Genomic DNA, 144,179 nt, shown 5'->3' with positions numbered 1-144,179 from the left:
GGTGTTCTTTGACCTTCTTGTATTTGGATGTCTAGATCTCTTGCATCTAACAAGGCTGGTGAGGTTTTCCTCAATTATTCCCTCAAATATGTTTTCCAAACTTTTAGATTTCTCATCTTCCTCAGGAACACAAATTACCCTTAGGTTAAGCTTTGAATACTTTTTTCAAAAAATTTATTATGTTTTTGTTCTATAGGTCTTGTGAGATTTATGCTTTAAGGAGGTTCTATTTTGGTGTATTTCATAATCCCTAACTTCTTGGAGGCATTGTTCATTTTTTAAAAAAATTTGTTTTCCTTTGTCTTTGTTGAGTTGGGTTAATTCACAAACCTTGTCTTTGAGCTCTGAAATTCTTTCTTCTGCCTGCTTGATTCTATTGCTGATACTTTCCAGTACATTATGCATTTCTCTAAGTGTGTCCTTTATTTCTAGAAGTTGTAATTGTTTTTTTATTTATGTTATCTATTTCACTGAAGATTTTTCGCTTCATATCTTGTATCATTTTTTGATTTGATTAAGTTGGATCTCATCTTTCTCTAGTACCTCCTTGATTAGCTGAATAATTTACCTTTTAAATTCTTTTTCTGGCAATTCAGGGATTTCTTCTTGGTTTGGATCCATTGCTAGTAAGCTGGTGTGATCATTTGGGAGTGTTAAGGGACCTTATTTTTTCATATTACCAGAATTGTTTTTCTGGTTCCTTCTCATTTGGGTAGACTATGTCAGAGGGAAGATCTAGGGCTCAAAGGCTTCTCTTCAGACTCTTTTGTCCCACAGGGTGCTCCCTTGATGTAGTACTTTTCCCCTTTTCCTAGGAATGTGGCTTCATGAGAGCCAAACTGTAGTGATTGTTATTTCTCTTCTGGGTCTAGTCACCCAGAGGAGCTACTGGGTTCCAGGGTGGTACTGGGGGTTGTCTGCACAGAGTCCTGTGATGTGAATTATCTTAAGGTCTCTCAACTGTGGATAGCAGCACCTGCTGTGCTGTAGGTGGCAGGGGAGTAAAATGGACTCTGTGAGGGCCCTTATTTTCAGTTTTGTTTATTGAACTAGTTTTGTGCTGGTTGGCCTCCTACCAGGAGGTGGCACTTTCTTTTTCTTTTTCTTTTTCTTTTTTTTTTTTTTTACTTTAAGTTCTAGGGTACATGTGCACAACCTGCAGGTTTGTTACATATGTATACATGTGCCATGTTGGTGTGCTGCACCCATTAACTTGTCATTTACATTAGGTATATTTCCTAATGCAATCCCTCCCCCATTCCCCCACCCCACCACAGGCCCTGGTGTGTGATGTTCCCCACCCTGTGTCCATTTGTTCTTATTGTTCAATTCCCACCTATCACTGAGAACATGTGGTGTTTGGTTTTCTGTCCTTGTGATAGTTTGCTGAGAATGATGGTTTCCAGCTTCATCCATGTCCCTACAAAGGACGTGAACTCATCCTTTTTTATGGCTGCATAGTATTCCATGGTGAATATGTGCCACATTTTCTTAATCCAATCTATCATTGATGGACATTTGAGTTGGTTCCAAGTCTTTGCTATTGTGAATAGTGCCTCAATAAACATATGTGTGCATGTGTCTTTATAGCAGCATGATTTATAATCCTTTGGGTATGTGCCCAGTAATGGGATGGCTGGGTCAAAAGGTATTTCTAGTTCTAGATCCTTGAGGAATTGCCACACTGTCTTCCACAATGGTTGAACTAGTTTACAGTCCCACTAACAGTGTAAAAGTGTTCCTATTTCTCCACATCCTCTCCAGCATCTGTTGTTTCCTGACTTTTTAATAATCACCATTCTAACTGGTATGAGATGGACTCTCATTGTGGTTTTGATTTGCATTTCTCTGATGGCCAGTGATGATGAGCATTTTTTCATGTCTGCTGGCTACATAATTGTCTTCTTTTGAGAAGTGTCTATTCATATCCTTTGCCCACTTTTTGATGGGGTTGTTTGATTTATTCTTGTAAATTTGTCTGAGTTCTTTATAGATTCTGGATATTAGCCCTTTGTCAGATGGGTAGATTATAAAAATTTTCTCCCGTTCTGTAGGTTGCCTGTTCACTCTGATGGTAGTTTCTTATGCTGTACAGAAGCTCTTTAGTTTAATTAGATCCCATTTGTCAATTTTGGCTTTTGTTGCCATCGCTTTTGGTGTTTTAGTCATGAAGTGCTTGCCCATGCCTATGTGCCGAATGGTATTGCCTAGGTTTTCTTCTAGGGTTTTTACGGTTTTAGGTCTTACATTTAAGTCTTTAATACATCTTGAATTGATTTTTGTATAAGGTGTAAGGAAGGGATCCAGTTTCTGCTTTCTACATATGGCTAGCTGGTTTTCCCAGCACCATTTATTAAATAGGGAATCCTTTCCCCATTTCTCGTTTTTGTCAGGTTTGTCAAAGATCAGATGGTTGTAAATGTGTGGTATTATTTCTGAGGGCTCTATTCTGTTCCATTGGTCTATATCTCTGTTTTGCTACCAGTACCATGCTGTTTTGGTTACCATAGCCTTGTAGTGTAGTTTGAAGTCAAGTAGCGTGATGCCTCCAGCTTTGTTCTTTTAGCTTAGGATTGTCTTGGCAATGTGGTCTCTTTTTTGATTCCATATGAAATTTAAAGTAGTTTTTTCCAATTCTGTGAGGAAAATCATTGGTAGCTTGATGGGGATGGCATTGAATCTATAAATTACCTTGGGCAGTATGGCCATTTTCACGATATTGATTCTTCCTACCCAAGAGCATGGAATGTTCTTCCATTTGGTTGTGTCCTCTTTTATTTCGCTGAGCAGTGGTTTGTAGTTCTCCTTGAAGAGGTCCTTCACATCCCTTGTAAGTTGGATTCCTAGGTATTTTATTCTGTTTGAAGCAATTGTGAATGGGAGTTCACTCATGATTTGGCTCTCTGTTTGTCTGTTATTGGTGTATAAGAATGCTTGTGATTTTTGCACATTGATTTTGTATCCTGAGACTTTGCTGAAGTTTCTTATTAGCTTAAAGAGATTTTGGGCTGAGATGATAGGGTTTTCTAAATAAACAATCATGTCATCTGCAAACAGGGACAATTTGACTTCCTCTTTTCCTAATTGAATACACTTTATTTCTTTCTCTTGCTGGATTGCCCTGGCCAGAACTTCCAACACTATGTTGAATAGGAGCGGTGAGAGAGGGCATCCCTGTCTTGTGTTAGTTTTCAAAGGGAATGTTTCCAGTTTTTGCCCATTCAGTATGATATTGGCTGTGGGTTTGTCATAAATAGCTCTTATTATTTTGAGATACATCTGATGGGCTTCCCTTTGTGGTTAACCTGACCTTTCTCTCTGGCTGTCCTTAACATTTTTTCCTCTGTTTCAACTTTGGTGAATCTGATAATTATGTGTCTTGGAGTTGCTCTTCTCAAGGAGTATCTTTATGGTGTTCTCTGTATTTCCTGAATTTGAATGTTGGCCTGCCTCACTAGGTTGGGGAAGTTTTTAGCTTCTTTGCAATGGGTTCAAACATCCTTCTTTAGCTTGGAGAAGTTTGTTATTACTGATCATCTGAAGCCTTCTTCTCTCAACTCATCAAAGCCATTCTCCATCCAGCTTTGTCCCATTGCTGGCGAGGAGCTGCATTCCTTTGGAGGAGAAGTGAAACTCTGATTTTTAGAATTTTCAGCTTTTCTGCTCTGGTTTCTCCCCATCTTTGTGGTTTTATTTACCTTTCATCTTTGATGATGGTGACGTACAGATGAGGTTTTGGTGTGGATGTCCTTTCTGCTTGTTGGTTTTCCTTCTAACAGTCAGGACCCTTAGCTGAAGGTCTGTTGGAATTTCCTGGATGTCCACTCCAGACACTGTTTGCCTGGGTATCACCAGCAGAGGCTGCAGAACAGCAAATGTTTCTGCCTAATCCTTCCCCTGGAAGCTTCATCTCAGAGGGGCACCCGGCCTTATTAGGTGTCAGTCGCCCCCCTACTGGGAGGTGCCTCCCAGTTAGGCTACTTAGGGGTCAGGGACCCACTTGAAGAGGCAGTCTCTCCATTCTCAGATCTAAGACTCCGTGCTGGGAAAACCACTTCTCTCTTCAAAGCTGTCAGACAGGGACGTTTAAGTCTGCAGAAGTTTCTGCTGCCCTTTGTTCAGCTATGCCCTGCCCCTAGAGGTGGAGTCTACAGAGGCAGACAGGCCTCCTTGAGCTGAGGTGGGCTCCACCCAGTTTGAGCTTCCTGGCTGCTTCATTTACCTACTCAAGCCTCAGCAGTGGCGGATGCCCCTCCCACAGCCTCGCTGCCGCCTTGCAGTTCTATCTCAGACTGCTGTGCTAGCAGTGAGCGAGGCTCTGTGGGTGTGGGACCCTCCGAGCCAGGTGCGCGATATAATCTCCTGGTGTGCCGTTTGCTAAGGCTGTTGGAAAAGTGCAGTATTAGGATGGCAGTGTCCTGATTTTCAGGTGCTGTCTGTCATGGCTTCCCTTTGCTAGGATAGGGAATTCCCTGACTTCTTGTACTTCCTAGGTGAGGCGATGCCCCGCCCTGCTCCATGGGCTACACCCACTTGTCTGGCAAGCCCAGTGAGATGAATCCAGCACCTCAGTTGGAAATACAGAAATCACCTGGTCTTTTGCGTCCTTCATGCTGGGAGCTGCAGACTGGAGCAGTTCCTATTCAGCCATCTTGGAACCGGGCACTTTCAAGACAGCGTCAGCTATGGTAACATAGGAATGATCAGGTGGTGGGTAGGGCCCTAAAGCTTCCAAGATAATATGTCCTTTTTCTTGGGCTAAAAGGGTTGATATAGAAAGACCATCAGGTGGGGGCTGGGTTAGGCATGTCCGAGCTCAGACTCTCCTTGGGTGGGGCTTGCTGCAGCTCCTGTGGGAGATGGGGGTGTGGTTCCCAGGTCAAAGGAGTTATGTTCTGAGGGGGATTATGGCTGCCTGTCCTGTGTCATCCAGGTTGCCAGGGATGTGGGGAAAGCCAGCAGTTACTGGTTTCACACAGCTCTCACACAGCCCCAAAGGCCTGTTTTACTCTCACCATGCTCCCCAGAACAGCACTGAGCCTGTTTGCATGCAGCAGGTGAGCAGGCCTGAGATCTTTCCCCAGGTGACCAGCCTCCCAGCTATGAAAGCAAGTAGGGATTTCAGGTTTCCTGCCTCCCCACCTGTCCAGGCTTCTGAGCTGTGTCTGCACTCCTGATTCATTCCCTCCCCCAAGTTCTGTCCAGAAAACTTCGAGTATGGTCAAAACTGTTACGAAGTTCAGCTGGAAGTTTCCTTCTGCCTGTAGTCTTTTCCCAGTTCCTCTAGCAACATTCCTCAAGGGCATCTGTAAGACAAAGTCAGAAATGGCTTTCCTGGAGACTGTGAACCCACAGGACTCTTCCCACTGCTTCCTCTACCTCTGTATTTCACTCGGCTCTCTAAAATTGTCTCAGCTTCAGGTAAGGTCAAATCTTTCTTCCGTGATCTGGACCTTCAGTTTCCCCAGTGAGGATGTGTGTTCAGGGGTGGATGATCCCCCTTTCACACTTTCACACTTTGGGCACTCATAGTTTGTTGGTTGTCTCCGGGGGCTTGCAGTAGTAATCCACTTCCTTAAAGGGTCTGTGGTTTATCTCAGCTGGCTTTTCTGCCATGTTCCTGTGGTAGTTTTTGGAGCAAAAGTTCAAAATGTGAGTCTGCACATGCTGTTCTGTCCATCTGAGTGGGAGTTGCAATTTAGTCCTGCCTCCTATCCACTGTTTTCCTAACCTCTCCTTTGCCATTCTTGACTATATCTCACAGGGACCCTCGGGGAAGTCAGCCAACAAACTCATGGGTGGGTCACAGGATGAAAGAGGCTCCCAATTATATTTTATGATATAATTTTGAGTGGGGGTGAACTCCCTTGAACAGAATCCGGGGGTGAGCAGGAAGTGTGCTGCAGATATGAACCAGCGCAGGAGCTGGATGCCTGGTCTCATGGGCAAATGGGGAGGGGTATAACCTGAAAGCCTTGCTTGCTCTCTGTGTGGGGAAGCTTATGGCCTGGGGCAGGTCTGAGCTTTGTGCACAGGCTGCCTGGATCTAAATCTGGGGCTGAGTGGGGCACTGCAGGAGTGAGACTGGCCTCACTAACTGGGTGGCAGCTGGGTGAGGCCTGATGCTGCTGGCTATTCTCCACTCCTTTTGCAAACTTTTCTGCATAGCAGAGGCAGTTATACTCCCCCATTGAATATTACCCCCAGTAGCCTGAGAACCACCCCCATCCCCAACAGGGACTACAGCAGGCCCTGCCCAAGGAGAGTGTGAACTCAGCCCATCTAACTCTTCCCCAACCTGATGGTATTTCTTTAACCACCCTGGTAGCTGAACACAAAGGACATCTTAAAATTTGGGGAGTTTTATGGCCCCACCCATTGCCTCAGAAACCAGAATACTTCCCATGGGCAACTTAGGGCAAGCTCAAATCCCACTGCTACTACCACAACTAGTGATCTCTTGCAGGTGCCAACTCCTGGCTGGAGGTCACCAACTCAGGCCATTACAGCACCTTTTGGCAGAATAACACTGTGCCCAGGAAAGAAAAAACAGCTGCTAACACCACTGCCTGAAACAACCTGGCTAACCAGAGGTACTGAGTCTGTCCATGTGACAATTTTGCTCTTATTAGCATAACCAGGATTGGAGAAAGCCAGTACACTAGCACTTTAAGCCTATCTACAACCATGGAATTTCAGAGTCTACATCACTCCTATGCCACCTCCATCAGAGCAGATGCTGGTATCCACTGCTGAGAGACGTGAAGACAAGTCACATCACTGGATCCTTTGCAGACATTCCACAGCACCAGCCTAGAGCCTGGTAACCCCACTGGGTGGCTAGACCCAGAGGAGCAATAGTAATCACTGCAGTCTGGCTCTCAGGAAGCCCCATTCCTAGAGAAAGGGGAAGAGCACAACATCAAGGGATCACCCTGTGGGAAAAAGTTTTCCAAGGGATCACCCTGTGGGAAAAAAATAATCTGAGCAGCAGGCCTTGAGTCTCAGATTATTTCTGCTGGTTGGAAGTTTCTCACAGTACAGACACAATTGCAGTGTTGGGTGTGGTAGAGAAAGTATACCTCTACCCCAACAGATAGGCAGTCTCTGTGATCATGAAGGACTATAGAAAAGGGGCTCTTATTCCTCCTGGCACACCACTTCAGACACATCTGGAGCTTCTCCCATGGGAACACAGTGTGGATGCACCTATGGACAATCTTCCTGGAAGACTTCAGGGTGATTGCAACCCCACAGGAGGAGCACTCCCCAGATTCAGGCCTGCATGGGAGGCAGAGTCACAATTCCTCCCTACTTGGAATATCAACATTCCTACAGAATAAAAGAGGTGCCTGTCTCATCTGAATAGCTGGAACACTGTAACAAGAGTGAGGCTGTGAGGTGGATAGCTTTCCTGCTGGCCTGGCAGGAAGCTGAGGTAGCTCCCACTCTTCACCCTGATAAAACTTCAGCACATCTGAGAGCTCCTCCCACCACCTTCATCAAGGCTGGGACCTCTTACCACCACTGGGTATTACATCTACCCATCTGCCTTAGCTACAACCAGTGCCTCTTCAGGGATACCTTCCTTATTGGCCTGAAGCCTGAATTGTCAACTCAGTAAAAAAATACTGTGGAAAAAAAATGAATAGTACACAATGAGAGAACAAGATAAGCTTCAAGGGATCTCAACTATGCCAACCCCATAGAAGGCAGTGAACTTGCCTACGCACAAAGTACAAAACTACTACAACCAGCATCTGGGAAAGCCAGTGCACAAACACTCTCTATAACTAAAGAAATCATACAGATTCTTCACACCTAAAAGCATCAATAATCAAATTAGGCTAAAATAAGTTATAAACATTAAAATTCAATCCTTAAGAAGAAAATTTAAAAAATAAAAAACCACAGTCTGATCAAAAATAAATTCAAGTACAACTTGAAGAAATAGTTATCCAAATGAGAGAGAACTAGAAAAGTAATTCTGGTAATATGACAAAATGGGGTTCTAGAACATCTCTAAAGGATCACACTAGCTCCCCAGCAATGGATCCAAACCAAGGAGAAATCTCTGAAATGTCAGATAAGAATTCAGAAGGTCCATTATTAAGCTACTCAAGGAGATAACAGAGAAAGGTAAAAACCAACTTAAAGAAATCTAAAAAAAATACAGGATATGGATGAAAAAGTCTCCAGAGAAATAGATATAATAAAGACAAACCAGTCAGAACTTCTGGAAATGAAAGACGCACTTAGGAAAATAGAAAATGTAGTAGAAAGTTTCAACAATAGACCAGAAAAAGTAGAAAAAAGAACTTCAGAGCTGAAAGACAGTCCTTTCAAATTAATCCAAACACACAAAGACAAAAAATAATTTAAAAAATGAATAAATTCTCAAAGAAATATTAGATTCTATAAAATGGCCAAACCTAAAAATAATTGGTGTTCCTGAGGAAGAGGAGAAGACTAAAAGTTTGGAAAACTTATTTGAAGGAATAATTGAAGAAAAGCTTCCTTGTCCTTGCTAGAGTTCTAGACATCCAAATATAAGAAGCTCAAAGAACTTCTGGGAAATTCACGGCAAAAAGATAGTCACCAAGGCACATAGTCATTAGGCTATCTAAAGTCAAGATGAAGGAAAGAATCTTAAGAGCTGTAAGACAAAAACAACAGGTAAACTGGAAAGGAAAACCTATCAGAGTAATAGATTTTTCAGCAGAAACCCTACAAGCCAGAAGAGATTGGGGTTCTAGCTTCAATTTCTCTTTTTTTTGTTTTTGAGATGGAGTCTTGCTCTGTCACCCAGGCTGGAGTGCACTGGCGCGATCTCAGCTCACTGCAACCTCCACCTCCCAGGTTCATGCCATTCTCCTGCCTCAGCCTCCCGAGTAGCTGGGACTACAGGCACCCACCACCACGCCTGGCTAATTTTTTTGTATATTTAGTAGAGACAGGGTTTCACCGTGTTAGCCAGGATGGTCTTGATCTCCTGACCTCATGATCCGCCTGCCTCAGCCTCCCAAAGTGCTGGGATTACAGGCATGAGCCACCGTGCCCAGCCTAATTTCTTAAAGAAAAAATTGTCAGTCAAGAATTTTGTATCCAGCAAAACAAAGCTTCATAAATGAAGAAGAGAAAAAGTCTTTTTCAAGCAAATACTGAGAGAATTAGCCACTATCAAACTAGCACTACAAGAAGTGGTAAAGGGAACTCTAAATTTTGAAACACAAGCTTGGTATACACCAAAATAGAACATCCTTAAATCATAACTGTCACAAGGTCTATAAAACAATAACACAATGAGCAAACAAAGTATCTATGGAACAACTAACCTGATGAATAGAACAGTAACTCATGTCTCAATATTAACGTTAAATGTAAATGGCCTAAATGCTCCATTTAAAAAATACTGAATGGTAGAATGTATAAAATACTATTAATACCAACCAAATATCTGCTGTCTTCAAGAGACTCACCTAACATAAGAACTCACATAAACTTAAGGTAAAGAGGTGGAAAAGATATTCCACACAAGTAGAAACTAAAAGCCAACAGGGGTAGTTATTCTTATATCAGACAAAACAGACTTGAAAGCAACAAAAGTAAAAAAGACAAAGAAGGACATTACATAATGATAAAATAATTAGTCCAACAGGAAGATATTGTAATCCTAAATTTATATGCACCTAACACTGGAGCTCCCAAATTTATACAAGTTACTACTAGACATAAGAAATAAGACAGATAACAACACAATAATAGTGGACTACTTCAGTACTCCACTGACAGCACTACACTGATAATCAAAACAGAAAGTCAACAAAGAAACAATGGACTTAAACTATACCCTAGAACAAAGGGACTTAACAGATATTTATGGGATATTATCTCAACAATTGCAGAATATACATTTTTCTCATGAGCACCTGGAACATTTTTCCATGATAGAACATATGATAGGCCACAAAACAAGTCTCAATAAATTTAAGAAAATCAAAATCATATCAAGTATCTTTTCAGACAATAGTGGGTTAAAACTGAAAGTCAGCTTTAAAAGGAACACTCAAAACCATAAAAATACATGGAAATTAAATAATCTGCTTTCAAATTACTTTTGGGTTAACAATGAAATCAAGATAAAATGTTTAAAATTCTTGGAAATGAATGACAATAGTGTCACAAGTTATCAAAACTTCTGGGATACAGCAAAAGCAATGCTAAGAATTCATAGCATTAAATGCCTACATCAAAAAGTCTGAAACAGCACAAATAAACAACCTAATGTTATACCTCAAGGAACTAGGCACAGGAACAAAGTAAACTCAAACCCAGCAGAAGAAAAGAAATAACAAAGATCAGAGCAGAATTAAATAAAACAGAAACAAACAAAAAACAATACTAAAGATAAATGAAACAAAAAAACAATACTAAAGATAAATGAAACGAAAAGCTGGTTCTTTAAAAGATAAACAAAATTGATAGACCATTAGCGAGTTTAACCAATAAAGAGAGGAGATCTAAATAAGCTCAATTAGAAATGAAACTGGAAATATTAAAACCAATACTACAGAAATACAAAACGTCATTTGAAGCTACATTGAACACTTTTACATGCACAAAATAGAAAATTCTGAGGAGATGGATAAAATCTTGGAAATATACAACCTTTGTAGATTAAATTAGGAAGAAATGTAAACCCTGAACAGACAAATAACAAGCAGCAAGATTGAATCAGTAATTAAGAAATTGACAACAAAAATATTTTAAGACAAGATGGATTCACGGCTGAATTTTATCAGACATTCAAAAAAGAATTGGTACCAATTGTACTGAAACTATTCCAAAAGATACGGAAAGAGGGACTCCTCCTAAGTAATTCTATGAAACCAGTATCATCCTATTACCAAAACCAGAAAAGCACATAACAAGAAAATAAAACCCTACAGATCAATATACCTGATGAACACATATGCAAAAATTCTCTACACAATACTCTCTAGCTGAATCTGAGAGCATATCAAAAAGATAATACATCCTGATCAACTGGGTTTCATACCAGTGATGCAGGTATGATTTACCATATCAATAAATGTTATACATCACACGAACAGAATTAAAAACAAAAATCATATAAGCATCTCAATAGATGCAGAAGAAGCATTTGATAAAATCCAACATTCTTTTATGATTAAAACCCTCAACAAAATAGGCATAGCAGGGACATACCTCAAAGTATTAAAAACCATATATGACAAACCCACTGCCAACATCATATTGAATAAGGAAAAGTGGGAAAGCATCCCCCTGAGAATTGGAACAAGACAAGGATGCCCACTTTTACCGCTTCTATTCAAGATAGTACTGGACATCCTGGCCACAGACATCAGATAAGAGAAAGAAATAAATGGCATCCAAACTGAAAAAGGAGAAGACAAGCTGTTGCTGTTCATGGATGATATGATTGTATACCTAGAAAACCCTAAAGACTCGTTTAAAAACTCCTAGATCAGATAAATGAATTCAGTGAAGTCTCAGGATACAACCTAAAGGTACACAAGTCAGTAGAACTGCTATCACCAACAAAGACCAAGCTAAGAATCAAATCGAGACCTCAATTCCAAAACTATAAAAACCCTAGAAGGAAATCTAGGCAATACCATTCATGACACAAGCACAGGCGAAGATTTCCTGGTGAAATCACCAAAAGCAATTGCAACAAAAGCAAAATTTGACAAATGGGATCTAATTAAACTAAAGAGCTTCTGCATAGCAAAAGAAACTATCATCAGAGGGAACAGGCAACCTACAGAGTGAGAGAAATTTTGCAATATGTCCAGGTCATAATGGTTTAATATCCAGAATCTACAAGGAACCTAAACAAATTTATAAGAAAAAACAAACAACCTCATTAAAAAGTGGGCAAAGAACATGGACAGACACTTCTCAAAAGAAGACATTCATGAGGCAAACAAACATATGAAATAAAGCTAAATGTCACTGATCATTAGAGAAATGCAAATCAAAACCACAAGGAGATACTATCTCATGCCAGTCCGAATGATGATTATTGGAAAGTCAAAACACAACAGATCCTGGCATGGCTGGGGAGAAATAGGAAAACTTTTACGCTGTTGGTGGGAATGTAAATTAGTAAAACCACTGTGGAAGATGGTGTGATGATTCATCAAACATCCAGAACCAGAATTACCATTTGACCCAGCAATCCCATTACTGGATGTATACCCAAAGGAATATGAGTCATTCTATTACAAAGATACATGCATGTGTATGTTCATTGCAGTACTATTCACAATAGCAAAGACATGGAATCAACCCAAATGGCCATTAGTAATAGACTGGATAAGGAAAATACGGTACAGATACACCATGGAATACTATGCAGCCATAAAAAGGAATGAGATTATGTCCCTTGCAGGGACATGGTTGGAGCTGGAAGCCGTTATCCTCAGCAAACTAACCCAGGAACAGAATACCAAACACAGCATGTTCTCACTTATAAGTGGGAGCTGAGCAATGAGAACAATAGACACAGGGAGGGGAACAACACACACTGGGGCCTGTCAGGGGGTGGGGTAGGTGGGAGGGAAAGCATCAGGAAAAATAGCTAATGCATGCTGGGCTTAATAGGTGATGGGTTGATAGGTGCAGCAAATCACCATGGCACATGTTTACCTATATAACAAACCTGCACATCCTGTACCTGTACCCAAGAACTTAAAAAAATTAAAATTAAAAAAAGACCTCAACTTCTTTTATAACAGCTGCAAAAAAGCAAACAAACAAACAAACTTAGGAATATACTTAACCAAGGAGGCAAAAGATCTCTACAAAGAAAACTACAAAATACTGCTGAAAGAAATCATAGATGAAACAAACAAATAAAAATAATCCCATACTTATGAATGGGTAGAATCAATATTGTGAAAATGACCATACTTCCCAAAGCAATCTACAGATTTAATACAATTCCCATCAAAATATCATCAACATTTTCCACAGAACTAGAAAAAACAATTCTACAATACATATGAAACCAAAAAAGTGCCCAAACAACCAAAGTAATACTAAGAAATAAGAACAAATCTGGAGGCATCACATTACTTGGCTTCAAATTATATTACAAGGCTATAGTCACCAAAACAGCATGGTACTTGTATAAAAATAGCATGTAGACCAATGGAACAGAATAGAGAACCCAGCAATAAAGCCAAGTACTTGCAGCCAATTGATCTACAAAGCATACAAAAACATAAATTGGGAAAATGACATCCGCTTCAAAATGGTTCTGGGAAAACTGGCTAACCACACGTAGAAGAATGAAACTGGATTCAACAAAATCAACTCAAGATGAATCAAATACTTAAATCTAAGACCGAAAACCATAAAACTCTAGAAGATAACATTGGAAAACCTCTTTCAGACATTGACTTATTCAAAAAATTCATAACTAAGACCCCAAAAGCAAATGCAACAAAAACAAAAATAAATAAATGGGACCTCATTAGCTTCCACATAGCAAAAGAAATAATCGACAGAGGAAACAGACAACCCACAAGGTGGGACGAAATATTCACAACCTATGCATCTGGAAAAAGATTAATATCCAAAATCTACAAGGAACTCAAACAAATTGTCAAGAAAAAAACAATTTCATCAAAAAGTGGGCAAAGGACATAAATAAGAAATCCTTAAAAGGCAATATACATATAAAAATAGCTCAACATCATTACTAATTATCAGGAAAATGCAAATTAAAACCACAATGAGATACCATCTTACTCCTGCAAGAATTGCCATAATTAAAAATAAAAAAATAATAAATATTGACATAGATGTCATGGAAAGGGAACACTTTTACACTGCTTGTTGGAATGTAAACTAGTACAACCTCTACAGAAAACAGTATGGACAGTCCTTAAAGAACTAAAAGTAGAACTACCATTCAATTCAGCAGTCCCACTACTGGGTATGTACCCAAAGAAAAAGAAGTCATTATATGAAAAAGACACATGCACATGTTTATAGCAGCTCAATTTCCAATTGCAAAAATATGGAATTAACCTAAGCACCCATTGAACAACAAGTGAATAAAGAAAATGTGGTGTATATATATATATATATATAATGGAATACTACTCAGCCATAAAAAAGAAAAAAACATCTTTGCAGCAACTTGGATGGAGCTGCAATCCAGTATTCTAAGTGAAGTAACTCAGGAATGGAAAAGGAAATATTATTTGTTCTCACTCATAAGTGGGAGTTAAGCTATGAGGATGCAAAGGTGTAAGAACGATATAATGGACTTTGAGAACTCAGGGGGAAGTATATGAGAGGGGTAAGAGATAAAAGGCTACACATTTGGTACAGTGTAAACTGCTCAGGTGACAGGTTCACCAAAATCTCAGAAATTACCACTAAGAAACTGACCCGTGCAACCAAAAACCAGCCATACCTCAAAAACTACTGAAATAAAAAATAAAAATGTAGCATTTTTATATGCCAACAGCTAACAATCTGAAAAAGAAATCAAGAAAATAATCCTGGGCCAGGCGCGGTGGCTCACACCTGTAATCCCAGCACTTTGGGAGGCCAAGGCTGGCAGATCTTCTGAGGTCAGGAGTTCGAGACCAGCCTGGCCAACATGGTGAAACCCCATCTCTACTAAAAAAATACAAAAAATTAACCAGGCATGGTGGTGAATGCTTATAATCCCAGCTACTCAGGAGGCTGAGGCAGGAAAATCACTTGAACCCAGGAGGCAGACATTGCAGTGAGTCGAGATCACGCCACTGCACTCCAGCCTGGGCAACAAGAGTAAATAAAACTCCCTAAAAAAAAAAAAAAAAAAAAAAGAGAAAGAAAATAATCCTATTTGCAATAGCTACAAATAAAATTAAATATTAAGGAATTAACTTAAGCAAAGAAGTGAAAGATCTCTGCAATAGAAATGATAAAACATTGATGCAAGAAATTGAAGAAGACACAAAAATAGAAAGAGATTCTATGTTCATGGATTAGAAGAATTAATATTGTTAAAATGTCCATACTACCCAGAGCAATCTATAGATTCAATGCAATGCCTGTCAAATTACCCATGACATTCTTTGCAGAAATAGAAAAAACAACCCTAAAATTTATATGGAACCACAAAATACCACAAATATCCAAAGTTATCCTAAGTAAAAAAAAACAAAAAACCAAACAAACAAAACAACTGGAGTAATCACATTACTTGACTTCCAATTATACTGCAAAGCTATAGTAACCAAAATGACATGGTACTGGCATAAAGACAGACACATAGACTGGTAGAATGGAATAGAGAATCCAGAAATAAATCCATACATATACAATGAGCTCATTTTTGACAAAGGTATCAAGAACCTATATTGGGGAAAGACAGTCTCTTCAATAAATGGAGCTGGGAAACAGGATATCCATATGCAGATGAGTGAAACTGGACCCCTATCTCTTCCTGTAATAAAAAATCGAATCAAAATGTATTAAAGACTTAAATATAAGATATCAAGCTATGAAAGTACTAAAAGAAAAAATTGGGGAACCTCTCCAGGACAATGGAGTAGGTAAACATTTCTTGAGTAATACTCTACAAGCACAAGCAGCCAAAGCAAAAGTGAACAAATGGGATTAGGTAAAAAACCTTCTGCAAAGCAAAGACAATAATTTTAAACATAAAGAGGCAATCCACAGAATGGAAGAAAATATTTGCAAACTACTCATCTGACAAGAGATTCAAACCAGAATGTATAGAACTCAAACAACTCTATAGGTAAAAATTTAATAATCTGATTGAAAAATGGGGAAAAGATCTGAATAGACATTTCTCAAAAGAAGACATAGAAATGAGAGACAGGTATACAAAAAGGTGTTCAACACCACTGATCATCAGAGAAATACAAATCAAAGCTACAATGAGATATCATCTCACCCCAGTTAAAATGGCTTTTATCCAAAAGTCAGGCAATAACAAATGCTGAGGAGAATGTGGAGAAAAAAGAACTCTTGTCCACTGTAAAGGGAATTTAAATTAGTATAACCACTATGGAGAACATTAGGAGGTTCCTTAAAAAACTAAAAGTAAAACTACCATACAATCCAGCAATCCTATTCTTAGGTATATACCCAAAAGAAAGGAAATTAGTCTATCAAAGAAATATCTGTACTCCCATGTTTATTGCAGCACTATTCACAATAACCAAGATTTTTAAGCAATGTAAGTGTTCATTCATCCAGCAGATGAATGGTGATATGGTTTGGCTGTGTCCTCACTCAAATTTCATCTTGAATTGTAGCTTCCATAATCCTCACAGGTCTTAGGAGGGACTCGGTGGGAGGTTCCAGGGGTGGGGTTTTCCCATGCTGTTCTCATGATAGTGAATAAGTCTCATGAGATCTGATGGTTTTATAAAGGATTGTTCCCCTGCTCATGCTCTCTTGCCTTCCTCCATGTAATATGTGCCTTTGTTCCTCCTTTGTCTTCCACCATGATTGGGAGGCCTCCCCAGCCATGTGAAACTGTGAGTCCATTAAACTTCTTTTTCTTTATAAATTACCCTGTCTCAGGTATTTCTTCATAACAGCATGAAAATGGGCGAATACAGTAAATTGGTACTGGTAGAGTGGGGTACTGCTATTAAGATACCTGAAAATGTGGAAGCGTCTTTGGAACTGGGTAGCAGGCAGAAGTTTGAAGAGTTTGGAGGGCACAGAAGAAGATGGAAAGACGTGGGAAAGTTTGGAACTTCCTAGAGACTTGTTAAATGGCTTAGACCAAAACGCTGGTAGTGATAGGGACAATAAAGTCCAGGCTGAGGTGGTCTCAGATGGAGATGAAGAACTTGTTGAGAACTAGAGCAAAGGTGACTCTTGATATGCTTTAGTGAAGAAATTGACAGCATTTTGCACCTGCCCTAGAGATCTGTGGAACTTTGAACTTAAGAGAGATAATTTAGGGTATCTGGTGGAAGAAATTTATAAGTGGCAAAGCATTCAATAGGAAGCATAGCACAGAAGTTTGGAAAATTTGCAGCCTGACAGTGCAATGGAAAAGAAAACTCCATTTCCTGGGGAGAAATTCAAGCCTGCTGCAGAAATTTGCATAACTAACACGGAGCCCAATGTTAATCCCCAAGACAATGTGGGAAATGTCTCCAGGGCATGTCAGAGACCTTTGCAGCAGCTGCCCCCCCCATCAGAGGACCAGAGGCCTAGGAGGAAAACATGGTTTCATGGGCCAGGCCCAGGGCCCCCTGCAATGTGCAGCCTTGGGACTTGGTGCCCTGCATCCTGGTTTCTCTAGTCATGGCTAAAAGGGGCCAAGGTACAGCTTGGGCTGTGGCTTCAGAGGGTGCAAGCCCCAAGCCTTGGCAGCTCCCATGTGGTGTTGAGCCTGCAGGTGCACAGAAATCAAGAATGGAGGTTTGGGAACTTCTGTCTAGATTTCAGAGGTTGTATGTAAACACCTGAATGTCCAGGCAAAAGCTTGCTGCAGGGGAGGAGCACTCATGGAGAACTTCTACTAGGGCAGTGTGAAAGAGAAATGTGGGGTGGGAACCCCCACACAGAATCCCCACTGGGGCACTGCCTAGTGGAACTGTGAAAATAGGGCCACTCTCCTCCAGACCCTAGAATGGTAGATCCACTGACAGCTTGCACTGTGCACCTGGAAAATCTGCAGAGATGAAAGCAGACTGAGGGGGGATATACCCTGCAAAGCCACAGGGGCAGAGCTGCCCAAGGCTGTGGGAGCCTGACTCTTGCATCAGTATGACCTGAATGTGAGACATAGAATCAAAGGAGGTCATTTTGGAGCTTTAAGATTTGACTGCCCCATTGGACTTCAGACTTGCAAGGGGACTGTAGCCCCTTCGTTTTGGTGAATTTCTCCCATTTGGAATGGCTGTATTTACCCACTGCCTGTACCCCCATTGTGCCTAGGAAGTAACTTGCTTTTGATTTTACAGGCTTATAGGCATAAAGTATTTGTCTTGTCTCAGATGAGACTTTGAACTGTGGACTTTTGAGTTAATGCTGAAACAAGTTAAGGCTTTGGGGAACTGTTGGGAAGGCATGATTGATTTTGACATGTGAGGACATAATATTTGGGAGGGACCAGGGGTGGAATGATATGGTTTGACTGTGTCCCCACCCAAATCTCATATTGAATTGTAGCTTCCATAATCCCCACATGGTGTGGGAGGGACCCAGTGGGAGGTAATTCAATCATATAGGCAGGTATTTCCCATGCTGTTCTCAAGATAGTGAATAAGTCTCACGAGATTTGATGGTTTTATACAGAGCAGCTCCCCTGCACATGCTCTCTTGCCAGCTGCCCTGTAAGACATGCTTTTTCTCCTCCTTCACCTTCTGCCATGATTATAAGGCCTCCCCAGCCATGTGGAACTGTAAGTCCATTAAACCTCTTTTTCCTTGTAAATTACTCAATTTTGGGTATTTCTTCATAACAGTATATAAATGAACTAATACAAATGGATAAAGAAAATGTGGATAATATACACAATGGAGTACTATTCAGCCATTAAAAAGAATGAGATCCTGTCATTTGCAACATCATAGATGAAACTGGAAGTCATTATGTTAAGTGAAATAAGCCATGCACAGAAAGACAAACTTCACATGTTCTCAGTTACTTGTGGGAACTAAAAATGAAAACTGTTGAACTCATGGAGATAAAGAGTATAATGATGGTTACCAGAGGCTGGGAAGGGAAGTGAGCGGGTGATGAGAAGTTGAGGATGGTTACTGGGTACAAAAAATAGCTAGAAAAAATGAATAATATCTAGTATGCTAACACAACAGGGTGACTACAGTCAAAAATAATTTAATTGTAAAATTTAAAATAACGAAAAATATAATTAAATTGTTTGTAACACAAAGGATAAAATACTTAACACGATAGGTACCATTTACTCTAATGTGATTATTATGTATTGCATGCCTGTATTGAAACAACTCATGTAACCTTTAAATATGTATGCCTTCTATGTACCCACAAAAATTAAAAATAAAAAAAGACAAAAAGTAACAAATGCTGGTGAGGAAGCTGAGAAAGGGGAGCACTCATAAAATGTTTCTAAAATAGCACAGCCATTTTGAAAAATAATATGTAGGTTCCTCAAAAAACTAAAAATGGGGCTACCATGTGATCTATCAATCCCACTACCGAGTATATATCCAAAAGAAAAATCAATATATTGTAGAGGTATCTGTGTTGCAGCACTATTCACAATAGTGAAGCTATGGAATCAACCTAAGTGTTCATCAATGGATGAGTGGATAAAGAAAATGTCATATATAAACACATTATTCAGCCCTAAACTAGAATGAAAATCTGTCTTTTGTAGCAACGTAGATGGAACTGAAGGACATTATATTAAGTGAAATAAGCCTGGCAAAGAAAGACAAATATCATATGTTCTCACCCATATGTGGGAGCTACAAATGTGGATTTCACATAGATGGAGATACAGAGTATAATGATGATTATCAGAGGCTGAGAAGGGAAGGGAGAGAAGAGGATGAAGAAAACTCGGTTAAGTGATACAACAACACCGTTATAGAGAAGGAATAAGTTCTACTACTTGAACTACTATAGGAGGGAAATAAATAATTTATTGTATATCTCAAAATAGAAGAGAAGAACTGTAATCTTTCTAACATGAAAACAAGATAAATGTTTGAGGTGATGGATATCTCAATTACCCTGATTTGATCATTATACATTGTAAACAGTTACCACAATAACACATGTATCCCCAAAATATGTACAATGATTATATATCAATTTTAAAAAATGGAATTATATGCATGAGAATATATTAATACCTATTTTATCAGTATCAAGACCTAGAGAGTTTGTTTGTGTGTCTGTGTGTGTGAAAGGTGTCTGTGCTTCTGGTTAAATCTATCATATGTTAATTTTGCTAGAATAAACTTTTGGTAGATTTAGCCTGAGAAATGTTGCTGGCTATTATAATTCTCTTCTCAACAACAGGAACCAAAATATGAATGCAGAACCTTAGATTGTATTCCCATGGAAACGAAATGTGAGATGCTTTTGAAGCAGACTAGAGAGGTTTGCACTGTTCTGTTATAATTAATGCCTTTTTCTGGTCTGTGGATTAAGAGGTGTTTATTGCCCTCTGCTCCAAGCTGGCATCCTCTCTGATGAATTCACTTTGAACTGTAAAACAAAGAGATTTTTCGAAGTATAGACTTTAAAGAGATGATAGTTTCTAAGAGGGTAACCAGTGTGATGAGAGAAATATTTCCATTCATTATGTAGGTTTTTGTTTTACCCTGTGGGACTAGGAAAGGGAAACGAACTGTTTCGCACAAAGATCAGTGAAATACATCTCAGTAGTAAATGAAAGGTTGAATTTTATAATCCCAAATTAATTGATACTGATAATAAAAAATCTCAAAATCAATATTGCAATTAAAATAATTTAAACCATGAGTAATATCAATACCATCATATGGGTAATTTGAAAAAACTAAAAACTCACCACTTCGGTAATTTTTCTGTATGCATTGACAGGACTATATAAGATGCCCCGGTGGGCCTGGTGTCAGTTAAATCAGGAAATCCATAAGATATTTTAAGAGATACTATCCCAATAGGAACCATGTCCCGGTACCCCTCATTATGGGGTTCCTTAATCTGATGGTTTCTTCTCGTCAGTTCCAGTATCTCTTCTTGACAATACCTAATGAAACATTTTAAACTCGTAACTTTTAGAAAGGCACTGAGTCCACAATGTGGCATAAAGTGTATAGGGCTCACAAAAAGTTAAAGGAAGCTTAAACTGAAATCACCAGTGTAGTTAAGCATTAGCAAGAAAACTCTTCTCCTACTGATGTATCCATCCTGGCAGAAGTCATAAAAGTTCTGAAATCACAGAAATGAAGGGAAACAGAGAAGCCAGATAGTGAATTGGATACAGCATTTGAGACCCATTTTATGCATGTGTGGGAAGGAGCCAAGGCTGACAGAACTGCCATTTTCAGCTGAGAGCTCAGCCAGGGCAATGCTGAAGATTTTGCCAAAACAGAAACCTGGAAAGCAGGTGAGAGAGCAGGAGGTAGAGACACTGGGTTATCTAAGTTAATTAGGTAGACTGCATCTCTTTTCGGCCTGGGGCTGCCTGTAATAGACCAGCTGGATGTGTGGCACTGGAAAGTGCTGACTAGTTAGTACCTGAATAACAGCCTACTGCTGAGACTGTATACGTGATTGAGTCCAATAATGCTTCTGAGGCAATTCTTCCTGCATTTATCTTTTGGTTTGCCTTGTTCTCTGCCAATGACTTTACTCTTAAGGTCCATATGCCATACTCATCTGGTTGCTTCCTCAAATCTAGATAACTGGAAACTTTTTAAAATAGGAATTTGAAGCTATCTATCTAATAAGCAAGTTTTGAAAAGAGTGGAAGATAACTGAAGCCCAATAAAAAACACCTGGAATATGAGATACTATTGTGACTTGTGGGAACAACAGTGCTTTGGTTGAGTGAAGACCCTGAAACAAGCAGATCCTGAAAGGTGGATGGAGTGAGCATCAAGGCAAACTCCCTGCTATTTCATTTTCTTCAAGACATCACTGCTTAATAGTTCATGAAATCACTCAGTAAAAAGTGTAAAAAGTCTATCCAGAGTAAGTAGTCATCCAGGAATGGTTCCTACTGCATGGATTTGCAGTTTAGAATCTTGGATTCGGAAAGCAATTTTATTCATTACGGTGTGTATTAAGAACAATGGAAAAGGAAGAGGGAAGTGAAAAAGAATGAATGAAACCTGAAAAACAGCACTGGAATCAGGCTACATTCTTGGAAATACATTTCTCCAAATATACTGGGTCTGCATTTCCTTTCGGTGCACCTCGACTGCTTCCATTTCTCATAATGATATCCACATGCACTGCTGGTCTGGTGGCTTCCTGGTATTGCAGCTCATCCCCTCATGTCTATCATACAGAGTGGCTAAGAGTATGAACTCTGGAGCTAGACTGTATTTTCAGCTCTACCAGTTACTAACTTCAGGCAAGTTATGTAACTGTGTTGTGCCTCTTTTACCTTGTATGTAAAGTAGAGAAAACAAAAGTACTTACTTTAGAGGCTATCCATACATAAGGCGCTTGTGCCTGGCACTTGTGAACATGATAAAAGTACTACGTGCTATTATTACTAATTGCCATAAGCCTCTAGCTGTCTGCAATTGCTCAATGTTCAGTTCTGAAACTACGAAGTCTTTCTGCCTTAACATTGTCAACTGCAATTCACTGATAGATGTACTCATACATTCATTTTTTCATTCACTGGGAAAACATGTTTTAGATACCTGCAATGTGTCAGACACTATAGCAATTTCTAAAACATAGTTCCTGTTGCCAAGTACCTGAGAGAGAGAGAGAGAGAGAGACAGAGAGACAGACAGAGAGAGAACCCTACAGATATGAATCCAAAATGACTCCACAGATAATAATGATGGAAATTCAGGCCAGGATGGAGGTGTCAGATGAGACTTCCTAAAAGGAGTGACACAGGAGCTGAGTCCTGACAACTGAGGGGAGTTATCCATGGATAAAAGGATTGAGTGGGTTGAGATGTGTGGAGAGGGCTTTCCACTTTCTACTGTCTCTGGAGATGAGACAGTAGAGCACATTAGAGAAACTGCAAGTAATTTGATGAGATGCACATATAAAGTAAGGGGAGGGTGGTGGTGAGAGATGAAGTGAAGAAGTAAGAAAGGGTGAGATCTTGAAGTGCCTGTTTTACTGTACTATAGAACTAGGACTTTATCTTTATAACCATGGGGAGCTCAACATATTTTAAATGGTAGGATGTCATGATCAGATTTGTGTCTAAGAAGTCATTCTGGTGCCATTATGAAGGATATTGTATTAGAGGTGAGTAAGACCAGAGAAGGGAAAGTGAGTTAAGAGGCAGTAGTCTGGGAGAGACTTAGTGACTGAAACTGTGATAAGGGGAGTGGAACTCAATATAAGCGAATGGATTGGAGAGATATTAAGAAGGTAGAATCAGCCTTTTTGATGGCTCTGTTTTTATTCCTTGTCTATTTGCTACTGCTTAACTCTCTGCAGTGTTGAAAAAAAAGGGATGTGTCTTTTTCTTCAGTATATCTCCACTAATGTCTTCTTCAAAAGGGCTCCTATGAAACAATGCCTTTTGTGTCTACATGGGCAAATTTCATATATTTGCATGAGTTTGGGTGGGAAAAAATACCTTTCAAACACAGTGTTTAGTAGAAGATTCTATTATTCAGAGTATTTCTTTTGGTTATTATTTGCTATCTCACACCATCAACTCTCCCCCTGGTTACTACAATAGGTTTCAAACTTTTTTATTTTTATTTTTAAAATAAACCCACTGGTTACAGATCATGCTTTTTGCCTGCAGCGTTATGTAAGGCTTTCTGGATATTTGTTTTATGCTCACTCATGCTAGAAAATATCTTTGAGTCTGAGCCAGTGTCTCTGATGACACTTCAACAACAAGGTTGGTGATTAGCAAACATTTGGGTTTTTAAGAATCCTCTGAGGAGCTGGATCGATAAAAGATTCCTAAGCCCCACCTTCAGATACTCTGATTTGGTAGGTGTGGGATAGGGCCTAGAATCTTCATTTTTAAATGTGCTCTAGGTGATTCTGAAATGAATCACCCACTAAAATGCTACACAGTAATTTTTCTAAATTTGATTGTTTATTGTTTATCTGATTTCTCAAATAGAACTTGAGTGAAATCTTTTGCAGTAAACAATAAATAAATTGCCATTATTATAGTATATTCCTTTTACTATTTTCATAAGCTGTAATCAGTTTAAAATAATGACAGTATGGAGCTTCTTAGGTGAATGGTAAGGTATTCGAGGATGTTGAAAATGACCTTTCGTGGCATTTAGAAATTAAAATATCCTGATTATAGGCTAAGGAGCAGTTGTATGTTGCTGTGAAAGTTGTTAGAAATACAAATTCTCAGCTCCACCTGAACTACTGAATTAGATATTTGTGGGTGCAGTCCAGCAATCTGTGTTTTAACTAGCCCTCCGGGTGATTGTGATGCTCATGAAAGTGGTCTAATGCAGTTATATCTCTACATGGAAATGATATATTTGAGCTTTTAAAGTCTAGAAATGTATCTTTTAACTGTGGAGATGTTGCATCACTTGTTTCTGTAGTGTGAATTCACATGCTAAAGCATGTATTAATTGGGATTTGGCTCAGCCTGAAGTGACCACAAAACAAAATAACCATGGATTTAAAAGGCAGAAATAGATTTATTGCCTTAAAAAATACTTTCAACTTTTATTTTAAATTCAGATGTTACACGTGCAGGTTTCTTACATGGATATATTGCATGATGCTAAAGTTTGGGATACAAATGATCCCATCACCCAGGTAACGAGTATAGTATCCAAACGGTAGTTTTTAAATCATTCCTCCCTCCCTTTCTCTCCCCTTTAGTAGTATGCACTGTCCATTGCTTCCATCTTTATATTCATGTGTAGTCAATGTTTAGCTCCCACTTATGACTGAGAACATGTGGTATTTGGTTTTCTGCTCCTGCATTCATTTGCTTAGGATAATGACTTCCAGCTGCATACCATGATGCTGCAAAAGACATGATGTCATTCTTTTTATGGCTGTGTAGTATTCTATGTTGTATATGTACCACATTTTCTTTGTCCAATCCACCACTGATGGGCACCTAGGTTGATTCCTATTGCAAATAATGTGATAAATATACAAGTTCATGTGTCTTTTGGGGGAGATTTATTTTCCTTTGAGTATATACCCAATAATGGCATTGCTGGGTTGAATAGTAGCTCCATTTTAGGCGCGTTGAGAAATCTTCATACTTCTTTCCACAGTGGGTGAAGTATTTACATTCCCACAGTGTATAAATACTCCCATTTCTTTACAGCCTCACCAGCGTTTGTTATTATTATTTTTTTTACATAATAAAATAATATTTTATTATGTAAAATATTTACTATGTAAAATATTTTCTGACTGGTATGAAATGATATCTCCTTGTGTGTTTTTGTTTGTTTGTTTTTTGAGATGGAGTTTTGCTCTTGTTGCCCAGGCTGGATGCAATGGCACTATCTCGGCTCACTGTAACCTTCACCTCCGCCTCTGCCTTGAGCCTCCCAGGTTCAAGCCATTCTCCTGCCTCAGCCTCCTGAATAGCCTGGATTACTGGTGTGCACCAAGATGCCTGGCTATTTTTTTTTGTTTTTTTTTTTTGTATTTTTAGTAGAGGTGGGGTTTCACCATGTTGGCCAGGCTGGTCTTGAACTCCTGACCTCAGGTGATCCACCTGCCTCGGTCTCAAAAAGTGCTGGGATCACGGGACTCATTGTGGCTTTGATTTGCATTTCTTTTATATTATAGATGTTGAGCATTTTTTCATGTTTGTTCGCTGCTTGTATGTCTTCTTTTGAAAAGTGTTCATTTGTTTTTTCTTGTTGATTAGTTTAATTTTCTTACAGATTGTAGATATTAAACATTTGTCAGATGCATAGTTGGCAAATATTTTCTCCCATTCTATGGGTTGTAGGTTGTCTGTTTACTCTGTTGATAGTTTCTTTTGTTGTGCAAAAGCTCTTTAGTTTAATTAGGTCCCACTTGTCATTTTTTGTTTTTGTTGCAATTGCTTTTGAGGACTTGGTCATAAATTCTTTGCCAAGGCCGATGTCCAGAATGGTATTTCCTTGGTTTTCTTCTAGGATTTTTATAGGTCGAGGTTTGCATTTAAATCTTTAATCCATCTTGAGTTAATTTTTGTATATGGTAAAAGGTAGGGGTCCAGTTTCATTCTTCTGCATATGGCTAGCCAGCTATTCCAGTACCATTTGTTACATAGGCAGTCCTTTTCCCACTGCTTATTTTTGTCAACTTTCTTGAAGATCAGATGGCTGTAAGTGGGCAACTTTATTTCTGGGTTCTCTAATCTTTTCCATTGGTCTATATGTCTGTTTCTGTACCAGAGACATGCTGTTTTTGTTATTGTAGCCTTATAGTCCAGTTTGAAGTTAGGTAATATGATGCCCCATGTTTTTTTCTTTTTGTTTAGGATAACTTTGGCTATTCAGGCTCTTTCTTTTTGTTCCATGTGAACTTTAGAATAGGTTTTTTTCTAATTCTGTGAAAAATGGCATTGGTAGTTTGATAGGAATAACACTGAATTTGTAGATTGCTTTGGGCAGTATGGCCATTTTAATGATATTAATTCTTCCAATTCATGAGCATGGCATGTTTTTCCATTTGTTTGTGTCATCTCTGACTTCTTTCAGTAGTGTTTTGTAGTTCTCCTTGTGGAGATCTTTCGCCTCCTTGGTTAGATGTATTCTTGGGTATTTTATTTTTTTCTGTGGCTATTGTGAATGGGATTGCATTTTCAATTTGAATCTCAGCTTGAATGTTATTGGTGTATAGAAATGCTACTGATTTTTGTACATTGGTCTTGTATCCTGAGACTTTCCCAAAGTCATTTATCAGATCTAGGAGCCTTTTGGCTGGACTTTAGGATTTTCTGGATATAGAATCATCCTGTCAGTGAAGGAGATAATTTCACTTCTCTTTTCCTATTTTGACACCTTTTATTTATTTCTCTTGCCTGATTGCTCTGGCTAGGACTTCCTAGATGTCTTTCTGACCATATAAGTCTAGGAAAAGCAATACGGGACTGGTTTGACTGTCCACAATGTTAGATACACGGCTTTTTTCATTTTAGTGCTCAGTTTTACAAACACTGTTTTCTCAAAATCACCCATGATCTCAAAAGGCAACTCTGGCTGGAGCACATATATCTACATTCCTGTCAACAGAGAAGGAGAAAGAGAAGGGGATGGACACTTTCCAAATGCACACAACACCTCCACTTTAATTCCATTGTCCAGAAGCAAGCTATTGTACATTTTTAGCTTCATAGAAGGTTGTATTGATTCTGAGATGTGATATGCCTGGTTAAAATTCAAGAGTTTTATTATTGAAAAATAATAGGAAAAACAAATCTGGGGCATGAGGAGTGTATTGGTTGTTTCTTGCAAAGTGGGAGTATACACTCATCTGGGAAGTGTACATTTCTGACACGTTTTTCTTTCTCCTGCTCTTCCTCCTCTTTTTCCTCCTCCTTCCTTCCTTCTGTTTAATATAACTCTTTATTCATGCTTTCTGACTCTCCTTTACAGATGTTAATCTTGTTCTTTAGTTATTCTCAGTGATTTAGGGGAGGAAAAGGATGCTTAATCCTACAGAATAAATAATGATAATTCTTGTTGCCTATGTCATGTCTCCATCTCCATCTGTCTCTCTCTATGAATGTGTACATAATGTTTTCATACAAACTTTTGTTTCTCTTAAGTGTCGTTATATGTGTATGTTACGTTCATGAAATATAAGAAAATTCTCATTTTTAAAATAATGCTTCTAATGGTCCAGTTTCTCAGAGTTTATGAGTTGTCATGTCAAAGTGATTCCAGAACCAAAGGGAAATATCAAATTTACATGATAATATCAATGACTTATTTTAGACAGCTTTAAATAATTTGGTCCTCATTTTTTCCAGCTTCATATTTCCTGACATTTGAACCAGACAATGGCTGAATACAAACGTTTTATGTGCTCTTTAGTGGAGACACCTACTGTAAAATGATTATTAAAAAGCCTATGAATCATCTCTTTCTCTAAAATATTCAGTTCTTTAAGCTGATTGCTATTAGCTGCTCATATTATTTTAATTAGAAAAAAACATGGCTGCTGAAAATCAGCCAAAGGTTCTATAAATAAAAGTATCCATCTCGCAGAGTCAAATTTTAATTAACCTTTTAGCATGCCAACCTTTCCACTAGAATTTTTTAGGGCTTGCAGCCATTCATTTTGTTCAAAAGCCATTGGGCTATTTTTCATCTGTATGTAATTTAAACCTATAAGAGAGTGTTCCTGGAATACAAACTCACTATTCATCAGCTGTCACTTTAATACCTTTATTTAAGTGAAAAGATATCCAAGTGCAATACAGTTGGTGTGATAGTGAGGAAAAGATACAAGATAGAATAAAATAACTGTCTCTTCTTTTTTTCCCATTTCTCTCCCTTTTCGAGACACCATTTGTATCCTGACCTGCTTTAGGCATGTTAGGTTTCTTAGCAATAGATTATGTGTGAATAAAGCAACACCAGACTGTAATTACTGGGAATCAGACAGTCCACTTTTTACCTCTACTCATTATCCACATGAAAGGTATTTTCATAAACTATTATTTGGAAAATCCATATTTGACATAAATAAGCATTTTCTGTCGATTGATTTTGTATGTTGCTGTAACTGTGTCTGTGGAAGAAATGCCAGATCAAAGTACAGAAGATGGCTGGACCTGAATTCACTTCAGTCTTTGGTTACTAGAAAAATCGGTTTTCAGGAAAATGTTTCTAATTGTTATGCAGTCAATGAAAGCCATCAAACACAACCATGAAAACCACTGTCAGAATCTGTGCTTGATAAGTAAAAAGGCCTAATATTAACTTAGTTTCTATGGTCATATTCAAAATTAATGTGATATTTTTTCTATTTAAAATGTGCAACTCTCAAAATTCTGTGTGTATTACAGTAATCAGGCTTCAGCTACATTAAATTTACTAAACTTACGAAAAGAACCAAATGATAATATGCTCCAGTTTGCAAATAATACCCTAAGTCTACAGTGACTGATTTAGTGAATGTAGTTTTAAGTGGAAAACGTAAAGCTCTTAATGGTTGACCATTGAATGCTTAAAACTGCACGTCGGGCTGTCTCAAAGTTTCTACTTTTCTGACCACTGCTTTTCTGTTTTTTGGTCATATCCCTTCCTGAAACTCAGTTCTTTAAAGAAAAATGCTTTGTAATCTGTACATACACCAGTATATAAATGTCAGTTATTGCTATTGGGCAGGACAGAAAATTAGGTAATCAGGCAAATGGTTAAAAGCAAGAGTGTAGTAAGTATAGAACTTTGTGACAAAGACAACATAAGACTGTAGGATGTTGGATCAAAGGAGACAGAAAAGGATAGCTGTGGATCTGGAATGGGCAAACCGTAGAGACAGGGTGGTAGGCAGCTTCTGATGTGGCTCCAAATTTCTGCTTTCCTCCAGCTTCTACAAATGCTCTTCCTCTCTGTCGCCCTAAGCATGCTAAGGTGACAGCTCTGAAATGGCTCCCAGTGGGCTCCACCCCTTGTATTCAAACCCTTGTGTAATCCCCTCTTCTTAAGTGTTAACTGGATTTAATGCCTTGTGTCTGGTGAATAGAATACACTAAAATTAATTGGATATAATTTCTGTGATTCGATTACAAAAGACAGTGATTCCATCTTGCTAGCACGTTCTCACTTGCTGGCACTCTTTTGCTTTACAGCTTGCTCACTCTCCTGAAGCAAGCTGCCACGTTGTGTTCCACAATGCTCTTTAGAGGGGTCCACAAATTAAAAACTGAGGCGGACCCTGGCCAACAGCTCATGAGGAACTGAGCTTTGAGTCCAGCAACTACAAAGAAATGACTCCTGCCAGCAATCACACAATGAGCATCAAAAAGGACCCTTCCCAGCTGAGCCTGGGAGCTAAGCCATACCTAGACTCGTGACCCACAGAAACGTTGAGATAATTGATATTGTTGTTTTAAGCCACCAAGTTTGGGATAATTTTTACATAGTAATAGATAAATAATACAGAAAGACTGAAACATCTATAAACCCCCACAATGAGGAGGGAAAGCGGGGACAGGGTTGGAGGGTGAAAGGGAATGCTCATATCAGCATACAGTTAGAGATCAATAACCAAAGACACAGATCAGGGAGGGAAGAAGGGAAAGAGAGTGAGGCAGAGAAAGAGGGAGAGAGGGGAGCATAGAGACTAATCTCACTCAAAGGTCAGTGTTTAAACAAGTGGAAACAGGACAAGTGGAAACAGGGCAAGGACAACATGGACGCCATCTAAGATTAGGGCAAAAGGATTGTACCACAGCACAACCAGAGTAGGGCCTTGCTAGCAGAGTGCAACATACTGCAAGATTCCCTGCTTCTCCTCACTGGTGACCGCAGTCCAGAGGAATCACATTTAAAGGAGTCTAATCCATTATACTCCTGGTAGCTCTCTTGATAAATCTTTGGTTACAAAACTTGCAATATTTATACTGTTTGATATAGTTGGGATATTTGTCCTTACCCAAATTTCACATTGGGTGGGGCCTGGTGAGAGGTGTTATGGTCATGGGGGTGAATCTCTCATGGTTTGGTGCTGTCTTTGCAATAGTGAGTGAGTTATCGTGAAATCTGGTTGTTTAAAAGTGTATGGCACTTCCTCTGCCCCCAACACTCTCTTGCTCTTGTTTTCACCATTTGATGTGCCTCCTTCCGCATCACCTTCCACAATGAATGAAAGCTCCTTGAGGCCTCCCCAGAAGCAGATGCCAGAAAAAAGATTTAATTGGCTCATGGTTCTACAGCCTGCAAAAACATGAGCCAACTAAACCTTTTTTATTATAAAATACCCAGTCTCGTATATCTATTTATAGCAATGCAAGAATGGCCTAACACATTGTTGCAGGACAAATAGAACTCAGGCTTGTGAATCACAAATTCTGTACCCTGTATCTATGTCCTATTGTTTTATATTTCATATTCAATTATAGCATTGCCTTTTTCCTCTGATTCATGCAGATGTTACAGAATGATGTGAGTTGCGTGTGTCTGTGTGTGTGTATGTAATATAATCTGAAGAAAGTACACTGCAATGTGCTATCTGAAATCACTACAGCTGTGCCTGCTGAGATGCCTCTCACTCACCAAGCTTGGTGTTTGCAGAGTATGTCACTCAGAAAAAAAAGCATGTGTCTCTAGACATCTATGGCTTGACTAATAATAGCAAAGAGCTTTCTGCAGTTCTCATCCAACTTGGGGTCCAGATAATTCTCACAATTCCATCGGGGACTTTGAGAGAACTGTTTCAGGAATATAGTGAGTGATAACCTTAGATCTCAGATATAAAAATTCCCCTTAGGTCTTCTGAATTTGAGTTTTGCCAGGAAGCCTTGCTTTAGCAGTTTGTGTTTCAGTCCACTGAATAAGAAGCTTCATCTGACTGGTAGGCTCTCAGCACACCCCACTTCTTGTGCCTCTCAGATTTTCCAAAACACATTTGGTTAGAGTGTCGGTGGAAATAACACCTATAATCAGGATTAGAGTCTGTTATTCTTTCTCCCAGCTAGCGTTGTGTCCCTCCTGAAGAGGAGGAAATGACCAAGATGTCCCTGTTGATACCCTGCTGGACCTACCTACCCATGGGGTGGAGCTGAACCATACTTAGTGCCATATGCTCTAAGTTTTAGCATTTTCTCAATATTTATTCTAGTTCTGCTTTGCTCACATATCTCTACAGTCATTAGGTTAATTGCATCCTACTCTTTCAGAGGCTGACTCACCAGCATTGACAGTCAGTGTTCCCAGTGTCCCACTTCAAGTACAGCTTTCTGGGGCCCTTGACACCATAGCTTCCTCCCCATATTTAAATTTTGGTGCTAAAATGGACATCTTCTGACAACTCACTGTGGTTTTAAAGCATCTCTCTTGATCTGCTCTTTGAAGAGAGATTCTTCCCTCCTATGGGAAGGTGGGGAACAGGAACAGACAATTTCTTCATGTCATTATAGATCCAAACCCTAATTGTAGGCATATGAAGATATGTTTACTATTACAAACATATATAGAAATGTTTATTATAGGCATATGAAGATATGTTATAAAGTTATTTTTGAATATCAATCTCAAACGTATCTATAAAATTTTCCTAATGGATAAAAATTTATCTCATACCACCCTTCTTTTCTACTCTTTTCAATACAACTCTATCACTTTTTATTTTCTACTTTGATGACCCTTTAATTTTAACAAGCTTAAAACTGTCTTTGTCTGTCACTTAAAGATAGATTATTTTTCTCCTTTACTATCATAGATGAGCTATTATTGTTATTATTATTGTGTGTGTGTGCATGTGTGTGTGTGACCAGAGTTTTGTTATTACTCAAATGAGTCTTCCTAGGCAGTTGGGGATGAGAGTTTTTAAAGATAATTTGGTGGGTAAGGGAATACCAGTGAGTCAAGGGTGCTGACTAGTTGGGCTGGAGATGAAATCATAGGAAGTGGAAGCTCTCCTCTGGCACTGAGTCAGTTCCTGGGTGGGTGACCACAATATCAGATGAGCCAGTTTATCAATCTAGGTGGTGGCAGCTGATCCATCAAGTGCAGTATAAATAGTTTCCAAGTTCTGGAGAAATCAGGTAGAGAAACAAATATGCTCCAAATTTTGTTCACAGAAGTATATTTTACTCAATTGTTAAAAGTTGTAAATAGCTCAAAAGACAAGTTTTCTTGACTCTGGAAAACAAAAAGGACCAGCAATGTTTTAAGCAAAATATTCAAAAAAGATTACTTCAGTTTTCTATTAGTTCAGTCCATTCAGCTAAATCCTGTTCCGCTTGATATTCATGAACATTTCAGCTCTCCATAGGAGTCCTGTAAGTTTTTTTCCTTTATTCTAATGTCATAATCTCCAAAGTTATCAGAAACTTCCATTCAAAAACACCTGTAAAAGTTTAATAGCTTATTATAAGACCACCATTGGAAGAGGGTCAGAATAAAACAATTGTCTATGAATGACAAAAAGCCTTAGGGCAGCCACAGTTAATGACACAATAAGAAAATCTGTTACTTCTGTGGCACACAATAATTTAGCATAACAATTATAATGATTACTGATAACATATACTAAATCATATCAGAATTATAGGAGTTTCACATAATTTTGGAACATACACCAATAATACATTTACACAAATATAGTCCAAAGAAAGCCAAACATCTTTCATATTTGGCAATGCTTCCTGTATGATTTCTGTACCAAATAAGCCAAATGTCATTTTTGGACTTTAGAGGACCTAATATTGAACAGATTAGCTTAGAAATAGACATAATTTATAATTTGATTTTGGAAAGTTTGTCAAATAGCAAAAGTTTAAGACACTGGATATTACAAAATAGAATCTCAGGTCACCGTAAGTCATTCATTTGGCCAAAATGATAACTCAAAAATTTTTTAAAAAGAAAAACCTTTACTCTGATAGAGGACTTAACTTTCCAAACAACAAGACCTGATGACAATAGCATGAGGCCAACTGAATCTGTCTCTTCTCTCTCTCCTTTCACTATTTTTTGTAGTTTACTTAAAAGGCAAACAAAAATATTTCATTGTCTTTCAATGTTACATGAAAGTCTTTTTTAAAAGGAAAAACCAAATTCCATGTTTGCAATAGTGCACCTTTAGTAATAATGCTAGTTTTTAATAAAATTTTATAAATATATACAGTTTTAGTTTGACCATAAGATAAGATTTTCATAAACTCTTTGGAATCCTTTACAATTATCCACTAAACAGCAGAAACAAACCCTGTTCCATAGAAAATTGATGGATCCAGACACATGGGCCCAGATTCTGGCCCCACATCAGCATGATTTTAATGTTTTAACAAATGGAGAAAAGCTAAATAATATCCTTCAAATCTTAGCCAAGTTGTTTATACCCACAGAACTTTATTTTACAAGATCAACCTGTTACAAATCCTTTTCAACTTGCTTAAACCTTCAGTTTTGTCCCATTATTCTTTTAGATTAAGAGAATCTACAAAAACTCTCTGAACTAGACAAAATTACATTATCTTTAACAAAAACCATATTCCCATACCTTCTTATAATCTCCCACCAAGATTACATTCTGCTTTCCTTCTATACCTTGCAACCTTATACATAAAATGGTTTCTCCAGTAGTCTCAATTACATGTTAGAATGTTTACTCTTAGCATCCTTTATTTTTGATGAAAAACCTGATAAGTAAGTGATTTTAATTATGTACTAGGTGTGGCGCCTAGGACATCAGACAGAAGTGTCTGATTTTTTGTAGCATGGCTAGGGGGCATGGCTCTCCATATGTCCCCAGGCCTTATCTATAATCTAATGCATGCTCCAAAGTAGATACATTGAACAATTTTCAAAAGTCAAAGAAGCAATTTATGACCTTGAAGCATTTAGAAAATCTGATATCTAACCTTAAATTTAGACCAAATATCTACATTTTGAAGACATTTTTATTTTACCAATGATCTTTAAAACTGTCTTTATTTCCAAAAGATTATTAAAGTCATGTGAAAAAAAGACATTAAAGTTTCTATTATTCTGACAAAATATTTGATTTAAATTTTTATTTTTCTAAGCCAATTAATCAGAGCTTTTAAAATATAAACATCACACATACAACACATACAAATACATAGGCAGACAGACAGAAAATTCAGCACTTTAAGATTTTTTATTTGCCAGTTTCTTAATTGTATTACTAGTTTCAGGGTGGAGCCCTTGGAGGAGCAGGGCCAGGAATATATGCAGTTTCTAGGGCCTAATAAGCAGGTACACCTGGAAGGCAAAGACAGATCCCCAAAATTAAGGGTGCCATTTTATACTGAATCCTGGATCCCCCCAAAGAAGGGAAATACTATGGGAGAAGATAGTGCAATGCTTCTATCATACATTTAATTGCAAGGCAACCGAAAGACAATCAGCCCATTTTGTAATCAGCCCATCCCCCATGGGAGTCTCATCTCTCAGTGGGGTTTGGGGATGTTTCTGTATCTTCCAGGTGGTCAAGAGCATGCTTCTCTGGTCCAAGCATGCAAAGATCTAAGTATCTCTTTATAACTGACACTAGCCATTTTTTAGAGTATATAAGTTTTTTACCTAGCTATTACACACCAAGGCTAAAGCTCTCCCATAATGCAAAGTAATTTTTGATACTCCCCAAAGTAAAAAAAAAAAAAAAATCAGATAATGCAGTGCAAAACAGAACAGAGCCTTAGATTTTGAGAGGGACCTATTTTTGTTTCTAATTCCTGGGGTTCCATGAAGAAAACAGGTTTTGTTGTTGTTGTTTTTCCCCAGAATGGGGTCTGTGTAGACTCCTCTGCTTTTGGCCAGAAGTCCCCAAGCTGTTAGAATTTATCATAGGTTCTCTCATGTTGACATCAAGAGTGGCAAGATGACAAAATGGAGAAAAACAATTCTGTCCACTGAGAAGAAAATTTTTTTTCAGGAAAACATGATTCAAGAAGATAAAAAAGATAAAGGCCTCTTAAATACATGTAGCTTGGATATCTGTTTTTAATTAAGCCGATTTTAACCATAGAGTTCTGATATGGTTTTGCTGTGTCCCCACCCAAATCTCATCTTGAATTGTAGCTCCCATAATTCCCATGTGTCATGGGAGGGATGTGGTGGGAGGTAATTGAATCATGGAGGTGGGTCTTTCCCATGCTGTTCTCATGATAGTGAATAAATCTTATGAGATCTGATGGTTTTATAAAAGAAGAGTTCCCTACACATGCTCTCTTGCCTGCTGCCATGTAAGATGTGACCTTGCTCCTCTTTTGCCATCTGCTATGATTGTGAGGCCTCCCCAGCCATGTGGAACTGTGAATGAATTAAACCCTTTTTTCCCCATAAATTATCCAGTATCAGGTGTATCTTTTTAGCAGTGTGAGAATAAACTAATACAAGCTTTTTTTAAAAAAATCCTTTTAAATCTCTTATTACCAGACTCTAGCTAGGACAGACAGTCAATATTTCTGGCTTTTTAACTTTACCACAGATAACCTCCCATGTGAAATGAATAAGTTTTAACAAAGGCTATGACTTAAACCATGGATGCATAAACTGTCTCAGATGGTAAGCAGTTTTTTTTTTTCTTTACAAAAATTAGAATATCCCCAAAGGTAGTTCAGAGGGAGGAAAACCCAAGACAGGAAATCAGAAGCTATTAATGGCGGTGGTGGGTGAGGGGAATGCTGAATAAATGGCAAAGTTACATAAATAACACACCAGAAAAGAATTATTCTGGAAGCTAGGACTTTAACCCAGCCTACCATTGTCAAAAGACAAAGCCTTAGCTACTGAGCTAGACAGCACTGAGCAGTTTCTATTGCTATTCCCAGAAGAGCAGCCAATTTCAAGCTTGCAAAGACTCTTAACTGCTCAAGATAATTTTTAAGGTTAACTGTGACATGTGTCCTAAAATTTCTGTCCTCTGGATGGGAGAAATCAAGAGATAGTATCCCTACATGGTTACAAGATTAAGCTCTTAAGGACACAAAACAAGACAGAAAAATTTCATTTGGTATTGGTTTCAGGGACCTGCAGCAAAGTTTGTAACTGACCAGTTTGCTGGGATGGCTTGAAAAGCAGGCTTATAGGGGTCCTAAACCCTCATTCTATCCTGTGATAACCCTCTCTCCATTACAGAAAGACAAATTTTTAGCACAAAGTGCACTAGATTTGCTACAGCCTAAAACTAGTCTCACAAATTTTGTTTTCTATTAATCAAATCCTTGTGGAGGAGATGAACAGTGACATTTACCATTTACACACACACACACACACACACACACACACACACACACACACAGAGGGAAACAGAGAAAGAGAGAGAGAGAGAGACCAGAAACTTGGGTGGTAAGAATTTCTTACCCTTTTTGCTGGCATTCCAGATTTCCAGGTTCCCTTTCTCTGCAGCTCCAGGAAGAACAGATGACCCTGCTTGCTGTGCCAGAGCTATGGGGGTCAAGCCACATTACAAAAGAAAATTATCCTTTTCTGTTTCACGGAACCATAAGAGATTCTTAATTTTGCAAGATGCTGCCCAATGGGCTGCAAGGGGAACCGAATTAACATTTTCCATCCCAGCAAAATACACATAACAAAACAGACACTAGTCACTTTGTTCAGCACCTAGTATTCAACTTCACAAAGCTTGGACTTTCTCCCATTAATCCCTGTTGTCTTTGATCCACTCCATGTGGGTAGGGATGGCCTCCAAACAGTAATTCACAATGGATGGTTTCTGGCCAAGGCGAAGATCAGATAGTCATCCCAAGAACTTCCTTGGCATGTTGAGCTTTCTTCAGGGCTCACTGAATGTAACCATACAAGTAAGGAGGGTTCTCTGAGTTAGGGGTGCTGGACTTTTGTCAGCAATTCCTTCTTATAGCCCCTCTGCATATACAAACACACACAAAGATGAGATGTACAGAAGGCCTCCCAAATCAAGATCCCTAAGAATTCCAAGAGAATCCCTTCTAGACTATACTCCTATTGTTCATCTGATAAACCTCCCTAAAATCTTCCTGATTGAGAAGTCTCCCGAACCAAGAGTCTTCCTACTACTTAGGGAGATCTAAGTTAGACCCCACAAAGGAGCCAAACTGAGACAGAAACACCATGGTGGAGCTACAAACAGACTCCCCACCATGGGTATACGGAACAAGTCAGGAGAAGAAAGGAGACATTGATAGCACCTAGAACGTTCACCAACCCAGACACCCTGCAATGGGACTACAGACAGACATGATGTGATAGGGCTACAGTTAAGGGATGTCTCCCCAGGAATACTTTTCTTTTGCAATTAAATCCATGTACATTGGGTCAGCAGTGCCCCACCAGTAGAAAGAATACCAGAATTATCCCCCAGTCCAAGAGAACTAGGCAACCACTTGAGCTGGCCTCTGGATACATCACTGGAGAGAGGCTACCAAATCACAGGTAGGTAGCCACTAGGGCAATCCTGGACAAGCCTCCAAATTTGTAACTGCCCAGTGGGTTCACCTTGACCGCTGCCTAGACACAGCCTATTTATCAAGACATGGGAATTGCAGTAGATAAAGAGTAATTCACATAGGGCTAGCTGTGCAGGAGACTGGACTTTTATTATTACTCAAATCAGCTTCCTATTATTTAAGTTGTAAGGAAACAGTTGATTTGCAAGATTCTGGCACTAAGGCCTGTATGGAATGTTTTTTCTATTCTGCACATCTTCCTAGCAGCTAAGAAAGGGAGAAAAATTTTGTGACTCTTTGCATGTCTAAAAGTATCTTTATTGCATTCTCATTTGTAAATGAGAAAATTCTGGGTTAAAAATTATTTACTTTCTGAATCAGCAAGTGCTGTTGATGAAAAGCCCAGTGTTGTTCTGATTTTCCTTCTTTGGATGTGACATCTCTCTCCTTCTTCTTTAATTGTTTGGGTTTGTCTCTTTAACATAGTTCTCTGAAATGTCATGACAACATGCTTTGTTTTGGATATTTAAAAAATTAAATGTGCTGGTACTTTTTGAGTTCTTTCAATTTGGAAATGTGTACTCTAGTACTGAAAAAGTCTCTTTTTAAAAGATATCTTTATCTCCATGACTTCCCTTCTATTCTCTTTATAGAATTCAGATTAATTAGTTATTTGAGCACTTGGTTTGATGCTCTCAGTTGTTAGCTTTTATCTCACATTTTTTATCTTCTTGACATTTTGTTTACTTCCAAGCTTCTGTAGAAATCTTTGTTTCAGCTATGTTATTTTAACTACTAAGAATTCTTCCTTATAAATATCATCCATTTTTATTGATGCAAAAACTTCCATCTCCCTGATGTGTTCATTTGTATTTTGGTTTAAATTTTGAAATGCTCTTGCATTTCCTGCATTATCTTTCCTCTGGATTTATTTTCTTGGTTTGCTTACTGACTTCTCCCTTTCTCATTTAACACTGAAGCCCTCAAATTTTGACTGGAAGTTCTGTGATTGCCAGTACTTGCAAATAGTACTCCTTACTCTTGTAAAATTGGTCTGAATGACGGCTGATCACACAGGCCCCAAATGTCAGTACAGGGAGGCATTGTTTAACTTTTTCAGAAAAAATAAATTCTACAGTCTTGTACCATTGGCTTTTAGTAATTTGTGCAGGGTGGGGTAGAGGTCTTGGGATCATTCTGTTTTGCAGAGTAGCTCAATAATTACTCTCATTTTCAATTGTGTGCTTCATTCTTACTCACTATGTGCCTTGTTTTAGTCCATTCTCACACTTCTGTAAAGACATACCTGAGGTTGGGTAATTTATAAAGAAAGGAGCTTTAATCAGCTCATGGTTCTGTGGGCTGTACAGGCTCTGCTTCTGGGGAGGCCTCAGGAAACTTACAATCATGCCAGAAGGACAAAGGGGAAGTAAGCACATCCTCACATGGCCAGCAGGAGAGAGAGGGAGAAGGGGGAGGTGCTACACACTTTCAAACAACCATATCTCATGAGAATTTTATCACAAGAACAGCAAGGGAGATGTCTGCCCCTATGATTCAATCACCTTCCACCAGACCCTTCCTCCAACACCAGGAATTACAATTCGATGAGATTTTGGTGGGGACACAGAGCCAAACCATATCATGCTTCATATACCAATGATCTTGTCTTCATCTATTCAATATTTCTAGAGAATAAACCTCCAGTTCTTGGCCCCTATGGTTGGGGTACCTAGATACTTGTATTAAGTGTGTGGAAGTGGAGGAGAAAAATTGAGAGTTCTGAACAAAGAATTTCAATCTATCATGCATCTTCTTCCTCTACTCACCCCATCCCAATACACACTCACACCTGTTTTCTTCTCTAGTTTTCTGCCCTTCTCTGCAACAAATGCTGCTAAGCCCTGGGCTTGGCTAGGGTTCTATAGGGGCTGGTAGTGGAAGCCTGCTCATTTTTTGTTAGCATCCTTCTCTGCATGCCACTAGCCTGGAGTTCTATCTGTCAACATGTTTTTGCTGCACTATTGTCTCAAGTTTTCTGAGATATTTTATTTCTTAAACTCTGAATGGATAAACATGTATTCAATATGGTATTTTTAACTTGAACATTTATAATATAAAATAATCTATATTTATGAATATCATCTATTGAGCACTTGTGTGCCAGACACTCTACTAAGCACTTTATGCATGTTAGTTCATTTAACATTCACAATTTCCATTTTAAATGAGGAATCTGAGATCAGAGAGATAAAAGATAATTATAAGATGTCTAATAAAAACAAATTTTTAGTGTAATCAGAATTAACTGCTTTGCTTTAAAAATCTTTAATCAACAATAAAAAAACAGGAGGGAGGAGCCAAGATGGCCGAATAGGAACAGCTCCGGTCTACAGCTCCCAGCGCGAGCAATGCAGAAGACGGGTGATTTCTGCATTTCCATCTGAGGTACCGTGTTCATCTCACTAGGGAGTGCCAGACAGTGGGCGCAGGTCAGCGGGTGAGTGCACCGTGCGCCAGCCGAAGCAGAGGTGAGGCATTGCCTCACTCGGGAAGCACAAGGGGTCAGGGAGTTCCCTTTCCAGGGGTGACAGACGGCACCTGGAAAATCGGGCCACTCCCACCCGAATACTGTGCTTTTCCGACGGGCTTAGGAAACGGTGCCCCAGGAGAGTATAGCCCACACCTGGCTCAGAGGGTCCTATGCCCACGGAGTCTCACTGATTGCTAGCACAGCAGTCTGAGATCAAAGAGCAAGTCCGCAGCGAGGCTGGGGGAAGGGCGCCCGCCATTGCCCAGGCTCGTTTAGGTAAACAAAGCAGCCTGGAAGCTTGAACTGGGTGGAGCCCACCACAGCTCAAGGAGGCCTGCCTGCCTCTGTAGGCTCCACCTCTGGGGGCAGGGCACAGACAAACAAAAAGACAGCAGTAACCTCTGCAGACTTAAATGTCCCTGTCTGACAGCTTTGAGGAGAGCAGTGGTTCTCCCAGCATGCAACTGGAGATCTGAGAACGGGCTGACTGCCTCCTCAAGTGGGTCCCTGACCCCTGACCCCTGAGCAGCCTAACTGGGAGGCACCCCCCAGCAGGGGCAGACTGACACCTCACACAGCTGGCCAGGTACTCCAACAGACCTGCAGCTGAGGGTCCTGTCTGCTAGAAGGAAAACTAACAGAAAGGACATCCACACCAAAAACCCATCTGTACATCACCATCATCAAAGACCAAAAGTAGATAAAACCACGAAGGTGGGGAAAAAACAGAGCAGAAAAACTGGAAACTCTAAAAAGCAGAGTACCTCTCCTCCTCCAAAGGAACGCAGTTCCTCACCAGCAATGGAACAAAGCTGGATGGAGAATGACTTTGACGAGCTGAGAGAAGAAGGCTTCAGATGATCAAATTACTCTGAGCTATGGGAGGATATTCAAACCAAAGGCAAAGAAGTTGAAAACTTTGAAAAAAATTTAGAAGAATGTATAACTAGAATAACCAATACAGAGAAGTGCTTAAAGGAGCTGATGGAGCTGAAAACCAAGGCTCGAGAAGTACGTGAAGAATGCCGAAGCCTCAGGAGCCGATGCGATCAAATGGAAGAAAGGGTATCAGCCCTGGAAGATGAAATGAATGAAATGAAGCGAGAAGGGAAGTTTAGAGAAAAAAGAATAAAAAGAAACGAGCAAAGCCTCCAAGAAATGTGGGACTGTGTGAAAAGACCAAATCTACGTCTGATTGGTGTACCTGAAAGTGACGGGGAGAATGGAAACAAGTTGGAAAACAGTCTGCAGGATATTATCCAGGAGAACTTCCCCAATCGAGCAAGGCAGGCCAACATTCAGATTCAGGAAATACAGAGAACGCCACAAAGATACTCCTCGAGAAGAGCAACTCCAAGACACATAATTGTCAGATTCACCAAAGTTGAAATGAAGGAAAAAATGTTAAGGGCAGCCAGAGAGAAAGGTCGGGTTACCATCAAAGGGAAGCCCATCAGACTAACAGCGGATCTCTCGGCAGAAACCCTACAAGCCAGAAGAGAGTGAAGGCCAGTATTCAACATTCTTAAAGAAAGAATTTTCCACCCAGAATTTCATATCCTGCCAAACTAAGCTTCATAAGTGAAGGAGAAATAAAATCCTTTACAGACAAGTAAATGCTGAGAGATTTTGTCACCACCAGGCCTGCCCTAAAAGAGCTCCTGAAGGAAGCACTAAACATGGAAAGGCACAACCGGTACCAGCCACTGCAAAATCATACCAAAATGTAAAGACCATCGAGACTAGGAAGAGACTGCATCAACTAACGAGCAAAATATCCAGCTAACATCATAATGACAGGATCAGATTCACACATAACAATATTAAATTTAAATGTAAATGGACTAAATGCTCCAATTAAAAGACACAGACTGGCAAATTGGATAAAGAGTCAAGACCCATCAGTGTTCTGTATTCAGGAAACCCATCTCACATGCACAGACACACATAGGCTCAAAATAAAAGGATGGAGGAAGATCTACCAAGCAAATGGAAAACAAAAAAAGGCAGGGGTTGCAATCCTAGTCTCTGATAAAACAGATTTTAAACCAACAAAGATCAAAAGAGACAAAGAAGGCCATTACATAATGGTAAAGGGATTAATTCAACAAGAAGAGCTAACTATCCTAAATATATATGCACCCAATACAGGAGCACCCAGATTCATAAAGCAAGTCCTGAGTGACCTACAAAGAGACTTAGACTCCCACACATTAATAATGGGAGACTTTAACACCCCACTGTCAACATTAGACAGATCAACGAAACAGAAAATCAACAAGGATACCCAGGAATTGAACTCAGCTCTGCACCAAGCAGACCTAATAGACATCTACAGAACTCTCCACCCCAAATCAACAGAATATACATTTTTTTCAGCACCACACCACACCTATTCCAAAATTGACCATATACTTGGAAGTAAAGCTCTCCTCAATAAATGTAAAAGAACAGAAATTATAACAAACTATCTCTCAGATCACAGTGCAATCAAGCTAGAACTCAGGATTAAGAATCTCACTCAAAACCGCTCAACTACGTGGAAACTGAACAACCTGCTCCTGAATGACTACTGGGTACATAACGAAATGAAGGCAGAAATAAAGATGTTCTTTGAAACCAACGAGAACCAAGACACAACATACCAGAATCTCTGGGATGCATTCAAAGCAGTGTGTAGAGGGAAATTTATAGCACTAAATGCCCACAAGAGAAAGCAGGAAAGATCCATAATTGACACCCTAACATCACAATTAAAAGAACTAGAAAAGCAAGAGCAAACACATTCAAAAGCTAGCAGAAGGCAAGAAATAACTAAAATCAGAGCAGAACTGAAGGAAATAGAGACACAAAAAACCCTTCAAAAAATAAATGAATCCAGGAGCTGGTTTTTTGAAAGGATCAACAAAATTGATAGACCACTAGCAAGATTAATAAAGAAAAAAAGAGAGAAGAATCAAATAGATGCAATAAAAAATGATAAAGGGGATATCACCACCGATCCCACAGAAATACAAACTACCATCAGAGAATATTACAAACACCTCTACGCAAATAAACTAGAAAATCTAGAAGAAATGGATAAATTCCTCAACACATACACCCTCCCAAGACTAAACCAGGAAGAAGTTGAATCTCTGAATAGACCAATAACAGGAGCTGAAATTGTGGCAATAATCAATAGCTTACCAACCAAAAAAAGTCCAGGACCAGATGGGTTCACAGCCGAATTCTACCAGAGGTACAAGGAGGAGCTGGTACCATTCCTTCTGAAACTATTCCAATCAATAGAAAAAGAGGGAATCCTCCCTAACTCATTTTATGAGGCCAGCATCATCCTGATACCAAAGCCTGGCAGAGACACAACAAAAAAAGAGAATTTTAGACCAATATCCTTGATGAACATTGATGCAAAAATCCTCAATAAAATACTGGCAAACAGAATCCAGCAGCACATCAAAAAGCTTATCCACCATGATCAAGTGGGCTTCATCCCTGGGATGCAAGGCTGGTTCAATATACGCAAATCAATAAATGTAATCCAGCATATAAACAGAACCAAAGTCAAAAACCACATGATTATCTCAATAGATGCAGAAAAGGCCTTTGACAAAATTCAACAACTCTTCATGCTAAAAACTCTCAATAAATTAGGTATTGATGGGACGTATCTCAAAATAATAAGAGCTATTTATGACAAACCCACAGCCAATATCATACTGAATGGGCAAAAACTGGAAGCATTCCCTTTGAAAACTGGCACAAGACAGGGATGCCCTCTCTCACCACTTCTATTCAACAGAGTGTTGGAAGTTCTGGCCAGGGCAATTAGGCAAGAGAAGGAAATCAAGGGTATTCAATTAGGAAAAGAGGAAGTCAAATTGTCCCTGTTTGCAGATGACATGATAGTATATCTAGAAAACCCCATTGTCTCAGCCCAAAATCTCCTTAAGCTGATAAGCAACTTCAGCAAAGTCTCAGGATACAAAATCAATGTACAAAAATCACAAGCATTCTTATACACCAATAACAGACAAACAGAGAGCCAAATCATGAGTGGACTCCCATTCACAATTGCTTCAAAGAGAATAAAATACCTAGGAATCCAACTTACAAGGGATGTGAAGGACCTCTTCAAGGAGAGCTACAAACCACTCCTCAAGGAAATAAAAGAGGATACAAACAAATGGAAGAACATTCCATGCTCATGGGTAGGAAGAATCAATATCATGAAAATGGCCATCCTTCCCAAGGTAATTTACAGATTCAATGCCATCCCCATCAAGTTATGAATGACTTTCTTCACAGAATTGGAAAAAACTACTTTAAAGTTCATACGGAACCCAAAAAGAGCCCGCATCGCCAAGTCAATCCTAAGCCAAAAGAACAAAGCTGGAGGCATCACGCTACCTGACTTCAAACTATACTACAAGGCTATAGTAACCAAAACAGCATGGTACTGGTACCAAAACAGAGATATAGATCAATGGAACAGAACAGAGCCACCAGAAATAATGCCACATATCTACAACTATCTGATCTTTGACAAACCTGACAAAAACAAGAAATGGGGAAAGGATTCCCTATTTAATAAATGGTGCTGGGAAAACTGGCTAGCCATATGTAGAAAGCTGAAACTGGATCCCTTCGTTACACCTTATACAAAAATCAATTCAAGATGGATTAAAGACTTAAATGTTAGACCTAAAACCATAAAAACCCTAGAAGAAAACCTAGGCAATACCATTCAGGACATAGGCATGGGCAAGGACTTCATGTCTGAAACACCAAAAGCAATGGCAACAAAAGCCAAAATTGACAAATGGGATCTAATTAAACTAAAGAGCTTCTGCACAGCAAAGGAAACTACCATCAGAGTGAACAGGCAACCTACAAAATGGGAGAAAATTTTCGCAACCTACTCATCTGACAAAGGGCTAATATCCAGAATCTACAATGAACTCCAACAAATTTACAAGAAAAAAACAAACAACCCCATCAAAAAGTGGGCGAAGGACATGAACAGACACTTCTCAAAAGAAGACATTTATGCAGCCAAAAAACACATGAAAAAATGCTCACCATCACTGGCCATCAGAGAAATGCAAATCAAAACCACAATGAGATACCACCTCACACCAGTTAGAATGGCAATCATTAAAAAGTTAGGAAACAACAGGTGCTGGGGAGCATGTGGAGAAATAGGAACACTTTTACACTGTTGGTGGGACTGTAAACTAGTTCAACCCTTGTGGAAGTCAGTGTGGCGATTCCTCAGGGATCTAGAACTAGAAATTCCATTTGACCCAGCCATCCCATTACTGGGTATATACCCAAAGGACTATAAATCATGCTGCTATAAAGACACATGCACACATATGTTTATTGCGGCATTATTCACAATAGCAAAGACTTGGAACCAACCCAAATGTCCAACAATGATAGACTGGATTAAGAAAATGTGGCACATATACACCATGGAATACTTACTATGCAGCCATAAAAAATGATGAGTTCACATCCTTTGTAGGGACATGGATGAAATTGGAAATCATCATTCTCAGTAAACTATCGCAAGAACAAAAAACCAAACACCGCGTATTCTCACTCATAGGTGGGAATTGAACAATGAGAACACATGGACACAGGAAGGGGAACATCACACTTTGGGGACTGTTGTGTGGTGGGGGGAGGGGGGAGGGATAGCATTGGGAGATATACCTAATGCTAGATGACGAGTTGGTGGGTGCAGCGCACCAGCATGGCACATGTATACATATGTAACTTACCTGCATGTTGCGCACATGTACCATAGAGCCTAAAGTATAGTAGTAATAATAATAATAATAATAGTAATAATAATAAATAAAATAAAATAAAAAAACAATAAAAAAACAGACTTTGAGTGAGAGTGTCTTTCATCCCACCAGGCACTAGCCTGAGCTAATGGCATGACAATGTATGTGTCTTGCTACAATAAGTTTATATATTAGACATTTTCTATCCTGTGAATGACAGAAAGTATCACTTCTAGCAAATATAACAAATTTGAAGAAGAATGGATAATTTACTATTATGATTTTTTCAGTTACTGAGAGCATATCTGAAAGATTCATTTCATTCCCAATGTGACTTTATTTTAAATACTACCTTTAAGGGTTGAATTTTAATTAGGATTTATTAGTGGCTAAAAAAAAATTATGTAACATCACATAAAGGCTATGAACCACAATATATAAATAGAAGACAAAATACCCTGGCGAGGGAAAGGATGCAAGTGTCCTGGGATCCCACACCCAACAAACTCAGTCCCTTTTCTTCTCAAACAAAAAGAATCTTGATCTCCTTAAACAGAATGGTTAAACCTCACACAGTTAATAAAAGACAGTGCTCAAAATGTTGTGTGCATTTTGAGTCTTCAGAATAGCTCTAGGCTTACAAATATCTAGCCACCTTAGAAAAATTTTCTTTATCATTCATAAAAAATGAATCAAGATATTTCACCAACAATAAAATATTTTTCCCCTAAGGCAAAAGAATAATCAGTCCTATTCTTGCTTCCCTGCCCTTATTCTTGCAATCAAGCAAGATAGAACCAGGTTATCACATGCTGTGAGATGAAGGCATGTATTACCTTTGGGACTTTTCCTAGTCAGGTAAAGAGGAGCTTTCTTCCATGCTATGTTTAGAAACAGTCCCCCAAAGATCATGGAGCCAAAAATATTATAATCCAGTACTATTCTTTTTTTACTCACTAATCCCCTGTGTATGGAATTTTCTGGGTGTTGGTGGGATGGGGATCTGACTTTTATTTATGTATTTGTAACTTTTTTTTGTTTTTTGAGATGGAGTCTCGCTCTGTCGCCCAGGCTGGAGTGCAGTGGTGCGATTTCGAATCACTGCAACCTCCACCTCCCGGATTCAAGCGATTCTCCTGCCTCAGCCTCCTGAGTAGCTGGGATTACAGGCATGCGCCACCATGCCTGGCTAATTTTCTTTTTTTGTTGTTGTATTTTTAGTAGAGACAGGGTTTCATCATGTTGGTCAGACTGGTCTCAATCTCCTAACCTCGTGATCTGCCCGCCTTGGGCTCCCAAAGTGCTGGGATTACAGGCATGAGCTACCATGCCTGGCCTATTTTGATATACTTTCAAAGTTACAGAAAAGGTTCAAGAATAGCCCAAGGAACTAGGAATACTCATGTAACCTATATTCAGACTCACCAATTGTTTACATTTTTCACACTTTTTCTCTATGTACTTGCAAATTTTTTCATTTGAAAGTAAATTGGAGACATCATGAATTTTTACCCCTAAATAATTTATTATGTGTTTCCTAATAACCTGTTAATTATCTTATGTATTGACAGTATAATTATCAAAATTAGGACATTTCCTTGTTTTGTCCCTATTCAAAATCAAAACCAAGAGCATAGATTGCATTTATTTTTCAAGTCTCTTTGGTATCCTTTAACTCAGAACAGATCCTCAGTCATACTTAGTCTTTTGGCTTTAAATTTCTGAAGAGTATAGATCAGTTATTTCATAGAACATCCCTCAATTGATCTGCTGTTTCATCATTGTTAGTTTCAGTTTATGGACTTTTGTCAGCAATTCCACTGAAGTGATATTTTATCCTTCTCAGCGGCTCATACTGGAGTGCACATGATTCAGACTGCACTAATATTATTAGTTTTGATCACTCGAGTGAAGTGGTGTCCATGAGGTTTCTCCATGGTGGTAGAACCATTATTTTCCCTTCCTAATTATTAGGTACTTGTGGAGAGATACTTTGAGGCTACATAAATATCCTCTCCATTAAACTTTTATCTACTAAATGTGATATCCACACATTGATTTCTAACTCCATCATTTTTTGTTCATTTTTCTTATCATTTGCATTCCACCTTAAGGAGTGCACTCCCCTTCTCCCATTTATTTATTTATTCATGGAGTTATGGATTCTTTTTCTTTTTAAAGAATGTTTTTTTCTTCATTGGGCACTAATAGGCCAATAGAGAAATACAACGATATAGGTAAATGTAAGCTTATTTCTTATAAGATTCATCGTAAACCGTTTTTTTTTTTCAGCCAATGGAAGCATTTGAGAAAAAAACACCTTTCAAAGGGAACCTGTATTATGTTATTGGAACATTTGTTAAAAATCTATTAACCTCTAAGAGGCCAAGAACAGAAATTCAGCAATAAAAGGTAAACGTAAGTATGCTATTTTTTTAAAAAAAAATTAGATTCATGGGGGCACATGTGCTGGTTTGTTAGATGGATATATTGTGAAAGGCTGGGGTTTAGGCTTCTGCTGAACCTATCACCCAAATAATGAAGATAGTACCCAATAGTTAGTTTTTCAATCCTTGACCCTTTCCTTTCCCATTTTGGAGGCTCCATTGTCTATTGTTTCCATTTTCATGTCTGTTTGTACCCATTGTTTAGCTACCATTTGTAAGTAAAAACATGTGGCAATTGATTTTCTGTTTCTGTATTAATTCACTTAGAATAACAGCTTCCAGCTGCATCCATGTTGCTGGAAAGGACATCATTTCATTCTTTTTAATGACTGCATAGTATTCCATGGTGTTGATGTACCACATTTCGTTTATCTAGTCCACTATTGATGGGAACCTAGGTTTATTCCGTGTCTATGTTATTGCAAATAGCGTTGTGACATACTAGTTCAGGTGTGTTTTTGGTAGAAGGATTTCCTTTCCCATGGATAGATACTGAGTAGTGGGATTGCTGGGTTTGAATAGCAGTTCTATTTTTAGTTCTTTGAGAAATTTCCATACTGCTTTCCATAGAGGCTAAACTAGTTTACATTTCTACCAATTGTGTATGAGCATTCCTTTTCCTCCACATTCTCACTTGCATCTGTTATGTTTTTGACTTTTTAATAATAGTCATTCTGACTGGTGTGAAATGGCACATCACTGTGATTTTAATTTGCATTTCTCTGATGATTAGTGAGGTTGAGCATTTTTTCTGTTTGCCTATTTATGTCTTCTTTTTTTTTTTTTTTTTTTTTTTTTTTGAGACGGAGTCTCGCTGTTTCACCCAGGCTGGAGTGCAGTGGCGTGATCTCTGCTCACAGCAAGCTCCACCTTCTGGGTTCATGCCATTCTCCTGCCTCAGCCTCCCGAGTAGCTGGGACTACAGGTGCCCACCACCATGCCCGGGCTAATTTTTTGTATTTTTTGAGTAGTGTCTGTTCATGTCCTCTGTGCACTTTTTAATGAGGTTGTCTTTTTTCTTGTTGATTTGTTTTAGTTTCTTGTGGATTCTGGATATTAGTCCTTTCCCAGAGGCATAGTTTGCAAATATTTTCTACCATTCTGTAGGTTATCTGTTTACTCTGTTGATAGTTTCTTTTGCTGTGCAGATATCTTTATTTTAATTAAGTCCTAATTGTCAATGTTTGTTTTTATTGCATTTGCTTTTAAGGTCTTAGCCTTAAATTCTTTGCCCAGGTCAAAATCCAGAATTTTATTCGTCAGGTAATAATCTGGTGAATATCACAAGGTAATAATCTATTACAATCAATATTTATTTGCGTGGTCAAATTGTCCCAGATTTGGCCAGTGGAAGTCTTTTTAAGGTGACTCAGATGTTTATTTAAAATGTCCCCTTATTCCTTACTTCCTTGCTTTCTCTCACATGAAGAGTTTCCAAGTTTACCTTGGATCTCCCCTGGCCCAGCGCTAGTATCAACTATTTATCTTAGGAGTTCTGGTTTCCTTTACTGGAAAACAGTCTTTAGAGACCAAGATCTGGGGAGTAGGCAGGCAATTGCTGCTGGTGTATCATTGCTTCTATGCCCTCTCAGTGAATAGGACTTGAAAATATATAAGTATGTGTGTATAAATGACAAACCTCACTACAATTACCTTCAATATATTTGTTCATTTGGTCAAGCTAGACTACACAAAAGGAAGTTTCAGAATTGATAAGCTACAAAAACATACCTACTAACTAGAGTTTAATATTTGTTAAAGTTTTATTTTTGAGATAAAATGCACATAAGTTAAAATGTACAGATCATAAGGATACAATTCAATGAGATCTGAAAAATGCACATACCCATGTAGCTCTTCCCTAACAAGTTAGAGAATGTTTCCTTTACCAGAAAGTTTTCTAATTTCCCTTCTCAGGAAGAAAACTCTTCAAAACCCTAGGGAAACTACTCTTCTGATTTTTTTCACCTTACATTTGTTTTGCCTATTTAAGAACTTCATGTAATTGGAATCATGTGACACACACACACACACACACACCATGTTCTTTTTCTCTGTCTCTTTCATGAGTATGTTTGAGATTCATATGTTGTTGCATGTATCAGTAATTTGTGCCTTTTAATGACTTAGCAGTATTCCATTGTATGAAATACCAGTTTATTTATTCCTTGTGTTAATGATGGTTGATTAGGTTGTTTCCAATGTTAGGCTATTGTGCATAAAGCTGCTGTGAACGTTTGTGTAGAAGTCTTTGTGCGGACAAATATTTTCATTTATCTCGGTAAATACCTAGGAGTAGAATTGCTGGGTAATACGGTAAGTGTGTGTTAACTTTATATAAAACTGCCAAACTGTTTTCCATAGTGGCTATATCACAACATTCCCATCACAACATTATAAGAGTTCCAATTCCTCTACATCCTCACTAACATTTGGTATGGTTAGTCTTTTTAATTTTAGCCATTTTAGTGAATGTGTAGTGGTAGCTCATTGTGGTTTTCACTTGGATTTTCCTAACAACTAGTGATGTTGAGCACTTTTTCATATGCTTAATAAATATTTTTCTTTATGATTTGTTTGTCTCATCAATTACTAACTTAGTGAATACTTTTTAAAAACTTATTAATGCCTATAATCCCACTACTTTGAGAGACCAAAGTGGAAGGATAGCTTGAGGCCAGAAGTTTGAGACCAGCCTAGACAAGATAGTGAGACTCTATATCTACAAAGAAAACAACAAGAATTTGGTCAAGCATGGTGGTGGCTGTCTTTGGTCCCTAGCTACTCAGGAGGATGAGGATCCCTTGAGCCTGGAATTTGAGGATGCAGTTAGCTGTGATTGGCCACTACACTGTAGCCTGGGAAAGGGAGCAAGGCCCCTTAATAAAGATCTCTTAAAAAAAGAATTATGAATGGTTGTTGACTTTTGTAAAATAATTTCTGCATCTATGAGATGATTTTGTCCCATTTTATGTTCAGTTAATATGATGAATTACATTAATGAATATTTTCTATAAACCAATTTTGGGGCCTTCAAAATTATCCATATTGTTTGCTTTCTATTTTATAGTCCTCACCTCTTAACTTTTTAAATTTTCTTTGTTCTACTAATTAGCTCTTTTATGAGATTCCTGAAATGGAAACAAATTTATGGTTTTAAATTATTCTTATTTTCTAGTATAACTATTTGAAATTATAAAATTCCCTCTAACTCCTGCTTTACTTACATCCCATAAATATTGATATGTTGTAAATCTGTTGCTCTTCATTAGAAATAATGTCAAATTTGTAGTCATCAAGTCTTTTACCCATCAAGTCAAACTATGTTGGCAACTGTAATTCATTGCTTATGTGTAAGGCTCTTAGTATATGTTTTCATGACCTGTCTTGGTCACAGTTATCAAAATGACAAAACAGAAATTTTACCTGATCCCCGAGTCCATTATTCCAAATTAATTAATGATAATAACTTTGTCTGTAGTTCATATTTGAAGTTGATTCTACAAATTCATTATCAATAGAATGTATACCCTCTCCCCAACCTCCACTAATGAGTAGAGTTATCACTCTTTTCACATGTGTAGTGCCAGGTAGAGGTAGGCAGTGGTAGAAATATGCCTTTTTATGGCTGTCAATCTTCCAAACTCCTTTTGTATTTTAAGAAATATTCCACTCCTAGAATCTTGTTGGAATCCAGAACCCCAGCTCCTAGTATAGAAGCCAAAAGAGGATGAACTTTCCTTCCTCCAGGCCATGGCATTCGAGGTGTATGGGCAGGTGATATTGGCTCTGCTTCTGCAAGAGATATTATTTTGGGTTATGAATATAAAGCTAAAGGGACAATTTCAAATTTAGTCCAGGTTGTAGTGGACAACAGTGAATGCAATGACATCTAGTGGTTTCTGCAGTAATGCACAGTGGCAGTGGTGTCTCACAGTGCTGTGGTCAGTGGAATTAATGGCTGCTATGACCAGATTGATCCTGCAAAGTAACCTCACTTGAGGCTCTGATCCTTTTCTGCCTGTCTTTGCTTGGTTCCTGCCTGTTTGGGAAGCCTGACCTCCAATTTTCCTGAACAACTTTGAGTAGTCCTACATCCCTATAGTAAAACTCATTTCTGCTTAAATTAACCAGAATTGATTTCTTTTCTTTTAAACCAGGAACCTGATTTCTCTTCTTTGTAACAGTAACCCTAATAGTTACAAGATCAGTTACGAGGTCATAGGGACAGTTTGAGGCCAATAAATGGAACTGTCAGTAAATGAAAAGATAATGTATCTCTCAGTCTCTTAACTAGGTAGCAATAGCACCAACTTTTTATTCAACTTGAAGCAGTAATCCAGGCGAGTACATCTGAGAATGGTCTAGAGTTTATTCTATTCTTAGGCACAGAATGATTAAATTTACATATGATTGCAAATGGTATGTGGTGGTATATGACGAAAGATATATTCAAATCCTTTTATACAAATTACCAATTTTCATTAGTAACATTACAGGTAGAAAAATTTTATTTCTTTCATAGGATGATATAATATTATACACATACTAAAAATTCCGTCAGAGGCTGGGCGCGGTGGCTCACGCCTGTAATCCCAGCACTTTGGGAGGCTGAGAGGGGTGGATCACCTGAGATCAGGAGTTTGAGACCAGCCTGGCCAACATGGAGAAACCCCATCTCTACTAAAAATACAAAAAATTAGCTGGGTGTGGTGGCACGTGCCTGTAATCCCAGCTACTTGGGAGGCTGAGGCAAGAGAATCGCTTGAACCCGGGAGGCGGAGGTTGCAGTGAGCTGAGATCACACCACTGCACTCCAGCCTGGGTGACAGAGCGAGACTCTGTCTCAAAAAAAAAAAAAAAAAAAAAAAAATCCATCAGAAAATAATACTACACATTAAGAAAATATGTATATGGTTTTAAGGCAAAAATGACTCTGTTTATTTTTTTAATCAACTCTGTGTGTACTATAGCTGATATAGCCAAAACATTACCCTCTTCCTCTAGTTACCAAAACGTAACTTGGCTGTGGGCTAACAGTAAGAGCTAACATTTGCTTTACTACTCGTATTTCCACATAATTTAAAATATTTTTTATTAACATTAATCACTTCTTTAACTTTTTTAGCACATTAAATATTAAGCTGTAGCATTAGAATGGAAGGCTGCATGAGCACAGGAATAGAGAGAGACACAGGTGTTGGGAAAAGCCACTAGGCACACATAACATTAAATGCTGCTCACTGTAGCTAGTCTCCTAAAGTCCATCTCCCAGAAAATAAGACAATTTTAAAACTTTTCAACCAGTATTGACTTAGAAGCTGATGTGCACATACTGATGCTGTTTCACACAGAATTGACACAGATGTGGAATCAAGATCACAGTCTTGGTGGAGGAAGGGGGGCAGAAATCAGTGCTTTCAAAAAGCTCCCTAGGTAATTCTAATGTGTAGACCAGATTAAGAACCTGTGGGCTAACCCATAGCCTCAGGGGCTCACCTTCTATCTTAAATTTCTTTTCCCTAAAGGAGTTATGGTGCCAGGCTTTTAATGTAAAAGAAAATAAATTATCTTCCAGTATAATTTTGTAAATGAAGACTTCCCAAAAAATCCTACTCAATAATAGCTTATTGTGGAAACACTGGACAATTGTACAGTTACTAACAATAATAGAAGACTCCCTTGGAGAAGTCATGTGGAGAATGAAAAACATATTTACTCTTCAACTTTGGAGGTGGAGTATGGAGATGGATAAAATATGTGTGTGTATATTTATATATGTATATCCATTATTCATATTTCAGTAAAATACAACAGAATAAAAGAATGAGGTCAACAAAGTCCTATAGAAAGGAGTAAAAATAATTGTACTTACTGGTAGTGAATAAAACTGAAATAAATTTATATAATTTGTATAACCTGAAAAGTTTGAACATTACACATTTTTTGTTTTATATTTAGAATCTTATCTGAAGGAAAGTTTCAAAAGAACACTAAATATGTTAGATCTATGTCACCCAAATTAGAACTCAAAATTGTAATGCTGTGCTGAGTGACAGTGCAAGGACCGGAATCCGCCACTGTAAATGCTGACTTCAGTGCTTTGTTTCTGACTGCTATGCAGCTATCTGCCCAATTTCCATGCACATTTTACTGTTTGACCTTGAAAGAGCCCGACTAATTGGGAATTACTTATTAAGGATCCATTTAAAAACTGTGTATTTTCTAGCAAAGGCTAAAATTTACACAAAGATGTATATTGCAATACTTTGCATTTTAGGAGTGGGCTGTACAAATTCTTTTGGAAAGCCCTCACCATTTTTTATACGAAATTCCTTCTAGGTACTGTTCACATTTCCACTAAAATAGCCAGGTAAAATTTCCAGAATAACTTCAATCCCCAGGTACTTATGTAAAAACAGACTATTTTCATAGTCATCCTTTTCAAATTCTCTTTTCATCATTAAAACACTTTATTAGTCCTTGTATTATCAGAAAGCAAACCTAATTTAAAAATAATGGGGAGATGTAAGCAATGTCCCTAGTCTTCAGAATTTATCAATATGGAGCAAAAGATTTAAAGTGATTTCTTTTCCCCTCTAGACAACGTCAGAATACCAAGCCTGCAGCCTGTTATTTTCAGGGTGGCACCCAGAGCAGGGGGAGGGGAGGAAAAAGCATCCTTAATTACTGAGGCATTAGAAACCTCCCACCCTGCTTGGAGTGCCTTTCCAAAGTGAAGCTAGAGGAGGGTTTCTCAAGCCTCTGTTTCTTATGGGGAGCTTTGGCCTTTGCAAGGTAACTCTTTCTCTCTGATTTCCCTTTAACGAAGCAGGTGAAAGGCCGTTTGGCACCAGGCGGTTCCTTTTACTCCAGCTGCCTGTGAAGAGCGCGGTTGCCAGGCAACCAAGTCTCCCGCTTGCTGCCTGTCTCACGCTAGGAAATTTAGAGGGTTTTGAGGCTGTTGTCTGTTGCAGACAACTTACACTGAAATGCCTTGAGGTTTTTAGAACTATTTTTTTGTATTGCTTACAGTAAAACTACGTTATCTTTCCCAATTTTCTCTCTTTTAGGGAAGACAGACTATTTAGAGGGTATATGGCTATATTTCCACAGGAAAATATCCAGACCTTGACTTCAAAATCAGAAGTAATTTACATTTTAAAAAAAGAACAAATGAGCATCACAGCTGCATTTCATGTGTTTCTTCCTGTCAGCTTAATTTCTTTCATTTTCTTTACCCCTTCTTTTGCTTTAAAAACTTCTTTATTTGCTTTCCTTCTTTTCTTTATTCTACTCCACTTGCATGTTTCTTTTATCTTTCTCTGTCTTCCTCTTACCAGTGATATTAACTGCTATTCATGCATTCATCTTCAATCACTTGCTCATCCATTGGGACAATGAATTCGAAATGAATCAAGCTTCACTTTCCAACCTCACTAGCTGATGTATTTTTATTCTTACTTCTGAATTCATTTTATTTTTGTTTTATCTTGTGGCTAGGTAGGATTACGGGGAAATAAGTGACAAAATATTCCCAATTATTTGGATTTCTCTTGTTCCTGACAGAAAACCCATTGCTTTCTGAGCCTTTCAGTACGTGCATTCTTTTCGTATTGTGGTCCTCTTGGCACATTCCATTAGCTTTGAAGCCATAGGTTCTGTAAGCTGTTTTGGCCCCACATCAATGTAGGACATTGTCTTACATAATGTTATGAAGATATTTCATTGATATTTCATTCAATTTCAAAAGACACAAAAAAGGATACACTTCCTTTTGTTCTTTATTTCTGAGTCTGGCAATGATTCATAAAATAAATGAGAGCAAATTGGTCTGGTTGTGCTTTTATTACCAGTGATGGACTCTGGTGCTGCAAGGGGAAACCACCTGGTAATGATCAAAGAAGATACGTTGAAATTCTCCTAGAAAGATGTACATGTAAGACAACAATGCATGACACCCTCTGGTGGACCCTTCTCCTCCCTCTAAAAAACTCGCTGATACTTATTCATCACTGCGAGGTAACAAGTAGTACACAGATCTATCTTCTCACAAAGGATTTGTTACAATATGGAAGCAGAACAATTTGACATCATTATCCGAAAATCCACTGTGGAAGATGAATTCATGTGTCAAAACTGCTAAAATGGATAAAGGGCATAATTGTTAATACACTTACTGTTGTGATTTTTTAGTGAGTAAATATGTAACCATTCACACATCTTTCTGTAATTTATAAGTAAAAATCTCTCCCTTTGTGACTCAGTATTGTGATCTTCCATGCTTACTATGAAAAACATAATAGAAGTATGATATGATAAAATCAGAGTGCTGTACTATAGTGACAAGAAAAGAGGAGGTATGGATTTTAATGTGAGTTCAACCCCTAGTTAGCTCTTTTACTTTGGGCATTCCCTTAGTCTTGGTGTCAATGCCCTCTTCTGTAAAGTTGTGAGGTTTGAGATATTCTCTGAGATACATTCTGCTGTTAAAATTCTATTATTGAATTTGAAAACACTAAACCTTTCAGTGAGCATAATTTGGAAAAAGTGGTATATATTTTTTTAGCTGGTAAAGTTTTTAAGTGAAAAAAGTGTTTAAACCTTCTTTGTATTTGTTAATTGAGCTTTTTTTTATTTAGACATATGAGTTCAAATTGTATAGCTGTTTTTGACACTATAGCCAGTAGTTAAAAAGCAGTTTCCGGAGGCTGCCTATGCTTGAATCTAGTTTCATCATTTACTAGTTGTAAAACATGGGAAAGTTTTTAAAATGTCTTTCTGCTCAATTTACTCCTCTGTCAATGGGGAATAATTACAGCACCCTTCTTGAAGAGATATTATGAGGAGTAAGCGAGATGATTTGCATAACTCCTTAGCAAATGATTAAAGCATTAACATATTCTTGATACATATGAGCTTTTACAATTACTCTGGTGTCACCAGCTATCCCAGGCTATTATCATTCCATACTTTATTACTATAATTATAGCCACCTAGTTTAAAAGTCTCTTCCTTTCAAATCTATCCTATACATTTCTTCCAGCAAAGACTGCCCCAAACACAATTGTCTTCATTGCCTTCTGATAAAAACTAACAACAGACTTCAGTGATTTCCATAGAGACTTGAGTATATATTGTCCTGGCATTTAAGACTCTCATTAATATTGGTTCAATTTGTCTTTCCAGCTTCATTCCATTACCTCCTCCTATATACACGCTTTAGCTGAATGGAACTATCCAAGTATCCCTGAGAACTCGCACTCTGCTTTTCTGTGGTAAACTCTTAAGGGAAGAGACAGTGATAAGTCTTTATACCCCAGTATAAAGTCCAGGACCTGGCACACAGTAAGCATTCAGTATTTTTGAAATGAACAGTCTTTGCTTGCACTGTTTTCCTCTCAGAAGTCCTCTCTTCTTATCTTTACCTACAAAACACCTATCCTTCAAGGTCCCAGCTAAATATCATGAGTTACTACCATTCATAGGCTACCTACTTCCTTCATAGTATTGTCATGTATTTACCTTCTAGCATTTATATTCCACTGTGATTATAATTATTTTTGTTATCTTATGCCCTAATTTTTGAATGGTGTTGAGAACAGTGTACTATGTCTTAATCAATTTTATTTCCTACAATGCCTAGCATTTTTCTTTGACTACGTTAATTGCCAGTGGCTAGTTGTTGAATGAATCAATATGACTAATAGGATCCTATTTGTTAACCATTGTTTCTCGACCATTAAAAAAACCATCTTACTTCAATAGAACAAAATCTTCACCCCTTGCCAGGCTCCTTAGTCTCTCCAAGGTCCAGCCACATCCTCTCTGCCTAACGTGACTTTGGGTAGCTACTGAAGCCCTACTAGCTTTTCATTATTCCATGGACACGCCATATACATTCTTAACCATGTTCCTTTGCTGATGTTTCCTTTGCTTGAGGGCAATACTGTCTTTGTTGCAGCTATCCAAGCCTGACTTAAGGTCTCATTCCATATGTTATTACTGCAATAATAGCCAACTAGTTTTGAAGTCTCTTCCTTTCAAATCTAACCTATACATTTCTTCCAGTGAAGACTGCCCCAAACACAATTGTCTTCATTTTCTTCTCCCAAATTCATCATGGAGCACTGCTCTAGACTTCCACAATGCTTTTTCTCTTTCATCACAGGAAAGAGAAATTTAGGTTCTTAATTTAGTACTTAATCATACAATTTAATCATACACACACCCTAGAACAATGAAACAATAAAAGTAGGAGATAATTTAAAAGGGCTTTACTACAGAAATTCTAATAATGAAGCTTGAAAGGGGCTAGTTCCATATTAACCCACTCTCTGTAATTCCTTTCCTCCTCCTCCCTGGGTTACCTCTTATATTAGCTGTACAGACACCATTCATGACAACTTGTTTCTAAGATATTTAAGGAACTTTGCATTTCTCTGAATCCCTTCTAGCTAATAATACATTCTTACACATGGTGTTGATTATATTTTAATTCAATAAAAATATGTTTTAAATGTGTATCCTAAATTTTCATGTGTTTTTTGTTTTTATAACTCAGTTAAATATCATATTGTTGGGGGAAGAGGTCACGTTTGGAACTTCCTGTGAATTTCCCATATTAGGAAGCATAATGCTGATCACACTGTAGATTTTCAATGGATGCATGGACAGCATTCATTGTTAGATGAAACCTCCTTGGCAAAATGTTCTCCTTAAATGCATTTTATAATATTTGACACGCTAACTTCATTCCATTTTTTTCTGGTCTAAGTTACTGTCATGTTTATAGTTTTTTCCTGGTCCATTGACTTCTAATTTACTGTCATACTTACTAGACTGCTCAGTAACTAAGGCAACTAAAGCTATATCTTTGGAGAAGATTTACACAGATACACCTTAGGGTTAGGTAAACTGGTGTGATAGGATTTGCTTTCTATAGTGCATCAGTATTGTTTTTACCTTATGCCTGAAGATGAAAATGGGAAGTATGGTAAATATTTGGTGAATGGCCTACGTAAAATACATTATACTACATATTTATAAATACCATCTAGATAACCCTATAGAGTTGATGGTACTAAGTTGTTCTTGTAGACATGAAAACTAAAGCTATTAGGTTGGTGGAAAAGTAATCGTGGTTTTTCATGTTACTTAAAAAAAGTGGCCAAAACCTCAATTACTTTTGCACCAACATAATAATAAAGAAGTAATTTACTCAAGGCTTCATCTATAAACTTGATCTCAGGCCCATCTGATTCCAAGGTCCTTAACAAATGGGGTTAAGTCCATGGATCTCCAACTTCAGTATGCAAAACAATCACTTAAGGAACTTCTCAAATACATATTACTAGGATCTACTCAAAAGATTATAATTTGTTACACTTATGTTAAGACCCAAGAATCTTCATTTTAACAAACACATTAAAGCATTCATTTGGGAAAAAATGAGTTAAGGAATAGTTAAGATAGTAATAGTAATTATAACAATAACAAATATATAACACGTGAATCAACACCACACTACCCACCATTTACTGCGTCACCTTACTGTTTGTCAGACACTATGTTGTAAAGCACTTTTATAACATATTTTGTCATGTAATTCTTACAACCACCTTATGAAATATATATTATTATCATCTTTCTTTTACATGAACTAGAGTCATATAGTCCACACAGTTGGCAATTAGTGGGAATAGTCTGATTCTAAATGTCATGCTCACATCTCCATTAAAGAGGCAACAAAATGAAAGATAAGCTCCTTAGCAAGGTCAGTGTGAATAGGAATCAAGCAGAACTTGGGGGTTAAATAATAAATGGAAGATGTGAAAAGTAGAGAGCTTAAATTATTATTTTGTGAGTTTTTCCAACAAATAGTAAGGGGAATAAGGGGTTATTTTAGGGACTGATATAAATTTGGTGAAGACTTTTGTTTTAATATGGAACAGTCATGAAGATGTTGAGGGGAAAGAACAATGGAGAAAGAGAGGTTGATAAGGATGAAAGAGATAAAATTAATGGGAAAAATCTTAGGGAATATGGGATAAATCCATTAGCTTTGCAGAGAAGCATTTATTTTTTCTGGGATGGAGGGAACTAGAAAGTATGAACACAGCTGTGGTTATAGGTATAGGTATTTGACTAGAGATGTAGACATGGACATTTATGTGTCAGGAGATGGAGAGTTAAAGTAGCTTCTATGTGATGAATTTTACTTTATGTGCTGAGAAAATTAATGGGGCCTTGTATTAGTCCATTTTCACACTGCTGTAAATACCTGAGACTGGGTAATTTATAAAGAAAAGTGGTTTAATTGACTCACTGTTCTGCATGGCTGGAGAAGTCCTCAAGAAACTTATAAACATGGTGGAAGGGGAAGCAGGCACATTCTTTACAAGGTGGCAAGAGAGAGAGCAGGCGAAGGAGGAACTTGCCAAACACATGTAAAATCAGCAAATCTCGTGAGAACTAGCTCACTATCATGAGAACAGCATAAGGGAATCCACCCCCATTATCCAATCACCTCCCACCAGGTTTCTCCCTCACATGGGGATTATAATTCAAGATGAGATTTGGGTGGGGACACAAAGCCTAACCATATCAGACCTTCAACCAAACTGATAAAGATTTAGGATAGCTACTGAAAGGAAGAAGATACAAAGTGGACCAGAAATATGTAAAATAATTGCTATGGGGTTAAAAGCCCAGTTGAGGGGAAAGATCATATATTGTAGGAGCATCAGTATGTATGATTGTGTGGCTTTTGTTTAGTGGTGTTCAGTACATCAGAGAAGTAGGCACCAGAGTAGGGTTCATCTTGGTTTAGGGGTTTTAGGGAAACAAATGGTGTGGACAACAGTGAAAGGTACTTGAGTGTGTTGACAATAGGCTTGTGAAATGAAAGACTCTGGTTAGGCAGCTACGGGAAAACTGTGAAGCTAGTAGAGTCTTACAGACATGGGGAAAAAAGTGACCAATATATTAGGTTTTAAAGAGCTGTTAGAGTAGTAAATGGTAAAAATAGTGAAGGAGCTGGAAGAGTGGGCAGGTGTGGACCAGAAATGGAATGAATGGGACCTAATGTATTTCAGTGTATTTGGCAGGAACCTAAAAGTAATGCAAGTTTATTTATTTATTTATTTATTTATTTAGCTCCCATAATCTAAATCTATTCTTTTTTTGAGTCAGGGTCTTGCTATGTTGCCCAGACTTGTGTTGAATTCCTGGCCTCAAGTGATCCTCCCAGGTCTGGCTCCCAAAGAACTAGGATTGCAGGTGTGAGCCACCATGCCCAGTATCTAAATCTGTTTTTTCTTGTACCTTTTAAGAAACCCAAATTCCTAAAGGCTGAGGTCTAACTTTTACCTGATTTCTTCTTGGGCTTTATGACTGCCTAGACCTTTATTCCAAGTTTCCATTACTGTCAATCTTGCCATCAAGTACTCGTTGTTAGTCAAATTAGGACACAGAAGTATTTATTCATCTAATTTCTGCAATAATGATTGCAGTGTGCAGACCGTGCATCAGGATCACCTGGGGAGTATGTTAAACATTTACATTTCTGGCCTTTACACCAGACCTACTTAATCAGAATCTCTGTGGGGGTAGATCCCAAGGAATCTATATTTTTAATATGTTCCACAGGAGATTCTGACTCCCATGATTATTTTAGGAGATGGCAGTTTCAGAGAGGCAGAGCTTATTAGATTTTTCTCCTTTAATTTACCATTCCATACCACTACATTGGCTCCTGTTTGTGGAGCAATATGCTGCGCTGGTGGGCTTCAAGATGGAGGTGGAGATGCAAGAAAACAACAACTCAGTCTTGGAATTTGTACCTTTCCTAAATATCTTACACACAAGCTCCTTTTACATGCATAACATATCTCCGTCCATTATTAACAAGAACACTGTACACATTTGAAAAAACAAAATGAGAGGCGAGTTCAAAGTGGAAAACTTGACAGAAAAAAACAGTAGAGATGATTGTAAGCAAAAGGTTATTTTGGGGAATGCGTGGGTGTTGAGAGTGGATAGGCGAGTAAGAGTTGCAATTCAGAAAGGGATAGAGATGTGTTGATGGTGATTACAGATGTACTGTCCTTCTTTTAGTTGAATTAGGTATCTGGTGATGTTCATATATTTGAAATCTACTGCCATAGCTACATTTTGCTTTTTGGGTAGTTCTGTGATTAATTAATAATCAATGGTTTCTCTTGCCACTGAACCCTTAAGCTGTTGGATCTCTCACGTAGAGAAATTTCAGTTCACACATAAGAAGAAATCTTATTTTTGGTATCCTGGTACCTAAAGGCAAATAGAACATATGTTATTTTCTTCAGTATCTGCTGACAGTTTTCAAGGAACAAAGGCACAGTGCTGCATCTAAAATCTCCCCTCAGTGGCACAGAAGCCAGGCTTCTGTATATTAATGAATCATATAACAAATCAACATGCTTATGGAAGAAAACAATTTACAAAGAATTTTTATCACTTGATAATATTCTATTTGAATACCAGAAGCAATGAAAATAATTTTGGGAGTATCCTTTTGAGGAGGAAATGTATCTTATATACATTTTCTTTATATCTGCAAATTGTGCTTCTCTTATATTTGTATTGTTAATGATTTATTTGACAATATAAAAGACTGCCTCTTACACACACACACACACACACACACACACACACACATTTTCTTCCTCCATCCCAACACCCTCCTCTAACCCACCCTTCTCTTTATTTCTCTGTGTGTCTTCTAAGCTTATTGGTATATTTGGTCCTTCATGTTACAGATCTTACAACAGAAAACATTTCCAGATTAAGAATGAAAAAACTCGTTCTGGCTAACACGGTGAAACCCTGTCTCTACTAAAAATACAAAAAAAAAAAAAAAAAAAAAAAAAATTAGCCGGGCGTGGTGGCAGGCACCGGGGAATGGCGTGAACCCATGAGGCGGAGTTTGCAGTGAGCCGAGATCGCACCACTGCTCTCCAGCCTGGGCGGCAAAGCAAGACTCTGTCTCAAAAAAAAAAAAAAAAAAAAAGAATGAAAAAACTCAAAATTGCATAATCTTTATATGCTTTAGAATATGGACCAAACCTTTCTTTGATTAAAAAAATGACTGGCTGTCAAAAAACATGCAAGCTATTTATCACTTGATAGAAATTCATGAATTAAGTTGTAATACAAATCTTTTAAGTTTCACCTCCCTGAAGTGATTCCTCATCCCCTTGTCCCTCCTGCTTCCAGTAACAGTGCTAAGATTTATGGACTGTCTATGTTCAATCTGAAACGTGTGACAATAAGAAAACATGACTATTCCATTGCTTCTGCAAACACCACTTTGCATTGTTCCTACTACATAATGAGAAAAATTATCTTAGGGCCAACATTTGGTCCAATATATTCACTTAATAAAGTTTGTTCAACACTAGCTGTGTTATAAATGAATTTATGGCCTCTCTATTCTAAAATCTACAATCTTGATAGTCTATCAGTTTGGCTAATGATACTCATATCCTGCCTATGAGCTGTGTCTCCTGAATTTATTCACCTTTGGGAATCATGCCCATATCTGTGGTAATCAGTGACCTTGATCTTTTTTTCATTTTCATATTCCAGCCTTTTATCCAACTTGATGTATTTTTATTATCCTGGTCCCAGTCTTCCCTGATCAGAATTCTGGGGCCATGAACTAAATAAACCCTGACCAGGCTGCTCTTTGTTTTGATTGCAGTACATTTGACTTGGTACTCAGTATCTTGTCCTTTAGAGCACTATAATAATCCACCTTTATTTAGAAGTAATTATTTCATGCCTTGATAATGGAAAAATTCTCCTAAATTGCCTATATGATACTTCTCAAATCCATTATTTATATTACTGCCAAATTAATTATCCTAAAAATATACATTCACTATGATATCTTCTCTAGTAAAAAGTTTTAATAACTATACAATGCTCACAACATCAAATTGAGATTGCTTAGTTCGCCATTTTATGTCTTCATCCACAGTATGTTCTCTATCTAGTTACCAAGCCTTATATCTAGTTATTTTCCTACATATACAGTAGTCCCTCTTTATCTACAATTCTTCTTTCCATAGTTTCAATTACCCGCAGTCAACCATTGTCTAAAAATATTATATAGAAGTTTCAAATTGTGGCTATCCTAAGCAGCGTGATAAAATCTCACACTGTCCTGCTCTGACTCGCCTAGAACATGAACATTTGTCCAAAATATTCATGCTGTATGCCCTACCCACCCATCAGTCACTTGGTAGCTGTCTCAGTTATCAGATCAGTGTTGCTATGTTTGTATTTAAATAACCCTTATTTGGGGGGAGGAGCCAAGATGGCCGAATAGGAACAGCTCCGGTCTACAGCTCCCAGCGCGAGCGACGCAGAAGACGGGTGATTTCTGCATTTCCATCTGAGGTACCGTGTTCATCTCACTAGGGAGTGCCAGACAGTGAGCGCAGGTCAGTGGGTGAGCGCACCGTGCGCCAGCCGAAGCAGGTGCGAGGCATTGCCTCACTCGGGAAGCGCAAGGGGTCAGGGAGTTCCCCTTCCAGGGGTGACAGACGGCACCTGGAAAATCGGGCCACTCCCACCCGAATACTGTGCTTTTCCGACGGGCTTAGGAAACGGTGCCCCAGGAGAGTATAGCCCGCACCTGGCTCAGAGGGTCCTACGCCCACGGAGTCTCGCTGATTGCTAGCACAGCAGTCTGAGATCAAACAGCAAGTCCGCACCGAGGCTGGGGGAGGGGGGCCCGCCATTGCCTAGGCTCGCTTAGGTAAACAAAGCAGCCTGGAAGCTTGAACTGGGTGGAGCCCACCACAGCTCAAGGAGGCCTGCCTGCCTCTGTAGGCTCCACCTCTGGGGGCAGGACACAGACAAACAAAAAGACAGCAGTAACCTCTGCAGACTTAAATGTCCCTGTCTGACAGCTGTGAGGAGAGCAGTGGTTCTCCCAGCACGCAGCTGGAGATCTGAGAACGGGCTGACTGCCTCCTCAAGTGGGTCCCTGACCCCTGACCCCTGAGCAGCCTAACTGGGAGGCACCCCCCAGCAGGGGCAGACTGACACCTCACACGGCCGGCCAGGTACTCCAACAGACCTGCAGCTGAGGGTCCTGTCTGTTAGAAGGAAAACTAACAGAAAGGACATCCACACCAAAAACCCATCTGTGCATCACCATCATCAAAGACCAAAAGTAGATAAAACCACAAAGATGGGGAAAAAACAGAGCAGAAAAACTGGAAACTCTAAAAACCAGAGTACCTCTCCTCCTCCAAAGGAACGCAGTTCCTCACCAGCAACGGAACAAAGCTGGACGGAGAATGACTTTGACGAGCTGAGAGAAGAAGGCTTCAGACGATCAAATTACTCCGAGCTACGGGAGGATATTCAAACCAAAGGCAAAGAAGTTGAAAACTTTGAAAAAAATTTAGAAGAATGTATAACTAGAATAACCAATACAGAGAAGTGCTTAAAGGAGCTGATGGAGCTGAAAACCAAGGCTCGAGAACTACGTGAAGAATGCAGAAGCCTCAGGAGCCGATGCGATCAAATGGAAGAAAGGGTATCAGCCCTGGAAGATGAAATGAATGAAATGAAGCGAGAAGGGAAGTTTAGAGAAAAAAGAATAAAAAGAAACGAGCAAAGCCTCCAAGAAATGTGGGACTATGTGAAAAGACCAAATCTACGTCTGATTGGTGTACCTGAAAGTGACGGGGAGAATGGAAACAAGTTGGAAAACACTCTGCAGGATATTATCCAGGAGAACTTCCCCAATCTAGCAAGGCAGGCCAACATTCAGATTCAGGAAATACAGAGAACGCCACAAAGATACTCCTCGAGAAGAGCAACTCCAAGACACATAATTGTCAGATTCACCAAAGTTGAAATGAAGGAAAAAATGTTAAGGGCAGCCAGAGAGAAAGGTCGGGTTACCATCAAAGGGAAGCCCATCAGACTAACAGCGGATCTCTCGGCAGAAACCCTACAAGCCAGAAGAGAGTGGGGGCCAATATTCAACATTCTTAAAGAAAAGAATTTTCAACCCAGAATTTCATATCCTGCCAAACTAAGCTTCATAAGTGAAGGAGAAATAAAATACTTTACAGACAAGCAAATGCTGAGAGATTTTGTCACCACCAGGCCTGCCCTAAAAGAGCTCCTGAAGGAAGCGCTAAACATGGAAAGGCACAACCGGTACCAGCCACTGCAAAATCATACCGAAATGTAAAGAACATCGAGACTAGGAAGAGACTGCATCAACTAACGAGCAAAATATCCAGCTAACATCATAATGACAGGATCAAATTCACACATAACAATATTAACTTTAAATGTAAATGGACTAAATGCTCCATTTAAAAGACACAGACTGGCAAACTGGATAAAGACTCAAGACCCATCAGTGTGCTGTATTCAGGAAACCCATCTCACGTGCAGAGACACACATAGGCTCAAAATAAAAGGATGGAGGAAGATCTACCAAGCAAATGGAAAACAAAAAAAGGCAGGGGTTGCAATCCTAGTCTCTGATAAAACAGACTTTAAACCAACAAAGATCAAAAGAGACAAAGAAGGCCATTACATAATGGTAAAGGGATTAATTCAACAAGAAGAGCTAACTATCCTAAATATATATGCACCCAATACAGGAGCACCCAGATTCATAAAGCAAGTCCTGAGTGACCTACAAAGAGACTTAGACTCCCACACATTAATAATGGGAGACTTTAACACCCCACTGTCAACATTAGACAGATCAACGAGACAGAAAGTCAACAAGGATACCCAGGAATTGAACTCAGCTCTGCACCAAGCGGACCTAATAGACATCTACAGAACTCTCCACCCCAAATCAACAGAATATACATTTTTTTCAGCACCACACCACACCTATTCCAAAATTGACCATATACTTGGAAGTAAAGCTCTCCTCAATAAATGTAAAAGAACAGAAATTGTAACAAACTGTCTCTCAGATCACAGTGCAATCAAGCTAGAACTCAGGATTAAGAATCTCACTCAAAACCGCTCAACTACGTGGAAACTGAACAACCTGCTCCTGAATGACTACTGGGTACATAACGAAATGAAGGCAGAAATAAAGATGTTCTTTGAAACCAACGAGAACCAAGACACAACATACCAGAATCTCTGGGATGCATTCAAAGCAGTGTGTAGAGTGAAATTTATAGCACTAAATGCCCACAAGAGAAAGCAGGAAAGATCCAAAATTGACACCCTAACATCACAATTAAAAGAACTGGAAAAGCAAGAGCAAACACATTCAAAAGCTATTAGAAGGCAAGAAATAACTAAAATCAGAGCAGAACTGAAGGAAATAGAGACACAAAAAACCCTTCAAAAAATAAATGAATCCAGGAGCTGGTTTTTTGAAAGGATCAACAAAATTGATAGACCGCTAGCAAGATTAATAAAGAAAAAAAGAGAGAAGAATCAAATAGATGCAATAAAAAATGATAAAGGGGATATCACCACCGATCCCACAGAAATACAAACTACCATCAGAGAATATTACAAACACCTCTATGCAAATAAACTAGAAAATCTAGAAGAAATGGATAAATTCCTCGACACATACACCCTCCCAAGACTAAACCAGGAAGAAGTTGAATCTCTGAATAGACCAATAACAGGAGCTGAAATTGTGGCAATAATCAATAGCTTACCAACCAAAAAAAGTCCAGGTCCAGATGGATTCACAGCCGAATTCTACCAGAGGTACAAGGAGGAGCTGATACCATTCCTTCTGAAACTATTCCAATCAATAGAAAAAGAGGGAATCCTCCCTAACTCATTTTATGAGGCCAGCATCATCCTGATACCAAAGCCTGGCAGAGACACAACAAAAAAAGAGAATTTTAGACCAATATCCTTGATGAACATTGATGCAAAAATCCTCAATAAAATACTGGCAAACAGAATCCAGCAGCACATCAAAAAGCTTATCCACCATGATCAAGTGGGCTTCATCCCTGGGATGCAAGGCTGGTTCAATATACGCAAATCAATAAATGTAATCCAGCATATAAACAGAACCAAAGACAAAAACCACATGATTATCTCAATAGATGCAGAAAAGGCCTTTGACAAAATTCAACAACCCTTCATGCTAAAAACTCTCAATAAATTAGGAATTGATGGGACGTATCTCAAAATAATAAGAGCTATTTATGACAAACCCACAGCCAATATCATACTGAATGGGCAAAAACTGGAAGCATTCCCTTTGAAAACTGGCACAAGACAGGGATGCCCTCTCTCACCACTTCTATTCAACATAGTGTTGGAAGTTCTGGCCAGGGCAATTAGGCAGGAGAAGGAAATAAAGGGTATTCAATTAGGAAAAGAGGAAGTCAAATTGTCCCTGTTTGCAGATGACATGATAGTATATCTAGAAAACCCCATTGTCTCAGCCCAAAATCTCCTTAAGCTGATAAGCAACTTCAGCAAAGTCTCAGGATACAAAATCAATGTGCAAAAATCACAAGCATTCTTATACATCAATAACAGACAAACAGAGAGCCAAATCATGAGTGAACTCCCATTCACAATTGCTTCAAAGAGAATAAAATACCTAGGAATCCAACTTACAAGGGATGTGAAAGACCTCTTCAAGGAGAACTACAAACCACTGCTCAAGGAAATAAAAGAGGATACAAACAAATGGAAGAACATTCCATGCTCATGGGTAGGAAGAATCAATATCATGAAAATGGCCATCCTTCCCAAGGTAATTTACAGATTCAATGCCATCCCCATCAAGCTACCAATGACTTTCTTCACAGAATTGGAAAAAACTACTTTAAATTTCATATGGAACCAAAAAAGAGCCCGCATCGCCAAGTCAGTCCTAAGCCAAAAGAACAAAGCTGGAGGCATCATACTACCTGACTTCAAACTATACTACAAGGCTACAGTAACCAAAACAGCATGGTACTGGTACCAAAACAGAGATATAGATCAATGGAACAGAACAGAGCCGTCAGAAATAATGCCACATATCTACAAGTATCTCATCTTTGACAAACCTGACAAAAACAAGAAATGGGGAAAGGATTCCCTATTTAATAAATGGTGCTGGGAAAACTGGCTAGCCATATGTAGAAAGCTGAAACTGGATCCCTTCCTTACACCTTATACAAAAATCAATTCAAGATGGATTAAAGACTTAAATGTTAGACCTAAAACCATAAAAACCCTAGAAGAAAACCTAGGCATTACCATTCAGGACATAGGCATGGGCAAGGACTTCATGTCTAAAACACCAAAAGCAATGGCAACAAAAGCCAAAATTGACAAATGGGATCTAATTAAACTCAAGAGCTTCTGCACAGCAAAAGAAACTACCATCAGAGTGAACAGGCAACCTACAAAATGGGAGAAAATTTTCGCAACCTACTCATCTGACAAAGGGCTAATATCCAGAATCTACAATGAACTCCAACAAATTTACAAGAAAAAAACAAACAATCCCATCAAAAAGTGGGCGAAGGACATGAACAGACACTTCTCAAAAGAAGACATTTATGCAGCCAAAAAACACATGAAAAAATGCTCACCGTCACTGGCCATCAGAGAAATGCAAATCAAAACCACAATGAGATACCATCTCACACCAGTTAGAATGGCAATCATTAAAAAGTCAGGAAACAACAGGTGCTGGAGAGGATGTGGAGAAATAGGAACACTTTTACACTGTTGGTGGGACTGTAAACTAGTTCAACCCTTGTGGAAGTCAGTGTGGCGATTCCTCAGGGATCTAGAACTAGAAATTCCATTTGACCCAGCCATCCCATTACTGGGTATATACCCAAAGGACTATAAATCATGCTGCTATGAAGACACATGCACACGTATGTTTATTGCTGCATTATTCACAATAGCAAAGACTTGGAACCAACCCAAATGTCCAACAATGATAGACTGGATTAAGAAAATGTGGCACATATACACCATGGAATACTATGCAGCCATAAAAAATGATGAGTTCACGTCCTTTGTAGGGACATGGATGAAATTGGAAATCATCATTCTCAGTAAACTATCGCAAGAACAAAAAACCAAACACCGCATATTCTCACTCATAGGTGGGAACTGAACAATGAGAACACATGGACACAGGAAGGGGAACATCACACTCTGGGGACTGTTGTGGGGTGGGGGGAGGGGGGAGGGATAGCATTGGGAGATATACCTAATGCTAGATGACGAGTTGGTGGGTGCAGCGCACCAGCATGGCACATGTATACATATGTAACTTACCTGCACATTGCGCACATGTACCATAAAACCTAAAGTATAATAATAATAATAATAATAGTAATAATAATAATAAAAGAAAAAAAATAAAAAATAAATAAAAAAAAATAAATAAATAAATAAATAAATAAATAACCCTTATTTGACTTAAAAGGGGCTCCAAAGTGCAAGAGTAGTGATGCTGGAAATTCAGATATGCCAAAGAAAAGCCATTAACTTCTTCCTTTAAGTAAAAAGATAAAAGTTCTTGACTTAATAAGGAAAGGAAAAATATCATTTGCTGATGTTGTAAAGATCTACAGTACAATAAAATATTTTGAGAAAGAGAAAGACCATGTTCCCACAACTTTTATTTTAGTATATTGTTATAATTGTCCGATTTTATTATTAGTTATTGTTGTTAATATCTTACTGTGCCTAATATGTAAATTAAACTTTATTAAATGTATGATGATATAGGAAAAAAAACATGGTATATATAGTTTGGTGCCATCCAAATTTTCAGCCATCCACGGAGGCTCTTGGAATGTAAGTGGGGGACTAATGTAGCTTTTACTCTGGCTTTCTTAATATTGCTTGATTATAGCTTTTACCTTTTATGTTTATTATATTTTCTCCCTGAAATACCCTCCCTCTCTAATTCAGTTATGAAAATCATTCTCATTTTCTAAGGTTCACTCAAATTCTACTTCTTCCAAGAGATTTTCCTAATTGCACTTGTAGGAAGTTATCTCTCTTCTCTGAATTCCAATAGTATTGTTTTCCTCATTTGGTGCTCATCAGATATTGCTGTAGCTATTTCAAAACATAACATATCTGCTAAAGCAGATAACAAAACTTGAAAAACAGAAACTGTTTTTTTTTTTTTGTATACCAAACAAAAGCTTGAGCCTAATAGGTACATGGAAAGTATTTTTAATGAACAGTAAAGACTAACACATCAAAGTATAATACCCACATGAGAGATTAAATATTATTTTTTAAGATAATGATAATCATCCTTAAAGCATGAGGATGAAATTTATAGGCCTAAAAGACTATTTTCACGATTCCCATGTAATCTCAGTAGGGTATATTTAACTTCAAAAACTATTTCCAACCAGTATACTATAAATATTAAATAGAGTTCACAAAAGGTCATAATGACTCACTAGATTTATATGGAAAGTGATGCTAAAGTGCCATAGGATTAATCACTTACTAGATCTTAATCTTAGCTTTATTTTATTTGTTTAAAAAAGTAGATAATATTTGTCTAATGGAGTCATTATTTATTCATGTATCTAAAAATATTTATTGAACATTGGTTATGTGAAAGTTACTGAACTAGGAACTGGAGATATAATGGTAAACTCTTCCCTGATCTATGCTGAATTTGGGAAAAATTAAGATTATCAATTACTATTGTCATATGAGGGGAAAAGAACATTTATATTTCAAAGACAGACAAAAGATCATGGACTATTTGGGGAAAATAAATGACATGTTATCAAATTTTATAAATTCTTCCAAAAAAAAGTAGGCATCCACTATTTACCATGTACCATAGTGTGTGAAGGGCAGCTATTCTAGGCTTTATTATTGTTCAACAGTTTATATTCCCATCCCCAGCAGAATGGGCAGAATATATTTCACCCTCATTGATTTTGGGATTGTTCATGGGATTGCTTTGACTAATGAAATGTGTGAAGATGAGACAGTGTGACTATTCTAAAATGAGGCTTAAGAAGTGTCATGAGTTTCTCTTTCCTCTTCCATTATTGCCATTTGCCAAAATACCATTCCTCATGCAATCACTGTTTCTATAGTCTTAGTTCCAGAATGAAAACTATGTGGAGAATATCTAAACTCAACCAGAAGCGTGGAGTCATAATTAGTCAAGCCAGCTGAATATTGGGTTGACATAAAATCTTAACAAGAAATAAATTTGTTATTCTAAGACTCCCAGAAGTTTGATTTTTTGTTACTGTAGCAAAAACTGAATCATACAGCAGTAAATGGGATATTGTGTCTGGTGGAGAAGAAAGACACTATTAAGCAGGTAATTATCAATGCTCTGTGTATTTGGGAGAAATGGAGCATTTCTAGAAATGTGTATAGCAGGTGGACTTACATTATATTGAGCAAAGAGAAAAGCTTTCTGAGGTGGCTGCTACTTTATACAGATTAATTTATCTTCTAATAATTTTTTAGTATATTCCATTCCAACTTCCATTAGGGAACAGATATACCTTTGGGAAACTACACTTCAGGATAATCAGGTGCTATATTCAAAGCCAAAAGCAAATTCTATTTTCATTTCATGTATTAGTTCTACACAGTTATACGTTATTTTGGTAAAGGACTAAAGGGATCCTTCATCAAAATTTAATGCCAATATTCCTGTAGCTTCTGTATGACAGGTAACCTCTACAGGTATAGGCTTATTTTATAGTAATTGAGAGTATGTCTCTCAGGCTATAGAATAAGAGATTCCTTAGCTTGGTGTGGTCTTTGAGGTGACCTGATACAACACCTTCATTTTGCATGCGAAGCAACGGAAGCCCGTAGAGGTAAAGTTACTTACCTAAGTCCCCTGTTGGAATTCGGGTAAGTTCAGGAATGGAGTTCAGGTATTCTGATTTTTGGGTCACAATGCATGCAACATTGAAAAAAAAGTTTTCTCTAAGTTACTGTCCTTTGATGAATTTTAGAGAAAGAGTTGATTATAAATATTGTAAGTTGATATGGTGGTTTAACTTACATGCAAGAGGTCAATTTTAGAGGCTAAAAATTTTTATTAGCTGTGGGGCAAAAGGATCATTATACTATCGACCAATGTTTCCTACATTTACCTGCCATCCCTGGACATATTATATACTTTTATTTATGATATCTTTCACAGTTTATAATTAAACAATTATTTCTGTGATTAGTCAATTAACATATAGCTTTCCTTTTATACTCTAAGATGGTAATGAGTGCAATGCTTGACACATGGTAAGTACTGAATAGGTTTTTGTAGAACTAATTAATTTTTTTTCTCAAACAAGTAGAATGATCATTGTTCACCATATAGTGTGAAGGGTGTCCCAGGCTAATTGACCTCTTGTTGGCAAATTGTCAACAGAACATATCAATTTTTCATGGAGTCTGAAAGAAATGAATTAATTACTTACCTTAATGATATTTTTTATTAACAGATTACACAATGAATATAATATTAAATTATAGCTTTAATGATAATAAAATATAAACTGACATACAATTATTCCATTAAAATTATTTTATTTAAGAAAAAGTTGAGTGCACAATGACTCATGAAATGAAGATCTATTCAAGTGGAATTAATAGAATTACTAATAAAAGACTTCAAAATTATGTGAATGGCTAATGCTTAAGATATAGCAAACTAGAAATGCAACAATGCCTCTAATATACTATCTTAATATTAAGAAGAAATATCTGTTAGATTAGGATGGTCTCATTGCCTAATTTGTAATGCTGCATCACTGAGACATGTAAAAAATAAAGTTTTAAGGAGAGTAATAAAAGTCCCCAATACTTATTTTGCCCATTTTATTTTTTGGCATTCTAGAGCTAGAAGGATATGAGGAAAGGGAAGTCCTATGTATAACTCAATAACCGCGTTTATGGTCCTGATGTATAGATATTCCAGAGCCCCAAAAGATCTTCACTCTGCTTTCTTCGTTGTTTGACCTGCTGCATTCTCTAAGAAATTACCATGAGCCATTTAAGAATAGAAGGATGCCCTCTGGCCTCGAAAATTAGGGCTATGTATAGCAAAACTTGAACTAACAAGAATGCTCTATTACTGAGTTAAAATTATCCATGTGTACCTATGATTGTGAAAGAATCATGAATTATTAGGGTTTCTGAGGAGGCCATCAACGAATATCATCCCTCTTTCTCAAGTTATTATTAAATTATTTGAGCCATAAAACAAAAGATTAAATATATGAGGCAAAATATAATCCTTATCACTGCCAGAAGCCAAGAAGCATAACGTGGCTTTAGATCCATTAGCAGAATGGGCTTGCTACCAGAATCCCAGAATTAGAAAGATCTCATCCATTTATGGAAAACTCTGGACATGGGGCAGGTCTCCTCTCAACAGACTCTGGCACAACTTGTAGCATGAAAAGACAAAGAAGGGCTAATGGTCTCTGTTGGAGGCTGGCATCAAGAGAAAACAGGAAGGTGAGGAAGATTTTGTTCTTCTCACATTTCCAATCAGAAAAGTCACTCCATCTTATCAGGGAGAAAGTAAATTTTAAAAAATGCCAGAAGTACACTAATTGAGCTCTCTACACACAAAGAAAATTAAAGTAGAGGAAAGCTTGCCCCAATTATGCTTGATGAAAATATTTTTAGTGGCAAGATACTAAAGTTGGATTGCATAAAGAAAATGTGGTACATATACACCATGGAAGACTACATAGCCATTAAAAAGAATAAAATCATATCCTTTGCAGCAACATAGGTGGAGCTAGAGGCCATAATGCTAAGCAAATTAATGCAGGAACAGAAAACCACATACTGCATTTCTCACTTACAAGTGGGAGCTAAACATTGAGCACACATGGACATAAACATGGGAAATATAGACTCTGAGGCCTACTAGAGGGGTGTGGGTTGAAAAACTACCTATTCGATACTAAGCTCACTACCTGGGTGCAATATACCCATGTAACAAACCTGGACAAACCCATATCTATAAAAGTTGAAATTTTAAAACAAAGATACTAAAGTTTCTATTAAAAAGTAGGAACAAAATTGGGTCTCACATCATCTTCTTTCAGGAATAGAAAGATCTCGGTTGCAAGTAAGAGGTAAGAAAAATTTCTGGCAAGATGTTTATTTTGATGTGGACAAAAAGCTAGGTATGTTTCTATAAAAGAACACTGAATAATTGAAAATCAGTTGAAAATCATAAAAAGGAAACTTAATGTACTTTTTAACATGAGAAATATACATAAAATGTGTTCACCTAATTTTTAGAGTCACTACTTTATCATAAAGAAATACGTGTTTATTGTGAAAATATTTAGAAAATAGGAAATAGATAAAGGGAATATGTCTTTCTTATTCATAATTTTCAGAATCAATTTTTCTTTACATGTTCATTGTTTCTCTACAAGATTTTGTATATCTTTTCATACTAGGTCATACAGACAATGCAGTCTTAAAACTAAAAAATTCACACACATTTCAGTCTGGTTATGAAATTCCGTAAGTAAGTTTAAATGAAGAGACTTCGTGAAAGGATTCCACATGGAATTGTGGTTGGAGATCAGGAACAAATGAGGGTTGTTGGGCATCCGATGCCAGCAACCATAGGAAGTTATAGGGCCAAGAGACAAAAGAAGGGCATATTGTTTTTTGGAAGCTCAGTAGGAAAACTGATGTGGCTAAGGAAGGGCAGCTTCATGGCAACTGTGGCTTTTTTTTTTTTTTTTTTTTTGAGACGGAGTCTTGCTCTGTGGCCCAGTGGCACAACCTCGGCTCACCGCAAGCTCCGCCTCCCGGGTTTACGCCTTGCTCCTGACTCAGCCTCCCGAGTAGCTGGGACTACAGGCGCCCGCCACCACGCCCGGCTATTTTTTTCTATTTTTTAGTAGAGATGGGGTTTCACCGTGTTAGCCAGGATGGTCGCGATCTCCTGACCTCGTGATCCGCCTGCCTCGGCCTCCCAAAGTGCTGGGATTACAGGCGTGAGCCACCGCGCCTGGCTGCAACTGTGGCTTTAAAGAGACACAGCTTCTGCTGGAGAAGCTGCCCAACAGCAGAGAGGGATCAGGACAAAAATCCACTGATCTCTCCCTGTTCGTACCCTTTGATCTCCTGCCAGTGACCCTCATAGGCCAAAGCCGACCGAAAGCCCACAAGGCCGAGAAACCATAGGATGCAGCCTGCAGTAGTCAGCCTGCCAGAAAACAGGTCAGAGAAGGGAACGGAAGGTACTGGATCAAGAAGGTGGGGAACAAAAGGAGAACAATTGTGCACAACTGATTAAAAATTACTTATGAGTAGATTTCTATGGCTGTGTAATAGTCCAATATAACCAGACCATCTATTACAACCACTACCTGTTGATTAAGTGTTTAGATTGTGTCCAATCTTTTCGCTTATAAACCACATTTTCAATGCATAGCTTTCTTCATTTCTACAATTTTCTTAGAGTACATTCTTAGAGGTTGAATTATTACATTAAAATGTACAAATATTCTTAGGCTGCTTAAAACTTGCTGATAATGTTTTTTAACTGTACATATTAGCCTTCCACCAGCAGTGTAAGAGTGTGCTTATTTTACTGAACATTTTTGAGCATTGCATATTCTCATAAAAAAAATTTATTCCATGAGAATTTGTCCACAAAAACAAATTTACATATTTGTAAAAAGAAACCTTTAAAGATGCATCTCTCTAATTGTGTGACAAATCTTTTTGCATATGCCTTCCTAACCTAATCGTTTCAGCATTGTGAGGTAATAGTATGTTGTTGCTGTTGCTGCTGCTGCTGCTGTGCCAGCATCATTGATTTAATAATTCTGTCTCTCCAAATACTGATTTGGGTTGCTTCCTTTATCGTTTGGTGCATTATTGTATACAATGATGTGTGTTTTCTGAGCTATCTGATTTATTTCATATTTCAGTCAATTTTTGTGCAATGTGGCAGAAACAGCAGCTCTCCGCTAAGCCATTCTGTGAAATATTTTGACAATGCAATGCACGAAAGATAGGGTTTAGGCTCCCTAAACATATTAGGAGACTTTCCATCTCCTTCTTTAGTTTTCAGCAGTTGGTGATCAACTTTAATGGTAACAACAACAACAACAACAACACAATGAAATGACAGCAGCATTCAACACCGTGTGCCAGGTATTATGAAGAAGCTACTGCAACACCTCAGACCATAGCCACAGTGCCTCTCTTCTAAGTCAGGAATGAATTTTGGGGAGGATTAAGTATTTTCCTTCAATAATTTGTTGATTCTATTTTCTAAATACTTAAATTTCTCAACTTCTTTCTACTCTCATTGCCACAGCACTATTCAAGCTATCATCTCTTTTGTTAGATTAATGCAGAGTTTTCTGTTCTCATCTGGTTTGATCTTTCAGTAGCCTGCTGTTTAACTTTTCTGTTATTATTTTTTTAATTTCAGTGACTATTTTTATTTCCAGAACCTCCATTTGGTTCTTTTTCAAATACATGAGTTTTTTTCCCTCGTAAAATCCTTATTCTTGATGGATTCTCTTGCTTCTTTGATCTCTCTGAATATTTTAAACCTACTTATTTTAAAAGGTCTTTTGAATCTCTTTGATCTCTATTTCCTTAGTATGAAGTATCTCATTCTGGCTTTTGCTGTGCTTGTTTCCAGTGGGAGATTTTTCCCCAAAGACCTGGACATTCCTTGGATTTTGCAAATCCCTATGTTGCAATTTCAATGTTACCAGGACCCTATTGGGTCACCAGTTTGCGACTATGTTTAATACTAGCTTCTTGTTCAAGGTTTCGGAACTGTATGGATATTGTGAAGTTGGGTTGCACCCTCACGCGAGATAAAGGCTTGGATCCTGTTTTGCTGAGAATTGTTCTTTCTACTCATGGCCCAGGCAAGGTGTCTGTCTCTAAATCAGAGGTTGTAGCTTTTACAATCTCCATGTGTATATAGTTTTAAAATCAGTTGAGTAAGTACCTTAGGAGAGCAATTGCTGGATTGTGGGATAAGACTGTTCAAGTTTGTAAAAAAATTTGTTTATCCATTCATCTGTCAATAAACAATTGGGTTGTTTACACTCTTTAGTTATTGTGAATAATACCACTAGGAACATACCCAGAGGTTGAACTGTTGGATCATATGTTAGTTCTGTTTTTAATACTTTGAGGAACTTCCATACTGTTTTTCATTTCTTTTTCTTCTTCTTCTTCTTTTTATTTATTTATTCACTTATTTATTTATTTATTTATTTATTTATTTGTTGTTGTTGTTGTTGTTGAGACAGAGTCTCACTCTGTTGCCCAGGCTGGAGTGCAGTGGTGCAATCTCAGCTCACTGCAACCTCCGCCTCCTGGGTTCAAGCAATTTCTTGCCTCAGCCTCCCGAGTAGCTGGGACTATAGGCATGCACCATCATGCTTGGCTATTTTTATTTTTTTTATTTTTAGTAGAGATGAGGTTTCACCATGTTGGCCAGGCTGGCCTCAAACTCCTGACCTCGTGATCTGCCGCCTCGGCCTCCCAAAGTGCTGGGATTACAGGCATGAGCCACCGCACCCAGCAGGAACTTCCATACTGTTTTTCATAGTGGCTGCACCATTTTGCTTTTCTGCCAACTGTGCAGAAAGGTTCCAGTTTCTCTCCATCCTCACCAGTTTTCTGGGAATTTATTTCATAACAACCATCCTAATGGGTATGAGTTCATATCTCACTGTGGCTTCAATTGGCATTTCTCTAATGATTGGTGATGTTAAATATCTTTTCATGCACTTATTGGTGAATTGGTCCTGTGTATGTCTTCTTTGGAGAAATGTCTATTCAAATCCTTTACCCATTTAAAAATATCCTTTTGGTTTTTTGTTGTTGAGTTGCAGAAAATCTTTGTGTATTCTAGATACTAATCCTTTACCAAATATATGATTTGCAGATATTTTCTCCCATTTCTTGGATTGTATTTTGCTTCTGTATGGATATTTGTATCCCCCCAGAGTTCATATATTTAGATCCCAACTCCCAAGGTGATAGTATTAAGAGCCAAGGCCTTTGAGAGATGATCTTTGTAAGATCTTAAGATCTTAAGGGCCCTCATATATGGTATTTGTGCTGTTATAAAAGAGAATGCAGAGAGCTATCTACCCCTTCCCATCATGTAAGGACATAGCAAGAAGTCACCATCTATGAGGAGGAAGATCTTCAGCAGACCCAAATTTGCTGGCACCTTGAGCTTGGACTTCCCAGCCTTCAGAACTGTAAGAAATAAATTTGTGTTGTTTATAAGCTACCCAGTTTCTGGTATTTTGTTATAGCAGCCTGAACAGACTGTGACATCTTTTCACTCTGCAATTTAGTTCTTTTAAGCTAAAAACATTTTTTACATTTTTGTGAAGTCCAATTTATCAATTTTTTCCTTTCATGGATCGTGCTTTTAGTGTCCAATTAAAAACTTACCGCTAAACCCAAGGTTATGTAAATTTTCTCCTGTTTTCTTCAAGAAGTGTTCCAGTTTGCATTTTACATTTACATTTATGATCTGTTTTTAGTTAATTTTTGTAAAAAGTATAAGGCCTGCATCTGAGTTTATTGTTTTGCATATGGGTGTTCAAATGTTTCAGCCATTTGTTGATAAATACTATTCTTTCTCCATTCAGTTCCTTTTTTATCTTTGTCAAAAATTAATTTACTATATTTGTGTGAGTCTGTTTATGGACTCTCTGTTTCATTGATCTGTGTGTCCATTCTTTAGGTAATACCATATCTTGATCATCATAGATTTTAGTAAATCTTGAGACAGTGAAGTGTGAACACAACAATTTTTTTGTGCTTCTTCAGTATTATATTAGCTATTCTAGGTCTTTTTACTTGCTATATAAACTTTTGAATCAATTTGTTAGTATTTACAAAATAGCTTGATGGAATTTTTATTGAGATTGCATTTAATCTATATATTAAATTGGGAAGAACTGACATCTTAGCAATATTAAGTTTTCCAGTTCATGAACACAGACTATCTCTTTGTTTGGTCTCTATGCAAAGATGGAAAAATACTTGTCTAGCTCTAAGTTTTTCTTTTCCAGAAAGCTCAGTTCCAAGTCCTTTACCAGGCCTGGGCCTTATGGCCCAAAGTCTAATTCACACAGTGTATTAAAATCCATGTCTCTAAGGTATGTATAATGTCCTGCTCACTTCCTGAACCACAGCTTCTTTCAACAGACTAGATTTATTTGATTTGATTTAAGGTACTTTAGAGACTTTCTCTGTAGGTTTTTAAAATGCTGTTCCTTCTCCCTGGGATCTCTGCCCTTTTCTCGATACTTATCTCTAAATCTGAGTTTAGACAGCATAATCTCAGTGAGGCTTCATCTACTTCCTGACTAGGTTGAAATTTCCTACTTTTGCACTCCCTCCATTCTAATGCTTATAAACCAGGCAGTAGAAACAAGTAATTTTAAGTAAATACAAATCCTTTACTATATTTACTAGCGTACTTTGTAAAAGGCACACAAAATCACCAACAATCCTTCTTAAAATCCTTTTTAAATTTCCTTTTCCACCCTCTGTCAACACAAACTCTATTTTTCTTCATAGCCTCTTTTCACAGAAACATGAAAAAAAAATTCCTTTGAGTCCCAGGGACTATTAGCTCTATAGCCAATATCTTCTGTTCCTAGTTTTCAATATGTAATGAACTTATCTACCATTCCTTAATCCTTCTCCATTTCCTCCCCTGCCAATTTTCTGAATTCCCAGCAAACAGCCAAAAAAAAAAAAAAAAAAAAAAAAAATTCTGGAAAGACTCATTATTTTTGAAGGGTTAGAGAGGAGATCCTGTGTGGTCACACCCACACTCTGCTTTTCAAGTCATGGCTCTACCTGCTTTCTTCATTTCCAATTTCTAGCACCCAGAAAAATTATCTGCAACAAAGCAAGCATTCAACAAATGAATAAATGTCTGTCTTTCTTTATATATCACACTTAAATGTAGACATTTTCTCAAATATGTATTTCTTGGTTGAAGCTCTTATTCTGGATATTTTAGTTTTTATGCATTTAAACATATGCACCTTTTTCTATTAAAAAATTAACAAAAATTAAGATTGGGTGTGGTGGTTCATGCCTATAATCCCAGCACTTTGGGAGGCTGAAGCGGGTGGATTGCTTGAGCCTGGGAGTTTGAGGCCAACATGGCAAAACTCCATCTCTACAGAAAATACAAGAATTAGCCGATCATGGTGGCACAACCCTGTTGTCACAGCTACTCGGGAGGCAGAAGTGGGAGGATCGCTTGAGCCCGGGATAGCTTGAGGCTGCCATGAGCTGTGATTGCATCATTGCAATCCAGCCTGGGCAATAGAGCAAGACCCGGTCTCAAAAATAAATAAATAAATAAAAATAATATAGTTCATGATGTTTTGTATGCTTTTTTCCCCTGGTCCATTATTATCATATCTTGGACATCTCATTATGTCAATAAAAATAAATTACATAATTATTTTAATGACTATATTTATTACAATTCTCATTTCCATTTAACCAATTCTTATTTTTTTGCAAGATAGGTCATTTGTAATTTTTTACTATTAATTATAAACTATGCTCTAATTCATAATTAATATGTAATTATATGTAATTTTTTTGCTATTAATTATAAACCATGCTATTTTGAATGACATTTTATATGCATCCTTGTACTTGTTTAAAAATTTCCTGAAGATAAATTCCTAGAAATTAAAATGTTCTGATAAAGCATATGCACAATTTAAATTATTATGCATTTTCCAGACTGTCCTCCAAAAAATTTACGTAAGTTTGTTCTCTCACTACCAGTACTTTGAATTTCCTTTTCTTCACACTCTTGACAACTGAAGGTATCCTCCAAAATGTCATCTTTGCCAATCTGATAAGGTGAAAAAAAGCTATCTTATTTTTAATTTTACTTGCATTTCTTTATGTGAATGGGAAATTAATATGTTTTCATGCACTTATTCGCTATTTGTTTTCTTAATGCACTTTAATTTCTATTTGGTGTTCATCACTTTCTCACTAATTTTTAAGAATCTTAAAAAATTATACAGGGGAGGAGCCAAGATGGCCGAATAGGAACAGCTCCGGTCTACAGCTCCCAGCGCGAGCGAGCAGAAGACGGGTGATTTCTGCATTTCCATCTGAGGTACCGTGTTCATCTCACTAGGGAGTGCCAGACAGTGGGCGCAGGTCAGTGGGTGAGTGCACCGTGCGCCAGCCGAAGCAGGGGCGAGGCATTGCCTCACTCAGGAAGCGCAAGGGGTCAGTGGGTTCCCTTTCCAGGGGTGACAGACGGCACCTGGAAAATCGGGCCACTCCCACCCGAATACTGTGCTTTTCCGACGGGCTTAGGAAACAGTGCCCCAGGAGAGTATAGCCCGCACCTGGCTCAGAGGGTCCTATGCCCACGGAGTCTCGCTGATTGCTAGCACAGCAGTCTGAGATCAAACAGCAAGTCGGCAGCGAGGCTGGGGGAGGGGCGCCCGCCATTGCCCAGGCTCGCTTAGGTAAACAAAGCAGCCTGGAAGCTTGAACTGGGTGGAGCCCACCACAGCTCAAGGAGGCCTGCCTGCCTCTGTAGGCGCCACCTCTGGGGGCAGGGCACAGACAAACAAAAAGACAGCAGTAACCTCTGCAGACTTAAATGTCCCTGTCTGACAGCTTTGAGGAGAGCAGTGGTTCTCCCAGCACGCAGCTGGAGATCTGAGAACGGGCTGACTGCCTCCTCAAGTGGGTCCCTGAAACCTGACCCCCGAGCAGCCTAACTGGGAGGCACCCCCCAGCAGGGGCAGACTGACACTTCCAACAGACCTGCAGCTGAGGGTCCTGTCTGTTAGAAGGAAAACTAACAGAAAGGACATCCACACCAAAAACCCATCTGTACATCACCATCATCAAAGACCAAAAGTAGATAAAACCACAAAGATGGGGAAAAAACAGAGCAGAAAAACTGGAAACTCTAAAAAGCAGAGTACCTCTCCTCCAAAGGAACGCAGTTCCTCACCAGCAACGGAACAAAGCTGGACGGAGAATGACTTTGACGAGCTGAGAGAAGAAGGCTTCAGACGATCAAATTACTCCGAGCTACGGGAGGATATTCAAACCAAAGGCAAAGAAGTTGAAAACTTTGAAAAAAATTTAGAAGAATGTATAACTAGAATAACCAATACAGAGAAGTGCTTAAAGGAGCTGATGGAGCTGAAAACCAAGGCTCGAGAACTACGTGAAGAATGCAGAAGCCTCAGGAGCCGATGCGATCAAATGGAAGAAAGGGTATCAGTGATGGAAGATGAAATGAATGAAATGAAGCGAGAAGGGAAGTTTAGAGAAAAAAGAATAAAAAGAAATGAGCAAAGCCTCCAAGAAATGTGGGACTATGTGAAAAGACCAAATCTACGTCTGATTGGTGTACCTGAAAGTGACGGAGAGAATGGAAACAAGTTGGAAAACACTCTGCAGGATATTATCCAGGAGAACTTCCCCAATCGAGCAAGGCAGGCCAACATTCAGATTCAGGAAATACAGAGAACGCCACAAAGATACTCCTCGAGAAGAGCAACTCCAAGACACATAATTGTCAGATTCACCAAAGTTGAAATGAAGGAAAAAATGTTAAGGGCAGCCAGAGAGAAAGGTCGGGTTACCATCAAAGGGAAGCCCATCAGACTAACAGCGGATCTCTCGGCGGAAACCCTACAAGCCAGAAGAGAGTGGGGGCCAATATTCAACATTCTTAAAGAAAAGATTTTTCAACCCAGAATTTCATATCCTGCCAAACTAAGCTTCATAAGTGAAGGAGAAATAAAATACTTTACAGACAAGCAAATGCTGAGAGATTTTGTCACCACCAGGCCTGCTCTAAAAGAGCTCCTGAAGGAAGCGCTAAACATGGAAAGGCACAACCGGTACCAGCCACTACAAAATCATACCAAAATGTAAAGACCATCGAGACTAGGAAGAGACTGCATCAACTAACGAGCAAAATAACCAGCTAACATCATAATGACAGGATCAGATTCACACATAACAATATTAAATTTAAATGTAAATGGACTAAATGCTCCAATTAAAAGACACAGACTGGCAAATTGGATAAAGACTCAAGACCCATCAGTGTGCTGTATTCAGGAAACCCATCTCACGTGCAAAGACACACATAGGCTCCAAATAAAAGGATGGAGGAAGATCTACCAAGCAAATGGAAAACAAAAAGAGGCAGGGGTTGCAATCCTAGTCTCTGATAAAACAGACTTTAAACCAACAAAGATCAAAAGAGACAAAGAAGGCCATTACATAATGGTAAAGGGATTAATTCAACAAGAAGAGCTAACTATCCTAAATATATATGCACCCAATACAGGAGCACCCAGATTCATAAAGCAAGTCCTGAGTGACCTACAAAGAGACTTAGACTCCCACACATTAATAATGGGAGACTTTAACACCCCACTGTCAACATTAGACAGATCAACGAAACAGAAAATCAACAAGGATACCCAGGAATTGAACTCAGCTCTGCACCAAGCAGACCTAATAGACATCTACAGAACTCTCCACCCCAAATCAACAGAATATACATTTTTTTCAGCACCACACCACACCAAAATTGACCATATACTTGGAAGTAAAGCTCTCCTCAATAAATGTAAAAGAACAGAAATTATAACAAACTATCTCTCAGATCACAGTGCAATCAAGCTAGAACTCAGGATTAAGAATCTCACTCAAAACCGCTCAACTACGTGGAAACTGAACAACCTGCTCCTGAATGACTACTGGGTACATAACGAAATGAAGGCAGAAATAAAGATGTTCTTTGAAACCAACGAGAACCAAGACACAACATACCAGAATCTCTGGGATGCATTCAAAGCAGTGTGTAGAGGGAAATTTATAGCACTAAATGCCCACAAGAGAAAGCAGGAAAGATCCAAAATTGACACCCTAACATCACAATTAAAAGAACTAGAAAAGCAAGAGCAAACACATTCAAAAGCTAGCAGAAGGCAAGAAATAACTAAAATCAGAGCAGAACTGAAGGAAATAGAGACACAAAAAACCCTTCAAAAAATAAATGAATCCAGGAGCTGGTTTTTTGAAAGGATCAACAAAATTGATAGACCGCTAGCAAGATTAATAAAGAAAAAAAGAGAGAAGAATCAAATAGATGCAATAAAAAATGATAAAGGGGATATCACCACCGATCCCACAGAAATACAAACTACCATCAGAGAATATTACAAACACCTCTATGCAAATAAACTAGAAAATCTAGAAGAAATGGATAAATTCCTCAACACATACACCCTCCCAAGACTAAACCAGGAAGAAGTTGAATCTCTGAATAGACCAATAACAGGAGCTAAAATTGTGGCAATAATCAATAGCTTACCAACCAAAAAAAGTCCAGGACCAGATGGGTTCACAGCTGAATTCTACCAGAGGTACAAGGAGGAGCTGGTACCATTCCTTCTCAAACTATTCCGATGAATAGAAAAAGAGGGAATCCTCCCTAACTCATTTTATGAGGCCAGCATCATCCTGATACCAAAGCCTGGCAGAGACACAACAAAAAAAGAGAATTTTAGACCAATATCCTTGATGAACATTGATGCAAAAATCCTCAATAAAATACTGGCAAACAGAATCCAGCAGCACATCAAAAAGCTTATCCACCATGATCAAGTGGGCTTCATCCCTGGGATGCAAGGCTGGTTCAATATACACAAATCAATAAATGTAATCCAGCATATAAACAGAACCAAAGTCAAAAACCACATGATTATCTCAATAGATGCAGAAAAGGCCTTTGACAAAATTCAACAACCCTTCATGCTAAAAACTCTCAATAAATTAGGTATTGATGGGTCATATCTCAAAATAATAAGAGCTATTTATGACAAACCCACAGCCAATATCATACTGAATGGGCAAAAACTGGAAGCATTCCCTTTGAAAAGTGGCACAAGACAGGGATGCCCTCTCTCACCACTTCTATTCAACATAGTATTGGAAGTTCTGGCCAGGGCAATTAGGCAAGAGAAGGAAATCAAGGGTATTCAATTAGGAAAAGAGGAAGTCAAATTGTCCCTGTTTGCAGATGACATGATAGTATATCTAGAAAACCCCATTGTCTCAGCCCAAAATCTCCTTAAGCTGATAAGCAACTTCAGCAAAGTCTCAGGATACAAAATCAATGTACAAAAATCACAAGCATTCTTATACATCAATAACAGACAAACAGAGAGCCAAATCATGAGTGAACTCCCATTCACAATTGCTTCAAAGAGAATAAAATACCTAGGAATCCAACTTACAAGGGATGTGAAGGGCCTCTTCAAGGAGAACTACAAACCACTGCTCAATGAAATAAAAGAGGATACAAACAAATGGAAGAACATTCCATGCTCATGGGTAGGAAGAATCAATATCATGAAAATGGCCATCCTTCCCAAGGTAATTTACAGATTCAATGCCATCCCCATCAAGTTACCAATGACTTTCTTCACAGAATTGGAAAAAACTACTTTAAAGTTCATATGGAACCCAAAAAGAGCCCGCATTGCCAAGTCAATCCTAAGCCAAAAGAACAAAGCTGGAGGCATCACGCTACCTGACTTCAAACTATACTACAAGGCTACAGTAACCAAAACAGCATGGTACTGGTACCAAAACAGAGATATAGACCAATGGAACAGAACAGAGCCGTCAGAAATAATGCCACATATCTACAACTATCTGATCTTTGACAAACCTGACAAAAACAAGAAATGGGGAAAGGATTCCCTATTTAATAAATGGTGCTGGGAAAACTGGCTAGCCATATGGAGAAAGCTGAAACTGGATCCCTTCCTTACACCTTATACAAAAATCAATTCAAGATGGATTAAAGACTTAAATGTTAGACCTAAAACCATAAAAACCCTAGAAGAAAACCTAGGCAATACCATTCAGGACATAGGCATGGGCAAGGACTTCATGTCTAAAACACCAAAAGCAATGGCAACAAAAGCCAAAATTGACAAATGGGATCTAATTAAACTAAAGAGCTTCTGCACAGCAAAGGAAACTACCATCAGAGTGAACAGGCAACCTACAAAATGGGAGAAAATTTTCGCAACCTACTCATCTGACAAAGGGCTAATATCCAGAATCTACAATGAACTCCAACAAATTTACAAGAAAAAAACAAACAACCCCATCAAAAAGTGGGCGAAGGACATGAACAGACACTTCTCAAAAGAAGACATTTATGCAGCCAAAAAACACATGAAAAAATGCTCACCATCACTGGCCATCAGAGAAATGCAAATCAAAACCACAATGAGATACCATCTCACACCAGTTAGAATGGCAATCATTAAAAAGTCAGGAAACAACAGGTGCTGGAGAGGATGTGGAGAAATAGGAACACTTTTACACTGTTGGTGGGACTGTAAACTAGTTCAACCCTTGTGGAAGTCAGTGTGGCGATTCCTCAGGGATCTAGAACTAGAAATTCCATTTGACCCAGCCATCCCATTACTGGGTATATACCCAAAGGACTATAAATCATGCTGCTATAAAGACTCATGCACACATATGTTTATTGCGGCATTATTCACAATAGCAAAGACTTGGAACCAACCCAAATGTCCAACAATGATAGACTGGATTAAGAAAATGTGGCACATATACACCATGGAATACTATGCAGCCATAAAAAATGATGAGTTCACGTCCTTTGTAGGGACATGGATGAAATTGGAAATCATCATTCTCAGTAAACTATCACAAGAACAAAAAACCAAACACCGCATATTCTCACTCATAGGTGGGAATTGAACAATGAGAACACATGGACCCAGGAAGGGGAACATCACACTTCCGGAACTGTTGTGGGGTGGGGGGAGGGGGGAGGGATAGCATTGGGAGATATACCTAATGCTAGATGACGAGTTGGTGGGTGCAGCGCACCAGCATGGCACATGTATACATATGTAACTTACCTGCACATTGCGCACATGTACCATAGAGCCTAAAGTATAATAATAATAATAATAATAATAATAATAAAAAGAAAAAAAAAGAATTGAAAAAAAAATTATACATATTAACCTTTTCTCTTTCCTATATGCTAAATGATATAAACATTTACTCATGTTCATTTTCCTTTAAATATTTTTTTTCATTAAAATAGTAAGTGAGAAAGCTCAAGTAGCCACATGGAGAGGTCATGTGTAGGTACTGTGACCGGCAGACCTAGCTGAAGTCCCAGCCCATAGCCAGCATCAACTGTAAGTCATGTGAATGAAAAGGCGTCAGATAATTCCAGCCCCTAGTCATTGCATTATTCTCAGGTACCACGTCTTCCCAGCTGAGACTTCAAACATAATGTAATAGAAAGAAGCTGTTCCTATAGCATCCTACCTGAATTTCTGACTCATAGAAGATGTGAACATAACAAATGGTTGTTTTACGTCACTAAGTTTGAGGTGGCTTGTTACGCAGCAAAGATTAATGGAAAAACAGTCTTTCATATTTTCATCCACGTACCAATTTCAATGGTCATCATCTGCTACTATCCTTCTAAGGAACTTGTCAGTCTGACATATACATTTCCTAGCCATTTCATTTTCAAAGAAACTACTCTCACTCAAATACTCTTCACATAACTGTACAGCTCATTTTTCTGGGCCTTGAACAGCTGAAAAAATGAAGGAGAGAGTCACTTGTCTCAAACTGACTTAATTAGAATATTTACCTGGGATATTTGAAATAAGGATGATGAGAGCCTGAATTAATTGGCAATGGAATAGAAAAAAGAAACATGGGGAAGAAAATTTCACTTATGAATAACAGAAGTTTTGAAAATTCTACAGTTGCCACATTTTTTGTGTGTTCTAGATGTTTACATTTTTCTTTGATTCAAAAGCATATGTATAATTAAAATGCTTATAGTCACTGGCTTAGGAGGCTTTCATTTTCTTGCTATAAACCATGCTTGACTTTACTCATATGGTATACTTCAGTTGTTCAGAACTGATTTTACTCATATTGTTCTCCCTTTCTGGAATGCAAACTTCAATGCTCAAATCTTAGCTTCTTTTGGAAATATTCTTGAGTTGCCAAGGTGCAATTTATGATTTTATCTGTAGTGATTTACTTTGCACTCCACTCACACCTTTAGAACCAACTCTCCCACTGGATTTTAATCATTTGTGTACATTTTTTGTTCCCCCACTGGATTGAACACAAACAGAATGAGCAACACTCATTATCACATACAGTAGCACAACATGAGAAATTCATCCTTATCCCATGACCTTTTAACTTGCATATGATTTGTATAATTCTACCAAAAATGATCAGTCCTAAGAGACAGGATGCATTTTAGTCTCTACTCAGAATAGATGGGAAATTGATATTTATTATGTTCTATGTTCCAGGTACTCTCAGAAACCACCTCTGGCCTGAAAAGAGGCCGACTGAAACATATACCTATTTGAAGATCCCTGGCACACAGATACAGCAGAAGAAGCCCAAATGGTAAGATACTCATGACTGTGTCATGGATGGGCCATGCTGAAACCAGATTAACCGTTCCAAGAAAGGAGAGTAATTTACCTTCAATTACTTGATAGAATTGGTTATAATCCCAATAGTTAATATCTATAAAATGTGTACTGCCATTTACTTTTTCCAGTAGCTACTATATAAATACCAATTGGATAATTTTTGAAGCACTGAGAGTTATAAAATGAAAGATGCTATAGTAATACTGAGAATTATTATCTCCTTGAAAAATAAAACACGTAAGATATAGATTCGTAAAATTTGCTGATGACAGATAACTATCATCAATTCTTCACAGGAATGAGAGAAAAAAATAAATCTTATACAAATAAATGGACAGAGTTTATAAAATGAGTAAAACGAAATGAAATACCTTAGAAAGTGAATAGCTAAGTACTTAGGAAAAAAGAGAAGAATGTACTAAAATTAAATAACAAGGAAAATTATATTTCAGGGAACATAAAAATAAGCACAGTTCATAGTGAAGGTGAAATTAGAATATGCATAATGTGAAATAAAAAGAAAAATGTAATTTGGGTTAGATTTTCTGAGCAGCTAACTGAACTTTTCAGGTGACAATTCCTTTCCATTCTGCAGTGAAATGACGCAGCAGGAGGTATGACTTTTCTGTTTTCTTAGCATTTTTGCCATTTAGAAATCGAATATGTGAGGGGATTTATTCTATTTAAAACAAAAAATGGAACTTTAAACATGGTATCATGAAGCTAGATTTGAAATATTAATAACCTGATTTACATTCTACCTCTCCAGAAAAATGTAAGCAACAGAATTTCCGTGAAGCTCTCGGGGTTTGAAATTAGCTTAGAATGCTAATAGGGCAGGGCACATTACTACAAAATATTTGAAGATTGTGAGCACCAAGATGGGAAGGAGAATGCTGTCCGATTCAAAAGAGAATAATGAAAAGAAATAGGAGGAAATTGAGCAAAGGAAACTTTAACCTACTATCCGAAAAATTGCTCAACAGTGACAGTGGAACAGTGCCCCAAGGAAGTGCTAAAAGCTTGATGACATGGAGAATTTGAACCAGTCTACATCTCTCTCTCTTTTTTCTTTTTTGAGACAGAGCCTCACTCTGTTTCCCAGGCTGGAGTGCAGTGGTGCGATCTCGGCTCACTGCAATCTCCGCCTCCCAGGTTTAAGCGATTCATGTGCTTCAGCCCCCTGAGTAGCTGGGATTACAGGCATACACCACCACACCCGGCTAATTTTTGTATTTTTAGTAGAGATGGAGTTTCGCCATATTGGTCAGGCTGGTCTTGAACTCCTGGCCTCAAGTGATCCACCCGCCTTGGCCTCCCTAAATTCTGGGATTACAAGCGTGAGCCACCGCGCCCTGCCCGTCTACATCTCACTGAAAAAATCCTGTTTAACATCATTCAAAATATGCTGTCTAGGCTTGGTGGGAGAGGCAACATATAGCAAGCATTATTTTTCTCTCATTTGTAGCAGCCCTAGTTGATCAGGTTCACATATATTGTGCGCTTATCACTTCTGGATCTGGAAATTACAAATGTGCATGGAACGTAGGAAAAAGCAAAGGAGACTCAATCATTTAAAAATTGTAGAGCTGGCCGGGTGCGGGTGGTTCACGCCTGTAATCCCAGCACTTTGGGAGGCCGAGGTGATCAGGTTGTGAGGTTGACCTGATCCTAGCCAACATGGTGAAACCCGTCTCTCCTAAAAATAGAAAAATTAGCTAGGTGTGATAGCGCGCGCCTGTAGTCCCAGCTACTCAGGAGGCTGAGGCAGGAGAATCATTTGAACCCAGGAGGCGAAGGTTGCAGTGAGCTGAGATCGCACCACTGCACTCCAGCTTTGGTGACAGAGCGAGACTCCGTCTCAATAAACAAAATAAAACAAAACAACAACAACAACAACAACAACAACAAAATTGTAGAGCTGAGAGAAACTAAAGAGTCAATATGACTCAGCTTATTTATTTTACAAATTAAACCACCACCACCAAGGAAACAAACAAGCCCCAAACCTAATGCCCGAGATTAAGTGATTAATTGAAGATCATATTATTAGGCTGTGGCAAAGCCAAAACTAGGACCCACATTTCCTGACACAAACAAAAAATCTAGTTCCCTTTCTATTCATATTCTCTTGGCCAATCAAGAGCTTTCATAACTGCTTAGTAACTGGATGCCAAGAGGCTTAGGCCTCCTACCTTCCTGAATTTAATGTATGTAATACAGCAAGTCCCCATAGCCTGAGCTTCTTAGCACAGATTGGAACAGGAGCTGAAAACTCATATAGTAGTGGGACAAGACTGGTAATAGAAATTATCAAAGCAGATAAATGTTTCCATATTAAAAGAACAGAAATAATTCTCATTTTCCACAAAGACATACGTACCCATTGTTTTCCTTTTTGACAAATAAACTTTGGGTATATTTAAGGCATACAATGTGATGATTTATGTATACATTGTGAAGATTCATGTATACATTGTGAAATGATTACCACAACCAACATAATTAACACATCCAACACCTCACATTACCATTTGTGTTGTGTGTGTGTTCGTGTGTGGTGAAAACAGTTAAAAATCTATTCTCTTAGGAAATTTCAAGTCCATAATAGAGTATTTTTAACTACAGTCGGCATACTATACATTACACCTTCAGAACTTATTCATCTTATAACTGAAAGTTTGTATACTTTGATTAACATCTATCCATCCCCCGACCTTGGCAACCACCATTCCACTTCCATTTGGATACATTTTATTTCTTTTTCTTGCTTAATCCCTCTGGCTGGAACTTCCAGTAATATATTTAATATTAATGGTAAGGGTGGCCACCACTGTGCTGTTCCTAATCTTAGAGAGAAGGCTTTCAGCATTTCATCATTGAATACGATGTTAACTGTGGGTTTGTCATCTATGGACCTTATTATGTTGAAGCAGATTTCTTCTATATCTAATTTAAAAGTTTTTAAAAAATCATGAATAAATATTGAATTTTGTCAAATGCTTTCTCTGCAACTATTGAAATAATATTTCATTATTATTATTAATAACAGAATGAAATTATTTTTTATTCTGTTAATGTGGTATAGCAAATTTATTGATTTGCATTTATTGAACCATCCTTTCATCCCTGGGATAAATTCCACTTGATTGTAATAAATGAATACTTTAAATGTGCTATGAATTCAATTTGTTACGTTTTTTAATTGAGGGTTTTTATATCTGTATTCATTTTCTTTTCTTGTGGTGTCCTTATGGGCTTTAGTATGAGGATAATGCTGGTATTGTAAAATAAGTTTAGAAACGTTGACTCTTTTTCAATTTTTGGGAGTTTTGAGAAGCATTGGTATTAGTTACTCTTTAAAAGTTTGGTACAATTCACCCATGAAGTCATTTGGCTCTGGACTTTTCCTTGTTGGGGAGTTTTTGATTACTGATTCAATCTCATTACTTATTATTGGTCTGTTAGGACTTTCCATTTCTTCACAATTCAGTCTTGGTAGGTTGTGTTTGTCTAGTAATGTATCCATTTCTTCTAGGTTATCTAATTTGTTAGTGTATAATTGTTCACGGTAGTCTCAAGATCTTTTGTATTTCTGTGGTATCAGTTGCATTGTCTCCTCTTTCATTTATGGTTTTATTTATTTGAGTCTTCCTTATTTATTTTATTTTTTTGGTTAACCTAGCTAAAGATTTGCCAGTTTTGTTTATCTTTTTAAGATGCCAACTCTTAGTTTTGTTGTTTTCAATTGTCTATTTTCTATTTCATTTATTTGTTCTCTAATTTGTATTACTTCATTTTTTCTACTAACTTTGTGCTTAGTGTTTTTCTTTTTTTAGGCTGTGTATTTGACATATTTTTTTTTTTTCCTTATTGAGATGGAATCTCACTCTGTGGCCCAGGCTGGAGTGTAGTGGCGCTATCTCAGCTCATTGCAATATCTGCCTCCCAGGTTCAAAATATTCTCCTGCCTCAGGTTCCCCAGTAGCTGGGATTACAGGCACCCACCACCAGGCCCGGCTAATTTTTGTATTTTTAGTAGAGACAGGGTTTCACCATGTTGGCCAGGCTGGTCTCAAACTCCTGACCTTGGGTGATCCAACCACCTCGGCCTCCCAAAGTGCTGGGATTACAGGCATGACCCAGTGAGGCCAGCCTATATTTTCTTAATATGGGCATTTATTGCTATAAACTTCTCTCTTAGAACTGATTTTGCTGCATCTCATGAATTTTGGTATGTTGTGTTTTTATTATCATTTGTCTCAAAATACTTTTTGATTTCCTTTTTTCTTTGACCTGTCCTGTTGGTTGTTCAGGAGTGTAATTTCCACACATTTGTAAGTTTTCCAGTTTTCTTCCTATTTCTTGTTTCATGTGATTGTGGTCATAAAAAAAAAACTTAATATGATTTCAGACTTCTCAAATTTGTTAGGACTTACTTTGTGGCCTAACATATGATTTATCCTGGAGAATGTTCCATGTGCATTCAAGAAGAATGTGTATTCTGCTGCTGTTGGATAGAATGTTCTGTATATGTCTGTTAGGTCCACTTGGTTATAGCATTATATAAGTCTGTTCTTTCCTTGTTGATTTTCTGTCTGGATGATCTATCCATTGTTGGAAAGGAGGAATTTAAGTCCCCTACTATTACAGTATTACTATCTATTTCTTCCTCCAGTTCTGTTGATATTTGCTTTCTATATTTAGGTGCTCCAATGTTGAATCTATATATATTTACAATTATTATATCCTCTTGATTAATTGAACCATTTATAATGTCTTTCTTTGTCTCTTATGAAAGATTTTGACTGAAAGTCTATTTTGTCCTATATAAGTGTAGCCATCTCCACTTTCTTTCAGTTATCATTTTTGTATTAGAGTTCTCCAGAGAAACATAATTAATAGAATATATATAGATAGATGGATTGGATATAGATATAGATAGACAGATAGATAAGACTTATTATGGGAATTGATTCACGTGATTATGAGCACCAAAAAGTCCTAAAAATGTGTTGTCTGCAAGCTGAAGAACCAGAAAAACTGGTGGTATAATTAATTACTCTCATTCTAAAGGCCTGAGAACCAGGGTATCTAACGATATAATTTTTAGTCAAAGGTGAAAGGTATGAGAACAAGGGTAGGGGAATTGGGTGAGCCCTAGTATTAGTCTTGCACTCTTAAGGCCTGAAATCTGGGGTTTTCATGTCCAAGAGGGGGAGAATATGGACATATCATCTCCAGAAGAGAAAGCAGATTCACTCTTCCTCTACCTTTTGTTTCATCTGGGCCTTCAATGGCTTGGATGAGGCCTGCCCACATTGGTGAGGGTAACTCTCCTTTACTCAGTCTACTGATTCAAATGATAATCTATTCTGAAAACACCCTAGCAGATACACCCAGAAAAAAAAAAAGCTTTACCTGTGTTTTGTGCATCCCTGAACCCAGTCAAGTTAACACATAAAATTAACCATCATAATCTGCACTATGTTTTTCCATCCCTTTACTTTAAGCCTAGGTGTGTTCTTAAAACTAAAATTAGGCTTTTGTAGGCAACATATTGCTCAATCTTGATTTTTAAAAAATCTGTTTAGCCACCCTGTGTCTTCTGTGTAGACAATTTAAACTATTTACATTTAAAGTGATTATTGATAAGTAAGGACTTACTTTGGCCATTTTGTTGTTTTCTATTTCATAGTTTTTTTATCCTTTCTTCCTCCTGTTTCTGTCTTCCTTTGTGATTTATTGATTTTTTGTAGTGGTATAATTTCATTAATTTCTGTTTCTATTTTTATTGTTGTTTTAAACATGTCACCATCCTGTCTTTTTTTTTTTTTTTTTTTTTTTTTTTTTTTTTGAGACAGAGTCCTGTTCTGTTGTCCAGGCTGGAGTGCAGTGGCGAGATCTTGGCTCACTGCAACCTCCGCCTCCCAGGTTTAAGCCATTCTCATGCCTCAGCCTTCTAAGTAGCTGGAACTAAAGGTGTGCACCACCATGCCCACCTAATTTTTGTATTTTTTGCATGTTGGCCAGGCTAGTATCAAACTCATGACCTCAAGCAAGCCACCCACCTCAGTCTCCCAAAGTGCTGGGATTACAGATGTGAGCCACTATGCCTGGCCCTAATTATCTTTTGCTTTAATACTTTTTACTAGATTCATTTAATTATTCAGTAAACATTTAAGTCAGAAGCAAGGTTAATATGTTTGAGTAACTGTGGAAGGCCAATGTGGCTAGAATAGAGTGAACAAAGCAAAGAGTGATTGGACATGACATACAAGAGAATGGCAGGTCCTAGATCATGTTTACACCTAGTGAATAGTAAGGATTTTTATTTTATTTTATTATGTATGTTACAGATGAGGTGATTAACTGTCTCAGTTTACTTGGGACCAGTAATGTTCCTAGAACATGGAACTTTTCACATTAAAGTTAGGAAAGGGCCAGGCACAGTGAGTCAAGTTGGTCACCCTAGTGATGGGAAACCATCTAATGATTTTAATCACAGTACATAACATGACTTGTTTTAACATTTATGAAGATCACAATGACAGAGAACTGACTAGAAATTTGAGAGTAAGACAAGGAGGTTTGTTAGGTAATTATTGTGGTAGTCTTAGTGAACAATGACGGTAGTCTTTACTAGAGTTTTTGTGATGGTCTATAGTGAGCTGTGGTCAGATTTAGACAACTATCTTGAAGAAAGTGTCAGTAGACTTGTCAAGAGACTATACATCAAGAGTGATGAAAGGAGAAGAGTCATGAAATAGTAACTGGATAAATTATGGTTCTTTTCACTGAGGTGGGGAAAGCTGGTGTAAAAGCAAGACTGAAGAAGAAGATCAAGAGTTTAGGTTCAGATATGTATGCTTGAGAGCCCAATTTGTATTCAAGTGGTGATATGTAATTGGCATGTTCATATGAGTGCAGAGTTCAGAATATTTGAGGGTACGGAATTCTGAGAGTAATCAGTACATGGAGAAATATTTAAAGCCTAGTGCCTGTGTATGGTCAGAGTATGGTAAGAGATGTGACAAGTACGATATCCTGCATAAGACATGAATGGGATATTAAGGAGTGGGAGGCAGATAAGATGAGGATAGCCCTTCAGGTAAGCCTAAAAAGAGTCCATCAATAAGCTAGGAGGAAAAACATGAAAATACAGTATCATAGAAACTAACAGAAGAAAGCATTTCAAGCACGGGTTATTGAAGAACTTGTCAAATGCTGTTGCAATGTCTAGTTAAGGTAATCACAAAGAGTTAATTTTAGGATTTAGCAAGATAGAAGTTATTGGTAAGTTTGACAAGATTGGTTTCAGTAGAGGAGAGGGAATAAGAACCTGATTGCAATGATTAGAAAAAGGAAAAGAAGTGAAGGAGGAGAGCTATTCATGCATTGACTATTTGGGATTTTGCTATAAAAGAGAAATGAGATAATAGTTTGATTTGGGATGTTAAAAACAACAGAGTATTTCAAAGTTAGAAGATATTACTGCATTTTTGCATGCTGATGAGCAAAAGCTCAGTTAAGAGAAAAAAACTGATAGTGCAGAAAAATGCAAAATCTTTGAGTATGCAAAAATAGAATGGGATTCAGAACACAAGTGGAAGGGTTGGCAATAGATAGAAGCCTGACATTTTACTCATTTTAGTATTAAGTAAGGACTTGGGAACAGATGTAGGTTGGTTGAGTACAAGAAATATATCTGCAACAAAAGAAATGGAAGAGCACAGTCACACAAAAAAATTATCAAGAGTCAATTTACCTTATGGTGGAGAGTCCCTGAGTGCTAGAAGAACTGAGGTAAATTGAAGCGCCCATGCCACCTAGAAGAAAAGCAGCTGCTACTTGGCTCTACACAAGTTATTTGTTGCCTGATCTTCTGATATTCCAAGAGATACTTGACATGTGGATTTTAATGGAAAATCTCCCAACTTTTAAATGTTGCCTCAAATTAAGTAAAACAAAGCAATCAACAGCAGCAACAACAAAAAGGCACCATATAGGACAAGCAATTACTTCTGACATCTAAATCTAAGCTAGGGACGATGAGTTGAGATCTTCTGTTCTAGAGGTTTAAAATCTGGTCTCACATCTATGACGGAAGTTAGCATTTGTTCATTGCTTCTGAGGAACCGAAAATTAGGCAAATACTAGCATATATTAACCCACACTTTTACTTCCAATCTAAGGGAATAAATTTGATTTCCTAGGAAGTCACTAACTAGTTTCCTTGAGACTTACCTGATCAGTCCAAGAGGGATTTGTGTAGAAACTGTGAATAATGCACACAGCCTGGAGATTTCTTTTATTCATAACTGGGTAAATGGGGGAAAATAAACATAGAAACTAAAAAAGAATTAAGTGATGTAGGAAAAAGGAGCAGAGTCCTGAGACTCAGAGGAAATAACATCCAGGAGAACTACGACCTGGAGCCCAGAGAATTTTTATTAATCTGCTAATATTTTCAATAATATTAGTAATTATAAAACTGTGGTAGCAGTAGTAGTAGCAGCAGCAGCTGCTGCTAAAATTTATTGAACCCTGAGTATAGGCCAGGCATTGTTCTAAGTGTTTAATAGGTATTAATTCATTTGAAACTCACACCAAACTTGTAAGGTAATTAGTATTATTATTGCCATTTTAGAGACGTAAACTGAAGCACAAAGAGAGTAAGTAAATATCTCCAGGATGCAAACTGTTAAATATAAAATGATCTAGCAAACACTTTTACATGGCTTTAATTACCATAAAATATTTCAGCATAGAAAATGCCGTGTGTATGTTAATTTTTTGATTTATATAAACTCCCAGAGTGATTAAAATGGGGTGGTGGGAGAGAGAGTTATCAGAATTTATTTAAAGTTTTTTTTTTTTTTTTTTTTTTTTAGACAGGGTCTTTCTGTGTTGCCCAAGCTGGAGTGCAGTAGTGCTCGTCTCACTGCAACCTCCACGTCCCAGGCTCAAGTCATCCTCCCACCTCTGCATCTCAAGTAGCTGGGACCACAGACATGCACCTCCATGCTTGGCTAAGTTTTGTATTTTCGTAAAGACGAAATTTCACCATGTTGCCCAAGCTGGTCATGATCCCGGACTCAAGGGATCCACCCACCTTATCCTTTCAAAATGCTGGGTTAAGAGGCATGAGCCACTGTGCCCAGCCACATTTAGTCTTTAAAGACCCTAAAAGCAGCAGCTACAAGCAAGTCAGCTTTCTTTATCTCTGGTTAGAACTGGTATAAAGGATGTGATAAATTATTTTCATTGATGAAATTAATGATGTTTAAAATTTTTTAATTGGATAGAGGTAATAATCAAGCACCAGTGTGTTTGCATAAACAAGGTTTACAATCAAGAAGCTCATTCCCTTTGGACCAGTATTCAGAGGCCTAGATTCATTCCAGCCCTGAGATGAACCACAAAACAGAGGATTCTGTTGCCTGATTCTGATTAAAACCTGGCTGGATTCAACCACTAGAAAGCTGTTACATCTGTCTCAAATGGATCTTCTTACAAGGTACCCTAGAGTATTTAAAAAGATGGGGGCTGAGACTTCATCATTCTTCATGTGAACAGACCATATGACTATTCTTGCACCATTTGCTGCAATCCAGTCAGAAGTGGCAGGGTTGAGACCAACCCCTACCTTCAATGGAACATTCAACCTGTTACTGGGTAGTGAGGTACAACATGTAGTTCTTTTCTGCCTTTAAGTACTTTAGGCTGCTGCTATCTGCATCTGAAGAATCTAATAATTATTGGCTTAATTCATACCAAATATATTAATTAAGCCAAGTTGGCTTAATTCTAAGAAAATATATCAATATAATAAAATAGATACGGAATTTTAGAATTTTTTCAGGAAAAGCTATTTTAAATGCAAACCAAATAAGGTTGGATAAAGAAGGTCATTTTATATTAATGAAAGGTACAATTAGGAATAAGGATATAATAATAGCCTGTTTGATAATAAACCTAATAGTAATAGCCACAATTTATTATATCCTGGCTACTGGTGAATGTGCAGAACTCTTTAGATACATGATTCTGCTTCACACTCATTTTGTGATGATAGGAAATTTTTAAAATCTGTTTTCCGTATGAGGAAGCTGAGTGTCAGAAACATTACGTAACTTTCTCGAGGAAGTTTTTCTATATAAAATGGCAGAGAAAGACTCAAAATCAAAAATTTCTCCCTCTAAAATTGGTGCTGTTAAGCACTATATTGTATTGTTTGGTATGCTTTGCATAGTACCCTCTATTCACTCATTTATTAAATAAATATTTAGTGAGTGTCTACTACTAGGTCTCAGGCTTTGAAACTGGTAGTGGAAATACAACAAATAAATAAGAGACACAATCCATGCCCACATGGAGCCTGTATTGTGACTTTAAACTAGTAACTACACTAGTAACTGCAAAAGTGCAATTCTGGTGCTAAGAAAAAGTGGTACAGAATGAATGCAGAGAGCTCTGAGAACATATACAAACGAGATCTAACCCGAGTGGCACAAAGTACAGAGTTGTTGAACAAAACTTCCCTGGGAGAGAGATTAAAAATTAGGTATCCTTTTGTCCTCCAAGAAATACGGATGCAGCAGATCTGAGAGGTGCCTGTCGTATTATTAAATAGAATGCTTAACACAACATAAACACTTTACCATTAAACATATAAGTTGGTGGGTGAAATTATTCACATCCACAGTGAATTCCTCACACCACAAAAAAAATTACAGAATCCCCTTATGTAGGACCTTATCAAGTGTTTGTTCACGGATTATTAAATTCATACAGAGAGAGAATCAAAAAGTTCAAGGGTTCCACAGCATCTGCTGCATAAGCATAAACTAGAAGTTTTAACGACATGAATCTCGGCTATCATAAAAAGTACTATCACTTGTCCAGTGATTTTTATTTTCATTTTAGCCATAGGAAGTTGAAATACTCAATCCTTTGTTTCAATTCCAGATATGCTTTACATGTGTTGAATCATTCATTCCAACCCAAAGAGATACATACTATTACTTATGCCTTTTTATGTTGGGGAACCTGATCATAAAATGTAAAATAATTGGCCAAAGCTTGTATGTTTAGTAACTGGAATTCAAACCCCAGGATTCAAACACAAGCACTCTGACTCTAGAGTCCTGTTCTTAACACCAAGTTAGACTTTATAGGTGCTCATGTTAACTGCTAGTATATTTAGAAAATATCTGCATACACATATACTCCTAAGAGTTGATATATCTATGAAATGCATACATGTATATATGTTTTAATTTCCAAATTTTTCTTCCACAGAAAGTAGAAAATATCAGAAGAAAAACTTGAGAAATTCATAAAAAATAAAACTCTGCTGAGTACTCTGGGAATGGAATGCCTTATTGGTAAATTCCCTTTAACTTTTCTGGCATAGATAATTTGTATGCCATATCCAAAATTTCATAGTCTGCAGTGTAGGTGGGGCATGCTCCCATATTATGTCATAAAACAAACACAGCCCTGAAACTCGAACTGAAAAATATGGCACAAAATACTGTAGACAAATATAGTTTTCCCTAGGTTGCAAATATATAAAAAATATATTCAGATAATGCCCTTCTTGCTTTACAGTGGCCTCAGCTACTAGTTTTGTACAGTGACATTTCCCAAGATGGTATTTCTCAGTACTTTTGTTTATAAGATGTTGCTAGATCTTAATAAGTGTGCTGTGAAGCATTATCCTCTTTGACTCCCAGTTCTCTTACTCATCCTTCAAGGTCCAGTTCAAAAGCCACTTCCTTTGGGCATTCTTCCCTGATCCGGCTCCTCCGAAGCAGGAAGGAACCTCTTTTCTTCTGCACTTCTGTAACTCTTCATGTCCTCCCAATTTATGGGTGCTTGTAACTGTTATCTTGCGTCAGAGTAATTCTCTCTTAGACTGTAGGTCTTTTGATGTCAATGTCTACATACCCCCACAAAATATGGCACTAATCTTACCTCTAAATATAAATAACACAGTTATTTGAAAGCTAGAAATGAAAATACAATAGTCATCTAATTCTATCCTGTTGTTATTTTCCTTTCCAGAACAAATCCAATTCTGAAAGAAGTTATAAATGTCAATTAGATCTATGTGAATGCTTTAAAAAATTATTATTAAAGACTAGTTCAGGCATTCAAAAATCTTACACAATACTCTTATCGATTGATTCTAATTGACTTTTAAAACCTGCTATGATATATAATGAATATATGTTTTCCAATACACAAAGCTAATGATTTAGAACAGATTTTCCTTCCTTAGAAATTACCTAGTGAAACATAAAAATGAAGTTTTATGGAGATATAAAGCAATAAGTATAAAAGTATTACAAATGAGGTATCTGAGGTATTACCTACCATTAGTTTTCTATTAGCAAGGGTATATGATAGTTTCATTTGTTTTAGGAAGATATATTATATAAGGGAATGAAATCCCAGACACAGAAGGGAATGTACATTGATTTCTTTGAAAATGATTTATGATTTAGGCTCTGGTGGGAAATCATTTTTTTAATTTTACATGTCACTTGAAAACATTCACCTAATTTGGTCTAAAAAAGTTCCTTTTCTCCTGAAAAAAGTCTGCTGTTAAATGAAAACTTCTGTAAAAGTTCTACATTTTCTGATTGTTTTAGATTTCAAAGTTTAAAGAAAATAACGTGGACCTAGAATTCCTCTTTAATTATATTAAGGACATAGATCAATGATAGCTTAGTGACACATTTGAAAATAGTCTAAGTGATGGGGAGAAGGATCAAGGTCAAGTTGGCTGTTCTAAAGTAGCGTGTTGAAAAGTCTGTTTCATCCCTGTGATTTATATGAGGAAAGATTTCAGTCTATAGATTTTAATTGTCTAAACACTTCTGTTTTATTAAGAATGATCTAAACTTCGTTGCTCATAGCATATTTAATATTACATCATTATTACTGAGAAAGTAATGATATTTTGTGAATCTGATAGTAGAGAGAAGATAATTAAAACTTACAAACTTTCTTGAAAGTTTTAGAAAGCATAATATAATTTCTTGCACATAAAAGAGAACATCATACCTATGCATATCAATAAGTTAAGGTAAAATGTTGGTAATTAAATGTATAATTTGATTAGCATGTGGTAAATTTAAGACATAATGACAGATCTACGACTCTGATCTTTTTTACATATTCACATTAGAATTATTTCTACTTGATAGCAATCAGATTGATTGAAGAGTTATTTATGAAAGAATTGCACACAAACATTGTATACAAGTTTAGTTTTGATGGTTTAATTTTTAACAGAAGTGGAATAATATAATAGAAAAGATTAGTGTTAAAAATTTTCCCAATTCTTCATGTATGTACATGTGAACAAGTTAGGAAATTATATCATTTCGAGTTGTCTTGAACATTATTCTTTATTCATTAAATAAAACCAAAAGCTCGAAATTCCCCAAATGTATGATGAGTTGATTGTATTACACCCATTTTTCTTTAGCTTGAAATTCCCCAAATGTATGATGAGTTGATTGTATTACACCCATTTTTCTTTAGCTTGAAATTCCCCAAATGTATGATGAGTTGATTGTATTACACCCATTTTTCTTTAGCTTGAAATTCCCCAAATGTATGATGAGTTGATTGTATTACACCCATTTTTCTTTCAACCTTTGGATATCTTCTACTAATTTGTTAGTGACTTGCTGCTTCTTTCTGTCATGTAAATGAGTCCACTTGCCTGATAGTAGTTGGAGCCTCACCAACGTGTTATAATTCAAGTTCCCGGGGATGAAAAAATAATTTCACATACAATTTATAATCTGAAGACAGAGCCAAATGTAACTATTTATTTTGTAATTTTTATCCTGAATTTTGGTTGGTAGGGTTAGGGAGAGGTGTTAGAAGGAGATGGCATTCAAGAATGCAGAGTTCCCTAAACATATTTTGGCAAAAGTAAGGAGAAGAAGAGGTATGGAAGTAGGAAACCTCAAGAAAGAAATTAATTTAGGGAAAACATATTTCATATTAGATTTAAAATTCATGTATCAGTAACAGTGCAGTGTTTTAACTGCACATTATTTGGAATGTACCTATATTAATAGAATTTTCTATTGTAAACCATAAACACTTGTGGAAAGTTTATCTTTATTGCACAGTACTGACTCTTTTCCTGACTTGAGCAATAAAACCTGTAACCTTGTACTTGGGCTTGAATAGGTATCTTCAAGAGCTGCTTGAAAGGAGATGACGAATAATACTGTTCATGTAGCTCATTCCACATATTGTTTTCACAAAGTGCTAAACAACACTAAGAATAGCACAGCAAGCAAAGAAATCAATAAAATCAACATGATTTTAATGAAGAGTAGTATTTGTTCTCTATAATGAAGAAATGCTGACATTTTGTAGTGTTGAAAATCTAGAGACAGGCACTATTTTGTTTGAAAAGTGAAGTTTCATTATAGAAACATTAGGTCTACAATGGTCTATTGGCATGGATGCCAATTTCTTAGTGCTTCAAAGACAGCTTAATGAATGTCATAGGTTAAAGGGAGAAAATGCAACATCAATTTGATTAATATTCAGAGCTAATGAAAAAAGAATGATTGATTTTAATATCCTTCACTACAACAACCATACCTGTATGATGATGTGCCAGAGAATGAAGAAAAGAACTGATGTGGTACTTGTAGAGGTACTACTATCACAAAGGTTAAGAGCTCAGCCTCCACAGTGTGACAACTCATATTCTAATTCTGGAAAATGCCTGTTCCCACATAGGTTTATTGAGGATTAAATAGATACTACACATAAAGCACTTAAAATAGTGCCTGGTACAACAGTGTGATACCTCTATGAACCCACCAGAGTGCCTAAAATAAAAACATTCAAATGATACTAAATGTGGAAAAAGAATGTGGAACACCTAAAACTCATATATTATTACATGCAGGTAATAGAACCTCAATAAAGAAGTACATAAAACATTAGAAAATATGTTAGCAGTCACTGGTAACATCAGGACCTGTCTAAATTCATATTACAATTATCATTTCACTTTTTTTCAGCCTTGTTCATGCCTAATCAGGACAGTATACCTCACTAATGCTGGGAGATAACATACTTCTAATAAATTGTTATTAATTAAAGTTGTTTTGTAAATACTTTATAAGGACAATGAAAATTTGGAGCAGATAATATAGCTTTAATATTTCTTTTAATTTAATTAAGAAATGGTTTATGTCAACAGATAAAAATGATATAACTGGGCCAGGCTAGGTGGCTAATGCCTGTAATCCCAGCACTTTGGGAGGCCGAGGTAGGTGGATCACCTGAGGTCAGGAGTTCAAGACCAGCCTGACCAACATAATGAAACACCGTCTCTACTAAAAATACAAAATTAGCCAGATGTGGTGGTGCATGCCTGTAATCCCAGCTACTTAGCAGGCTGAGGCAGGAGAATCGCTTGAACCTGGGAAGTGGAGGTTGCAATGAGCCGAGATGGTGCCATTGCATTCCAACCTAGGCAACAAGAGTGGAACTCTGTCTAAAAAAAAAAAGACATAACTTAAGGAAGCAAAAGTTATGTATGAGCCATAGTCAATATGACCCCCTTCCGCCAAAAAAGCCCTATATTTCTCACATGAATGTTATAACAGCAATAAAGAAATTCCAAGACAAATTCACTCTCTATTCCTCACTCTGATTCAAAAACTTCTTTTAACTTTTACCACACACACAAATGAACATAGGTATGTATTCTGAGCATATACATGTATATATTCTGAGCTTAGATTTAAAAAGATATACTAAACTGTCATTATTTTTGGTATTTAAAATTATTTTGTAGCAGTGAATTGATTCACCTCATAATTTACTTATCTTATTTTTTGATGTTTAGGATCGATTTTATTTTTATTTTTAATTATGATTTCTTTAGGATTACTAGGTCAAAGGTATACACTTGGTTGGAATTCTTGGTTAAATATTTTCATTTTGCTTTTCACAAAAATGCTAATGTACACATTTTCACACTGTACGTCACAAGTATAGCCAAGTTGAATCACATTCTGGCTATTAAATGACATGTTTGTCAGTATAAAACATCACCAAAGAAGTTGCTGTTACAAGCTTATCATATAATAAATGTGTGATTTTTTAACTTTTATTATTTTGATCAATAATGTAGTTATATGTTTATCAGATGGTTACTCAATAGTTGGATTGCCTCTTCTTTGAATAATCTCTGTAAATCCTTTGTCCACCTTACTGTGTGAATCCTGATGCTTGCTGTATAATTGATGTAATCTATACAATGTTGAGGTTAGTCTTTACCTGCTATAGTTGTCAAATTTCATTTATTTATTTGAGATGGAGTCTTCCTCTGTCGCCCAGGCTGGAGTGCAGTGGCAATCTCAGCTCACCGCAAGCTCCACCTCCTGGGTTCACGCCATTCTCTTGCCTCAGCCTCCTGAGTAGCTGGGACTACAGGCACCCACCACCATGCCCGGCTAATTTTTTTTGTATTTTTAGTAGAGACGGGTTATCTTTTTTTTTTTTATAATAACCAAAGTCATATATGTTTTCCTATTGTGGCCAACTTGTTTATGCACAAAGGATATAATTTTAAAAAATTCTTCTGCACATCAGTGCCATTATCTTGTTAGTTTTCTCTATTTTAATATTTTATATTTAACTCTTTAAATATCCTAAAGTGTATTTTCCTTATGGTATTTGGTGTGATTGAAATAATTTTCCTAAATGGTTTTGCTTTACTGCATATCACAAAATAAACAAACAAATTAAACTAATGTAAGCCTTCCTAGAGATGGGTGTCATCTCTGACTTTGAAAAGAGCGAAATATGATACAGATGTTATAATGAAATTGAGAGGCAAGCATTCCCTTGTGTTAGGGTTTATGTTTTTATTTTTACACTCATGATTCATTCTAGTATAACTGAGATGTCAACTATGGTCATGACACCTTTTGAGAATAAATATCAACTGGATTAAATTTTGATCACAAAAAAGTTGAGACTAATATTTTCCTTAATGTATCAGGGATGCTTGTAGGAGGTGGACTTGCATTTTAGAATTCTGTAATTTATCCAATTCTTGTACCAAGATTTTGCTTCCATTGAATTCTCTATCTTATCAGTTCTCTCCTCCTGGGGTTGTTCTCTTTTCTCTGCTTCAGGCATGAAATAGAAGCCATATAACTCCTTTTCTAATGATACCACATGTCCCGGGCGTTTAGGTGTGTAACAGATTTTGGTGTTACTTTTTCTAACTTTAATATTTTTTCCCTGACTCAATAATGAGGGTATTGTTAGCACATAAGAGAAATTAGAAGTAAGTGTTGTTGTTCCCAGAGGATTTTAGACACTCCATCATTAACATTTTTCACTTTTATTCTTATTGTTCAACATCTTACTATGTTATTTGGACTCGTTTCTTCCTATGAAATAAAAATAAATCGGCTAGGACTCCCAGTGAATTTAATCTGACTCCTTGTGGCAAAAGAAACCCCAGAAAAATGTTAAAAACTAGATTCTAGAGCTTCGGCAAGGCAAGAAATCGGTCATGCTTCAATACTCCCCTACCTTATTAACTCTCTCGAGACTTTCCTACATGAAACAGAAATCAGTTCCTGAAAATCTAGGTCTGGAAGATTTCTCCCTTGACCTTAATAGACCACCTGTTGTAGTGGCCAACCTCCCCTGACTTAATGTGGCTTCACCGTGACAACTGACCAGCCTTAAAAAGCATTCCATCCTGATAACTGACCATGAGCTTCAAAGTGGTTCTGGCTGGTCCACAGAGGCTGTGCGCAAGATGCTTTTGTATCCTGTGTTTCACCTTCTGATGTAAAGAGCCAAGTTTTACCTTATTTTAATATTAAATCTCCACCCCGAAGTGATCAAGTGATCATGGGACATATGTAACGTATATGTTTACTCACTATGCATGCATTAGATTTCCCTCATAAATATTCATAAGATTCTTCTATATTCTACTGTATATGTATGCATAGCCAATCTTAAGAATAAACCTCAATATCTCTCCCTTTTGTCTCTGAAGAATCTGCTTTTGATTTCTGCCAGAGGTTCTGCTTCCCAACTTACAGATTATACTTTTTTTACAAGAAACAAAGCTCTCCTTTTCTGCTTTTATAGATCTTATTGTTTTAAGTTGACATTTCTTATACACTCTTTCCTCAAATTTCTGTTAAGTGGCTATGTAGAGAAATATTACTATTTTTTCACTTTGGTGTTTCCATATAGAATATGTTCCTAAGGCCTCAGATTTCTATCAAGGTATTTTCTAAGCCAAGAGAAATACCTTGTTTTTGGGAATTCAGAGCCAGCTGTAAAAATAGAAATTATTTCTCTTCAACCTACCTTCTTGTTTGACCAAAACAGAATGATATTTTTTTATTTTTCTTTTTTTTCTCATTTGCCTATGGATGATGAAAGAAATTTAATTGTGTGGGATAAGTCAGGATTTCAACTATAAGTTTAGTTTTTGTCCTCTAAATCTGACACCTGTTAAGATGAGCAAATGGAGAATGGCCTGTAGTAGATTAGCTACTTTTATGCAAGACTACAAATCATTTTGTACTAAATAGTTAATATTTCTGTGATAAGCCTACAGTCATACTGGATGGAGGAAGAGACCCTACTCTCTTGGTGATTTGGGGAAAGGCATTCTGTCTATTTGGTGAAAGTGTTCTCATTTGTAAGATGAACACGTTTGACCTCTTTCTAAAGTAATAATGTTGACCTATTTAAAAGATATTTTTTAAAATGCATAAACTCTTGCTTCCAAGCTCATGACCTTTTGGTTTACCAAAGATAGTATATGCCTCTGTATATTCAATAGCTTCTTGGCTATTTCAAAAATAACATTTTGTGTTTTAAAATGATAGAATACTTCAGCTGTGTGGGGGGAAAAAACCTTCTAATTATAGGAGAATATCAATATCTACCACAAAGACCCTAACATAGAACAACCACATTTTCTGATTTAGTTCACAGGTTTAATTCATACAACTTAGGAAACTGGAAGATGCCAAAGAAAAATTTGTGAAATGAAAATTACAGATAATCCATCACAGACAGAGAATATTGAAATACTGTTATATAGTTTTTAATACATTCTGTTCTTTTCTCTAATGTTTTTCTAGGTCATTTAACACAGTCCTCTCTTTTGTTTATAATTAGAGTAAATGTAAAATTTAATACTTAAAAATATTAATTATCTGTTAGTAATCATAAATATTTTCAATACTGAATAATATTATGGTCCTTATTTTTAGGTTTTTAGGCAATTAGCTAATCACTTCATGCTTAAGGAAAATGGTTCCTTCTTTCTTAAGGAACTTTTTCATTTTTTTTCTATGCAACTAATAGGAACATTGGAAAGATTTCGATATTCATGTCTGATAATTTTGTGTGATTGTAGGTAGGCAGTCTTGGGTGTGGTGATAAGGTGAAGAAGATACAGCTGTGGTTGGTAACTAGCACTTTAGCTTTGGCATCAAAATATATAAATTCCCTGAGAATAGTACTGCACTTCTCACTGGGCTATCTTCAGGAAAAAAATGAGATCCTTACCAAGTACAATGTACTATAAACAATGTCAGGAACCAGCATGAGTAGATTGCTATGATGACTTTTCCAGAAACATTTTGTTCCATACGTCCTGCCTGCAACACCATGTTTCCTCTGGGGACTGTGGTTCCTGTGTTTGGAGGTGCATGGATAGATGAATAAGCAGGATCTTTTCTTCACTTGCACTATTGTAAACACAAACACCAGATACAATCTCCTAACTTCTCAAATGAGTGATATACTCTATGAACAAATGGGTGATGAGACTCTAGTGCTACAAAGAAGACTGGGCCAGGATTTTAAAAATAATATCTCAAAAGCACAGGCAACCAAAGCAAACTGGACAAATGGAAATACATCAAACCAAAGTCTTCTGCACAGTAAAGGAAACAATCATTAAAATGAAGAGAAAACTTATAGAATAATAGAAAGTGTTTCAAATTAAGCATCTGACAAAGGGTTAATACCCAGAATATGTAAGGAACTCAAACAACTTGATAGCAAGAAAACAGATAATCCAATTAAAAATGAGCAAAAGACCTGAATGACCTTTCTTAAAAGAAGCATACAAATGGCCAATAGATATGTAAAAAAGTGCTTGACATCACTAATCATCAGAGAAATGCAAATCAAAACCACAATGAGATATCACCTTTCTCTCGTTTGAATGGCTATTATAAAAAAGACACACAAAAATACTTGTGAGTATGCCAAGAAAAGGGAACTCTGACATACTGTTGGCAGGAATGTAAATTAGTACAGCCTTTATGGAAAAAAGTATGGCAGTTTCTCAAAAAATTAAAAATAGAACTACAATATAATCCATCAATCCCATTACTGGATATATACCCCAAAGAAATGAAATCAGTATGTTTATTGCAGCAGTCTTCGCAAGACAAGATATGGAATCAACCTAATGCCTATCAGCATATGAATGAATAAAGAAAATGTGGTGTGTATATATATATATATATATATATACACACACACACAGTGGAATAAAATTCAGCCATAAAGCAGAATGAAATCCTGTCATTTGTGGCAACATGGATGAAACCTGAGGGCATTAAGTGGATTAAACCAGGCATGAAAAGAAAAATACCACATGTTCTCACTCATATGTAGAATCTTAAAAAGTTGATTTTATAGAAATAGTAGCAGAGTTGTTACTAGAGGCTGGGGAAGGTGGTGGTAGAGGAGCAGGAGAAGTTAGTGGGTACAAAGTTACAATCAGGAAGAAAAAGGTTTGGTGTTATATGACACAGTAGGGTGACTACAGCAAATAACAATGTAGTGCATATTTCAAAATGGCCAAAAGAAAAGATTTTAAATGTTGAAACCACAAAGAAATAATAAATGTTGGAAAGTGATGAATATGGTAATTACCTTAATTTGATCATTATGCTATGTATACATGTATTGAAATGTCACATTGTGCCTCATAAATACATGCAATTTTTATATGTCAGTTATAACTAAAAAAATAAGTTAAAAAAATAAGCAGACACATAAGTAGACTGCTGCTGGCAAACACAGGAGGTGTGGAGGTTGCCTCATTTCAGAAAATGCGAATATCTAATAACTCTTTCAAGACTTCGCTGAGTTCTATGGGAGAGCATGAGGGTGGGAAGAGGTAACGGGTCTTTCATTCTCAACTCCCTTTTGACTGATTCCTGCTTCTAGAAAAAGTCCTTTATCCTTTCCCTGGGGTTGATCTAAGTGTAAAAGCAGCTTCTGCTTTGGGATTGTAGCACTCTAAAGCACTGTGGGTGAAAGGAAATAACATGAAGCAGTTTTTTACTCAAGTTTTATTTACTAAAGGATCCTCTTGTTGACCTCACAATAACTTAAAATCACATGGTTTATGTTCCACCTGGAGACCATGGTGGCTGTTCCTACCCTGATAGCACACTGGCCTACTGCCAGTTTCCTTGCTCTCCTCTTGACCTTCATCTTGTTTTTCCTCACTCCTCTATCACCGTTATGTAGGGTAAAATTTATCTTTAGTTCCTGGCCCAAACTTGCAAACCTGCATCCATAAAAATGCTCAGACTACAAATTAACAATATCCCTGCTCCCTTGGAGATTTTTATGTTTATATATAACCACTATTTTTCTGTTAAGCCTGTGTAGCATATTCTATCTGTAAACATTTTTATACTATTATTCATTGGCTTATACAAAGCTGAAATATAAACTACTATTGGGATCACCTCATAAACATAAGTGCATCCAGACTTTCTGTGACAGTGACAATTTGAGTGAGATTCTTCTCTGGCTGTGCCTTGAAGGGTAGTTTGGAGGTTACTTTTTGAACTCTCCTTAAATGATGCTGGAGTTTCTTAGACATTTTTTCCCAAGTGTCATGCCCACATTCTGAATTTTTCTTCTTGTCAATTTGTATAGTGACACGACTTGTAAATGCCATGCTGTAGTTCTTCTTTCTTATAGAACTGTTGATATAAGTCTAATGAAATTCATTCCTTGTGTTGTTTGACCTTTATTTAAATAAAGTATGTTTTAGCATTTGAATAGCTGAGCCATTAACATTTGCAATAACATCTGTTGTTGTATTTGTAATTAGATTTTGAATGATTTTTAAAAATCACCCTATGCACTGATATTATAGTTATTTCCAATCTATACATTGGTAACATAAGAACTCACCTATTTCCATATCTATGGCATCACTGCAAGTCATAATACTCTTTGGGCTGAGTAAAGACAGTCTAATCTTAGCAATATTCTCGAGTATATTTAAAGGATCTTTTCAAATGTCAGCTGAGAGCTCAAAGTTGTAGAGAGCTGGAATGGACATTGTTCCCACCCTTCTTACTACAAGAAAAAAGCTGTACAAACTGCAAATTAAGGAATTTTATTGAACTCATAAACTGCAGTTGCAGAGAAAAGAACTAATGCAAAAGTGGGGAAAGACAGGACCCTGGAATTTGCATCCTTGAGCCTAGACACAATATAAGCCAGTAAGAACATGTAGCTATTTTTTTTTTAAAGAAATTGCTAAAGGCCAAGCATGGGTTATGATATGGTTTGGCTCTGTGTCCCCAACCCAAATCTCATCTTGAATCATATTCCCATAATTCCTATGTGTTGTGAGAGGGGCCTGGTGGGAGATAATTTGAATCACGGGGATGGTTTTTCCCATATTGTTCTCATGGTAGTAATAAGTCTCATGAGATCTGATGGTTTTATCAGGGATTTCCACTTTTTCATCTTCCTCATTTTCTCTTGCTGCCACCATGTAATAACTGCCTTTCACCTCTCGCCATGATTCTGAGGCCTCCCCAGCCATGTGGAACCATAAGTCCAATTAAACCTCTTTTCCTTCCCAGTCTCAGATATGTCTTTATCAGCAGTGTGAAAATGGACTAATACAGTATATTGGTACCAGGAGAGTGGGGCATTGCTGAAAAGATACCCGAAAATGTGGAAGCAACTTTGGAATTGGGTAACAGGCAGAGGTTGGAACAATTTGGAGGGCTAAAAAAAAAGGCAGAAAAATGTGGGAAAGTTTGGAACTTCCTAGAGACTTGTTGAATGGCTTTGACCAAAAGCCTGATAGCAATATGGACAATAAGGTCAAGGCTGAGGTGGCCTCAGATGGAGATGAGGAACTTGTTGGGAACTGTAGCAAAGATGACTCTTGTTATTTACAAAGAGACTGGTGGCATTTTGCCCCTGCCCTAGAGATTTGTGGAACTTTGAACCCGAGAGAGATGATTTAGGGTATCTGGTGGAAGACATTTCTAAGCAGAAAAACATTGAAGAGGTGACTTGGGTGCTGTTAAAGGCATTCAGTTTTATAAGGGAAGCAGAGCATACAGGTTCAGCAAATTTGCAGCCTGACAATGTGATAGAAAAGAAAAACTCATTTTCTGAGGAGCAATTCAAGCTCACTGCAAAAAAAAAAATGCATAAATAATGAGGCGCTGAATGTTAATCCCCAAGACAATGGGAAAATGTCTCCAGGGCAAGTCAGAGGTCTTAGCAGCAGCCCTTCTCATTACAGACTTGGAGGCCCAGGAGAGAAAAATGGTTTTGTGGGCCAGGACCAGGGTCCCCGTGCTGTGTGCAGCCTGGGGACTTGGTGCCCTGCGTCCTAGCTGCTCCAGCAGTGGCTGAAAGGGGCCAACATAGAGCTCAGGTTGTGGCTTCAGAAGGTGCAAGCCCAAAGCCTTGGCAGCTTCCATGTGGTGTTGAGCCTGCAGGTGCACAGAAGTCAAGAATTGGGGTTTGGGAACCTCTGTCTAGATTTCAAAAGATGTGTGGAAATGCCTGGAAGCCCAGGTGGAAGTTTTTTGCAGGGATGGGGCACTCATGGAGAACCTCTGCTAAGGCAGTGCAGAAGGGAAATGTGGGGTCGGAGCCCCCACACAGAGTCCCTAGCAGGGTACTGCCTAGCGGAGCTGTGAGAAGATGGCCATCATCCTCTAGAACCCAGAATACTAGATCCACTGACAGCTTTCACCGTTTACCTGGAAAAGCCGCAGACACTCAATGCCAGCTCATGAAAGCAGCTGGGAGGGAGGCTGTATCCTGCAAAGCCACAGGAGCAGAGCTGCCCTAGGCCATGAGAACCCACCTCTTGCATCATTGTGACCTGGATGTGAGACTTGGAGTCAAAGGAGATCATTTTGAAGCTTTAAAATTTGATTGCCTCATTGGATTTTGGACTTGCATGGGCCCTGTAACCCCTTTGTTTTGGACAATTTATCCCATTTAGAATAGCAGTATTTACCCAATACTTGTACCCCTATTGTATCTAGGAAGTAACTAACTTGCTTTTGATTTTACAGGCTCATAGGTGGAAGGGACTTGCCTTGTCTCAGATGAGACTTTGGGCTATGGACTTTTGGGTTAATGTTGAAATGAGTTAAGACTTTTGGGGACTGTTAGGAAGGCATGATTGTTTTTTAAATGTGAGGACATAAGATTTGGAGGGGTCAGAGGCAGAATGATATGGTTCAGCTCAATGTCCCCACCCAAATCTCATCTTGAATTGTACTCCCATAATTCCCATGTGTTGTGGGAGGGACCTGGTGGGAGATAATTTGAATCACAGAGGCAGTTTTTGTCTTACTGTTCTCATGGTAGTGAATAAATCTCATGAGATCTGACGGTTTTTTCAGGAGTTTCTGGTTTTTCATCTTCCTAATTTTCTCTTGCCACTGCCAGGTAATAAGTGCCTTTCAGCCCTGTCATGATTCTGAGGCTTTCCCAGCCATGCAAAATTGTACATTTAATTAAACCTCTTCTTCTCAATCTCAGGTATGTCTTTATCAGCAGTGTGAAAATGGACTAATACAGGCTAGGAGAGTTTGAAGTCTTAGGGAGTTCTTAGACCAAGGGGTTTTGTATTCTCTTACAGGCCTTTTCTCAATGAAAGCCAGAAAATGCCCATAGGGAAGATTATTGAGAATATTGAGAAATATTTCATCTGGTTCTGGCTGGGAAAGGCGAACAATAGTCACTGTCAAAACACTACCCAAATCTATTTCTGCTGTGCAACAAAAGTCTTAATATGCACAGAGACAGCAACAAAAACTATTGTCTTAGATTATTGGTGGAAATCCTTTGCAGCTAGGGGTTAGCTGTACCTCTGGGGAGGGGAAGGAATACATGCTAGACCCAGTATTACAGCTGAAGGAAGAGCAGAAACAACTGTGAAAGCCACAACACATAAATTCAGTCTAGAGCCTGCTTAAGAATGAGGTTTAATCAGAACATCAGAGGATGCCCCCCTTCCCAGATCCTCCTTCTCCAGGCTAACAAGAATAGATTTAAAAAACAAATGGTGGAATGAATGTAGGACAGATCCTTTCTAGGGAGCAATGCAAAGGGGAGACCCAAAGCCAAGCAGGGAGCAGATTTGAGAAACACCCTCTGGCAAACTACCCACACCCTAAGCACAAGGCACGTGGTAGAGGAATTTGAAGCCTATAGTGCGTGTGCATAACTATAGCAGCAAACTTCAAATACAGGCTTTCTATTAACTAGACTAAGAAAACCCCTCACTAAAGACTCACCAGAAGAAAAGGTATGCTTATCTCTAAGCATAAATATATTTACTACAATATTAACTGTCCTGAACATATGTATAATGTCAACAAAAATTATGCAGCATATAGCAAGGCCAGAAAAAAAACACTCTGAAGGAAGAAAGTGCTTATCCGAACCACATTCACATCTGACATAGAATGTGTAAATGACTAGAGCAGAAACTTATTTAGTAGTATGCTAAAAGCTCTAATGCAGTGGTTCTTAACTGGAGAAAATTTTGTTGCTTAGTAGATATTTGGCTGTCTGTATTTGGTTGTCACAACTGTAGGGATTGGTTCTTATCAGCATCTAATAAATGTGATCAGCAATGCTTCTAAAAATTCTGTAATATAACCCCCCATAATAAAAAAAAGTGACCCTAAATGTTCACATTGTCAAGGTTGATTAACGCTGATGTATTGAAAACCATGTGCAACATACAAGACAAGATGGTAATTTCATCACTAGAGAAAGTGTAATGAAAAATAAAATGAAATGCTAGAAGTAAAAAATAGTAACAGAAATGAAGCATGTCTTTGATGTGCTCATCAACAGACTTGACACAGCTGACAATTCAGTGAACCTGAAGATAGTACAATAGAAACTACCAAATTAGAAGTACAAATAGTTAACAAATGAACAAAACAAACAGAATAGAGCATCCAAGACTTGTGGAGAATGTCAAATGGTCCAATATACATGTAATCAGAATTTTAGAGAGAAGAGAAAAAAAGAGGCAGAAATATATTTAAAGCAATGACTAAGGATTTTAAAATTAATGACAGACATTAAATAGTATATGCAAGAAATTTAGAGAACTCCAATAAGGATACAGTATCATATTAAAAATCTTTAAAAAAGATAAAGATAAATCTTGAAGATGGACAGAGAAAAAAAGACATACTATTAAGGAGAAACAAGTGAAAGAGTTATAGCACACTCTCAGAAACTTGGATATGCACAAATAACTGAATAGCACAGGAGATGGAATAAATGACGGTAAAATAAATTTCTATTTTCTTGTTTTTAATTTCTCAAAAATACAATAAAGAAAAAAGAATATCAATATATGGTGTGTTTCTATATACATAAGAGTAAAATACATGATCACAATAGCACAAAGGATGAGAGGGAAGAATTGGAAACATTATTATAAGATTCTACTACTATATGTGGAATAATATAATAGAACTTGAAAGTAGTCAGATTATTCTAAGATGCATATTGCAAACCATAATGCAACCACTAAAACACTTTTAAAAGAGGAATAAATAATAAAGGAATACAAAAGAGAAAATGGAATCACATGCTCAGATAGACTGAGAGAAAGCAGAAGAAAAAAACAGCAAATAGAACAGATAGCAAAACAAGAGATTCTAATTCAATATACTTTGAATTTGAATTCTATAAATCAGGAATTGGCAAACATTTTTTTGGTAAAGAGCCAGAAGGTAAATATTTTAGACTTTACTGACCATAATTTCTGTCACAACTACTCAACAGTGACGAACCTGTAGTGAGAAACAGCTGTGGACAAAATATAAATGAAAGACCTTGGCTGTGCTGCAAAGAACTTTATTTAAATTTCATATAATTTAAAATTTAAATGTCCTATAATTTAAATGTTATGTAATTTTTATACATCACAAAATATTATTTAATTCCTGAGGTTTTATAATTCATTTGTTTTTTTGAGACAGAGTCTCGCTCTGTCGCTCAGACTGGAATGCAGTGGTGTGATCTCTGCTCACTGCAACCTCTGCCTCCTGGGTTCAGGCAGTTCTTCTGCCTCAACCTCCTGGTGGCTACGATTACAGATACCTACCACCACACATGTTTAAATTTATTTTTTAAATTTTTAGTAGAGATAGGCTGGCCAGGCTGGTCTCAAACTGCTGACCTGAAGTGATCTTCCTGCCTCAGCCTCCCAAAGTGCTGGGATTACAGGTGTAAGCCACTGTGCCAGTACTCAATTCTTATAAATACAACACCTATGCTTAGCTTGTGTGCCATGTCAAAAAAAGAGCATTGGGCTGAATTTGGCCCATAAACATTATGTGTCAATTCCTGGTTTAAACACATAAATTAAAAGGCAGATTGTCACACTATATAAAAATCCAGGTACATTTGTATGCTCTCTATAAAAAATCAATTTTAATTATAAAACAAAAACAAGTTAAAAATTAAAATATTAAAGAATTTTTTAAAAACCTTTCATGGAAACACTAACCAAAAAAAAAGTTGAAGTAACTATATTAATTTTATACAAAGTTGACTTTAGGACAAATAATATTGAGTGATAAAGAGGAACATTAAATAATGATAAGGCTTTAAGACTCCAAAAAACCATAACAATCTTAAATAACTATGCGCCTAAAAACGAAATTTCAAAATACATAAAGCAGGAGCTGACAGATGAAAAAGGAGAAATAAAAAAATACAGAATTATAGCTGGAGACTTCAACAGTCATATATCAGGAATTGATGAAATAAGTTGGGGCAAAATCAGTAAGGACATAGAATACCCAAACAACATTATCAACAAAATTTACCGAATTGGCATTTATAAAACACTCCATTCAACAACAGAATACACATTGTTGTAGAGCACATGGAACATTCACAGAAATAGATCTGATTGGCAAGTTTGCAAGATACATGATCAATATTCAAAAGACAATTATATTTCTACCAACAGTGAACAACTGCAATTTGAAATTTAAAAATATAACTTAAAATTGCTCAAAAATAAAATGTTTATTAGATATAAATCAAACAAAAATGTGCAGGTTTTCAATGCTAAATACTACAAAACCCTGGTGAAAGAAATAGAAGAATATCTAAATAAATGAAGAAATATACCATGTGTTCCAGGATTAGAAGACTCAATGTTGTTAAGACACCAATTATTCCCAATTTGATCTAGGTTTAATGCAATTTGAATCAAAACTCCAGAAAACTTTTTAAAAGCTATCAATAAGCTAATTCTGAAACTTACATGGAAAATCAAAGGAATTAGAAGAGCTAAACAAATATTGAAAAAGGAGGATTAATTTAGAAGGCATACTATCTGATTCAAGACTTACTGTAAAGCAACAGTAACAATTCAGTATTGTATTGGTGAAAACAAAGATATATATCAATTAAACCTGATTGAGAGTACAGAAGTTGGCCCACACAAATATAGACTACTATATTAGTCAACTGGTTTTAACAAAGATGCAAAGGAAACCAAATAGAGAAAGGGCAGTCTTCTCAACTAATGAGGCTGGAACGTTAGAAAAGTCATATGCGAAACAACAATAACAACAAAATCTTCAACACGTAATATCTTATACAAACAATAACTAAAACTATACAACTTGTAGAAGATGGGAGCTAATCTGCATAAACTTGGGTTTGGCAATGAGTGTTTACATACAATACCAAAAATATGAACTATATTAGTCCATTTTCATGTTGCTGATAAAGACATATCTGAGACTGGGCAATTTACAAAAGAAAGAGGTTTAATGAACTTACAGTTCCACATGGTTGGGGAGGCCTCACAATCACTGTGAAAGGTAAGGAGGAGTGAGTGACATCTTACACGGATGGTAGCAAGCAAAGAAAGAGAGCTTGTGGGCGGGGGGGGCGCCTCTTTTTAAAACCATCAGATCTCATGAGACTTATCAACTATCACGAGAACAGCACGAGAAAGATCAGCTTCTATGATTCAATTACCCTCCACCGGGTCCTTCCCATAACACGTGAGAATTCAAGAGGAGATGTGGGTGGGGACAGAGCCAAACCATATCATTCCACACCTGGCCCCTCCCAAATCTCATGTCCTCACATTTCAAAACCAATCATACCTTCCCAACAGTCCCCCAAAGTCTTAACTCATTTCAGCATTAACTCAAAAATCCACAGTCCAACATCTCATCTGAGACAAGGCAAGTCTCTTCTGCCTATGAGCCTGTAGAATCAGAAGCAAGCTAGTAATTTCCTAGATACAATGGGGTACAGGTATAGGGTAAATACAGCCATTTCAAATGGGAGAAATTACCCAAAATGAAGGAGCTATAGGCCCCATATGAGTCAGAAATCCAGCAGGGCAGTCGAATCTTAAAGCTCCAAAATGATCTTCTTTGACTCCATTTCTCACATCCAAATCATGATGATGCAAGAGAATGGTTCCTATGGTATCAGCCATCCCTGTGGCTTTGCAGAGTACAGCCTCCCTCCTGGCTGCTTTCACCAGCTGGTGTTGACTGTCTGGCTTTTCCAGGTACATGGTGCAAGCTGTTGGTGTATCTACCATTCTGGGATCTGGAGGACTGTGGCCTTCTTCTCTCACCTTCACTAGGCAGTGCCACAGTGGGGACTCAGTGTGGGGACTCTGACCCCACATTTCCCTTCCACACTGCCTTAGCAGAAGTTCTTCATAAGGGCCCTGCCCCTGAAGCAAACTTCTGCCTGGACATTCAGGTGTTTCCATACATACTCTGATATCAAGGCAGAGGTTCCCAAACCTCAGTTCTTGACTTCTGTGCACCCGCAGGCTCAACACCACTTGGGAGCTGCCAAGGCTTGGGGCTTGTACCCTCTGAAGTGAGCTGTACCATGGCCCTTTTAGCTATGGCTACAGTGGCTGGGACACAAGGCACCTAGTCCCTAGGCCACACACAAGAGGGGAGCCCTAGGCCTTTTCCACAAAATTATTTTTTTCTTAGGCCTCTAGGCCTGTGATGGGAGGGGCTCTGATATGCCCTGAAGACGTTTTCCCCATTGTCTTAGGATTAATATTTGGCTCCTCATTACTTATGCAAATTTCTGCAGCTGCCTTGAATTTCTCCTCAGAACATGGGTTTTTCTTTTCTATCCCATCGTCAGGCTGCAGATTTTCTGAACTTTTATGCTCTGTTTCCCTTTTAAAATTGAATGCTTTTGATAGCACCCAAGTCACCTCTTGAATGCTTTGCTGCTTAGAAATTTCTTCTGCCAGATACCCTAAGTATCTCTCTGAAGCTCAAAGTTCCACAGATCCCTAGGGCAGGGGCAAAATTCCATCAGTCTCTTTGCTAAAACCTACCAAGGCTCATCTTTATTCCAGTTCCCAATAAGTTCCTCATCTCCATCTGAGATCTCAGCCTGGACCTTGTCGTCCATATTGCTATTAGCCTTTTGGTCAAAGCCATTCAACAAGTCTCTAAGGAGTTCCAAACTTTTTCACATTTTCCTGTCTTCTTCTGAGCCCTGCAAACTGTTCCAACCTCTGCCTGTTACCCAGTTCCAAAGTTGCTTCCACCTTTTTGGGTATCTTTTCAGCAGCGCCCCACTCTGCTGGTACCAATTTACTGTACTAGTCCATTTTCATGCTGCTGATAAAGACATACCCATGACTGGGTAATTTATAAAGAAAATGAGGTTTAATGGACTCACAGTCCCACGTTGCTGAGGAGGCCTCACAATCATCGTGGAAGGTGAAAGGCACGTCTTATATGGTGGCAGGCAAGATAGAATGAGAGCCAAGTGAAAGGGGAAACCTCTTATAAAACCATCAGGTCTTGTGAGACTCATTCACTACCATGAGTACAGTATGAGGGAACTGCCCCCATGATTCAACCGTCTCCCACCAGGTTCCTCCCATAACACTTGGGAATTATGGGAGCTACAATTCAAGATGAGATTTTGGTGGGGATACAGCTAAACCGTATTATGAACCATAACAGAAAAACTGATGTATTATTCTTTATTAAAATTAAAATTTTGCTCTGCAAATGCTGTTAAGAAAATGAATTGACAAGCCACAGACTGAAAGGAAATATTTACAAACCATATGTCTAATAAATGGCTTATTTCCATAATATATAAAGAATTATTAAAATTTCATAGGAACAATTAAATAGGGAAAGAATTTTAACAGAGACACTTCAGCAAAGAAGATATACAAATGGCAAATAAGCATACAGGATGGTGCTCAATATCACTATTTATTAGGGAAATGAAAATGAAAACCACAATGTAATATCACTGCCTATTAGAATGAGTAACATCAAAAAAGCTGACAATATCAAGTGCTGATGACAACACGGAGCAGTAAGAACTCTTCATTGCTGGTGGAAATGGAAAATAGTGCAGTCACTTTGGAAAACAAAGTATCTGACAGAGTTAAACACACAGCTACCAGAGAACCTGGTGATTTTATGCATAGATCTTTACCCAAGAGTATTGAAAACATGTTCATACAAAAAACTTTCTGTGAATATTTATAATCTCCAAAATTTGGAAACAATCCAGGTATTTTTCCACAGGTAAGCAGATAAAACTGTAGTACATCCATCCAAGGAAATATTACTCACAATAAAAAGGAATGAGCCATTGATTCATGCAACAACGAGAATGAATGACTCTTAAATGCCTTTTGCCTAATGAAAGAAAACAGACTCAAAAGACCACATAATATATGATTTTATTTATTTGGTATTATGTTAAAGCATAGGGGTGATTGCCAGGGATTGAAGATGAGAGTAAGGGTTGACACAAAGGGGTTGCATAAAAGAATTTTTAGGGTGGTTGATCTGTTTTGTAGGGTACTGTGGTAACGGTTACAAGATTCCATTTATTTGCCAAAAGCCATAGAACAGTAAACAACTAAGGGTGCTTTAACAGTAAATGACAAAGTATAACTTTCATTATATGTAAATTTTAAAATTAACCAAAATTTGGGGAAGTCTAGAATAAAATGTAGACTTGAAAAAATAAATCCTAAGTGTATAATATAACATATGATATATCCTCACTGAAGGTGATGGGGAGAAAATAACTTACTTAAATTTTTTTTGTTTCATCTAAATACTATAAAGCCAAAAATTAAAAATTGTGCACAAAAATCTGTATCTAGTGGATCAATTTGTTTTTCATAAGGGTATGTTTTTGTTACTTACCCTTAAGCTGCTTTATGAATGTGAACTAGGATTGAACACATAAGTAAATATACTGTGGATGATAACAGCCAGGTTTCTCACTGTCAAAGAAAGAAGTTACCAATAAGCAAGGCAGGGGAGGCTAGAATAAAACTTGTGGTGCCAGATTAGAATTGGTAATATCAATACAAATTCCTGTTTCTTTTAATATACATTCAAAGAGATATAAACAGAAATAAATACTGTAGTGGCTAGATTTAGCAACTGAAAATACAGGACAATCAGATAAATGTGAATTTCAGATAAACAAAAGGTAAATTTTTTTTTTCTTTTGAGACTGAGTCTCACTCTGTCACCCAGGCTGGAGCACAGTGATGTGAGCTCAGCTCACTGCAAGCTCCACCTCCCAGTTTCATGCCATTCTCCTGCCTCAGCCTCCCAAGTAGCTGGGACTGCAGACACCTGCCATCATGCCGGGCTAATTTTTTGTATTTTTAGTAGAGATGGGGTTTCACCGTGTTAGCCAGGATAGACTCGATCTCCTGACCTTGTGATCCACCTGCCTCAGCCTCCCAAAGTGCTGGGATTACAGGCATGAGCCACCGTGCCTGGCCAAAAGGTAAATTTTTAGTATAAGCATGCCCCATGCAATATTTGGGACACACATATACTAAAAATAAAAAGAAATCATTGTTTATTTGAAAGTCACATTTAACTACCAATCTTATATTTTATTTGGCAATCCTAAATTATAGATATATGTGTATGTAAATAGGTAAATATACATATTTAAATGTCCTAGCTCTCTTTGCTAAGACGACCTGAAAGTATGAAACCCCAGTAACAAGGAGAACAAACACCCAGATCTTGGTCTGTGAATGCTATTCTCCAGGAAAATGAACAAGGGTTCCTTGAGGGAATAGCTGATTCAAGATTTGGGACAGAAAAATAAAGATTAGCGTTGGGTGCTTTCTAATTCCAGAAAGTTAGGAAGTGCTTAAATCAAAACAAATTAAAAAAAAGTAATAGAAAGATGAGGGTATGTCAAAATACACTGGAGCTCTCCTGAAAGAGCTCCCGGCAGCCAAAATGCAAAATTTAATCAACAAAATCAGTAACATTAGTATTGGATTGTAAAACAAAGAATAAAATAAATATCTAAAGGTGCACACTGGTATAAATAATGACTGAATAAATGAATGAATGAATGCACAAGTAAGTAAACAGAGACAAATGACAAACATTTTTTACAGAAGAATTCAAATTAATAAATGTAGAAGAAATGAAGGAAATAGAAAATAATTACTAGTACATTGTTGTAGTAATTATTATAGACAAGACACTGATGCTTGCTAAAATCAGTGGATGAAATATTAAGTAGTAACAGGATGTTGGCAGAGCCTTACAGTATCTCCACCAAAATATTTATTGATTGCTGTGATGTTTTAGCATATGTCCACAAATTCTTTGATAGTTTTCCTACCAGGAGGTGGAGCTTAGTTCCCCTCTCCTTGAGGGCACTGGACTTAGAGATTCGCTTCTATCAAACAGAGTTTAGAAAGGAAAAAATAATAATTTCTACACTGGAAAAAATGTCAAATACTATCTTAACCAAATGATGATAGATAGTTAATATCACCAGAATAAGTCATGCTGAAATTATGCACACCAGATATGATGCTATAAGGAATAAATATCACTTCTTTGATAGTCTTTCAAAAAATTCATAACCTCCATATAGTCATCCAACAGCAGAAGTCAAAGCTAAATTGAGGGATATTCTACAGAATATCTGGCCAGTACTCTTCTCAAGTGTGAAGTTCATGAAAGATAAGAAAAGACTAAAAAACTGTTATAGATTGAAGGAGACCAAGGAGATACGACTATACAGTAAGCTGAATTGAATTCTGGAACAGAAAAAAAGACATCAGTGCCAAAATTGGTAATATCTGAATAAAGCTTACAGTTTAGAGTAAGGATTGGCAAACTATAACCCATGGGCCAAATTTAGCCCATCACGGGTTGTTGTACAGTTTTAGTAGAACAGAGCTGTGCCTGTGCTACATATTGTCTATGACTGCTTTCACACCACAATGTCAGAGTGGAGTAATTGCAACTGAGGCCATCTGGCCTGAAAAGCCTAAAATATTTACTATCTGACCCCTTTACAGAAAAAAACTTGCAAACCCTTGGTATGTGGGAACATCTGTGTACTACTTTTTGTCAGTCTTCCATAAGTCTAAAATAATTTCAATATAAGAAATTTAAAAATGTCATTTGAGTTACATCACCAGTACATTTTTAGCTACCATTGTTTGAGAGCTTTCTATTTTTGAAACACTTTTTGCCAAGTGCTTTTTAGGCCCTACCCTAATTAATTCTCTCAGCAGCACTTTATAGCTCATCTTATTAGCCTCATTTTACACCTAAAGAAACTAATGTTAATTAAGTCAAGTGACTTGCTGAAGGGTATAGAGTTTACATGGTTAAAATGCAGAACCAGGGTTTAAACCAGAGTCAGCCTGAGACTAAAGTTCATATAACCCTTTTCTATCAGTTTTATTCCTGGGTCAACTGCAGAGACCCAGTGTCACCTTCAGAGAAGGCTCAGAAGTCATTTATCCAATGTATTGAAAACCTACGAGTGCTAGTTACTGTGTATGTATGAGATCAACATGCCCAACACAATTTTCTGAGATCCATGGAATGATAATTCTACTACTCACAGCACATCCTGAGCTTGTTCTTACTCTTTCAAAGCTCTGATTAGATGTACAATTATGTATATCTCTTACCTTCCCAGTTACACTGCCTATATAAGCATAAATTATATGCCAAAGAGTAAATTTACATGCCTTTCCCTTCCCCTTGTATTTTAGTCTGTTTTCTGCTGCTACGACAGAATACCACAGTCTGTATAATTTATAAAGAATAGAAAATTATTGGGCTTATATTTCTGGAGGTTGGGAAGTCCAAGAGCATGGCACTGACATCTTGTGAGGGGCATTCCATGATGGAAGTTGGAAAGCAGAAGCAAGTGTGAGAAACAGAGTAAGGCACTGGGGCCAGACTTGCTTTATAACAACATACTCTCATTGTAAATAAACCATTTCTACAATAATGATGTTAATCCATTCATGAGAGTTCTGCCCAAATTAACTAATCACATTTTATTAGGCCCCATCTCCCCACATTGTTGCATTGGGGATTAAATTTTCAACAGATTAACTTTTGAGGGACACATTCAAACTCAGATTGTTAAGGATTGTGAAACATTGTTACCTACTTTATCAGTCCTTAGTGGCCTCTGTGTCTGTTGTTTGCCACCTGTGGTATCATCAGCAGCATTTGTGCTTGATTATTTTTTAACTTTGTATTAAAAATCAGACACATTCCAGACTTTACTTGAATCTTATCTATAGTCCAATTTTCTCAAAAATTCTTGAAGTGACAAGTTAGGTTTTTTTCAGGCCATTAAAAATGATCTATCATGCTTGTAATCCCAGCACTTTGGGAGGCCGAGGTGGGTGGATCACAAGGTGAAGAGATCAAGACCATCCTGGCCAACATCGTGAAAACCCTTCTCTACTAGAAATACAACAATTAGCTGAGCATGGCGTGGCACACCTGTAGTCCCAGTTACTCAGGAGGCTGAGGCGGGAGAATCACTTGAATCCGGGAGGCAGAGATTGCAGTGAGCTGAGATCATGCCACTGCACTCCAGCCTGGTGACAGAGCAAGACTCCATCTCAAAAAAAAAGATCTTAAATACCAGTTTCTTAAGTTTGTTGGTTACATGCATTCCCAATAAATTCAAGTTCACTATACTTATTGCTTCTAATTATGAAATATTACTAATAATTTATAAGTACATCCTTTGAAAACTGCCCTTGGAAAAACAAATCTCTTTGGTATGTGTTAATACCAAAGAGTATTTCTGGATACTGCAGTTTCCATTAGTTAAAAGGGAGAAAGAAAACAAACAATCTCTTTGTTCTCTGTGGATACTTTATGGTTGGGTAAGTGGGGAACTTTTCCTTTGAAGGCCTGTAATGCATTTTAGTAGAAGTTTACCTCTGGTTGACAGTATATTTTTAATGTGAAGGTAAATGACTGACAAAACATTAAGCCCCATTGAACACGTTTAAGCATTCTTGTTATCTGAGCCCTGGTTTGACATGAGCAGAGAATGATTTTATTTGAGCCATACTTAGTATTCATGACAGGTTCACTTTTAAACACCAGATCTCTGATGGCATTGCTGCCTTTACATGATGCTTCAAGTCCCTTTTAAGAAGATTCAATACCTGTCTGGGTTTGACAAGTAAAGCTTAAGTTTTAATAACTCCAAAGGTATGCCATAGCTGGAAAGGAACTGATGAGATGTTTAAAAGAATTATTTGAAAAAAGCCTTATTACTTTCATATTAGAACACACTTAAATAAAAAGCAGCTAGTGTTATTACTGTCAAGAAGCACATTTTCTAACTATACATTTCTATGGCAACATCTCTATCTATAGCAACACTTCACTGTTTAATTTGAGATGTAGACTATGTGAGGGACATGTTTCATTAGTCTATTCTGCAGGCAACTCCTAAACCTGCTTAGGAGTGATAACAGCATAGAGACGTGGTTAAGAAACCTAACATGACGTTTTGTTGAATGGAGGATAAATAATTGTAGCTGCTAAAGTGATTCCTTAGTTAATCCTAAGGAATAAACCCAGATTTGGTATTTGAAGTCCTCCTCAGAAAGTATCCACATATAAATGATTTCCCCAAATTCCTTGGGGTACCGTGTTGTCAGTATCTCTATAATACTCAACATCCTCTTTCTCTACCTTTGAAGTGTACTGAATCTTCATTGAGATTTTTGTGACTTCCTAGGGGCCATATACTTTCATTTTTTTAACTTTTATTTTAGGTTTGGGGGTACACGTGAACGTGTGTTACATAGGTAAACTTGTGTCACAGGAATTTGTTGTACAGATTATTTCATCACCCAGATATTAAGCCCAGTGCCCAATAGTTATCTTTTCTGCTTCTCTCCCTTCTCCCACCCTCAAGCAGACCCAATGTCTGTTTCCTTTTTTGTGTTTATAAATAGTTCTCATCACTTAGCTCCCAGTTATAAGTGAAAACATGCATTATATGGTTTTCTGTTTGTGTGTTGGTTTGCTAAAGATAATAGACTCCAGCTCCCTCCATATTCTTGTAAAAGACATAATCTCATATTTCTTAGTGGCTGCATAGTATTCAATGGTGTATATGTAACGAATTTTATTTATCCAATCTGTCATTCATGGGCATTTAGGTTGATTACATGTCTTTGCTATTGTGAATAGTGTTGCAATGAGCATTCACGTGCATGTGTCTTTATGGTAGAATGATTGATATTCCTCTGGGTACATACCCAGTAATGGGGATACTGGGTTGAATGGTAGTTCTGCTTTTAGCTCTTTGAGGAATCACTTTCCACAATGGTCGAACTAATTTACACTCCCACCAACAGTGTATAAGTTTTCCCTTTTCTCCGCAAACTCACCAGCATCTGTATTTTATTTTTTATTTTTTAATAATAACCATTCGGACTGGTGTGAGAAGGTATTCAGTGTGGTTTTCATTTGCATTTTGCTAATGATCAGTGATATTGAGCTTTTTTCATATGCTTGTTGGCCGCATGTATGTCTTCTTTCGTAAAGTGTCTGTTCATGCCTTTTGCCCACTTTTTAATGGGGTTGTCTGTTTTTCTCTTGTAAATTCAAGTTCCTTATGAATATTAGACCTTTGTCAGACGTAGTTTGCAAAAATTTCCTCCCATTCTGTAGGTTTTCTATTTACTCTGTTGATAGTTTCTTTTGCTGTGTAGAAGCTCTTTAGTTTTATTTGATCCCACTTGTCAATTTTTGCTTTTCTTACAATTGCTTTTGATGTCTTTGTCATGAAATCTTTGCCTGTTCCTATGTCCTGAATGGTATTACCTAGGTTGTCTTCTAGGGCTTTTATAGTTTTGGGTTTTAAGTCTTTAATTCATGTAGAGTTGATTTTTGTATATGGTGTAAGGAAGGGGTCCAGCTTCAATTTTCTGCATATGGCTAGCCAGTTATCCCAGCACCATTTATTCAACAGAAAATCTTTTCCCCATTGCTTGTTTTTGTCAAGTTTGTCAAAAATCAGATGGTTGTAGGTGTGCAGTTTTTTTTCTGCGTTCTCTATTCTGTTCCATTGATCTGTGTCTGTTCTTGTACCAGTACCATGCTGTTTTGGTTTCTGTAGCCCTGTAGTATAGTTGGAGTCAGGTAACGTGACATCTCCAACTTTGTTCTTTTTGCTTAAGATTGCCTTGGCTATTCAGTCTCTTTTTTGGTTCCAGTTTACTGCTTTTGTCCTTTAAAATATTTTTTTTTCTGTCATGTTTGTGTTGTACCTGGTGCATGACATGATCTGAATGTGAAATTTAACATCTTTCCTTAAATTTTCCAAATAAACAACTCATAGAAAGATATTTGAGTAGGTGAATTTGGTCAAGGTGTGGTATGATGAAGGAATGTGACAGCAGTATAAGAGGGTAGATCCTAAGCATTCTCACCAGAAAAAGTAAAGGAAAAAGGTAACCATGTGAGGTAATGGATATATTAATTAGCTTTATTTTGCCAATCATTTCACACTGTGTGTATAAAATCATCAAGTTGTACACACTAAATATATACAATTAAAATAAAAAAGTAAATTAATCCTGTTTTTAGAAGTCCCTTGGCTATTTCAGTAATGAGGCTCCATTTGCCAGTTACACTACTTTACCTTCTCTTTTCCTTCAACACTCTTTTCCAAATTCTGTACCTTCCTCTTGACTACCCACCCCCTGCCCCAAGCCCACTTCATCTGAGTTTCAGATATTTGTAAGCAAATACAAGCCCCTTAGTAGAAAGCATTTTGGTGATAGCTTTTAAGATATTTACTCCATTATACTTGGATATCAGAACAGCTTCATTTAAAGGGAGAGTAGTCATCAATATATTTTGCTTCATCATCATAAACCCATTGGCAGTCTGACTCAAATTCTAGCTCACCTAATTATTACATGTGCCATTTCTGATCTGCCTTGAATGGAAAGATTACCTCCCTCATATTCTGACTGTATAATTAAAAGATAAGTGCTTCATACATGCTAAGTTCATTTCCACCCTTTCCCTACACATTTCATGGGCTCAAAATTTGATCATTAATCAGGAAAGTTATCTTCTCGAAGACAATACCATCTCCTCTTGGCTTCCATAATGTTGATGATCATCTTTCTGTCTACACTGGCACACCTGACAGGGGCAATTTTTCTACTTAGTTTTCCCATTCTCAAACTTGGTTTTGCCACTCTCTCTGGCATTGGGTTTGGATTGAATACCTTACCTGTCTGTAGTGAATTATTTCTCTGTGACTGTTCCTTTCTTAGCATTGGTATAATGTCAGATTCTGTAGAAGTCTGAGTTAGGCTGCATTGCTATATGCCAGGTGGTGTCTCAGTGGCAAATGCTGGGATAGGACAGACCCACAACATTAAGTTGGCCCTTGGGATTCTGCTGAATGTAGATTCTTGACTGCTGTAGACACTGCTTTTCTGCTTTCTTGAGTCTACTACTCCTTTGTCCCTAGCTAGTATCTCTAGCAGTCATTACTGCAATAGGTTTACTAATTATAATTTTTGATTATATATTGTCAAAGTGTCTCCTTTGTATTCACTCTTTTACTTTTATCTCATGGTGTCACGAAGTCTCCTAACAAAATAATATAGTAAAATTATGGTGTACTTGAGCACAATTTCAAAACCTACATAGGCTCCAGAAATGTGCCAGCAGGTATTTACTTTGGGGTAGACTAGTTAAATTGCAGATATTAGCATAGTGTAAACTTGTTACATTGTTGAAGTTAAGAAAAAGATGAAGTTCAGTGTTACAGATTGCCACTTTGGTTTTTAGTGCCTTGTATTGGGAGGGAAAAGGTTTAGTGTGTAGAAAGGGATTTACAGCTACTTGTATTAAAATCTACAATTTTAATAAATTGAATTTAAAGACAACTCTTTAAGCCCAACCTAATAAATCTTATGTTTTAAAAAAATATTAAGTTTTTGCTTAAATTAAAATACTCATCTTATTTTTCTTCTATTAATGTTCAATTTGCTTACAGATTTACCTGACTAAATTTTCTAGATTTTAATGCAATTTTAAAAGTTGATTAATGAATACCTTTAACTATTTCACATCAAAATCTTAAATCTATCTATTTTTCTTAAGAGCACTAAATATAGAACAAGACAGATTTATGATGAATAAAAAGTACTTTATAAAGACTTAAATATATTTTATGATTCTAAAAATATATACATGTGGACTAAATATATTTTATTTAGCTTTTAAATACTGTTTTAAATAAAAACTATATATTTTATGCGAATATCATAACTATAAACAACTCAAATTATCTTAAAATATTTAAAATAAAAAAGGTAAGCCTAATATGATAATAGTCAAGATTCAGTTTAGAATCTAGAGCTACTCTGGGTATTTTTACCCAAAAGGATCAAATATAGGTAAAATCTTTGAAAGGGCTGAGTAGCATGCCACTGGAATTACTGAGTTTAAAAACAAACCACAGTCAGCTAAGATCCAGAGGTTCTCATACTATCCCAACCTTGCCTCAACACCTAAGAAATGGATGACTAGAAGGAATGTGAGTTTAGCTGCCGCTGTTTCTACCCTTGTTTCTACAATACTTCTTGTCAGGAGAATACAGTGACAGAAGTGTTATCTACCTCATTTTTACCTTCCACATCTCCTGAGATTATATCTAACTAGTAGAAATTATTTCATATTTAGAGTCCTAGCTACAAGGCCACCTGAGAGATGTGATTTTTATCTCTTGTGTCTACATGGAAAGGTAAAATGCAGCCTAGTGAACCAAATCAATCATGTCCACTAGAAGCCCATCAAATTCCCTAAATGCTAAAGTTACAAATTCAGGTTGTGGGTTCTGGCCATTGGTTCAGAATTCTAGACCACAATTCCAGGAAGATTATACTCAACAATACTTATTTATTACTTGGATCCATTTTTTGTAGTTTGGCTTTATCTGCTGTATCAACAAGGAACCTCAAACCCAAGACTTTCTCCTAAGATTTAATGTAAGTTTTAAAGTCAGACAATAAGGATCCCCAGCCCAATTTTATAATAACCTTATAGTAATTGCTTTCCTAAGTTCTATTGTCTGACATTACATGTTTGAACTCTCACCCTTCCCACAGATCGCAATACATTTTTTATGGCCCAATACAAAAGAAATAATTTTGCCAGAAGTAAAACATAATCTCTGTTACAGTGAAAGACTTCATAGCATGATTTTACTGAATAGTGTTCCTTTTGCTTATGAGATAAGAATTCTCTTTAGGAATATGAGATTTAATTCTTGAAAACTATTATGCTTCAGTTATGATAATAGACTACTGGTTCATAACTGTAATGTCCATATTATCCTGGAAAATTGAATTTGAATTTTATAGTCATTGTGGTAAGATATTGACTTAAGCAATAATTGCTTCTTTGCAATTGGGTTTGATCTTTTACTAATATAACTGATCACTTTCAGTTGTTTATTGGCTGTTTGTTAATGTGCTTACAACTCAACTTGACTCTAAGTGTCTTCAGGACAAACTCTCATCTTTTGTCCTTACAGCATCAAACAGACATGCTATGTACATTGTATATTAGTCCTTTCTAAACTTCTTTGAAATTTTTTAATTTTATTGATACGAAAATTTCACTTCTTGAATATTATTTAAAATTGCAAATAAACTAAATGTATGGCTCATAATTAATTTTAAAAAATGGTCATTTCTGAAGAAAAGCATTTTAATCTTAAAGGCTATATACAGTTGGCCATTCATATCTGCCAGTTCTGCATCTGTGGGTTGAACAACTACATCAAAAACATTCAGAAAAATATAAAAATAACAATACAAAACTAAAATAAAAAATAATACAAATAAAAAGATACACTATAATGACTTTTTACATAGCATTTACATTGTATTAAGTATAAGTAATCTAGAAATGATTAAAGTATATGAAAGGAGACATAGATTATATACAAACACTATGACATTTTATATAATGTACTTAAGCATCCACAAATTTTGGTATCCTTGTTGGTGGGGAGGGGATTTCTGGAACCAATCACCTCCTGATACTGAGGGTCAACTGTAGATCTTTTTATGTTAATTTTGCACTTGCCCCCAATACATAGATCCTCTATTAACTGAGGATATATTAATTTCATCAAAAATCAGTTTACTGTATTTGAGTGAGTCTATTTCTGGGCTCTCTATTCTTATCTATTGATTTGTTTATTTTTCACCAATACCATGCTATCCTGTTTACTGTAACTTTATAATAATTCTTGACATTGTGAAGTTTGAGTCCTCCAACTTTGTTCTTTTCTTCCTTATTGTGTTGGCTATTCTAGGTTCTTTGTCATTTTATACACATTTTTTAATAAGATTGTTGATATCTAAAAAATACCTTGCTGGCCTTTTGATTGGAGTTCTGATAAGTCTATAAATACTTTTATGAATAATTTACATCTCAACAATATTTAGTCTTCCAATTTATGAGCATGGAATAGCTCTCAATTAATTTTTGTAAATATATATTTTATCAGGATTTGGTAGTTTTCCACATAAAGACCCTATCCATATTTTATTAGATTTTTACTTAAATATTTCATTTTGGGGGGTGCTGTTGTAAATTATATGTGTGGGTATTTAAATTTCAAATTCAAATTTCTTATTGTTAGTATATAGAAAAGCAATTGAGATTTGTATGTTGACCTGGTATACTGTGACCTAGCTAAACTTGTTTACTACTTCTAGGAGGTTTTTTGTTTTGTTTTGTTTTTTTGCATATTCTGTGGTGTTTTCTACAAAGACAATATGTCATCTGTGAGCAAAGACAGTTTTATTTCTTCTTTTTGAATCTCTATATATTTTATATATATTTTTGTTTTATTAGAGTGGCTAAGATTTTATAAGTATGATGTTGAAAAGGAGTGGTGAGAAAGAACATTCTTGTCTCGGTCATAATATTTAAGGGAGAGATGTGTCCATTCAGTTTTAGGTTAGCTGTGAATTTTTTCTGGATGTTCTTTATCATGTTGAGGAAGCTTCTCTGATTCCTACTTTGCTAAGAGTTTTCAGCATGAGTGGATGTTGGATTTTGTCAAATGCTTTTTCCTAAGTCAATTAATGTGATTGTATCATTTTTTTCTTTAGGGTGTTGATGTGGTGGACCACATTGACTGATTTTTTTTAAAAAAACATAACCACCATTCCATTATCATACCTGAAAAAAATAATAATTTCTTAATATGATTACATATATTGTGTTCAAATTTCTCTGATAGTCCCAATTTCTTTTTAAACATTTAGTTAGTCTGAATGAGAACCCAGACAAGGTCTACACATTACATTTGTTGATACATACATTGACTTAGAGGATATTAACGTCTTCTAAGTAAATTAGTCACCCCAACTTTCAAAAGTACTGCTGTTAAAAAACTGCCATGGTGTCATTTAATGATTTTTTTATGCTTGTATTTTCTGTAAACAGATAGACAACAGTGCCTGATCAGATTCAGGTTCAGTTTTTTGGCAAGAATATCTTATGAGTGTTTCTGTACTCTTCCTACTGCAGCAAACCAGGAAGCACATTATATCACCAAAAGCTTTCCTCTCTTTTGTGATGTTAAGGTTGGTCTGTGGTTTTAAGTATTGAAAGTCTGATCCATATATTTTAAAGTTCCCCATCAGCTAATAGTTTTAGCAACTGTTAATTATCATTAGGTAGAGCAATGATTTTATATAGATTCTATAATTATTTCTATGTTTGTTAGATGTAATTCTCTAAAGAAGGGTTTTTTTTCAATTTTTGCCTAGATACAGTGCATACAAGATACTTTTTTAAAAAGCCATCATCGGTTATTTTTTAATGTTGAACCAGCCTTGCATAGTTGGAATATATCTGTTAGTTGAAGTGTACATATTTTTTTTTACATTGTTGGATTGTTTGCTATTCTTTTGTAGATTACAATGGGAAATACATGAAGATTCTTTGTACTACCTGGACCAAACAAATTTTTGAAAATGCAAATTTCCTGACATAGAGCAAATACTTGCGAGGGCCATCAGAATTTGAGAATTATAGAAAATGTGATTTATTTTATACCACTGACTCGCAAAACCTGTAGATTTCATTTCATCTTACTTCAATCTAATGAGATTGGTAAATGTTTGTCGTTTCTCAGTTTAGGATGCTGACTACAGCTGAGGAAGAATATAAGCAAATTTCTTAACTCTGTTTTGAACCCAGGTTTTCCATGCCTTAAAATCCATGCTCTTTTTTTCACCACAATAGCTAGCTTTGCTAAGCGTAGAGGAGGTGGAAGATTGATACATTAAAAGCCACAAAGCAAGTCAGTAGTAAAGTTTCAAAATGAAATATGTATTTTTGATATCTGCATTCAAACTATTAATCTAAGGTATTTAATCAAGATAATATATGTATTTGTTTATATACATACAGAGATACACAAAGGACTGAAAATAAACTTTCTAAGCCATTTGCTTATGACACTGAATTCTGTGCTTTTGTTTAGATGATACATTCAGAGTAGAGAAAATGGGGATTGGCACATGCTTGTTTACTATGAGAAGCTGATACGCAGTCTATACAACTGCTCAATACTCACTATGTTTCCTTTAAAACTATGAAAAAGTGTTTTGTTTCCCTGAACCTCAAACTTCATTTTCTCTGGCACAGTGTTCTGTCATTTAACAGTGTCTTTTGAGAAAATTATCAATGTAACACTATTAATCATTTAGCGGCTGGTACAAGAAAGAGCTTTTAGGAGACTTCAGTTGCAGGAATAATTATTTGCTCACTATGCAGCATGAGATGTGCTTCATGCAATGAACCAGAGATTCATTCTCTTTTTTTTTTTTTGCCCTTATGATTTCTGAAATTGGAATGTTCAGTGTATGTTTTAAAATAGACGTTATCATATTTATAATTTAGTACAATGAGAAAAATATGCGGCATTTTCTGATGAAAAAGGAAAGAGAATGCAAAGAAAAGATTACCTTTGAATTTTTAAGTATTGAAAGTCTGATCCATCTATTTTAAAGTTCCCCATCAGCTAATGGTTTTAGCAACTGTTAATTATCATTAGGTAGAGCAATGATTTTATATAGATTCTGTTATTATTTCTATGTTTGTTAGATGTAATTCTCTAAAGAAGGATTTCTCTTGAGGTGGTTCATTTTTTACAAATTAATTTTACAATGTAGCAGTGAAATATTCGACTGAATTTTACAAAAAAAGTGGGTGTTTTATAAATGTTCTATAAAAAGTTTCAGAATGTGTATGATATTAAGTCCTATCACTGAATTTGTGAGCATGGAATTGACATGGTTAAGTTTTATTTTGCTATCATTAGGTACTGCGTTTTATTGTGTGATCAAAGCTTATTAGCCAATTAACTGAATGGCTCTTAAGAATTTTTGTAAGAGTTGACTTTTTAATTATAGTATATATTCATTTTAGAAACTTTATATAATAAAGATAAGCATGTAGTAACAATTAAGTTACATAAGAATATACCATCTATAAATAATTTTTTAACATTCTGTCATATAATCTTTAATGTTTATGCATTTTGCTATAATTCACATATATGTATATATAGCAAATCCATAATTATAAAATCACTGAAAACATATTGTGAATGTTTTATAATAAACTGTATACTATATATTAAACATTTAAAGTGGTGAAATTTTATAAGGCAAAACTCAAAGTGATAACAAAGGATTTAGCCATATGGGCTGACAGCCATAATATGATTTGACTGTATCCCCACCCAAATCTCATCTTGTTCTCATGATAGCGAATACGTCTTATGAGATCTGATTATTTTAAAAGGAAGAGAGTTCCCCTGCACAAGCTTTCTCTCTTTGCCTGCTACCATCCACATAAGATGTGACTTGCTCCTACTTGCCTTCCGCCATGATTGTGAGGCCTTTCTAACCATGTGGAACTGTAAGTCCAATAAACCTCTTTCTTCTGTAAATTGCCCAGTCTTGGGCATGTCTTTATCAGCAGAATGAAAATGGACTAATAAAGTAAATTGGTACCAGTAGAGTGGATCATTGCTGAAAAGATACCTGAAAATGTGAAAGCAACTTTACAACTGGGTGACAGGCAGAGGTTGGAACAGTTTGGAGGGCTCAGAAGAAGACAGGAAAATGTGGAAAAGTTTGGAACTTCCTAGAAACTTATGGAATGGCTTAGACCAAAATGTTGATAATGATATGGACAATGAAATCCAGGCTGAGTTGGTCTCAAATGGAGATGAGGAACTTGTTGAGAACTGGAGCAAAGGTGACTTTCCTTATGTTTTAGAAAAGAGACTGGTGGTATTTTGACCCTGGTCTGGAGATTTGTGAAACTTTGACCTTGAGAGAGATGGTTTAGTGTATCTGGCAGAAGAAATTTCTCAGCAGCAAAGCATTCAGGAGGTGACTTGGGTGCTGCTAATGGAATTCAGCTTTATAAGGGAAGCAGTCTAAAACTTCAGAAAATTTGCAGCCTGACAATGTGATAGAAAAGAAAATCCCATTTGCTGAGGAGAATATCAAGCTGGCTGCCAATATTTGCATAAATAATGAGGAGCCAAATGTTAATCACCAAGACAATAGGGAAAATGTCTCCAGGGAATGTCAGAGACCTTAGTGGCAGCCGCTCCCATCACAGGCCTTGAGACCTAGGAGGAAAAAATGGTTTTGTATGCTGGGCCCAGAGTCACTTTGCTGTATGCAGTCTAGGGACTTGGTGCCCTGCATCCCAGCTGCTCCAGCCATGACTAAAAGGAGCCAAGATACAGCTTAGGCCATGGCTTCAGAGGGTTCAAGCCCCAAACTTTGGCAGCTACCACGTGGTGTTGAGCCTGTGGGTGCATGGAAGTTAAGAATTGAGGTTTGGGAACCTCTGCCTAAGTTTCAGAGGATGTATGGAAATGCCTGAATGTCCTGGAAAAGGTTTCCTGCAGGTGCAGGGTGCTCATGGAGAACCTCTGCTAGGGCAGTATGGAAGGGAAATGTAGGGCTGAAGCCCCTACACAGAGTCCCCACTGGGGCACTGCCTAGTGGAGCTATGAGAAGAGGGCCACTGTCTTCCAGACCGCAGAATGGTAGATCTGCAATAGCTTGCACTGTGCACCCAGAAAATCCATAGACACTCAACACCAGCCTGTGAAAGCAGTCGGGAGGGAGGCTGTACCCTGCAAAGCCACAGGGGCAGAGCTTCCCAAGACCTTGAGAATCCACTTCTTGCGTCAGTGTGACCTGATGTGAGACATGGAGTGAAAGGAGATGATTTTGGATCTTTAAGATTTGCTTGATCTGTGGGATTTTGGACTTGCATGGGGCCTGTAGCCCCTTTATTTTGGCCAATTTATCCCATTTGGAATGGCTGTATTTACCTGGTGCCTATACCCATGTTGTATCTAGGAAGTAACTAATTTGCTTTTGATTTTATAGGTTCATAGGCAGAAGGGACTTGCCTTGTATCAGATGAGATGTTGGACTGTGGATTTTTGAGTTAATGCTGAAATGAGTTAAGACTTTGGGGGACTGTTGGGAAGGCATGATTAGTTTTGAAATGTGAAGACATGAGATTTGGGAGGGGCTAGGGGTGAAATAATATGGTTTGGCTGTGTCCCCACCCACATCTTCTCTTGAATTCTCACGTGTTGTGGGAGGGACTTGGTGGAGGGTAATCGAACCATGGAAGCTGGTCTTTCTCATGCTGTTCTTGTGATAGTTGATAAGTCTCATGAGATATGATGGTTTTAAAAAGAGGTGTTGCCCTCCAAAAGCTCTCTTTCTTTGCCTGCTACCATCCATGTAAGATGTGACTCACTCCTCCTTACCTTCCATCATGATCGTGAGGCCTCCCCAACCATGTGGAACTGTAAGTCCATTAAACCTGTTTCTTTTGTAAATTTCCCAGTCTCATGTATGTCTTTATCAACAGTGTGAAAACAGACTAATACAAACTGAATGCTAGAAGGGATGCAAAGAACATGAAGCAGAAAAAGGAGGACAAAAAGATGTTCAATAGAAATGCTATCTAAGACAGAAATAGAGGGTAACAGAAGGCAAAGATATGTCCATTTGTTTTAGCAGTCAGTCCTCTGGCCAGCCCCTCTAGATCCCGCATCATGTCTTAGTGACAGAAGAGTAGCAAGAAAAACTGTGAGGATTATTTACACACAAAATCTTTGGGTGTCAAAAGATTTGGGTGGTCAAAGAAGCTTCTTTGAGAACAATCCTGACAATGTGTATGTGTATGTGTATGTAGCAATGTGGACAGTGGATCCAACTTAATTTTTAATTATTCTTTTAAAATGTGAAACATGGAGGTTGATATTTGCAGAGACAGAATTGGGGAACATTTCATAAGGAGCTTGGTTTCTTTTGGAGACGCGAAGGATAGAAATCATAAACTTTCCTGAGATTAAAAGTTATTAAAACTCATTGAATGGACAGAGCCAGGCTTGACCAAGGCTTGTAAACAGAAAAGACGAAAGAAGCCCTTGATATTCCCGTCACTAGGTGTTTGAAAGTTGCGCACATGTATCCTAAAACTTAAAGTATAATAATAATAAAATTAAAAAAAAACAAAGAATGGTTTTGCAACAAAGAAAAAAATAAATATGCAAATCTGTCCACACACACAAAAAAGAAAGTAGATAGGAGCAGTGGACTGGACTTGGCACATGAATAGCAGTCCTGGAGTAAGTATGAGCTGACAGCAAAATTAATTCATGTCTAGCCCTTTTAAACCAGAGGAGGATAAGACATTAGTCAATCTAAAGTGTTATACTTCTGGGAGCTTAAAAGAGTTACTTTGGCTGAGCATGGTTATGCAGAGGAAGGCAGCCCTGCAGGGGAAACATCCTCCCATGAAACTTGAAGAATGACAGTATCCAAGACAGGCAGCTGTGGCCTAAAACTGGGGCAGGGAGTCTTGACTTTAACCACATAGCCTTAGACAGGACTGGAGGAGTGTGCCAGCCTTTTTTGTGAACCAAGGATTGCTTGCATGTTTTGGATGTTACACTGATGTCTGATTGCCCACAAGGACTGGGTTGGAAGCAAACTGAATGTATGCTGTTTGATTGTAGTATCTCCCAGTTTAAGGAGTTAAATGAAGTCTGTAAAGCAAAAACAAGTAGGTCTGACTAACTGGAAATGAGAAAGCACTGTGGAGGTTCTGAGGGTTATCATGGGAATGGGGACCCTGTGGAAGAAGAATTAAAGAACATTAAAAATTGATGCGATAGTAGCCAAATTCCATACCAATAAGTGAGAGCCCTTATGCATGGAGAAGAAAGAAATTCTCTCTATTTTAGCCCAGAAGCCTCAACATGTTTTGGTTTTTATGTGGTATGGCATGGTATGGTCATCAACAGAGAGTGACTTTGTTTCCTGTTGCTGCTGTAACAAATTATCACAAACTTAGCAGCTGAAAACAACACAAATTAATTATCTTATGTTCTGAAGGAAAAATTTCTAAAATGTGCAAGTAGGGCTACATTCCCCCTGAATGTTTCAGAAGAGTATCCATCTCCTTGCCTTTTCTAATTTACAGCCCACATTCCCTGGCTCATTGCCCTGCATTACTCTGACCTCTCCTTCCATCGTCACATCTGTTTCTCTGATTGTCCTCTCCTTGCCTCCTTCTTCACTTATAAGCATACTTGTGATTACATTGGGCGTGCTTGGATATTCAGGATAATCTCTGCATCAAGACCCTTAAATGTAATCACATCTGCAAAGTACTTTTTGCTATGTAAAGTAACATATTCACAGCTTCTGTGAATAATGACATATTTGGCGGGCCCGTCATTCTGCCTACCCCAGTGAGCAATGCCAAGACTGGTCACTGACACCCACATCTGTGGCAGGGGCTGGTCCTCTCGACTCAAGAATTTTGCATTAGATAAGTTGCTATTTACTAAAATGCCATGGTTAGGTTATGTAGAGTTCTCCAAAAAATATTGCATGTTTACCCTTGACAATTTTGTTGAAGCCATATATTAGTCAAGTGGGAGATAAAGTTGAAAACACAGTAATATGTCATTAAATGAAAACAAAACCAGGTTGTGGACATCAAAAACAGTATTTCAGGTCAATCTAAATTATTGTAAATGTTGTTTGTTAAACTAAATACAATAAATATTTTCAAAAGAAATGGTGTATTAGCCAGTTTTGTGTTTCTGTAAAGGAATACCTGAGACTGGGTAATTTATAAAGAGAAGAAGTTTATTTGGCTCATGGTTCTGCAGGCTGTACAAGCATGACACCAGCACCTGCTCAGCTTCTGGTGAAGCCTCAGAAAGCTTTTACTCACAGTGGAAGGCAAATAGGGAGCAGGTGTGTCATATGGTGAGAGACGGAGTAAGCGGGAGGCCAGGCTTTTGTAAACAACACTTTGGCATGAGTGACACTGGGAGTTTCACAGTTCCATCATTACCTCCTGGTTCTCAAGACTTTGGACTCAGACTAGAATTAAATCACTGGTTTTCCTGGGTCTCTATATTGTAGATGCCAGATTATAGAACTTTTCAGCCTCCATAATTGCATGAGTTAATTTTTCATAATAAATCTTTATATATATTCATGTGAGTGTGCATATGTATATACGAGTGTGTATATATGCATATATGCATATATGCATATATCTATATCTATATCTATCTCTCTACAAATGAAATTGTTCTGTTTCTCTGGAGAACCTTGACTAATACAATTAGAGAAATAAATAGAAACAGAAACATTTAAAACTACCTCTTCGAGAAAATAAAACATAAAACAAACTGACAGAAGTAAGGAAAAGCATGCGAATTTTGTCAACAAATATAAAGCATTCTATTGAACATGAATATTGGCAATTTGGTTGTAATGAGCAAAACAATCCAATTATCTAAATCTACATGAGTCAGAATTATTGAAAAGAAATGGATGGACAGCCTTTCTCAAATTTGAAAAAGAAAGCTTCAGTTGCAATTTTAATTTCAGACAAAGTTGAGAATTCATTGCAGGAATAATTAAATGGACTAAAACCTGTTATTTATATTCAAATGAAAATATAATATGCATGGACTCTTCTGGCTGTTCTTAACAATGTATAAATATAAATAATTCAAAGACAAATGCTTAAAAAAGAAATGGCTGGGTTCTGTAGCTCACACCCAAAACTTTGGGAGGCTGAGGTGGGAAGATTGCTTGAGTCCAGGAGTTCGAGATCAGCCTGGGCAATGTAGTGAGACCTCATCTCTACAGAAAATAAAGAGAAAATTAGCCAGCCATGGTGGTTCATGTGTGTAGTTCCAGCCACTTGGGAGGCTGTGGTGGGAGAATCGTTTGAGCCCAGGAGGTAGAGGCTGCAGTGAGCCATGATTACACTGCTGCACTCCAGCCTGAGTGAGACCTTGTCTCAAAAAAAAAAAAAAAAAAAAAGAAAGAAAGAAAAAGAAAATAAATGGAAAGATAAATGGTCTAAGATAACTGTTTTTGCCTTTGACAGGTTGAGTACAAACATTTAAATAAGACATAAAAAGTTAGAGTAACATAACTTATAAAAATTAACTATTAATGTATATGTAAAGCTTGTTATCCTAAAAGAGATATCAAAATCTACTTTTTAATTTTTATAAAATCTCCCCCCACTCCATTACATATTAGGCTAAAAAGTAAATTTGGAACAGCCGAAATGACAGAAATGATTCAAGATAGTTTTTTTTTTTCTGGCCAAACTGCTGTAAAATATGAAATTTATAATTAAAATTATAAGTAAACAAATTACCCACACATTTGTTCATTAATACAAGTCTCCCTGGTTACAAGACAGTTAAAGAAGATCCCTGTAAGACAAAGTTTTGTGGATGTCTAAAGTGGTGACAAAATCAAATCATAGTCATATGTTTCTATTATTAAATACTTAAAATAAAAATCTATTCGTAGCCAATAAAAAATTATACTTTAATAAGCATATCTACACATAGTATCTTCAAAGGGTTCCTAGACATGGAATTATTGTGTTAAGTGATATACATTTGATTTGTATTATCACTGTATATTCCAGAAATGTTGAAAAAGTAAAAATATCATCTCTTGCATCTATCAAGTGTGACCCCAAAAGTCCCCACTGAAAAAGGCTCAATTCTCTGCCAAGCTGTTCCTTAAAGGTGGCAGCCAGCCCTTTCCTTCCCCTGCCCCTTCCCTTTACCTTTCATGGCTGGCTTATGGCCCATTTCTGGAGAAAAGACATGCAACCTTGCACTTCTGTGAAAATCTTTAAGCATTCCCTCATACCCTTTCAATTGTACCACTATACGTGTGTTGTGTTTTAAATATGTGGGTGTGTTACATACATATTGCTAGTTGCTCATTTGAGTTTATTTTTCCTTTGCACAAGTTGGCTGAGCATCAGTTGCCATGAGAGATTCAGACGAGAAATTCTCACCATCTTCAAGTCACAAACTGCAAGAGAAATTCTTCCGGGGATGGGGACCATCAGGACTGAGGAACATGTCATTTTCCCTAGAAACAGCTCTCATCCTCCTAAGAGATTTGCCTCTTTTTCTTTCTGTTTTTATTTATGAACTCACTTCTGGTAGTTGGAGGAGACAAAACCAGGTCTTTAGTTTCTTCATCACTATATTCTTACATCTGCAAGATATTATAGAGTTCAGCTTTATGTAATTTGGGGATTGTCCTCTGCAAATAAAGGTGGGGATAGTTGCAAAGGAAGAAAAGATGTTCTAGAACTGGTAGTTGATATATGGAGATACTGTAATGAAATAATCTCACGTTACTCTATCAGAGTTCTAACAGTTTATAGGGTGGTACTGACAAAATAATGTGCAGAAAAATGGAATGGAGTATGCTTTGATGTATCTCTGAATTAAGTATATGCTAATAGAAGAATTACAAACTGACACTGAAAGGATATCTTTACTTAATAAATGGCATGGGGAGAAAGTTATTTCTAGATGAAATAAAGGCTTAAATGAAAAAAATACTGAAGGTGAAGAATTTTGAGTATAGAATTTTTCAAATAGACTAATATTTAGCTATGAAAGTGAAATATCTTTATTTTCTGATGCTCAGCTCAATGAACCTCAGAAAATTTGCCACACAAAAATGACTTTTGAAATTACTCTTGGAGAAAGAATTCTAGCAAAAAAGAGAAATAAATCTAAGAAGAAGTAACATTGTGGAGTTATAGCTTAGCAATACTATTGTCTTAATAAACAAAAATGAT

Source organism: Pongo abelii, chromosome 5 (genome assembly GCF_028885655.2).
Source record: "Pongo abelii isolate AG06213 chromosome 5, NHGRI_mPonAbe1-v2.0_pri, whole genome shotgun sequence".
Taxonomy (NCBI): Eukaryota; Metazoa; Chordata; class Mammalia; order Primates; family Hominidae; genus Pongo; species Pongo abelii.
This window is presented reverse-complemented; position numbering follows the sequence as displayed.